Source organism: Nannobrachium achirus (assembly GCF_963921795.1).
Source record: "Nannobrachium achirus genome assembly, chromosome: 11".
Lineage (NCBI taxonomy): Eukaryota > Metazoa > Chordata > Actinopteri > Myctophiformes > Myctophidae > Nannobrachium > Nannobrachium achirus.
The window spans coordinates 24,907,082-25,022,435 of record NC_137820.1 but is presented as its reverse complement, the minus strand read 5'-3'; the positions used below and the strand labels follow the sequence as shown (position 1 = coordinate 25,022,435).

At 43.3% G+C, this 115,354-nt stretch overlaps 4 protein-coding genes across 6 annotated transcripts in view; 1 reads left to right on the top strand and 3 right to left on the bottom strand.

Annotated features, from left to right (window-relative positions):
- rassf7a (Ras association domain family member 7a) overlaps positions 1 to 19,793 on the bottom strand; it is a 39,226-nt gene extending 19,433 nt beyond the window's left edge. For all 3 annotated transcript variants that reach the window (XM_080737395.1, XM_080737397.1, XM_080737396.1), the window contains exon 1: positions 19,354 to 19,793. The gene's annotated coding sequence lies outside the window, so the exon portion shown is untranslated. The remainder of the gene's footprint in view (positions 1 to 19,353) is intronic.
- Positions 19,794 to 43,824: 24,031 nt separating this feature from the next.
- lrrc56 (leucine rich repeat containing 56) lies at positions 43,825 to 63,814 on the bottom strand (the record flags this gene model as incomplete). The annotated part of the gene is made up of 13 exons (XM_080736967.1): positions 43,825 to 44,365; positions 44,583 to 44,632; positions 44,779 to 45,020; positions 46,471 to 46,679; positions 48,019 to 48,161; positions 49,816 to 49,883; positions 50,531 to 50,767; positions 51,332 to 51,422; positions 58,050 to 58,247; positions 59,545 to 59,641; positions 61,119 to 61,179; positions 62,148 to 62,235; positions 63,653 to 63,814. 13 exons carry the CDS (start codon positions 63,812 to 63,814, stop codon positions 44,197 to 44,199), a joined length of 1,815 nt encoding a protein of 604 aa, XP_080593093.1. The 3' UTR covers positions 43,825 to 44,196.
- Positions 63,815 to 65,442: 1,628 nt separating this feature from the next.
- LOC308294650 (GTPase HRas) lies at positions 65,443 to 95,953 on the top strand. The gene is made up of 6 exons (XM_080737414.1): positions 65,443 to 65,751; positions 79,968 to 80,109; positions 83,772 to 83,950; positions 88,007 to 88,166; positions 92,120 to 92,244; positions 92,997 to 95,953. Exons 2-5 carry the CDS (start codon positions 79,999 to 80,001, stop codon positions 92,237 to 92,239), a joined length of 570 nt encoding a protein of 189 aa, XP_080593540.1. The 5' UTR covers positions 65,443 to 65,751; positions 79,968 to 79,998; the 3' UTR covers positions 92,240 to 92,244; positions 92,997 to 95,953.
- A 10,104-nt stretch (positions 95,954 to 106,057) lies between these two features.
- LOC308294239 (inositol 1,4,5-trisphosphate-gated calcium channel ITPR2-like) lies at positions 106,058 to 109,499 on the bottom strand (the record flags this gene model as incomplete). Its single annotated transcript, XM_080736966.1, has 6 exons — positions 106,058 to 106,173; positions 107,236 to 107,397; positions 108,003 to 108,163; positions 108,258 to 108,423; positions 109,032 to 109,153; positions 109,469 to 109,499. 6 exons carry the CDS (start codon positions 109,497 to 109,499, stop codon positions 106,093 to 106,095), a joined length of 723 nt encoding a protein of 240 aa, XP_080593092.1. The 3' UTR covers positions 106,058 to 106,092.
- Positions 109,500 to 115,354: the final 5,855 nt, after the last annotated feature.

Below are 115,354 nucleotides of genomic sequence, written 5' to 3'. Positions count from 1 at the left end.
CAATATCACTACAGAGAGCGACCCCCCTGGCCGGGTAGAGCACAGTGCACATAGATAACAGCGCTGCCTGCCATTAGTGGACAATGGCCAGTGTGCCCCAGTGCCAGGAGAGTCCAGTGCCCCCTGTGCCACTCTGCTTTACCCAGAGACAGACAAAAGGCCCATACAGGGACCGGCAGCAATGCTGGCACAAACCGGCCTGGTCCCATCTGCACTGCTGAAGTACCTTTGTTGTTGTAGCTCCACGCTGTGCAGACAGTCTCCTCTCCCTGGCACGGGATGGCAATGCTCGCTGTCTGACCACCACAAACAGCGCTCGCTTACTTTTTACTGTCACTCCACTCAGTCTGCAGTGTTACTACCGCGCAAATAAAGTCATACAATTCCACACAGACAGATTATTTTGTCTTCCAACAGTGAAGGAACCCCAAACTGATTAGCCATTTTGAAAATATGTTGTGCCTGGGAACCCCATAAGAGAATAAAATAAGGCTTAACCTTTTTTTGTTTGTGCTTTTATGCCTTTATTGATAGGGATAGACTGTAGGTGTAGGGCTAGGCTGACAGGAAACGGGGGAGAGAGATGGGGAGTGACATGCGGCAAAGGCCGTCGCCTGTCGGGATCAGGACTCGAACCCACGACACTGAGCCTAGGTGCCAGAGTGCCAACTTGCCCACCCACAAACATACAGACAGCACTCATCACCCTAAACTTGTCGTTTTCTTATGTAAGTGACTACGAGTGCACATGGACCAAAGTTGGCACCTCGACAGAGTGCGGTCTAGTTTTCCTGGTGACCCCCTGCTGGGGGTCCCTGGACCCCATGCTCTCTATAACCCCATGCTTTACATCCCTCGTTGTGTTGTTTCCATCGGCATGGAGACGGAGCGCCGTTACTCGGAGGTTGTGCATAGAGACGAGCGGGGGAACAGAATCTAACTAGGAGAAAACAAGGCATCAACAAGCCCAGAGTTTAGAGGAGTGTATAAATAATGCAACGGTATGCTATTATCCCTTTTCTACAGCAATTACACCCCGTTCTTTGTGGAAAGTCAATATTTTATGGTTCTACACTCAAAGTTGATTTTTATGGTGGAAAGCCTCCACAGAAAAATACAATAAAAAGTTCTTGTTGGATTTCATATGACTGGCTGTCTAGTCTACTACACTGCGCAAAACTGCCATGGCACGTACGTACGCACACACACACGCAAACGCCCACACACAATCAAAAATAATTGGAGAACTCTATTGTAACAAAACTTTGCAGGAGTTTGAACAACTGTCACAATTTGAGTGGTTTTAACACTTGCCCAAGGCACAACAATGGGCAAGACAAAATCGCAAAGCACACCTGTATTCCGAGTATTTTTGCTATTTCGAAGAATGTGTGGAAAAAACGAACGCACATTCACAATGTTCACTTACAGGGTATAGAATCTGCACAAAGTATAACTGATAGATTACATTTAAACAATTCATAACGTTCCGTAATTGTGCTTGTCACATCTGGGAAACACTGGTCGAATAAAACAAGAAAGCCTCCAGAAATCTGATTGAAAAGTCCCAGGTGCCACTGCTGAGAGCAACCATTTGGGTCAGATCATCGTCATCTCAATGTGTCAAACAGTTCAGGGCTCAGTCTGTGCTTCTAATGCCTGAACTAGGGATGGGACCAAATGAAAATTTCATATCACGATTATTGTGACCAAAGAAATCGTGACTTACGACATTATCGCGGTAATCAAAATCCTTTGTACTGGGGCGGAACGTTTGCCAAAAAAATTGCAGATCTACAAGCTCGATCTACAAGCGCGCTTGTAGATCGGCTATTTTTTGGCAAAGAGATTTGGTAGAGAGTGAAAAAAAAAGAATATATCAAGTACGTATATTATAAGTACATTTTACCAATAGAGGTTTTAAGTGGTACCGGATATGCAGCTCAGCAAATAAAAGGTAAATTGATCCAGTGCATGATGACGGAGGACAATTTCACGATAAAATAAATCTCTACGATACAATTATCGTGGGTGTTTTTTATCACGATAAACGATAATATCGCTTATCGTCCCATCCCTAACGTGAAAACACCGGATCCAACTCCTTACCTAGAGGGTCTTCACATTTAGGGGAGACGCTTCAGACAATGACACCGACAAGCCCTCGCCTATCTTTATTGTGCGGCCGGTGCGCTTCACCACAGTCAGGAAGCTCTCGTTCCAGATCTGATATCAAAGTGAAAAAGGTATCAAAGGTGCCCAGTAAATTAGCCCAGAGCCACTAAAGCAGCACCCACAGCGCCCAGAAGACACCATGTGGCCCATGGAGATGTCATTATCAGCAGGGCTCCAGAGACGGCGGTCAAAAAGCAGGGAGTGATCAGTCAAGTAAAGGGAAGAAACTAGATCCCAGATCAGAGGGTTTAAAGAAAAGAAAAGAGAGAGAGATAACATTACAATGTACACTAGTGTGTACGTTGTAAACTATACTACATAAACCTCTGTAGCTGGAGCCAATGTCTCTCTTTATGGCTAGAGAAAAGACACGGGGGGAGGGGGGGTTGATAAAAGGTGGATAGAGTGTCACAGCTGGACCATATAGGTCTCGATGAAACATCAAACAGCAGTCTGTTCTCTCAACCAGGGTTTCCCAAAGTGGGTGCCGTGATGCCAGTCCAGGGGTGCAGCAGAATCATTTAATAATATTTGGAATTCATCAATATCACTACATCAACATCTTCACTATGCTTAGTAAAACAGACCCGATTAAATTGCACTTGATGAGTTCTTTTTCCATCTACGGCCAACTCTCTTCACCAAAAATAGCAGATCGACGCGTTGTGAGCTAGTAGATCTGCTATTTTTGGTGAACCTTTCCCCCCAGAATAGGGATGCTAGGGTTCAAGTGGTTAAACGTCAAGTATAACGTTATTTTCAGTTCTGATGGAAACTGATATTTCTCCGTGACATAGCCTACCTTATCTCAGGTGGAAACATGTGCATAATTACGTGGCATAATATGATGTAAGATTAAAAAAAATAACAGTGTAATTCAGGGGTGGATGAAAAAGTTATTTACAGCCCTGACTGAGTAAAAATAGTTTGAAATCTGCTCTACACTTTAAAGAAGCATCGTAGCACATCCCCCCAATCTGCAGCTGAATACCGCTAGTCCACTGGGCTCCCTCTGCATGTTTGTTTGTTTGTTTGTTGTAGAAATATGTCTGTCTGTTTGTTTTGCAGGTAGCCCTGTGCACATTTTGTGTGTGTTTACAAGTATGTGTTATATCGTCGTTGTCGGGTGGAAACCTTGTATGTCCAAAATCGTTGTATGTCCACAAAGCTTCGCACCGCGAGGCGTTGTGTGCTTGCAGATCTGCTATTTTCACTAGTCTTGTGCGACAGTCTTGTATATCGTCGTTGTCGGGCGGAAACCTTGTATGTCCAAAACCGTTTGTTTTGTATTTATCATTTAAAAAAAGATTTAACCCATTTAGGCCTGACCTATAAGTTTTCTGAAAAACAACATTATTCAAAAATTAGCCTACAAAAACAAATATGTTGCTACATACTGTACATGCACTGTAATACACTAAATAGTGTTCCCGGCCTGAATGGATTTAAACTAGTGAAAACAGCCGATTTACAAGCACACAACGCCTCGCACCGCGAGGCGTTGTGTGCTTGCAGATCTGCTGTTTTCACTACTTTTGTGCAACAGCCTTGCATGGTGAAGCAGGGCTTTACTTTGCGAAAAACGTACAAATTTGAAACTTGGAGATACGAGGTTTGTGTGTGTGTGTGTGTGTGTGTGTGTGTGTGTGTGTGTGTGTGTGTGTGTGTGTTGCTGTTTGTTCCCCCACAGAGGACGAGCCAGGCTGCTGCAGGCCCCTCCAGACACGCTGCCTGTTAATTAGAGTGAACGGTTGCTTGGTTCCCAGCGAACGGCGCTTTCACTGAAGCACTCGGCACACCTGATGAATAATGCATTTTCTCACAGCACATTAATTTGGCAAATATTTCTCTGAGCGAAACTTCCAAACACATGTGACCCACCGGCTCTCTGACCCAACAGTCCCCCCCCCACACACACACACACACACACACACACACACACACACACACACACACACACACACACACACACACCAAACCCCCGACCCCTCACCGTTTATTGAGATGCTAATGATTCCCGCGTCACGCAGGAATCAGAAACAGTGGTAATAAGCTTTAGTCGACGGCGCTCGCACAGAGGGATCTTTCACCGTAGCCATCAGCCCTCTCTTCTCCATTATAATGATTGGCTCGTTCAAGTGTGAAATCTCTACGAGACTGCATTAGTGGTTCATTAACACAGAGGGCACCTGCGCCTCCAAATCAAGGGCAAATATGAGAGGATTGGCCCGTGGTTCACATGTACCTGATAATAATTACGATAATAATAATAGCTTAATGCCTAATTTGCATTTAGTTAGCCTCTAACTGAAGCCCATTAAAAACATATGGCTTGGCTGTTAATACGTTGGCAGACGTATCGTCCACAGTAGTTCAACTTGTCAAGAAGTTAATACGTGGAGAGACCATGAAGAGTTTTAAAAGATTGCTCATCGCCCCCCGGGGCTAAAGCGTAGTTAAGTCCAGTAAATCTTGCTGACCAGCGAGGTTAAGTATAAACAGCCATAACGGAGACAGCGAGTCTGCTCATCACCTGTGGCTGTCAGTATCACAGGAGACACAGCAGGTTAAAAAACGCTTAAGCCCTATACTGTCTATTTGCACAACAAGTAGAGAAAATAGCCGGTCTACAAGTTGCTTGTACGATCGTCTATTTTCACTATTTTAGAAATAACCAGCCAAAGAGAGAGTTGCATAACCTATATTGAGAGTGAGTGTGTGTGTGTGTGAGAAAGAGAGAGAAAGAGGGAGAGAGAGAGAGAGAGAGAGAGAGAGACTTTGAACTTTATTGGACTTAGAACAAGAGAAACATCACCGAAGCGGACCACAATAGCTTACACAGCCATAGAAGCGTAAAATGCAAATACGCCATCAGCCTAACAAAGTAGGAGGCTTTACTCCTATCTGGATTTCTGCCACTCACTCTAATTTCAAGTAGGAAATTGAGCAGGGGCGTGTACATATTAGACAAGAGGACTTTGTTTGTGCTGACTCATCGGTCCTCCCACACAGTCAGCAGCTAAAACGTAGCGCCGGAGTGAGAGTACAGGACAGCACATGGGCCCCTATAACAGGGGTTCCCAAACTTTTTTGTCTCAGGGCACCCCATTAATATTTTTTTAACCCGAGGCACCCCTACATTATAATTTTCACTCCCAGCACCATATGATTATAGCATATTGTCGTCGTCGGGTGGAAACCTTGTATGTCAAAAACCGTTCGTTTTGTATTTATCATCTATAAAATGTACTAAACTAGTGAAAACAGCCGATCTACAAGCACACAATGCCTTGTGATGCGAGGCGTTGTGTGCTTGTAGATCGTCTGTTTTCACTGGTTTTGTGCGACAGTCTTGTATGATGAAGCAGGGCTTTGCTTTACTAGCCTGGAGCCAGCCTGTTCGCTCCGTTCCACGTTGCGTATAGACTATACAAAACGTGGAACGGAGCGAACAGGGCTGGCTCCAGGCTATTGCTTTACCAAAAGACGTACACATTTGAAACTTGGAGATACAAGGTTTCTGCCAGACACTAGACAGTGACGATATTTTAGTGATTATGTTGCGAGGAAAACGTTGAGATAATAACCATTTTTGGTCAGAACTGACTGAAAATAACTTTGTACTTCAAGTTTAAAATGATACCAAATACTTTTTCAAGTGTCCAAATAAATTCCAAACATTATCAAATTATCTCGCGGCACCCCTGGACTGCCGTCACAGCACCCCAGGGTGCCCCGGCCGTCACCCACTTTGAAAACCCCTGGCTGCTCTATAAGCCCAGGCAGGGTCCACTCACTGTGAGCCATGGCCCAGATGAGAGCCCAGGCAGGAGAGAGAGAGACAGGAGCCTGCATTGTTGGTGGGAGCCAGTGTGAGAGAGAGAGGGCCCTCAGACTGCTGATGGGCAACCATGTGTAATTATACACCCTCCACCTGACTCAGCACTGGCTGCCAGGGAAGGAGCACATCACTCCGTTCCCAGTCCAACTCTCTCATACACACACTGACACACACACAAGAAACGTGCACATGCATGCAAATGTACACACGCACCTTAAACCACAGGTTTTCAAAGACGGGGGCCTGCGCCAGGGGGAGCCAGGTGGGGATTGGAAAAGAAAGAGAGAAACTTAAGCGGTGGGGGTGTTTATCTTAGCCATTTTGCAATGGGGGGCTCAGATCAAACTTTGTGGAGAAGTTTGGGAACCATCTGCAAATGTAGGGCTCTCGCAGTCAAAACCCAACTCCTACTGCTTCTGTACTGTAGTATTATTGCTAGCTGAAGTAGCTATTATTGTATTATTATTAGGGCTGGGATGCGATTAAAAATGTTAATCTAATTAATTACAGGCTCTGTGATTAATTAATCGCAATTAATTGCATTTTAATCGCACATCGCTATTTGACCTGAGAAGCATTTTTTTTTCAAGTAAAACACATTTTGTTGTACGAGGGAATCAACAAGTGCGTTTTTTAAATCAAAATTTCGCATCCACTGGGCCAAGCAAAGCGCTCTGATCGGCTACTTCTCCCTTTGCGTTTGCTGTCTCTTCTTGGTTGGTGCATCGCTATGATCAGTATGCCCGAAACTGAAGTTTCTGTGGTGCAAAAACTAAGTGCGATTAATTTTCTGTAATCAATTAATCGCAATTAATCAGTTAAAGTCCCAGCCCTAATTATTATTATTGTATTATACACTTTAGTCTCTATGAAGCACGGGCTGCCCCATGACACTCACCCTTATAGCAAAATGCTGAAAATAAAACGACTGGCCTCCCCACTCCCAACCTAGAGTGTCCGCCCTGAGACTGGGAGGTCGGGGTCCGATCCCTGTCCGCGTCATACCAAACACTCTTCCTGTGACATACTAGTGTCATGTCCAGAGGGGTGTACATGTACAGTACATCAAGCTGCCTCACGCTACAGAAACAGGAGATAGGCTCCTGCCCTATGAGCCTCATGGCTCAACCTGCCAACTCTAATTGACACTGCCACCAGTCGCATAGCACTACACCCCTATCACCCCTCATAGAGCACTAACCATAGCACACACGACCCCTGCCACCCCTTGCAGAGCACTAACCATAGCACATGACCCCTGCCACCCCTCACAGAGCACTAACCATACAGTAGCACTCGACCCCTGCAACCCCCCCACAAACCATACTTCACCCACATTCCCTTCTGGCAGCAGATATAGATAACTACTCGGCAAGAAAAGCACACTTTGGAAGTCTTACAGGTCCCAGGAATGTGTCTGTGTGTACAGTGGCCCAGCAATCACGGCCTTAACCACTTTAACCCTGGAGTCCCTTTTGGGCATGTTATTATACAGTATAGGTGATAAATCTGTTCAAATGTTCAAAACTCTAAACATTTTCAGATCAATTATTTGCTATTTATTGTAGCAACTTGTGTTACTGTGATGCAGTGTTGATTTTGTCGACTAAAACTACAGTATGGCGGAAAATGTTCGTCGGCTGCCTTTTTTCACTGGCGAAAACGAAATAAAAACTAAGCAATGATGACTAAAACTAGTTGACCATTCCGACTAAAATGTTGGGGAGGGACTTGTGGAGAGAAATGTTTTATGTTTGGTTGCGCTCGGGTGTTGCTCTCTGAAAATAGCAGAACGGCTATTTTCAGCATGCAACCAAATGTAAAATCAGACATTACGACGCCACAAAGGCCTGCCAAAATACATTTGTGTAGACAATATCAACTGTACATTTAGTTGACAAAAATCCTATAGTTAGTAGACTAAAATTAAAACATTTCCGATGACTAAAACTAAATGCAATTATATTCAAAAGACTGACTAAAACAAAATCAAAATTGGCTGTCAAAATCAACACTGCTGTAATGTTCTTGCTTGTTTATACCCTTTTTTGAGTGTTTAATTGTGTTATAATGTAAATAAACAGTATGATCAATAAAGACTTAATCAGAATGTGGAGAAAAACACATGGCAACATGCATGTGTAAATAACATGTGCTTGCACAGAGACAAGACACACAAATGCCAAAAGGCGAAAATAAGACAGCAAGCACCGTGGAAATAAGAAGGCAGACAGACTGACTCTAGCTGAATTGATGCTGCTGCATTTGAGGCGCAAGTAATGTGTGCTTGAAAAGTGAACCCACCTATTTAAAGGATGCAATTTACACAGAATGTGACTGTAAATCTGGACGCCTTAAATTTCATGGGAGACGGTCTATTCATAGCCTATAGTTTCCTTTCTGCTGCAAGTGTAGGCAAGCCACTTCCTCAATCCTCCAGTGTGTGTGTGTGTGTGTGTGTGTGTGTGTGTGTGTGTGTGTGTGTGTGTGTGTGTGTGTGTGTGTGTGTGTGTGTGTGTGTGTGTGTGTGTGTGTCAGGAGTGCCCTGGCCTCCTGTGCTACAGGTTTGGGGCTGAGCTCATTAGTAATTTAAAGGATCTCTTTCCACGTCTACTCATATGAATAATTCACTCTGTTTTTTTTTTTTTGTCTTTTGTCTGTGCAATCACTGTACTGGAAATAACATTATGCAAAAAAAAAAAGAAAAGAAAGAAAAAAGAAAAAATAACTAGGTTCCAAATTACATCCAACGGCTCCGTAATTAGGCACCAACACACGCACAGTTATTTCCTGTAAGGCTAAATCTATGTTAAGACGCCCAAGTGAGAATTGAAATGAGCTGAGGGTTACAGTAAGTGCAGGCGGTTTGATTTCTAATCAGAACTTAGCAAAAACAATGCACAGGTTTAATTTGGTTTCCTCCCGCCACTCCGACATGTCTCCATTCCGACACTAACCCTATCTCTAACCCTAACCCTAAACTTAACCCCTATGGGAGTGTCGCCACTCCGACAATAAGAAGTCAATTTCGGAGTGGCGACATGTCGGAATGGTTTAATTTAAAGGTTATTTTGACCAACAATTAATACTGTTCTTCATTGCACGTCTATTCCAAAGCATCTAGGACACTGCTCACATGGATAGTAGTCCCATTTGCCAACTCCTACTCTAGCTGTAGGCAACAATGCACCCTCTGCATTATGGCAAGTTAACCATGTAATGCCTGATAAATACTTAGTTGCCAGGTCAGACTGAAGCTTTGAGTGTTGCTAGTATCTGCCTTTCTCAAATTAGAATTAAAGGCCTTTGCACACATGGGTCAGATTTTCCGCACAGACAAAAATGTCAATAAATGAACACATGGTATCTCTATGACCTCATGCACACTGGGTCCTAATTTGTCGCGCGGAAAATCGGACCCTGTGTGCAAACTAAGGCATTAAGTCTGATGTGTTGTGCACCGAAAATAGCAGATATAAAATCTCACAACGTGTAACATTGCGGCATCTTGTGAGATTGGAGATCTGCTATTTCCGGTGCGTGACCAACCAAAATCAGAATAAATGCTACTTTTAGAACGGCACATTGCAACAATCCAAGCTTCAGTCGGACCGAGCCGGTTTAAACGAAGCCTGGCCGGGAGTAATGAGTATAGTGTGATGTGTCCCATAGTTGACTGTCTTGGCTTATGTAAGACCGTTATCAAGCCGAGACAGAGCAGGTGCGCATATTTGAGGAAGCCTGGACAGACTACCTAATAGTAAAAAGGAAAGTTAAAAAAAGGTTTTCTGAGGCCACAAGAGAAAGATGGTCTTGTCTGCAGAAGGAATGTTTTACAGATGAGAGCACCACATTCCATTAGGTTCCCTCCCAAACTGTCAAGATGTCACAAAATACTACAGCTAACCATTCAACACTGGTTTCAATTACAACCACCAGCTACAGATAATAAAAGCCAGGGTTTATGAGTGTCGATTGCCAAAGAGTTTCACCGAAAGCCACGGGTTGCGCTGATCAACATGCGCTGCTCCTTTGCTAAGGGTATGCAAAGCTTCTTATCTCACACCCTCCTCATATTTACCTAGGGAGTGAATGTCTGTGCCAACAGGCTTGGATCTGGGAGAGAGGGATACAGGCAAATACAAGCACCAAGGGTTTGTGTGTCTAGGTGTATGGAAGTGACATCACTGCATCACAATGTGAAATCTTGTGGAAAAACGACGACAGGTGATTCACTTGTTGTGATAAGAGAGATTAATTCCATGATAACAGTGTTGTGTAATCTGGTTAGTGTGCACGTGTATTATGTGTAGGGCCCGAAGGGAGTAGAATGAGTGTATTGTGTGTTGTGCGCACACACACACTTCCCACCCATGTTCCCACATCAACCATTATGTGAAACAGCTCATACAGTCTAAATAAAAAGCACTTTGTAAATCAAATACATAATCAGTACCTCGGAACAGGAGAGTGTTGATAGGCTAGGGGGAGAAAGGCCATACTCAAACTTGAAAGCAAGAAGTAAGACATCCCAATGAAGTTGTATAAGGATAAACAGAGGGAGGTTTTCCCACAAACAGCCAGGCAGCATACCTTCCTTTATGTATTACGGTGTGAGGAAAGCATACAGGGTTAACAGACACATGCAGCCTATTGGGAGAAGCGGAGTCGTTTCAAATGTTGGGATGAGAATGTTTTGAATTAAATCATGTGCTCTAGAAACTAGAAATGATAGTACAGTAAATCTGAGTGCAAACCTTATGGACATGTACATTTTGAGGACGCTCTTTTTATTCTCTCTTTGCACTTTTGCCTTTTGCACTCTCTTTTCCCAAATCTTTCTACGTCATAATCATTATTATTACTACTATCTTTTTAGATTTGTTCTGATTTGTTTTGTTGTTTACTGTTATCATATTGTTTGCTGTTATTATCAAACAAAAATACGTTTTACTCTTATGTACCTGTACAAAAGATGTAACAATAAAGTACAACCTTGAACCTTGGTGAGTAAAGTGAAGTCACATTTATACTTTATTGCACGCTCCTAGCACACAGAAAATAACCGATCTAAAGGTTCACAACGTGTTGGAGCGCAATTCGTTGTGAGCTTATAGATCTGCTGTTTTTGGTGCATGACACTGCGAGAATCTCTCTATCAAGCCATTCAGTGCAATTCTGCAAGCTTGGGAAGAAGCACTCAATACAGCTGATTTATAGTGTGATGGGGAGTTGTCCCACTCCCACGCAGGGGCGTCACAAGGGGTAGGAAAGTGGGACTGAGTTACTAGGGCCCAAGGTTGGAGGGGCCCTAATAACTTTATCTATTGAAAAATAGCAGATATACAAGCTCACAGCGCGGCACCGAGTGCCGCGCTGCGAGCTTGTAGATCTGCTATTTTTGAAAAGTTGTGAAAATGTGTGAAAATCTTTGAATATATGTATTTTTTAAGCGAACATTTCTAACTCAAATATTGCTTCTGGGGGTCCCTGGAACTAAATATTTTGAGATGGGGGTCCGTGGCCAAATACATATCATCTTGGGGGTCCTTGACATAGGTTTCTTGCACACATTTTCACAATTTTTCAAAAATAGCAGATCTACAAGCTTGCAGCGCGGCACTCGGTGCCGCGCTGTGAGCTTGTATATCTGCTATTTTTCAATAGTTAACATTCATGGGGGGCCCGCAGTGAATCCTTGTACCCAGGGCCCAGAATTTGGTGTGACGCCCCTGCTCCCACGCACGCGCGCACACACACACATAATCACACAAACCCTCTCACCTCTCGTTATGCTGAGGAAGGGTAAAGATCACCACTGCTATCAAAGCAGAGGGTAGATGAGAGGTAGAAAAGGGCTGAAGGTGGATTTTGCAGATTTACGGTGAGATTCCTTGTATCCCTGCTAGGAGCACCTTTGGAAACAGCGCTGTATTATCTCTATGGAGAGGAGGCCCTAGTCACCGGATACCTCCCTTTCACTCCCCAAACTCATCGTCATCACCAGGGTACTTTCCCCCATGCATGCACGCACACACACACACACACACACACACACACACACACACACACACACACACACACACACACACACACACACACACACACACACACACACACACACACACAAGCACCGACATGGTTGTTTAATTCAAATAGGGGAGAGGTGTCAGAAAGCCCATGGGAACTAGCCCAGTGAGAGTAGGGACTGAGGGGTGATGGGTGAATCAAATGGCACAGAGTGGAGTGTTTGTTTTTTTTTCGTTTTTTTTTCATTCATTCAACCTTTATTTAATTTCTTGAAAAGATCAATTGAGGGAGATCCTCATTTACAATGATGCCGAGATTACAAACAGAATTAATACAATCAGTTAAAACAATTACATACTTGTAATGCACGGTTATTAAGTAAACTCCTGAAATGACCAACAGATGCTAGGGTACTCATCTTAAAATCTTGTTGCAAGAGATTCCAAGAATCAGGTGCACTAACGCTAAAGGCAGTCTTTCCCAGTTCCGAATTAGCAAAGGGGACCTTAAGGACCAGCCAATCGCTGGAGCGAGTTTGAATGTAACTAGGTTTCTCACGTACGTAGCATGGAAGAGATGTATGGTGGCAGTTTTCCAACCAGGCCTTTATAAATGAAGAGATGCCAATGATAGTGTCCGAGAGAAAGGAGGTTTCAACAGCACGTCTGAACACAGACACAGACAGACAAAATCAAACACACCACAAAAAATGCAGACAGTGTGGCAGAAGATCATGCAAACTGCAAACGTCTTGGAGGGGTTTTGAGAAGGGCAGGGCACATCTACGCAGCACGGTTTGTGGTTTTTGTGAAGTCAAACACTGCCTGCTAAAACCACACAGAAGTAACATGACACTGAGAACAAGGTTTATCTTTTCATCACTACGGATGGGAAAAGTGGCTGTTTTTGGTTTCTTTGTTATCGCGCTGTGGGAGGCATGCCGGCCCGCAGTCTACTCTGCACGCTCACGCATGCACATATGTATGTATGCACAGATATAAAGGGGCACAAAGTAAATTCACCCATGAACGTCTGTTCTCCACGGCATAGACCTCTCTTTGTTCTGCGAACACATTCAGCCAGCTATGGTCTGTCTGTTAGCCTGAATGTCCTTGCATGCAGGCATGCATGCCAAGTAAAAAGAAGCTGAGTGGGTAGAGAAGCCGTCTGGGAGTCGGAAGGTAACCGGTCTGACCCCTGGTCCAGCAGTGTCGAAGTGTCAAAGCAACTTTACCACTAACAGCTCTCCTCCGTGCGCTCATCAAAGCCATCTGAGCAACCAACCATCAGCTGGATCTAGCTGTAAAAGAGATCTACCCTCCCCTGGGGACCACTGAATCCTCCCCCAAAATGTGTTTGAACTCATGCACGTACAGACATAGTCTGTAATAACAGGTCTAAGCCCCTGCCTCTCAACATGGAGGAAGAACCGTCAAAAGCACCTGCTTCCATTCCCTGCTGGCGGTAGATTTACCGCCTCAAACCCATGAGGCAGACACCTTTTCCCCCTGACTGGCGTCTTGACCCCCTCCGTTCCGTCCCTCCCCATCGCTGCAGCGCACGGGGCCCTGGGCTGAGGCACCGTGTTATTTACTGCCCATAGAGAACTCTCTGTGCTGAGAGTCAACACAGCATGGCTGGCTGAGCACAGTAGCGAGCCATCGTTCGGTCTCACACATGCGCCGGCAGTCGCTGCTCACACACTTTGGAGTCACATGACCCCCCTTCCCAGGAGGCAGGCAAAACTGAGATGTTTACGTTGCCATGGTGACAGCATGGGTTGAGCTGAGAGGCACACAGTAAACACAACCAGGACCGTGGTTAGCCGTGGCCACTGGCCACGACACGACAGTGCCGTCAGCTCTACCATGTTGCTGTTATTTAGGCATAAGCCTTTATATCTCCATAGTTTATCTTTTGTTGTTTTGTTTTCATGAATTAAATTTAGGCCTAGAATTATTGAATGCTTTAGCCAGTGAAAAATAGCAGATATACAAGCTCACAGCGCGGCACCGAGTGAAAATGTGTGCAAAATCTTTGACTTTGTATGTATTTTTTAAGCGAACGTTTGTAACTCAAATGTTGCTTCTGGGGGGGTCCCTGGAACTGAATATTTTGAGATGGGGGTCTGTGGCCAAATACATATCATTTTGGGGGTCCTTCACATGAAAAGGTTTGAGTACCACTGACATAGTAGTCTCTCAAGAACAGACTAACTGAGCTCCAGTTAATGCCCTATTTTATACTTTGCCACATGACAGACTCATGCAAAAGTAGCGAAAATACGCGATCTACAAGCATTGTGATGCTTTCCAACATTTTAGAAAGATTTCACCAATAATGACATGACGAACACAGGGATGCCAGGTTGAAGGTCTGTCTGTGGGTTCTATATTTAAACCAGTGACAAATAATTACAAGAGCTTGGGACTAAATAATAACTACATTGGATTCATTGGAACACATACAGTAACAGTAAAAGTAAGTTTAACAGTTTTGGACATACCATACTGTACCCCTCGTACAGCCCAGTGGCAACAATCAAAAAGTATGGAAGAGGGGGGGATCCCCAAATGATTTTGATGATTAACTTCATGTGCAACATTGTTTTCTCACTCAGAAGTAAACAAACCAACATAACGTGTGAATGTATAGAGGGTATCTGCACACAGTGACAATTTAAGGACTTTTTAATAGCTCTAAAATGACAAATTAAACATTGGCCAAATAGTCAAATATAAGAGGCAGAAATGTAATTAACGTCTCAACTCTCAACTCTCAGGGTGGGGGGTCCCCAGTTCAACTATGATTATTTGGGGGTCACGACCTGAAAAGGTTGAGGCCAACAGATGTAGATAACCATAAAACTAGCTTGGCATGAAGTGATGTTATACTGTAGCTCTCACTGAGGTAATCCTTACTGTCAGCTGGACTGCGTAACATACTGGATCCGGAGGGGAGCCGTGCTGTGCCAAGATATTCTGACAGTAGGTGGTTTAATCTAACCACTGATCTGGAGTTGTTGAAGGAATTTAGGCCAGGAAACTGCATGCTGCTCAATGACCCACCTGACCCAGACCTTTAGCAGTCAATTATTTCAGCAACTTCCCCCACCTTGACAAGCTGTCAGAAGACAAAAGGAAATCCCCAAATATTCAACACTTACTTTAACAAAATTGTCTTCGAGCGGAGTCACGTCCTTTCAGGGTGGATTCTGCGGGCCCTTACATGACAAGACAACTATACCAAACGTGCGTTAAGGAGTGCCATGGCCAAACTCGGTTAACTTGATTTACTGAAAAACCCTTGCCTTAAGGAACAGAGAAATAATCTGACTCAGTGATTCCAAAATAATTGGCAAAACACATACGATTGTAATGATATATAAAAAAGGAGGGGGGGGGGGGGGGGGGGGAATATTATTGGATCTTTTTTAAAACCTTGAAATAATTAGTTTTCTTAATGATACCGATTTCTTTCAACATGGAAACGATTATGACGATAGAATAAAATAACTGCGATTACCACAAATAATTGCGATCAGGCGATCACGTAATAATCGTGAAAGGCCTAATCCTAGCCACCCAACTGACTTAACTGCATTTCTGTTCCGTTTGGCCCCACTCACTTCCCAACACAACAGGTGAACTTAAGACTGGGGCAGTCTGGGCTGACTGCCAGGCTCCGCTAGCCAGCGACAGATCATCCCCTGGCTGCCACAGCGGAGACACCTGGCTGGGGTAGCAGAGCAGGCGCTCTCTCTCTCTCTGGCAGGTATGCATGTCCGAACTGGACAGACAAAAAGCAGCGCATGGAAAATCTCATAAAGTGGATGACATTTTCTTTGGATTACAAAAGACCGGTGACATTAAACAACGAGGGCCGGTTATTGAATAACCGACACGGATTCAGGGGTTATCCTTCACCGTATTCTGTGGGAGGAAGAAAGTTGTTGCCATATTGACTCAGGTTGATCTATATAAAAGTACAAGAAGTAGCGAAGGTTACTTGAGGAGAAGAGCAAAAAGAAAAGAAAAAAAAACCCAGATAGGTCATATACGAAGGAGAAGCCATGTGAAAGTGAAGATGAGTGCGGGCCGGGCGTAAGGGAGGCACACGTGAGGAGAGGAAGGGATGGATCAATCTTTTATCACCGCAGTGTGCTTTCATTTCTAATGGATCTGACACGAGCACAGCACAGCACAGCACAGTACCTTCCATCACAGTGACTGCACAGGCTGTGAAGCATATGCACAGAATGTGAGAGAGAGTGTGTGAGTGAGAGAGTATGTGTGTGTGTGTGTGTGTGTGTGTGTGTGTGTGTGTGTGTGTGTGTGTGTGTGTGTGTGTGAGTGTGTGAGTGAGTGAGTGAGTGAGTGAGTGAGTGAGTGAGTGAGTGAGTGAGTGAGTGAGTGTGTGTGTGTGTGTGTGTGTGCGTGCGTGCGGTGGGGGGGATAAGACACGCCAAGGTGGAAGAAGAAGCCAAAACATGATATTTCGATATTTCCTCACACGGGCCACCCTGTCCTTGCCGTTCCCATTAACTCTGGCCCAGTGTGCATTCGTGTTTGTGTTTGTTTTTATGTATCTATTTTTTTGGGTCTCGAGGAGAAGGGCAAGAAATAAATGTGATTCTCGCTGCAGCCAGGGATGAATGACTTGGAAGGTTCACGTCACGAAGAAGCCCAGGGAGACTTGTGTGAATGTGCAGCGTTTGGACTAGCTTACAGTATGTGGTTATTAAATGCTCCACATGCAGACAAGCACGAAAGAGTAAGGAACATTTGGGTGGGGGGTGACTTCACTTTCCTTCTGTGTATTGCAGAGAATAACACACGCACTCTCTCTCTCTCTCTCTCTCTCTCTCTCTCTCTCTCTCAACGGCAATCAGAGGACGCTGTACTCTCTCCATGCTAAATACTCCGCATTATTCATTTCAGTCACTACCCAGTAAAATCCATTGCGTTAAGTTAATTCATACATTTGTAACTCAGAGATTGCACATATGTAACCAAATGGACCCGTACCACTTGAATACATTTGTGTGCTCTCAGCGTGAAATGAACAGAGGGGATTCTACTGTGTAGTGGCCTAGTGAGACAACACCACAGGCACAGAGAGGGAGAGAGAAACATTGGACACTAATGTAAACAATGAAGATGATAAGAAAAGTGTTGTTATGTGTCTGTTCAATCCACTGCCATTGATGTTGATTTCTAGGTGCAAGCTTAATGCCAACAGTGTTACAGACATAGGCAGAGCGTGTTGTATATATAGCAATGCCATTTGACCAATGGCTGGGTTATGGGTGATGTCATCATGTCAATGAAAAGGTCGGCTGGAACTTTCCCACACTGACAAAAGAAAGAAAGAAACAGAGAAGAATAATGAGGCACCTGCGGTCTTCCTGTTGTTTATCTGACTTTCGGTGAGAGGATTCTCAAGTTGCTTAAAGTATGTGTGCACAGTCAGCGCTATCGACTGAGTGGAATGTTGTAGGGAAATGGGACCCAGATTAAATTCAAATAATCACACACACCTGTACACATACGCACTTACAATAAAAAAAAGGGGGGAGGGTGATTTCTATTTGTTCTAAAAATGAAAATACAAAAAAAAAATGAATTTGAGGGAGTTTAGTTACAGAGTAGGAATAGTGAAAATAAATCAGTGTGGCTAGAACAGGAGTCTTCAACGTTTTCAGGCCAAGGACCCCTTACTTGAGAGAAAGATGAATCAGGGACCCCCCACAACCTTTTCATAGATTCCATCTAGTTTCATTGTTTGACAGCACGATCATCAGTGTATTTTATTTTTGGATTCATGTCAATTTGTGTTTTCAGATATTTAACCACTAGAACCGTCAATACTTAATAAACTTGACCTACCACTCTGTACTTAGTCTGCTCTAGAGCTTGTAGATCTGCTATTTTTGGCTAAAGTTCTCAGAATATGGACGCTAGGGTTCAAGTGGTTAATATAAAAAGGGAGAAAAAAGCTTGCGAAATGCGTTTTTCAGGGCAAGGAGAGAGAGAGAGATAGAGAGAGCAAGGGACCGAGTGGTGCGCGAAACGGGCGGCAGTGTGCAAACGTGACTGACACAACGTGAGGTTGATTTTTTTATTTGCGCGCTCCGAAATTCACTCCGATATTCGTCCCGAAAAATGCAGCAGTGTGCAAAGACCTTAACTCTGAGGACCCCCTAGGGGTCCCGGACCCCCTGTTGAAGACCCCTGGGCTAGAATGTGAAGGGACGATCAATTCTGAACTCAAACTTGTTTGTGTTCCTCCGTGTTCTCTCCTCCGCTACCATCCGTTACACTGACATTATCTGTGACTCACACAAACACACACAAACACACGCACAGATAACAAAAAGACATACGCTGATAACACATGAGGCACGGCCGTTCGCTCCCACGATCAAGAGGAACATGAAAGAATTACGAAGGGGATGCCTCTGATTGGCTAACGAGTGACAACAACAACATCTCTGAGCGCCCCTATCTGACATGCGGTGACATTTGTGACCTGCTGCTAACTGGTATGCCAGCCATGCATGATGATGAGTTCAAGGTTTAAATAAGCTTTGTGCGAGCCTTGTGCATTAGCCATGCGGCGCGTTTAGTGTTTGAGATGTGTAGCACGTCAACAGTTAAATGCATTTGGGGATAAGCAGCCGGTTGAGCTGAACCCTGCCCGTGCCCTCCATAAATTAATCTTTAATCCTCCGAACGGTAAACGGAGCTGCGGCGTGCATGTGACATGTAAGAGATAGTTTGCGCTTGCCTTATCGCGAGCTCTTGCGTGTGCGTGCTCAACACACAAACAGTCACACACACAGTCACACTCACCTGAAAACAAGGTCTCTCTCTTGTTTTCAGGTGTTTTCACCCAAAACACAGACACATGATACGGTAAAACAAACACCCACCACAGTACAAAGAGTTGAGTTTCAACCAAACAGGTTTGAGTCCTGTTATGTCATCATATATGGTGATATGTACATGTAGCCGGGTGACACAGGTAAAGTAGTGTCAACAGGTACATTTAAAGACACAGCTCCAAACAGCTGGCCCAAGGCTGAACACACACAGGCACGCACGCACGCGCACGCACGCACGCACGCACGCACGCACACACACACACACACACACACACACACGTCGGGTACAGTCCAGGAATACTCACTATTATCCAGTGCGCACACACACATCCAGCAGCACAAACTGAACAGCCGAGCTGCAGAGAAAACTTCAAACAATGACATTCAAGCTGACAAGGACACAGAAACCCCTGGCACTCACCAGGTATGGAAATGTTTCACTTCACTCTTCAGGGTCTTTTCTTTTCCCCTTCTCCTTTGATCTTTCTGCTTGTTTGCCCTCTCTCTCTCTGTCTCTCGCTCTCTCAGGTAAATCCTTCCTCCTTTCACAGAGCACACCAGCGGGTGAAGCGAGTGAGTAAAAAAGCTGAGAGGGAGAAGAAGAGGAGAGGTAAAAGTCCGGCGGAGGTCAGAGTCAATCAGAATTTGGCTGCGGGTGAGGTAGCTGCCGTTCCCCTGCTCTCTCTCTCTCTCTCCTCTCGTCTGGCTGTTCTTTCTTCTCTCCCCTCCTTGCCTGTGAGCCTGCCTGCCTGCTTGTTCTCTCGCTGACTGCCTCAGGAATGCAGATCTCCTGGGTGTCCTCACCACAGCAGAGATCTGAGAGACTGCATGAGTTCTCTCGCTCTGTGCCTCTCTCTCTCACTCACACACACCCACAGAAACACACCCTCTCTCAGTCTAGCTCTCTCCCTCTCTCTCTGCTTGCTAACAGAACAGGTACCTCCCCTTTTCCAGGTAGAAATGTCTTCTTATTTCCCAGAATATATTTTCCTCCTGTTTCTTAGATATTCTGTTGTTTGACTTAAAAAAATGATCTCTCTGACTCTCTAAATTCTATTACCCCCCGCCTCCCCCCTCTCTCTCGGTCTATCTATCTCCCATTCTCTTTTCCCCCCTACATTACCCAAGGGTAGAAAATTGCGAGAAAACGAAGAAAAAAAATGCAGTCTCTGTATATTTTGATTGATTCATATCTTCCAAAATGTGGCACAGTACTCACTGTGTGTGTGTGTGTGTGTGTGTGTGTGTGTGTGTGTGTGTGTGTGTGTGTGTGTGTGTGTGTGTGTGTGTGTGTGTGTGTGTGTGTGACCTGTAACCTGAGTCTGCAAACTTCCGCCCTTCAGACTTTCATCACATGAACAGCTGATCATGCAAATAAAAGACTCTCAGGTGATATTCTCTTCCTCTTCCTGGAATGAGGTCATAGTCCAGCACAGGTGTAATGAGATCATGAGTGTGCGTGAGTGCGTGAGTGCGTGCGTGCGTGCGCGTGTGTGTGTGTAGGACAACGCCCTGTGGGAAAAATGAAAAACAGAACAGAGCAACCTAAATCTGACCACGGTGGACCTCAGAAGGCATCACACGCATTAACAACCTCACACACTAACAACAAACACTTGTAAAATACAGGCCTGGAAAGATGGGCTTGATGCCTTATGAGAGCAGGGGTAGAGATAGGGATGGGACTAGAATCGTTTATTATCGTTTATCGTGATACAAAGCACTCACAATAATGGTATCGTAGAGATTTAAATTTAGCGTGAAATGATCCTCCGTCATGCACTGGGATCAACTCACCTTCAATTTACAGAGCTGCATATCCAGTACCATTTAAACCCTCTGTAACTGGTCAAACAGACTTGTAAATGACATACCTGATGGTCTTTTTTTCCCCACTCTCAACCAAATCTCTTTGCCAAACTATTGCGGATCTACAAGCTCACAACGTGTTGCAACGCACTGTAGTTGAGTAGAAGTTAAAAAAAAATTGGAAATTGGAACTACTCAAGTACAAATATAAAGTACTTAAGTACATTACCCAAGTAAATGTACAGGTCACCCAGCGGTATTGCAGTTGATGCTCAGGCTACATACAGACACACACGGACACATACACACACGGACACATACACATGCACACACGGACACATACACACACGGACACATACGGACACATACACATGCACACACGGACACATACACACACGGACACATACACACACTGACAAATACACCCACGGACACATACACATACACACACGGACACATACACACGGTCACGCTAAGAAAAACATCTAACAATCACACACACACACACACACACACACACACACACACACACACACACACACACACACACACACACACACACACACACACACACACACACACACACACACACACACACACACACACACACACACACACACACAGAGAGGTGTGCAGATGCAGAACCAATGGGACAAACAGGGTGTGAGAGAGTGCCACAGCATGCATGGGCCAGGGCCTGTTTTCTATTAACGCCTCTCCCTTTTCCACACTATCTTCCGATATCTCAGATCACATCTAATTTTACCTCTTCTTGATCCCTCCATCTTCCCTCCTCTACATGAAACTAAAGGCTGCACATTCATTTCTTTTTTTAATTGTATGTTTTAGGGATGGGACGATATGAAAATGTCATATCACGATTATTGTGACAAAATAAATCGCGATTTACGATATTATCGCGATAATCAAAATCCATTATCCTGGGTTGGAACAAGCTCTACAAAACTATTTTTGAATTATATATATATTTTTTTTTGATAGGAAAAGAAAATGGGATTTGTATTCAAGTCGTGACCCATGCATAAAAATTGGCCCGTGACCCACAAATGGGTCTGACCCACTGTTTGGGAAACAGCGCTCTGCGATTGGCTAGTCTGTTGTTAAGCCAACTGGCTGGCCAATGCTGTAACTTTGATCACTCAGTCAACGTCATTTCCATCTATTGTGCTGCCCCAGCCAAAAAACAGCTGATAAATCACATCTCCATCCTAATCTGTTTGGACGTGTGGAATAATTGTACGAGTAAGCATACAGTAATGGCCTAATTGCTGGGTCTGCTGTGGTCGCCGCTTACATAGCGGGTGTACTCTATTTGCTCCAGACAACAAGCGTCAGGTGGAAAACTTGTATGTCTAAAACCCTTACTTTTCAGGAGTTGGAAGAAGAAAAAACTGTGTTCCAATGGATCTAATGCAGAGGTAGAAAAAGTACTCACTTGTTGTACTTAAAGGAGTACTTCACCACTTTTCAACCTATCTTCATATAATTGGTCCTCACTAAAAAAATTGCTTTTTTTTTTTTTTTTTTCTCAGAGGAGGGTTGTGGGCAGGTCAGAAACCCATCGTCTTGTGACATCATCGATTGGGAATCCAAGCTAATAGAAAATGCAGGCTTTCTAGTCCTGAAAAGTTGCAATGTTAAAGTGGAAGCCATTGTTCTCGCGATAATAAAAATCTAAATATTCTTTTCAAAAATATTGATACATTTTTTTGGGGGAAATGATGATGTCACAAGACGATGGATTTCTGAACTTCCCACAGCTCTCCTAAGAGACTTGGACCGAGTAGAAAAGAAATGTGCTATTTTATTATGAACATCAGTGAGGACCTATTATATAAAGGTTGAAAAGTGGCAAAGTCCTAGCCTGATGAATCAGTCCGCACATCACCACCCCCTACTGGTGGGTGGTGTGTAGTGTGGACTGACACCGGAGATATTTTATTTTATTTCAAGCTCGCCCGAGGAGCGGGCGAATTGAATGGGCCAATCAGGGCTGTAGACTTGAGGCACGTGGTAGGCTGGTCCGGTCCCAGCCCCCCCCCAGCCCCCTCCCTTCGGAGCTGTTCTGCCCACGTGAGAGTCCCTTGTGGACTCTGATTGGTGCTCTTCTGCCCACGTGAGTTTTTAGTGGACTCTGATTGGTCCGTGAAAACTGTCATGGCGGAGTCAGACTCGACTCGAATTCTTTTAATAAACTATACAATAGTGCCGTTTCATTACGTTTTAATACCATTTTGCACTAACGTAAACATGCAATCATATAATATGTTATGAGAAATAACGTATTTTTGCAATGTCACGCCACGTTGCCGTCGGGGACTCTGTGTGTGTGTGTGTGTGTGTGTGTGTGTGTGTGTGTGTGTACTGTGTGTGTGTGTGTGTGTGTGTGTGTGTGTGTGTGTGTGTGTGTGTGTGTGTGTGTGTGACGTCAATAGGCTTTTGCCCGCCCCCGCTGAAGTAGAATCTCCGTCCGCAGGATCAGACTCTCTCCCGAAGTGAAACATAGTGATGAGTCTGACGCTTGCAGTCAGGCTAGCAAAGTCCTCCTTTAAGTAAAAGTATCAATACTGCACTATAGATGTACTCCGTTACAAGTAAATGTCCAGAATTCAAAATGTACTTGAGTAAAAGTATGAAAGTATTGGCATCAAAATGTATTTAAAGTACCAAAAGTAAAAGTACAAATTGTTTGAAAATAGCTGATCTATAAGCTCACAACGCGTCGCATCGCAACGCGTTGTGAGCTTGTAGATCGGCTATTTTCAAAGAGCCTATGTATGAAATAGGGATAAAGTGGTTTATGTATGTTTTATAATATTATAATTTATGTCTGCAAAGTAACTAGTAATTAAAGTTTTCAAATAATTGTAGTGGAGTAAAAGTACAATATTTGGATCCGAGATGTAGTGGAGTAGAAGTAAAAGTATTGGAAATTGGAAATACTCAAGTAAAGTACCAATACCTAAAAACAATACTTAATTAAATGTACTTAGTTACTTTACACCACTGATCTAATGTAGTTATAATTTAGTCATAAACTCTTAGTTAATACATTTCAATCATTACATATTTACAAACCCCACATACTTAACCACTTTCAATTTGGTGTCCCTATTTTGTGCTTTAGTGGAAGTTTTCAAAAGTTCGACACTTTTCAAGAAGTGCAGAAATAGCAGTTCGACAAGGTCACAACACACGACGCATTGTGTTATGAGGTTGTAGATCGGCTATTTCTGTTTTTGTGCAACACTGTCATACAGTTTTAAAAGGGGCGTTGATCTATGACAAATCTGAAAAAGATGAAATAGGGACATCTCAAGGTCTCTCCTGAGAGCGAACATGTGCTATTTATGAAAAAGAAAAAAGAGCAGCGATGGACAATGACTGATGAATGATTCACCTTTCAAGTATTCCAAATCCAAATATTATCTCAATTAATCTCACTGATAATTTATTACCACTATGTTGTAACAATTTAGAGGATTATTTATTAACTTCTGTCATTCTTTTCTAATTACATTTGCATCAGTTATGACCTCGTGTCTAACCTTGGCTTGCTCTGACTTGGTACGTGGCCAATTTTGGCACTTCCCTCCGTAAAATAGACCATAGTTTTGGTATTGGTTAATGTGGTCAAATTCCTCAACAAAATTCCTCACACCTGTGAGTCAACTGCATTCACAAAGGGTTGTTTTTGTATTACACAACAGAAGACCTATTCAGAACTTGTTAAATCTTGCCCTGGACAAATCCCCCCGCCCCACTTTAAACAATAAATGAAAATAAAACTAACACTAATACGGAGATCAGTAAAAATGAAACTAAAACTAAGCATTTAAAAACAATACACTAATCTAGGAACTAACTGAAAACTAAACCGGACAAATATTGCAAAAGTAAAACATAATGCGTCTGCTGGCCTTGCAGTCCGGACGCATACCACAACCACATAGGCCTGACAGTGTGTCGCAGGTTCGAGTCCCGATCCTTTGCTGCATGTCATTCCCCATCTCTCCCCGTTTCCTGTCTACCTACTGTACTATCAATTAAGGCAGAAAAACTCAAATATTATGGAAAATCTTTAAAATATAAATTTCCTAGAGGCAACCACACTAATAAAAACAAAATAAAATACTCTAATATAACTCTCTAATAACCCATGATCTTTTCCATTTATCAGAAAGCCAGTGAGGACATACTGTACATTAATGCTTCCTATCAACACTTAGGTTAATCACACTAATTTGGTTAATTAAGTCATACAAATAAAATATGAATACGTTTATAGTGTCCGCACGTAGCGTTTAACCCACGCCTAGTATAAAGAGAGGCCCTTGAGCAGTCAAATTCACGTTGAGGCTCATCTCACTCTTCCGTCAACAAGGCAAAGCTTTTGGCACATCTAAAAGCTGTGTTGTCTGACAGATCACTTAACCCACACTTGAAAAGTAACATGGAAGTGAGTGGTGGGGAAGGGGGGGTTGGGGGGGGCAGCCCCTCAGGCATGCATGGGGTTAGGCACCATGGACCGACGCCCGTGAGGAAAAGGCGAGGGCGCCAAAAGACCAGTGACGCTGTAAAAGCAACAGAGGCGGTGCGAGGCAGCCATGGAAAGGCAGGGGTATCGCACCAAATTATGGGCCCTGGGTACAAGGATTCACTGCGGGCCCCCAATGAATATTGAAAAATAGCAGATATACAAGCTCACAGCGCGGCACCGAGTGCCGCGCTGCGAGCTTGTATATCTGCTATTTTTTAAAAATCGTGAAAAAGTCTTTGAATATTTCAAATCCTGCTATGTTTCTTTGTTAGTGGTGCTCAAACTTTTTCATGTGAAGGACCCCCAAAATGATATGTATTTGGCCACGGACCCCCATCTCAAAATATTTAGTTCCAGGGACCCCCCAGAAGCAAAATTTGAGTTACAAATGTTCGCTTGAAAAATACATATATTCCATGGAAAGGGATCCCAACGGAGGCCATCTTCCCCTCCGATCACATGATCCATCAATCACCTGACTCACGCCCAGTTCCATCTGAAGGCTGGTCTTTTTCGTGAGCCCGCCCTGAAAAATTGACTAAGCAGAGGTTAAAAGGGTCCGAGTCATGCTTATTAGTTTGAGGCTTAGAAGTCAGGCAGAGCGGAGGAGGGGGTTGAGGGTCTGGCTGGGTTGGGGTGGGGGGGGGGGCTGAGGTCAGAGTGGCGGGTGGTATGGCGATGCGATGTGGAGGATTATCAGTCCAAAGACCTCGGAGAGGCTCCACTGACACCTACCACGCATTCCTGAACGGCGCCTCCTACGCCCTCCCCTCCTGCCAGTGTATATCATCCTCCTTTTGTGGGTGACTAAAACATTCTTGCAACAGCAAAACCACCCTCCCACCCCATCCCACCACAACCTCCCCTGCCTTCAGTACATCAGGGGTCTTCAACAGGGGAGAGTTACTACAGGGGGTCCTCCAAATCTTTGAGTGAAAGAAACTTTTTTTTTCCTTTTTTATATTAACCACTTGAACCCTAGCATCCATATTCGTAGAACTTTAGCCAAAAATATCAGATCTACAAGCGCGAGGCGTTGTGAGCTTCTAGATCGTCTATTTTTTGGCAAAGAGCTTTGGTGTAGAGGGGGAAAAAGAGCAGACCATGTACAGAGTGAAAGGTCAAGTTTATTAAGTATTGACAGTTCAAGTGGTTAAATATTTGAAAACACAAATTGACATAAATCCAAAATACACTGATGATTGTGCTGTAAAACAATGAAACTATATGGAATCTATGAACAGGTCGTGGGGGTCTCTGCTTCATCTCTCTCTCAACTCTCTCTCAAGGGGTCCTTGGCCTGAAAACGTTGAAGACCCCTGCAGCACATCGAAAAAGAAGTGACCGAAAAAGACAGACCAGGTCTAAAGCGTAATCGCCATCCACGCCGTCAGCAGAAAGATCCTGCCTCGTTTCATTTCACTTAACCCGCTGCCCCCTCGGGTAGACAATTGGCAGTAAAGTGTTCTCAAATCCATCGCCCAGGTTGCCTTCAATCACAGTCTAATAATAAGTTAATGCCTCGACAAGAGAGCGGTATAAATCTGTCCAGGGAGTGGTAAGTCAGCCATAACTCAGCTCAGGGAAGACAGGAAGATGGCTTTCGGCTGAGAAATAGACTGGCCGGGTTCTGGCAGCAGCTCAATAGATTCTGTGAGGGCCGTGTGGTGGAGAGAGAGAGAGAGAGAGAGAGAGATTGAGAGAGAGAGAGGGGGGGGGGGGGGGGGGGGGGGGGGGTACATGCCGATAGTCTCTTTGTTGGCCATTATGCACCAGGCCTGAATACCATTAAATTGGATGCTGTGGGTCTCCCCTCCCCCTCTCCAAAGTTGAGACCCAAGTGAGCGAGCGCGCACACAGACACACACACACACACACACACACACACACACACACACACACACACACACACACACACACACACACACACACACACACACACACACACACCTCTTTACCCTCAAAACAAAAACTTCCAACAGATGGAGGGCTGGATAGTTGCAAGTGGGCAGGTCTCCGACTGAGCTCTCTTCTCGGAATCAGCACCAGCAAGTGCTGCTGAACTGCTGTTGACACTGGTTTCTCATAGTCATGCAGTCAAGTAAAATAAGGTAGTAATGCTCTGTTTGTGCCAAACAGGCCTAAGTATAGCATTGGGTATCTCATTATGGTCACAGCCCCGATGGTGTAGCTATGCTTTGTGTATCATTATGACAGGCTAGATGGCTTTCGCTAGTGAAGGTAATTGCACTGTTGTGACTTAAATATAGCACATCCCACACCAGGGACAGACAAAGACCTTTGTTGTCTTGACTGAAACCTGGCTCAGGAGATGATTCGTGCTTTGGGAGGAACATGGATCTCAAATATATATAATCTCTTCACTAATAAGACAGTCTCCGACTATACATCGCTTCATCATATCAAGGTGAACCGGAGGACAGAATTGGATGATGGAAGGGTACAAAACGAAAGAGTCCGAGATAAAAACAGGGTTAACGTAACCGGGAGAGGGGGGACAGTTCTGGTAAACAAACATCTTGCTCCAAAGAAACAAACACGCCACACAGAGATGCTGCAAACTGGGCAGGCCATGCATTTTTTCCCCCCCAGACAACTAATGAAGCATCTAAAGAGGATCCTGGTGGGCTTTTGCTTACTTCCAAGTTCTCAGGGTTCTGGCAGCACCCTGCAAGCAACCCCTCTCCCCATGCCCTCTTTATTCTGAACCAGTCCACACTGGCTCTGAACCAAGTTAACAGCATCCAAAACACAGTTTGAACATAAAGATTGCATAAAAACTGTTGAGCCCTACATTTTTGCGAGCATAAACATGTTGTGGAACTGAGCTACGTTACATTTCAAACTAACGATCACAACATGCAGAGCTAACTATAGACTCATTATGCTTCTATCTCTGGCTTTCATCCAGTCTAGACCAGTTTGGTTTCATCCCACTGCTAGGCTTTCTCTCTCTCTCTTTCTTTCTCTCTCTCCCTCATTCATGCATGGAGCCTCTCAGTGGGCCGGGAAACAAAAGCCAACCAGAGTTAAGTCAACAAGACGTTCCCGATCAAACAGTGTCCTCCCCTGTACACGCCTCCGATCCCGGCTTTGCCGAGGACTTCTCAGGACAGAGGCTGGAGTTTGCTCATCATCACGGGCCGAGGGAAATAAGAGGGGAAATTGGTCTCGAAATAGAATTACACAGAAAGGATGAAACGATAAAAGATTTCACAATAAGGTAAAGGCCCACATGAGGAGCTCCAGTGTGCGATTGATGACGAGCTGAGAAATAACAAAAGACCCTGAGCGGTGCCAGGGACAGACAGGAAATACGGGTTGGAGAGAAGCGACCTGTCAGGTGGTTGAGAGCCAGGGGTCAGGGGTGAACAAAGGCTATGTAAGCCCACACAGAGAGGCCCCCCTGGGGCATTCCACGGTGGCCTGTCTGTCTCTCAGGCTTCCTGCCCCCCCCCCCCCCCCCCCCCATTCCCCATTTTGTCTGTCCACGCTCAATTCTCATCTCTGTCTCCTCCATATTGGCTGAGCTCTCATTCTGTCCGTCTATGCCATTGCCAAAGAGCCTTTATCATGTCGGTCGATTCCCCCGACTGTCTAGGGGAAAGGCCTATGCAAACACCTGCAACAACAATGGACCTTAAAAGCTTTCACTACACCAGGCGAGTCGGGTCTGTACATCCGTGGATTTCTGGATCAAAGGACTGTAGCTGTGCTGCGGTGGGGAAGTGCTGTGACTAAAATCATCCGCTTATAAGCAACGTGCAGGCACATGCAAACACACGCACACAATGGAGCCTGATCTCATAAAGTAGTTACAGTAGGATTCATCCTGAAGAATAAATTATGCTACAAAGGTTTGATCAGATACTGGAGTGCAGACACAGAAAGACCTGTTGAATTTGAACAAGGCCTGTCTGATTGCCATCACCATCTTTTATCGGGTGGTCGAGAGTTTGGGGGCGTGCTCGAGTGGGTATATGTGTGTGAGACTGAATTAATGATGTATTAAGCTGGCATGCGCGTGCGTGTGCGCGCGCACATGTGTATGTGTGTGTGTGTTTCAGCGGATTTTAGCGCATGCCAGATTACTAATTAGTGGTACAAGACAGAGGCCATATGTGCGGAAGTGTGCGTGTCTCTCCACATATCCCCGTGCCCGTGGCTGCATACCTCCATCAGTAGGAATGCAGGGATTGTTGGGTCAGCAGTGGTGACATCATAGCAGTCCATCAGGCCATCAGAAGACAACAACGAGGCCTCACCACCAGTGCCAGTTTTCTTTTGATTGCATCAGCCGGCCGCTAACAAGCTGTGGTTTGATGACGGCCGCTCCAGCCCCTCCATCCATCCTAGCCTATAACCAGTGGTTATCAAACTTTTCAGGTCCAGTTTTGGAGAATAGACCTTTTCCCAGCTGTACCTGCCAGCAAGATAAAGTACTTTTTTATGTTGGCTTAACGAGAGTCCCTGTAAGTCTTCCAAAATCCAAATCCTAGGTTCGGGTACCAATTCAGACTCCACTACTTCTGAAGTTGTTGTAATAATATATTTCCAAAACTCCTCCAAACATGGGCAGCTCCCCAGCAAACTGTATGAAGTAAATCACAGTCAGATTTTACATCTCTGGCAATTGGGGGAATCATTATTGTACATTTTATGTAATCTATGTGGAGTATTAGGTTCGATAAAAAAATATTTAACTGCATTTGTCTGTGTTTAGTGGAGATTAATTTGAAAAGAAATTTGTATTTTTACTAGAGTCGTGACCCATAGAAATTGGTCCGTGACTCACAAAAGGGTCCTGACCCACTGTTTGGAAAACTATATACTACAGCTATATACTATATTATGGCAAATAGCGAAAGTAGCTCAATAAGCTCACAACATGTTGCGATGGGACATGCCGTGAGCTTGTGGATCTGCTATTTTGAACCCTAGCATCATTGTGAGCTTGTATATCGTCTAATTTTTGTTGGTGTATAGGGAGAAAAAAAGAGCAGACCAAGTAACAGAGCTGACATGCCGGTTTGAAAGTGGTTAAATACTTCATTGGTGCTGTAGATGTGTGAATCTCTACATTCTATTGTATTATACGCTGTAGTGTAGCAGGTGTCCTACCACAATGCAGAGCCCAAATGTCATATGATACATGCTTCGGTGACGCTCGGCCAACTGAAAAAGTGTTGCATTTTCAGTGGGAAACATGCTGTTATTGTTATTTTTTTGTCAAGCAACGCCTCATCAAAGCACAAATCAGGCTTAATCGGCCTGCCCTGCACTGACTGCAGACATCAAAAGACATGAAATTCATCCATGGAGGCCTACTTTCTGGCTTTGAACAAGCGCTGCTGTTGGCATATGACCTGACACACCACACACACACACACACACACACACACACACACACACACACACACACACACACACACACACACACACACACACACACACACACACACACACACTTGTTGAAACTTTCGCGCCCTCACCTGAGATAAATTGCTTAAGGTCAACGGCTTTACATGGCGGGTCAAAGAGACAACAGGGTAGCCTGGAGGGATATAAAAGTTGGCGTTGCCAATTGGGTGCACATGTTATTTTAAGCATTTTGACCACCCCAAGCTACAGAGGCCAGTGTGTGGGTTTAACTACACCATATCACCATTATACTGAGTCACACGATCTGTTCACCAAAAACGTGTCACTCCTGAGACTATGACATACTTTGAGGAGAGATAATGTCAACAAAACATGCTGTTGAGAAAGGATGGTTCTGTGTGTGTGTGTGTGTGTGTGTGTGTGTGTGTGTGTGTGTGTGTGTGTGTGCGTGCGTGCGTGCGTGCGTGTTTGTGTGTGTGTGTGTGTGTGTGTGTGTGTGTGTGTGTGTGTGTGTGTGTGTGTGTGTGTGTGTGTGTGTGTGTGTGTGTGTGTGTGCGTGTGTGTGTGTGTGTGTGTAGAGAGAGAGAATCCTCCAGGTCATCAGATAAAGTGCACCTGAGGGAGCCTACTTTGGGTGTTGCCACAGAAACCAGAAACAACAGAGCCTGCCATCTGGTTGGTGCATGGAGCCCAGGGTGGCTAACTGAGGAGGAGGAGGCAGTGGAGAGGCCACCACTTGAGGACAGTTGGCAAGCAATGCAAAAAACTAAACAAACAAACAAACAAACAAACGGCCACTTAGTTATACATGCCTAAACCAGAAGTTCTCAAACTTTTCCCTATGAAGGAGGACCCACCAGATGTATTTAACTGCAGATGCCCACCATTTTTTGTTCAAGACTTTTTGAAAGAATGTCACACTGATTATTTTCAAATAGTCTGTGTAAAGTGGTTAAACTGCTTTTGTTGCTGTATGTTAATTAATTTGGCTGGAGACCCTCTCAAGGACCCCCTTAACCCTAACCCACTTAGAGAACCACTGGCCTATATCATATTCCGATGCATATTACAAAAATATCACTTCGGACATCACTGATGTGAGCCAAAATAAGGGAATGTGTTTACTGTTTTGTCTTGGAAACTTGAGATGTGCAAGCGTTGTCATATTTTTGTGGGGAATTATGCACTCACAGGATTTCAGCAGGTTTAGCAGTCCACTGAGAATCCCATTGTTGAAGCACAACTTCTTTTTCCAACACAGCCTAAATCATGTTTGTCATGGGACAAATGCATCCGAGAGCACACAGCTGCTAAATCCTTTGTGGAATACAGGAAGAATTATGCCAAGTGTACGGCTCCAAGTACAGCACAGACAAACTTTGAGCCAAGAGACCATTATGTGCCACTGTTACAGCTTGCTACAGTGATAATTACAGTAGCTAAAAGACAATCCACAGCTCCCGAGTGAGATGTGAACCCAATTTCAACATTCTGGGTTACAAATAGACAAATGCCACAGCAAACCCCACACATTACAGCTAGATGAGCGCGCTGATTGTTAATTATCACATTAAGTGATGTCACCATGGTTACAAATGCCACATAAAGGAGCATTTGTTGGAACAATATTAAGGAGTAAGTAACTTGAAAGGTAGCTGCCGTTTTACAACCACCCCAGTGTGGTTACTCTTTTCATAATAATAACACAGATCAACAGGTTTAGCAATGAGGACAATTGAGTGCAATCTCTAAAATAGAACCACACCACAAACTTGGCAAGCAGAGACCATTTCTGTTAACTCACCTCCCGCAGTTTGATGGTCTGCCGGACTGCCTGCCTGATGAAAAAGGAGTAGTGGGAGAAACAATCCTGTCACACTCTCTCTCTCTCTCTCTGTGCCGCTGTGCTACCTGATCCACTGGAGCCTCTGTGTATGTGAGAGAGAGAGAGAGAGAGAGAGAGAGAGAGAGAGAGAGAGAGAGAGAGAGAGAGAGAGAGACACACACACACACAGACACTCAGAGTGATGGGGATGGGAGGGGGCAGGGGTACAGAAAAGTGAAGTGGTGCCGCCATTCCCCGTCGCCCTAGAAACCAACGCTCTTTCAAAGAAATTGGCCAATGGCAAACAACGGCAATTGTGTCGAGACAAAAAGTCACATGACCACCAAACCACCACTCCCTTTGAACAGAGAGAGAGAGAGAGAGAGAGAGAGAGAGAGAGAGAGAGTGGGGGGGGGGGGGGGGGGGGGGGGGGGGTTAAGAACTGATAGAAGGAAGAAGATAAAAATGAATAGTGGCAAAACAGACAAAAGTCTATAGAAAGAGAGAGATAGAGAGAAAGAGACAGAGATGAACAGGGGACACCAGGGGAGTTGGGTGGGGGGCAGGTGTTATCCAGACCAGGCCAGTCAGAGTCACAAGGGGGGACAGGCAGTGAGCAGGCCCCACTGTCTGAGTATGAGGACCACTTTCCAGCTCAACTTTAGCCTAATTTATAGTACATTCAAGAATCAAGAGGATTTATTTGTCACTACCCATACAGGTTGGTACAAGCAGTGAAACATTAGTGCGGCAAAGGTCCACATGAGTGCAAAAGTAACAAAGCAACAACAATAATGCAGGATATGTTAAGAAAAAAGGGGGGGAAATACTATTAAGGGATAAGATTTATAAAACAAAGATTTATACTAATTTATATTTCCTCATGCAGTAACTGAAGAAAGGAAAAGAAAAGAAATGTGTTGCGTATAAATGAGGCTTGTCTCACCATTATGACCTGCTAGTTCAAGTTCCTCTCATGTTCATCTACTGTAGCCAAGAGGAACTCCACTCACAAGGGGACAGTAACCATACACTTCTGTCCCCACCTGAAACTCTATTCTAAAACTTTAGCTATTAACTTCCACTTTAGGCCATTAAATCAGAAAAAGAGACAGATCACTTTATTCATCATGTTACTACTGTAATTGTAGGAGCAGCAACAAGGAAGTTGGTTTGTGTAGCGTCGTCAATACTTTGGAACCTGTTCAACAAAATGAAAGCAATACTTTATAGGCCCATAATCCCAAATGAACAATCAAACTATGCTGACCACAGACGTTCAGCTATCAGCTATTTACCCAAACTAAAATACGACATTTATCTATCTTTTACTTGCCAAGTGGTGCTTGAACACAATCACCTGCCTTGTTATACCTTGCCTCGTATCCACAAAATCATCCCTCTCTGAAAACCATTTACCAAAAGAAAAGGGCCCCAATTACCCAGCTATGGCATGGCAGTGACAAGATTGCTGATGAATGAACCATGCGTGAGTGGTGAGTGAGAAGACAGAAAAGCCAATGGCGTCTATCTAACAAATGGACAGAAAATGACATGGCTAAGCCTCCGCCATTGATTTATCGAGAAAGATAATGGAGAGGACAAGCTAAGGATTACCACTCCTGTAACAGCTTGTCAATGGATAATAGGCATATTCCGGCTCTGGGCTTACCCGCAGATTCCTGGGATATTATTTTGGATGGAAGATGCAGCACACAGAGATTAAAACATTAAAAACTTGGGTCAGCGTTTCAGAAACTAGAACAATGAATGACATGTTGCGCGCAAACCCTTTGCTTATTTGTTCCCTAAAGTGGTTCTGCTTTGAACTACAAGAATGTGGAAGTTAAGATGATAAATGATCGACTGTATGGCTACACTTACCGTAATGTTTAATCAACTTAGTCATTGAGTCGTTGCTCGATAAGCATACCATCAGTCCTGACCTACTTCACCTGACCTCTGCCACAGTTTAAATGGATGAGCAAATGCAAAACACACTCAGACACATTAACCGGACAGACAGTAGCCTACCCGTGTTCACCTTTGAATTCCCACGTTGGCTAAATAAATGGAAGACATAATGGAATATTTATGCAAACAGGACACATTTAGCAGAACAAGAGTAATCCAGAGAGAGAAATAGAGAGATCGAGCGAGAGAAGTCACTCAGTGCAACAAGTAGGCTAATGTTGTTCAGTGTAATGATGACATCATTAAAGAGATCTTCTGCGGGAGAGGCTAAAGCAGGAGGAAAGGCTATAATGCCTGTCGCTGGGTCAAATCCCTGTACACATACAGTTAGGGCTGTCACGATTATGACATTTTACGTGACGATTAATTGTCACCCAAATAATTGTGATTAACAATTTAATTGTGTTTTTGTAGCTGTACACTGGAGCATATAAATAAAATAAAAAATTCTGTTTGGCTTTGAAGTACAGGGCACTGATGGCAGATATGACAAATAACCTAAATATACAAAGGAATGACTGGCATAAGTAATAACTTTATTCTGTACATTTATAGTGGAAATAGCCGATCTACAAGCTCACAACGCATCGCATTGCGATGCGTTGTGAGCTTGTAGATCGGCTATTTCCACTACTTTTTGAAAGTGTTTGAAACGATATGAACATTTCTCAACATGGAAATGATTGCGACGATTATGCAAAATAATTGTGATTACCTCAAATAATTGTGATTAGACGATTATGTAATAATTGTTCCAGGCCTATACATACAGTACAGAATGAGATGAAGGATAAGATAGACCAAGTGTGTATGACAGAGAGAGAGAGAGAGAAGGAGAGAGAGAGAGAGAGAGATCTCTCCAGCTGGTAGACAAGCCCTTTTGTCCTCTAGTGTGAAGCAGCTGGTCAGATGAAGTCACCACGAGAGGGTTTTTCAGGACAGAATTAAAAGGCAAAGCAACTACTTCACAGCAGCCTTATGTTCCAATTTTCAATCCATTTCCGCAATATGACCAAAAGTGCAAATTTATCCTGTCCTGGGAAAATTCAGCACACAGACAGCATACAAATCATTTTCAGTGCAGCACTATGTCTTATTAAATCCATTCCTGGAATGAACGACCATAGCACACTTCTATATTGCCTAAATTCAATTTGGCCTGTCTATAGTATCTGGCAGCAGGTTTCAACTGAACTGAACGTGAACAATTTGAATGAGCTAAGATAATGGATATAGATGGGACACACACACACACACACACACACACACACACACACACACACACACACACACACACACACATGCGCGCACAAACACACACACACACACACACACACACACACACACACACACACACACACACACACACACACACAGAGTGGTGGAAAGTAACTAAGTACATTTACTTTACTACTGTTACTACTGTTAAGTACTGTTTTGTAATGTTGAGGTATTTGTACAGTACTTGAGCATTTCCAATTTCCAGTAGTTTAACTTCTACTCCAGTACATCTCGGATCCAAATATTGTACTTTTACTCCACTACATTTTTATTTGAAAACTTTATTACTAGTTACTTTGTAGTGTACTTTGATTCTAAACTTACATTAACCACTTCAGCCCTATATATATACATTTTGGCCATTTGAAAATAGCCGATATTGCTATTTTCAAAAGATTTGTATACATTTGATTGAAAACTTGACGTGGAACATTCTGCATAATAAGTAGCCTACATTTAGTTTTGGAACTTACATTTGTATGCCAATACTTTTGCACTTTTACTCCATTTTGAATTCTGGACTTTTAACAGAGTTTCTATATTGCAGTATTGATACTTTTAAACAAGTATTAAATGTAGTACTTTTTCCACCACTGCACGCACACGCACGCACACACACACACACACACACACACACACACGCACGCGCACGCACGCGCGCGCGCACACACACACACACACACACACACACACACACACACACTGACACACAGTGCAGTCAGAGGAAGATTCTGACCCCATGCCAAAGTCATAAAGTCATCCTGTAAAAGTAGGCTACTCCACTCCAGCTAATGTCTAATAATGTATGCTCCGTCGGCAGACTGTGTTGCTCGCCGAAAATAGACATTCTGAACTTGTATATCGACTACGCGCAACACCGCCATACGACGGAGCTTTAAGGGGATTGCACACGGTACGCGGTCACCGCCTGCTAGTAATTCATTTTCAATGAGAGGCGGGCGGCTATTTCGTCCGCGCAGCGAAGTTTAGAGGCGGCGAGGCGAGCGGGCGCAGTCCCGTGAAAATCCCCGCGAGCGTGCTCGTTTGTGCATGCGTACGCGGGCGGTGAGAGATGGATTGTGTTTATCTTTGTGAAATACCGCGCAGCGTTTACTCAAAGAGCGAGTGTGTTTGTGTATCACCGCGGCGCGGTCCTCGCAGATCCAAGCGGGAGCCCCGGCGGCAACCGCTGTCCGTCTGTAGAGCGCCTAAGGCGCTCTACAGACGGACAGCGGACTGCGCCCGCTCGCCTCGCCGCCTCTAAACTTCGCTGTGCGGACGAAATAGCCGCCCGCCTCTCATTGAAAATGAATTACTAGCAGGCGGTGACCGCGTACCGTCTGGAATCCCCTTAACACATCAGACTTCACTTAACAAGCATGGTCATTGAAGTTAGACGGTAGAGTGGAGAAAGTTTTAGCATGGTTGGTTCGGTTCGCTTTTTCTTACCATTCGGCAGGCACCACTTGTCGCAGGCATTACTTTACGAGAACATCGACTTTCAGTAAAAGTATTTCACACATATTATTATTATAGGCAGGGCCACTGTCTGCCTTAAGTTTTAGCTTGAGTTTTGACAGAGGCAACGCACCGTCCGGTGCAGCAAATCATAACACTCGCCTGGTTGCATTAAACCACTGGTTCGGATGGTTCCCAAGCACTGGGTCGCGACCCATTTGTGGGTCCGTGGACACATTGTTATGGGTCCCTTTATTTTTTGTTTCCTACATTTTGTATTTAATTATTTCAAAACATTTTCAAAAAATATTACCTAAAAAGCAAAAAAAAAAAAAAAACAATCACAAATTAAAAACAAAATTCAATTATTTTTTCAGTTATTTCATAAAGAAATAAAACAAAAATAAATTCCATAAATTAGAAAACAAATGTTTATGAAGTAGTGAAAATAGCTTGTGAGCTTGTAGATCTGCTGTTCTCACTAGTTGAAAGGTCTAATTTATTTTTGGGGTCTTCTTGAGCTAAAAGGTTTGGAAACCACTGGGATAAACTGTTTAGGCTACTTTTCATTCTTGTCTCGTGTCAGCCTCCACACTACAACCGCACTAATTGACAGCTTTCCTACAGGGATGGTGACCTTGGGATTTGGCCGATAAACACACATCTGTAAAGAAATGTGTACTAAGTTGTGTAGGTCATCATAAGGTCGACCTTTAATACAAGCAGAACAATGTTGTGACTGCTGCCTGTGGAAAACTACCATTTATATTCCTTTTTTAAAAGCATTCACGGTCAAATGTGCCCAGATAAGCCAACAAAGGCAATACTAAAATAAGTGGTGCTTTCAGTTTGCCCCTTACAGAAGTGGAATGCTGAAAAAGCAATTTAAGGCCTTTTGTCTGTAGAATAACACATTTTATGAGCCATGTTTCTTTCATCCTCACCAAATTTACTGGGTTGCAGGGAAGTTGTAATATAAAATATATGGGCATGCCATACTAAGCCAACAGAAAACATGTTAAGCAACTAACTCAGTCACTTTGAATTAACTCTGCTCATTTCTGCATTTGTTTTTTAGTAATAATATGACACTGAAAGAGTGAAAATGTTAAATTTTATATGCCAATTTAACTGGAATAGAAAACCTTATAAGGGATTCCCAGGCGTAAGAGACATATTTAGCCCATTAAGCATTGGGGCAGTAAAGATTGTGATTGGTCTGTGTGTCCAACACTTTGTTCCCAAATCAGACTTCTTAGCTGGTTCATGGATTGCCATACAATGTGTTATGCACCTGCATGTTCCCCAGAGGGTGAATCCTACTGATTTCGCTGACTCTGTGGCCTTTTCTTCTAGCACCACCATCTGCACACAAGATATCTCAAAACGTAATGGGTGGATTGACATGAAAGTTGGTCAGCTCCATCCATTCTACTTCAATCATTTAAGCGACCCCATGGCCTTTCCCAGGGCTCCATCCATTCCATACTAACACTTAAGTTGGTTGCACTGGTGCACCAGCAACCAGTGCAGTTTTCATAAACCATGCACCAGCATTTAGGTAAGTGTGTGTGTGTGTGTGTGTGTGTGTGTGTTAGTGTGCATGTGAATGTGCATGTGTGCGTGCGTGTGTGTGATTGTCCAAAGCTAATCTCACAAACCACTGGAACGATCAGTCCCTAATTTCTTGGGCAGAAGTAATACTTATTTTATTTTCTACGTTTTATACTTTTTAAATATTACACTTTTTATTTATGGTTCAACCTGTTCAATCTATTTTACCCTGGTTTGGTATAGGGAGCACTATGGCTGATAGGGGCCACTATTGGGGGTTTTAGACTGAAGATACACAGATGTTGCTGTTAGTTCAAGATGTTCTAAACTGATAAAGACATTTTCATACAATCTGCCAAGGCTGCAACTGCGCAGTAAAAATATAATTAATCTTAACATTCATAAACAATTGTGGAACATCACGTGAAAAAAATGTTCATGCCATTTAGTTTAATCATACCATGGTTGTTGGGCTCAATTTAAAAAGCTATAAAAATTGCGAACTAATAGTTCTTGTCTACACTCCTTGACATCTTAATTTGGTTGTAAAGGTTCCAGCCAGAGTTGCATTATGTTGCCTACAGTAAATACCATGATTGGAATTTTCCTTCCAGCGGGATTATGTAGCCTTCCATACATACCTTTACCTGGGCCTGTCTGAACTCATACTGCAGACATTTCCGCAGGTCACAAGTGTAATTTGTATAGGGTTGATGGGTTTAATAAACCCAAGGGCCCCCCTACTGGGGACAGTATTATAAATTCATAGGCTATTATATCGTCATTGTCGGGCAGAAACCTTGTATCTCGAAGTTTCAAATTTGTACGTTTTTTCGCAAACTAAAGCCCTGAATCATCATACAAGGCCGTCGCACCAAGGTAGTGAAAACAGCAGATCTACAAGTACACAACGCCTCGCACCGCGAGGCGTTGTGTGCTTGTAGATCGGCTGTTTTCACTAGTTTAAATCATTTTTAAAATGATAAATGCAAGACGAAGAGTTTTGGACAAGCCAAGGTTTCCACTCGACAACGACGATATGTATTTTGTCATTTCCAATATATCATGGGTCTCTAATCTCCTAATCTATGGGCCCCCCTCACGGCAGTACAGGGCCCTTTTGATCTGAAAACCCATGCAGAATAAGATCTAATTTCGCCCCTGCCGCAGGTACACAATGCTTGTTGGGATTTGTTACTTAAAAGAGAGGAAAAAAATATTTCAGTATATGAATGTAGTCTGTTGCTAACGTATTGCATGACCCTCCAGGCTCTGATAGCTTTGATGGAGTCTGCTGGGAGCTGCAACGACATCCTACCTGGCACAATAATTAATCTCATCCAATCACAACACACAAACATTTGTGCTGCTGTGATTCACAGCATGTGTTGACACAGTTTTCCTGACTTCAGTCAGGTAACTAGTCAGAGAGCATCTTTCCATCTTGCATTTTCTGTCTACTGTATGTGTGCTTGTCCGTGCAGTTATGTGTGCTTGTGCCTGCAAATGATACATTTTGTTAGTTGTATTAACAATAGTCATAACAATAGTCTTAGTAATGACATCAAACTCCCTCTACGTTAAATAAATACATATAAGTCATCTCTTGGGAACAGATATTGTAAAGTATTAGAAGATGGTGGTATTTTGGTGTAGGAATGATTGTCGTTTTAATTTGATTTGTTTACAACACCCCCATCCCAGGCCTATTCTAACCACTGTACCCCTTCCTTCAAATGACTGTGGAGGCAGGCCTTCTGCACATCTAAACTGTTCTGCTGTCTAAAAAACACAAATATTTATTCACCCCTTCAATTATATGTAAAAAAAAAACAGAGGTTTTATCAAATAACTGCTTCATTAGACTTATAGTAAGTAGACTATACTATATTAGACATGTAATAAAGTTCAAACATTGTCCCAATATGCAAACTTATTGACTACTAATCGAGGCACAAAATAAAGGTTTCAACTAAAGTCTTCAGTATATAAACAACACAACATTCTGTGTTTACCCAGAAATACCAGACCCACCTGGTTTGTCACCTAATTTAGTAATAACTGGGGGGAGTGAAACAGAGCTTCTCACAAACAAGATTAGGTGCCTCAGTCTCAACCAGCTGTGAGAATATTCCCCTAACAAGAGTGGACAGGAGGACCCCCCCCCCCCATAAATGTGTCTCCTCTCTCATTCCACTTTCCCTCAACTGTGTGATGAGAAGTATCAGCACCAGTAAGTAGGCATTTGGTTCAAAACAAAACACCCAACAGGGAATGAGTTCCAAGCAATCCCACAGATCAGCCGGCCGTATGGTGTGAGAAGATTGCTGAGCAGCAGACGATTTGCAGAGGACAGGTGTGTGCGGGAGAGCAGTGGAGCTGAAGACTAGAGATGGGCCGACAGTCATTAGCTTATTCAAGCAAGTAAAAAAAAAAAGAAAAAACACCATCTTCATCGTTACATAATAGCTGTCTTGTGGTTGAAGCTCTGGGTTTCTATGGACACACGAGCATGCAAGTTGAAACATACACCTACCCGTGTGCTGTGTGTATCCCTAAACCCTACACCATAAGTGTTCTTTGCGGTTATGATGACAACCGGTCCTCTGTTATTCTGTGGCTTTTATTTGTATCCTGTTGCCGGATTCAACACAGAGACATAACTGACAGATATGGAAAGGTGATTGTGCGCCCACGCATGTGTCTGTGTGTGTGTGTGTGTGTGTGTGCGTCCCTCTGTCTGTCTGTGACAATTCCAGGTATCCAAACACAAGACTGGGCATGTCAAAGATATCAGCATGGTGGTTGAGGCGGTTCACCTGGAATGCCACGCGAACAGTCAGCCGAGTGACAAAACAAAAGTGCTACAACTCTCATGCCTGTGCCCTCTGGAATAGATCAGATCTGTGTCTAGCTCCAAGTTCCAACCCCTTCTAACTGTAAGCCTTAGAGCAAAACTGTAGTCTCAATATTTCTCTGTCTGTCTCCCATACAGTATCATGCGCACGCACGCACGCACGCACGCACGCACGCACGCACGCACGCACGCACGCACGCACGCACGCGCACACACACACACACACACACACACACACACACACACACACACACACACACACACACACACACACACACACACACACACACACACACAAACACAAACACAAACACAAACACAAACACACACACACACACACACACACACACAGTGTATAAATTAGACACAGAAACTCAACTCGCCCCAACACTCTGCTCATCTCTAAATATGTTTGCACTTGTTCAGTAGTCAGTGTAGTAGTATATTAGTTGATATAAAAGAAAACCAATTGTTACCAATTGTACCAGGAGAAACTAAAGATACTTTAAGTACACATACTGTGACGTATGATGTTAAAGGTTACCCTTGATCTGGCCACATACAGAGAAAGGTATGTAGAGCATTAATCTCAAGTTTCAAGGTGGTGAGCTAAAGGGGAGTGTTCACTCAAGAAGGTTGGTTGGAGGCATAGGTTATAAATTGGATGTTTTACATACAGTGCCCTCTAGTGACATGATGACAGTATTACACATAACAATTGATCATAGTCCAATCTCCAGTATTAGAAGTGGAACATCAACATTAGGGATAGCTATCGGAATCAAAGGATCATTTTAAACGCTCAGATAATCCAGACTGATTGAATTTCTTTGACACATTAGTTTTTTGGCAATCAAACCAATACTGAGGTTTGGGAATGTTCCGGTGAAACCAGAATGATAAATTCATGAACGTAATGTGTTCACATTTAGGTTAGGTTATTCACACTGTGTTAATGTTTAGGTTGTGTTAATGGGTTCATACTGTTAATGATAAGGTCAGATTCGTTATCTACATTTTTTATCCCACAATTTTTGTAACCCATTTTTTACACCCGGTGTCATTATCGTCTAATCATGTAATCCTGGGCGCTACATTCCCTCTGCCAACCTGGGGAGAGCAACCAACTGACTTCATGCTTCCTTCTATGCATGAGGAGTCCAAGCCGTTTCTTTTCACCTGAAAGGGGGGAGTTTACCCTGTTGGATGTAGCGCGTGGAAGGAACACATTATTCCAAGCAGTTATTTTCTCCTCCATGAGGTGCCCCGGCTGGCAAGGGGGAGGCAGTATAAAGGCCAGGGATTATGCATGCAGGTTTTTTATTTTTAAAAGAGAGTTTGCATATTCTCCCCGTTGGGGAGAACATGCAAACTCCACACAGAAAGGCCCTTTCGCCAACTAGGGTATGGGCACTGATGACACAGAGGAGAGAACACGACCCCAGCACAACCCAGTACCTTCAGCGTGCCACCGTGCCCCCTTAGGTCAGATTCATGTGTTCACACTGTTAAAGCTACACTCTGAAACCTTTATGCCCTACTGGGGATTCCAGGTCCCCTGTGCATGCTGCCATTTTTTTATCTTGAGCACACCTGCTTGCTCAGGAGAGACATTTCATTATGACCTTCAGGCAGTACCACTTGTCAACTGGTAGTGGTCCTACATACCACAGGATCTAAATGTCTCAATATAAGAGCTGGGTGACCAAATACCACCACTGCAGTTGTTAGTTTTGTATTAACAGACTGTACTATACAGAAGATTATTCAGAATAAAAATATATTCACAAAAAAAGTTACATTGTGTATCTTTAATGTTTAGATTAGATTTAGGCCCTTCTCACAAGGACAGTGGTGAGCTGTTGAGCTTATTACTGAACCCATTGTGAATTCCAGTCATCAGTGTCTTGTTTAATTAGTTCTCATGAATGGCTATCATTATCGGCTAATCCCTAATCAACACTCATTCAGAACCCTGTAGACATGGACATGGTAAAAGGACAATCATTTAGTCGCTGCACAAAATATCTCTTGGTGTTTTACATTTAACACTATTGAGGAAGGTGGATCACAGTGATTGAGCTGTATTATTATTATTACTATTATTATTCAGTTTACAAGAAGTTACAATAATGCAGAAATGTAACCCTGAGGGATCCATGTGTGGTATCAATTACACTCCTTTAATAATCACACAGATAAACAAAAACTAAAGTCAATAACCTTTGTGTAGCTGTAATTAAAATGGTACAAAAATAGTTCATTTTCACTGTCTCAAAGGCACTGATGTTATGGGATCTCAGTGACAGCTCTGCTGAAACAGAGGCCTCACCCTGCTTAACATCTGTCCATGATGTTTTGCAGGGGAACATAACTGACTGTTCCCAAGGGAAATCCCAGGAAATTACCTCAGATCTCAAAGCAGAGCAATCGTCTTGCAGAGGTTTGAGGCAATAGTCACACTCCAAAGCAAGTCACATTGATCAATGGCCAGGCCAGATGTCCTACCCGTTCCTCCCACCAGGGTATTCATGTACCGCTTTCAGTCCAGGTGTGAGCTCCCCCTGCTGGGCTGGAGGGTGTGATGCTGAAGTTTCTGTAGCACTGCCCTGGCTGTATGAGGACGCAGAATAGGCCGTCTATCCAGTGGTCTGGTGGGTTGATGTTGGCTCGCAGACTGCATCGCTGATGCACACATCCCCATCCCTGTACTGAAAAGAAAGAACATTTGTTTAAGTACACCTCAAAATATAATGTGATAATAGATAAGAATTAATCAATCAACATTAGCTGAAATAAATGAATCAACTAGGAATTCAACCGCAAAACCTGCAAGATACTAAGTATCTGTAGTTGTACAAATATATGAATACATTCAAGATCCAATATGCCTGGAAAATGATGTGTCGACTTGATATAACTTCATACCATGGATCTCTGAGGTCCGAATCTTTCCGAGTGGTTGGCTGATGGGGTATCTGTGACGTCAAGGACCAAAAAAAGGTTTTATACACAGAATTATGCTCTCTCAATCAATGTTAAAACAGAATACTTGCATATAATACTACTATATGTTTTATTTATCAACACCAAACTAAAAAACAAGCACATTAAGTATAACCACCTCTTTGACCCTCTGAGATCCCAGTTCGGAGACGGTGGTTTGTGCGGTTTGCTGCTCTCCCGGGCTAACCTTGGACATTCCACTGCCAAGGCTGAGCTTGAGTCTGCGTGTTCTTATCCCAAATGGCCTCTGGTTTCCAGTGGCTCCTGCAGCACTCGTTGGAGGAGAAGGGGTCAGGCTGGTGTCTGGAGACAAGGATAGTCGCGCTAACTCGGGGGATAACGAATCTCTGTGGGACAGGTCTGAAAACCAAACTTCAATATTAGATCGCCCATTGATTGGTTAGAACCCTAAAATTAACTTGGGGAACAGTTAGAAAGGTTCTCTTCTCAAAGACATATCGTCTTCACTTTAGACATCATAAAAACTCTCAAACACTTGAATCCTAGCATCCCTATTCTGGACATGTCAAAATAGGCAAACATTCTGTGAATATAGGTGAATATTTTGGTGAAAATAGCTGATCTACAAATTCACAATGCATTGTGATGTGATGTAATGTGAGCTTGTAGATTGGCTATTTTTTGCTACGTGGCGATCAATGAGGTATATGGTTTAAGTTATTGAGTAAGGTTCAGAAGTCAGCATTGGTGTCTTTGGTCAAGTTTAGCATGTCCGTTTTCATCTTATCCCATTTAATGCCTCAGACATGAAAGGGTTAAAAATCCAAGCTGCCGGCCGCCTGCTCCGTCCACGGCCAGTCTCTTATTTCGAAGGCCGGAAGTAGATCGAGCTAACTAAACGAATTCCTACTTGACGGAGATTCACCCGGAAGTAGTTCTGGTCCAAATGTAAACAGGAGTGGAAGATGGATCCCTTTATACTTTTGCTATTTTAGTGAGAATCCAATGCCATCCTTGGCATCAAAAGTGTTTTTTGGAGAAAATGGACCAGTGTTGTTTTTGACAGGAAATTTTGATTTAGTTTTAGTCATAGTCTTTTGAATAAAATGGCTTTTAGTTTTAGTCATAATTTAGTCATCTGAAATGTTTTAGTTTTAGTCTAATTTTAGTCGACTAAATGTCATAAGATATTAGGTGACTAAATCTACAGTTGATTTAGTCAACTAAAGTGTATTTTGGCAGGCCTTGATGACATGTTAATGGCTGATTTTACACTTGGTTGCGTGATGAAAATAGCCGATCTACAAGCTCGACGCGCTGTGACGCGCTGTGAGCTTCTAGATTTGCTATTTTCATCACGCAACACCTGAGAGCAACCAAACATAAAATGACTCTCTTCTCCACTAGTCCCTCCCTAATGTTTTAGTCTAGTTTTTATTTTGTTGACGAAATTCTCAATATATTTAGTCTTAGTTTTAGTCATCACAGCTTAGTTTTTAATTTAGTTTTCGTCAGTGAAAAAAACGCAGTCGACAAATATTTTTCGTCATAGTTTTAGTCAACGAAATCAACACTGATGGGCACACTATTGTGTGCACGTGGATGTGCGATGATGATGAATCGGCGAGTCCACCCGTGCCAGCACTTTCCAACGGACGGTACGTACTACGTAGCCCTTGCCAGCTTTACTGTATATACAGTATATATCGCGCGTATACGCGGGATCGGCACTCTAGATACCTTTTAATATTTTACGAGTATTCGTGGGATCGGCTACAGATGGGTTATTGTAGACATCAAATATATGTCAAGTTGTTTGTGAGAGGAAGACCTTTCAGCGACTATTCACCTGGGGAAATAGACTGGAAACAGGAATCAGGAGATGCAGTGTCTGGTTCACGGGCTTTCCTCTCCTCTACATCATCATCTTCATCAGTGGTATCACTCTTCGTCACACAGAGGTCCTCCTCTTCATCACCATATTCCTCCTCCTCTTCATCACCATGCTGAATAGTCAGTATTTGAGGTAATCTTTCCCTTTCTATGTCCAGTAGGCGTCTGAAAAACAAAAATAATAAACAAGGGAGAAAAAAAACAAGGTGAAGAGTTGTTTCACTTCTCTCACTCACACACTTGCACAGTCAAAGACCTCAACTGTACATCTTCTGTGTCTTATGCAGCGCACACTTCATCATCTACCTTGGTGAAATGACAGAAACAAATCACATTTAAAACCACATGGAGCTGTCCAAAGTGCTTTGCAACTTCAATAAAAACATAAAAAAAAAAAAACGTAATAAATAAAAAAGACATTATTGTTTATTTATGGTATTGTATTGTCATTGTGCTACAAAGTTGCAAAGGAAGAAAAATAGAAGTGGGGTGTGGATGCTGGGCAAAAAATACAAAAAACTAAACAAACGGGTGACTCCCATGTAATGTGGATCTCTGACTTCATGTGGCCAGTGTATGTCGTCAGCCATCTATGACGATCTATGACGTATGACTCCACATTTGGGCAAGTTTTCAGCCGGATCAGATCACCATTATCTTGATTGATTGAAAAAAAAAAAAGAATCACACATTAAGCGTCCAGCAAAGCTTGGCCAATGTGACCCTGGGCAACCCTTTTCTCTGGACAAACGGACAAAGCCAGATGTAGGAGCGGTTGGCTCCTTACAGGAGCACCGCTCAAAAAGTTTAAAACCTGTAATTATGTGGATGTACTTCCTACTGACAGCATGCATTTGGTGCTGATTGGTGCAGCGGTTTCCGAGATTAGCCCCGGAAACAAACAAACACAAACACACACACTCTTAGACACAGATTGTCGCCGTCTAACTTTAACTGGGATGATGAAACCTCAATGTCCTAGAGGTGGAGGAAGAGCCAGCTTATTCAATGCTTTAAAAAACAAGTCATAACGTTGAAAATTGCACCCTGTATGTGACTGGGAGAGAAAGTCTATCAACCACTTGAACCCTAGCATCCCTATTCCGGGGGAGGGGAACCAGAAATAGCAGATCTACAAGCTCCTAACAAGTCACAACGTCACAGCATTGTGAGCTTGATAGATCAGCTATTTTCAGCAAAAAGATTTTGTAGAAATCAAACAAAAGAAAACTAAATTTGTTTGTGTAGAGGAAAGAAAAGAGTGGTCCATGTACAGAGCCAACTCTGGTCAAGATTAACAAGTATAGAGGGTTTAAGTGGTTACATATTAGGGCTCTATCGGATGCATAACAACAGCTCAGAGTACGATCCGTGATGGCCTGATGGGTTCTAGCACAATGAAGGGACGTGATCCTTCTCTGGAAGGATGAGAGTCTATGGTGACTGCGGATGAAGCTGGCATGGTAGCTAAATGAGTAAATGGGGGTCAGTGAGTGGTCAGTACTTGGCGTGCTGCTCCCTCCAGGCTCTGAGTTCAGCGAACACGCTGCTGCGCCCCTCCACGTCGGGCTCCTCCACATCATATGTGTGTTCTGGTACGTGGGTAGGCAGGTCACGTGGGGTGCACGTCCATGTGGCGGGTGCCGTCTAACGAAGAGGAGAGAAGGGAACATGAGTGTCTGAGGTCAATGATAACGGGTTGGAGAGATGATTTTCTCAGCAATTATTTAGATCAGGGGTCGTTTTCAGGCCAAGGACCCCTTAGTTGAGAGAGAGATGAAGCAGGGACCCCCACAAACTTTTCATAGATTCCATATAGTTTCATCGTTTGACAGCACAATCATCATTGTATTTTGGATTCATGTCAGTTTGTGTTTTCAGATATTTAACTACTTGATGTTGTGAGCTTATAGATCTGAGAGCAGGTTAAGTACAGAGTAAAAAGTCAAGTTTATTAAGTATTGAGGGTTCAAGAATTAAAAATAAATAGTTTTAATACATTGATGATTGTGCTGTCATTGTGCTGTCAAAAGATGAAGCTATCTATTAACAGGTAGTGGTTGTCCCTGCTTCATCTCTCTCTCAACTGGGGTCCTTGGCCTGAAAACATTGAAGACCTCTGCTCTAGGGGAAAGAGAGAGAAGCGAGAAGGAAAGGAAAGGACAAGGGCAGATGAATCTAGATAAGAGAGAGAGAGAGAGAGAGAGAGAGAGAGAGAGAGAGAGAGAGAGAGAGAGCAGTGGCGTCAGTTCAGAAAAAGCAAAGGTATGGCAACATGACTGGTGTCAAGACACCAGTCATGTTGCCATACCTTAGCAACAGGCATGATACATTTATTTTAAGAAGTACATTCTATTTTTCCCCCCGTTTCTAAGGTTTCTTGGGCTGGATATGGCAGCCTGGAACGGTTGTTCAAGTGCAGCTAAACTTGGCATGTTAGTAAACGTGCCACAATTAACACTAATGCATTGCACCTGTGCAGCTGACCTGCGGAACCTGGGAATATACCATTTTGTCAAGATGGGGGAGAATACAAGTGTGGAGAATATAATTACAATACCTTGTTAAAGTGACAATTTTGTTAAATTTTGCATTTGTAGTTATTTTACTGTAATTTAACAACATAATAACCAGCGCAGAAAGACAAAGAGACATTCATGGATTTATATTTAAAAGTAACTTTTATTCTCCCCCCTGTATGGCAGCTGCATACCCCTGCCATACCCAATTGACGCCCCTGAGAGAATTACAGCAGCAGTGTGCTTATGCCAGTATGACAGATACTGCAGCGCGGTGTCACGACTGAGAGCACCATCTGTCACCGCTGCACCTCCACCCCCCCCCCCCCCCCCGCTCCCATCGATAATTACCTCCTTCTGTTTATTCTGACATGACGTTAGAGGGGACGTGCGCGCTGTGCCAGCCGGCCGTAATGACCTGTCACGCGGCCCATAAATACTCCCATTCACTCCGCTTCCGTGTCCCTTTCATGTTAAACTAAACGCTGCACTTCAGGGGCTGGGAAAAAAGTGACAGATCGAAAACGGTTAACTGGACTGACAGATTTGCTGATTCTAACGCTTCGAGGAAAACCTAGGTGGGGATGATGATGTTGTTGTGTATTCTAACGCAGCGGTCCCAAAACATTTTACCTCAAGACCCGAAAGAGAAACTAGTGAAAATAGCTGATCTACAAGCTCATCGGCTATTTTCACAACTTCTTAAACATTTGTTTGCTAATTTATGGGATTTCTTTAATTTGTTTTTTGTTTTTAGATTTTCTTTGAAGCGTTTCACGTACCCTCAGTTGCTCTCTCCTTGCTCGCAGAGCCTGGACAGGGTTTCCACAGAACAGGATCTTTCCAACTCCTTCAAAAAACACAACAGAGAAAGGAAGCAGAAGAGAAACCACTGTCAAAAGGTCCTCTGGGAGGCACTGTTGTGTGATCTATTCTACTGTATACTGGTAGGCTTTTTCACAGCATGTATAAGTTAGTCCAGGGGTCTTCAATGTTTTCAGGCTAAGGACCCCTTAGTTGAGAGAGAGTTGTTTGACAGCACAATCATCAGTGTATTTTGGATTCATGTCAATTTGTGTTTTCAGATATTTAACCACTTGAACCGTCAATACTTAACAAACTTGACCTTTCACTCTGTACTTAGTCTGGTCTTTTCCCCCTCTACACCAAACCTCTTTGCCGAAAATTGCAGAGGCGTTGTGAGCTTGTAGATCTGCTATTTATGGCTAAAGTTCTCCGAATATGGACGCTAGGGTTCAAATGGATAATATAAAAAAGGACACAAAGATTTGGAGGACCGACCCCCTGTAGTAACTCTGAGGACCCCCTAGGGGTCCCGGACCCCCTGTTGAAGACCCTTGGGTTAGGCTATTATACTAGACAGTAAAATGCAGATCTACAAGCGCACAACACTTCATCGATGAACTTAGGAAGCAGAAGTGTTGCATGCAGCAAATGAAGTGACAACAGTGCAGGGTACAGGCACACATGTCTCACCATGTGTGAGGACGCTGGTATTGGAATACACCGCAGCTGGGTCTGAGTCTCCAGAGCCAGGTCTGGATCCAGGAGGAGAGAGCACTCTGGACCCAGCCACGGACACGGGTCTGGAGCCATCCATGGACGGCGGTCTGGACCCTGTGGAGGGTCTGGAGCCCGCAGAGGACAGGCTGGAGCTGGGCCGCTTGGCAGCGCTGGGTGTGTTGGGAGGACAGGTACTGGCTGCTGTCAGCTCTGCCGAGGGAACAGAGTGGGATCGCTTTGTTATGACCAAGGTTTAGAGTTTAGACTCTAGAGCAAAGGTTTTCAGCCTTTTTCATTCATATCAAGGTCCATTATTTATTCAACATTTGAGCCACGGACCACCATTTAATGAGATTTAGCCTTTCAGTCCTAAAATCTAAAAGGTTTTGTCCACAATTCCATGCTGTATTGGTGTTGGTACCATCATAGGAGAGATAACAGGCAAATGTTGACCAAAATAACAATTCTTCTACATTCTCTAACTGCGTAGAGTCTGTAGACGTCTTGTACATGTAACTCTTGAGGGTGTAAAATGTAAAATGTTTTTTTTTCTAAGCAGAAAAAGACGTGTGGGCAAACACATGCACGCACACATGCACACACACACACACACACACACACACACACACACACACACACACACACACACACACACACACACAAACACGCACGCACCATCTTCAGTAGCGGCCTGGGTGGGGCCTCTGATGGCGTCTCGGAGCACGGCCCACTCTTCTCCCATGGTGCTGCTGCTGCAGCCAGGCCCCTCCTCCTTCTCCTCCTCCTCCTCTGCCTGCACATCGTCTAGGTAACGCAGCTGAGGGACCAGCTCCCTCACCGCTGCCCGATAGCTGTACTCCTCCGTCTGGGAGGGGAGGAGGGAGACGATGGGAGAAAGGCAAGACAAAAGAGGAGCGGAAAGGAAGGAATGGAGGAGATTCAGGGAGAGAATGGTGTAGGGAAAAATAGAGGGAGAGGAGAGAGATCAAGGGAAGGGGGAAAGGGGGGGGGAGGGTGTTGGACAGTGGACACATGGTGAAATGGAATAAGCCAAAATGGAAACTGTGACTGCCGTTTAAAGTTTCTTCGCATTATCTAGTTAATATCAAGGTAATTACCGTTACAGCAAGGATATATTTATGCTACGCTATTATCCAAATATTCTCTCGACTGTTATGAAAATGTTATAGTGACACCCATATCCTGTTTCCTTGTTTGTCTCCCGGGTGAAAAGGGAACAGGATCTGTGTGTCCTGTTGAAGGTGACAAGGTATGACAGCATGACTAAAGTCATCATACTGACTCATTTCAAAAGATACAGGAGTAGGCTGCAGAATGACAACATCCCCAGGGGACCATTACGCTCAATCAAAGCCAGCATCGTGCCAGCTATCCGCAGGTGATAACAGAGGGTCTAAACGAATGTGTCAAGGGCGGCCATCCACAATGTCAACTCTGAAAGACCATACCGCCATCAATTCATGTGATTCATCATTCTATTCACAGCAAATATCTGCTATTCTAGACTCCTACCTCTAAGCAGTGGTGAGAAAAGCCTGTAGGTTTTAAAATAAAAGTAGCATTACCACAATGTAGACTTGAGTAAAAGTACAAAGGTACAAAATATACTACTCAAATTTCTTCCACTGGCTTTTGGGGAGAAAGGAAACTGATTTGTCCAGCGAGGGGCAATAATACTTGGCATTTCTGCGTGATCAAATTGATTTCTAAGACTGCATCAAAGGATTTACAAGCAACCCTCTCTGGTATCATGGAAAAGTTTTTTTTCAAAAAGAAATATATATGCTGTATATATATATATATGTCACGGTTTGATAGAGAAACAGTACGATCAAGAAACGGAGCACTCGTCGTGCGGCACGGGGCGGAACAAGCGGTCGCTTTGAGCCACAACAACGTAGCGTCGGCAGGAATGATAGCGCCTCACCCCACGGAGGTTAGGGTTAGGCATAGTTTTACTGAGGTTAAGGTTAGGGTTAGGGTTAGAGTAAGGCATAGTAAGCTAATGGCTAAACACTGCCGAGCTAGGCTAGTAAATAAAGAAAGAGAGTCGCAAACGAGTGACGTCAGCGCCTACACTAGTGAATGGCTGTCGTCGCCATCTGGTGGTGATTGGTGTGTGGTGAACGACAAAACAAGCGCTCTTACCATGAACGTACTGAGTTACCCAAACGTACGTGACCCTGGGCGTACATACGGACAAAGCCAGATGTTCAAACTTAGCTCCTTCCAGGAACTTGTTACTTGCTCATTGAGGGATAGGTCAGAATCAAACACCACACGGGTTATGGGCCACCCTGGCTTACATCGTTAATTTACTGTTAACACACAACTCCTGTCCAACAACACAATAAAGTATCACATGTCAAGCACATGCACACTGGAATTAGGCTATGAAAGTCAGTTTGTGACAATGAAGTGGAAAGAACCTTCTACACACTAAGCTTGCTAAATGCTATATTAGGTCATCGGCTTTCCTGAATGGCCAACTCAGCCCATCACAGATTGTCCAAGATTTGTGTGACATTTGTGCCTCTCTAGTCTCTACTATTATAAATGGTAGCCTGCATAATATGACCAAAGACAGTCTTCCATGCTGCTGTGGCAGTTGTGCACGTGGTGTATTTCTTTGGAGGGTACCATTATTTTACCTTCTACTCCAATCCACTTTGGTCCTGTTGTGTGAAATGTTGCACTGGGTGGTTAATCTGAAAGGACTGAAGAGAGTCTTCCATGCTGCTGTGGCAGTGGGGCACAAGGTGTACTCCTTCGGAGGGTACAGTGGCAGGTTGACCTACATGTACAAGGGTCAGATTGATGTGCATGTCTTCAACACAGTGTCTTTGTGCTGGATGAAGTTGCCCCCGGTGATAGCTGGAAGAGAACATCCCCTTGATGTCCCCTCCACGCGCTGCGGCCACACAGCTGTGCTGATAGAAGATGTCGTCTACATCTGGGGAGGGTGCACCGTGGAATACTGCAACGTGCTTTATGCATTCACTGTCGACACCCACAGATGGTTTAAGCCCAGTGTTTCTGGGACTGTTCCGATGGCACGGTGCCACCACTCGTCCTGTATCTTGGGGAAGGTCATGTATATGTATGGAGGACAAAACCTTCGGACCGAATACAGCTCCAGTGATATCTACAAGCTGGACACTATCCTAATGGTCTGGTCTTTAATCACATGCAGAAGAGGCATTCCGGCATCAGTATCTAAATGTCACTCTGTCTCCATCATCGGGACAAAGATGTTTGTATTTGGAGGGATAGTGGATGGGCAAGGGAACAACAACCTCAGAGTGTTTGACACAGAGACCAACTGCTGGCTGGATATGCCTTCGACACAGCTCCTTCCAGGGCAGCGCTCAGGTCATTCATCATTTGCATACAATGGAGAGCTATACATATCTGGTGGCGACAACTTGAATGAGAGCTTCAATGATTTTTGGAAATTCAATCCAGAGACCTTCTCCTGGAAGAAGGTTGAGCCCAAGGGGAAATGCCCACATGGATCGATGGCCATGATGTGCCTCTGCATGGTGCAAGATGTTATCATCCTCTTCGGAGGATGGGACATACCCAATCACCTGTACATCTTAGACCTAAGTCCTAGTCTGAAGATGTTATGTAAGCTAGCAGTTATTCAACACGGTCTGAAGAGGGCTGCCGCTGGACTCCCAAACGACATCAACTGGGAACTGGAAGCCATGACTACCAACAGAAACAGAAAAAACAAGCCCACAAAATGAATAAATAGATGACAACGGCAGAGAACAAGTTCAAGAGGCAAAGGAACCGAAGAAAGGGAAGAAGCCTGCAGAACTGCAGAAAGTGAACTTTGTGTTGTTGTTTTTTCCCCGCCTCTCTCTCTCTCTGTGTGTGTGTGTGTGTGTGTGTGTGTGTGTGTGTGTGTGTGTGTGTGTGTGTGTGTGTGTGTGTGTGTGTGTGTGTGTGTGTGTTTCTGTGTGTGTGTGTGTGTGTGTGTGTGTGCATGCTGGCCAAGGAACCCAATCTCTGAATGTTTTTAATTTTTGTGAAGTTTAACCTCAGTCCCACTGACCCTTCCAGGCTATGAGATACATGTCTGCAAGGCTATGGAGTGAAACTAGCCAATCGGGCGCAAGCTGTCCTCCGGTGTATGGGATCTATTACTAGTCAATTACAACACTACTTTCCTTCCGACATGAGCCGACTTGACAGATTCTATAAATGTATTGACAGATAACTAACTGACCACACGATCAATGTTAAACTGACTATGTAACATACATGCCTGTGTGCACATGCACTGACCATGTCGCTGACTGTATCTAGTTGTTTCTTGATTTTTCGGGTTCTGCACAAGGCTAGCTGTCTATGAGAGTGTGTCTACGTGTGTATGCTGTCACTCGCGTACACAATAAATATCGCCATGCATTTAGTACCTCCATGCATTTCCTTCACAGACATACATCTTAGATACGTCATAGACGATTTGATGTCACAGGAGGGCCACCTCAAGTCCCAGATCCACATTGGAGTCACACGTATCTACGTGGATCCTGAAATATGATTTTTAAGGTATGCTAATGTATCCAAAGGGTAGAAGCAGAATTACATATCATAGAGACACTAGGGTAGTCATTCTATCACCAGATTATTTATTTTTTCCACACCGTAATTGAACCCTGATTTGTTTATTTTTTATATGAGGGCAGTGCAATATGAACCACTTTATCCCTGGCATTAACATTTTGGACATAAAAAGACAATTGTAATAATTCTTCCAAAATAGAAGATCTCACAACATATTACTCTGCGATGCGTTATGAGCTTGTAGATTGGTTATTTTTTTAAATCATTTTAAATCCTTTAGTGAATAAGTGGATAACCCAAAAATAGCAGATGTACAAGCTCACAAGTTTCCCAGGTAGGACGTAGCGAATGGAAGGAACACGTTATTCAACCAGTTCCTTTCCCCTCCATCAGGTGTACCGGTTGACCAAGGGGAGGCAGTATAGACAGAGACAAGGATTACTGCATGTTTTTTTGTGAGGGTATCTACCCTAGGCCTAGGGCTGGGAGAACATGCAAACTCCTCTCGCGAGCGCGTGTGTGCGTGCGTGTGCGTGCTCATGTGGCCTAGTCACCTCTTTTGGGCTTGTTTTTGTAGACCTGGTCACTTGTTTCTCTTGCAGAATCTGGCAACAATACCCACATCATGCCCTTGAGGCAAAGAGAGTAAGGGAGCGGCGTTTCCTCAATCCTAAAAATAGGATTTGGGTTTTTGAATTCAATTGCTTATTTGAAAAAGAAAAAAAGAATTATCCTTGTAGTTGTCTGCGGACTGTGGAGGGTGATCATTCCCCCAGCAGGTCTTAGAATGGACTTGTACAGTATATCGGTATAGGCAGTCTCACATTTCCCCTGTAGGAATAATAATGTGTACTAGCCCCAGATTCTAAAGCAGGAATCTCTGCCAACTTTGAAAACAAGTTTCCTTAATGTTTATGAAAGAAAGAACTGGGCTGAGGTGTGCTCCCCCACTTCTATAAATAGCACTACAACATTGTTAATATGATGAGTCACTGCAGGAATGGATTTAAGGTGGCTAATTTCTGGTTAGCTACATGCGATGAATAGTCAACATTCTAACATGATGAATAGTCTAAATTCTAACATTATTTACGTGTGACTCCTCAGGTAGGCTGAGGTGTGCCGCTGCCACTGTGTGGTTGTTATTCACCGTGAAGTGGTGATATTGTACATTTAAACTTGCATTTATTGGTTGAATATTGCCTGTCTACAACACATGGTAACTCATTGAGACCGTGTAGATGTCTAGCGTAAGACTCAAGTCCATTCATTTTTGTTTATTCTTATTCTTATCTCTCTACTCTTACCTGTGATGCACCTATACTACGTATGTTTCACCCTTATGTTGTTGCTGCTATGACACCTGAATTTCAATTTACAAATTACAATTTAGGCATTTAGCAGACGCTGTTAATCCAGAGTGATTTTCAATAAGCAAGGACAGCAAAGATCATCAATACATCAAAATGCATAGAAATAGTAATCTTAAAAACGTAGGTAGAGCCAAGAACATATTCCGTAAAACCACTAAAAATCTAAACAATCAAAACCTCAATAATCCGTACATTGAAGCTATACACACTATAGCTTCGATGTACGATAAGATGCCAAGTCGAAAATGGCCTGACATTGGTTTAATTTCCCTACAGAGATTAATGTGGTTTATCTTATCTTATCCTAGTATACATGCTCTCTGGAGCTGCAATGGCTTCACAAAACTGTGTGGAACTTCATTCAAAACATGGAGACAAAGACAAAGGGTTAGTAACAGAGAACTACAGTAATATTGTCCATAAGATATAGCTTGCAATGAGGTCTGGTCTTTTATCAGGACAGAGCGAGAGCAGAGAGCCCAGTAAAAGCACTGTGTTACTGAGAGATCAAATTAGAGCAGGGCACTCCCACTCAACACCACACCACAGATGGAGAGAATGAGAGAAAGAGCAAAGGCCTAGAAGAGGAAACGAAGGAGAAAATAGGGGTGGATGAGGAGAAGTAAATGGATATGTGTGTGTGTGTGAGAGAGAGAGAGAGAGAGAGAGAGAGAGAGAGAGAGAGAGAGAGAGAGAGAGAGAGAGAGAGAGAGAGAGAGAGAGAGAGAGAGTAAGAGGAATGATAGTTTGGCAAGAAAGCAAATCCAAGGACCCTTCAGTCACTACAAAGAGCTTGCCTAATGCATATTCAAATCAGCCTCTCCCCTCATTGCCCTAGTTTCCTAATTAATGCTCTGCTGCTGGGTGTAAATAAACACATTCACGCTGGCCCAAAAACCCACAGTATACTGAGTCTATAATGAAAGGATCCCAATATATCCAGCTAAATTCTATAATCATACTGTAGAATGTTGGGAAATTGATGCACAATCTTGTAGTACTACACAATAACATCAAATTAATGTATATCAATCAATTGCCACACTGAGCAATTCTGTAGCAATGCTATTCATTACCATAGAACAACAATGGTGACCCTTGTCCGACATGCAAACCAAGCCTGTAAGGTAGGTAACAGAAGGCGAAGCAAGTACTTCAACTTACTTTCTGGCTGTTTCCTTTTGACCTCTCTGTGCTGGCCGTGGGCTGAAGACCCCTTTACCAAATAATAAGATCACACCAACTTGTCTCCAAAAATGGCAATTGCATTCTAACATTACAGTATGTGCAAAACCCTTGAGGGAGGTAGGAAGCATGGCATCATAGGAGAGATATTTCAAAGTAATTTCACGCTTGTGTTGATATCACACGATATCAACAACAACCGCAGATTTGCAACACTATAACATCTGCCACAGCCCAAACCTGTTCAAAGGGATTCTTCTGTGTTCCTTGTTCATATTTATTAGACATCTCCTATCGATAGATTCATACAATTTAACTGTGAAACATACTCCTACCTGGGTGACAGCGGGGTGTGGGCAGAGACACACTGGGTTACCCCGCAGGGTGAGTGTATTCAGTCGACTGCACAGTCCCAGGTACTGGACTTGGACCAGGTCGTCCACATTATTACCCTCCAGGTCCAACACCAGCAGCTTCTCTAGCGCGCTGACTGGACTCAGGTCCGACACGCTGTTGTAGGCCATGTACAGCTCCTGACACAACGAGATAGAGCCAGGTTAAGATGGCATGTATGGCCTTTACTTCCATTGCACACAGTGAAGATAAGGAAAGTAGGGCATATCAGTGGAATGGCATGCAACAGCAACACACACACAAGTCCTAAACTGAGGACATTGTAGTCTGTTAACACATGGTTGAGCCATCGGGGCTCCCTGAACTGAATTACGGTATGCTTAAAGGTTACCTGTAAGTCTGTTATGTCAACCTGGTCCTTAGTTTCCTAATTGCTTCCATCATGCGGATTGGTCATCATGATACAAATGGCACCACTTTAGTTTTGTTTGTTTGTAGTTGTTTTTAGTTTATCCATCAATTTCTTTGTCATTGCCAATCCCCCCCTTGTCATGTGTATTGTCACTGTCACCTGACAAAGGAGTTTCAACGGGACAGTGTAACGCATGCGGAGGAACACGCAATCCTTTCCAGTTCCACTCCCTGCTGAACAGGTGACCTGACCAACATGTAGGAGTCGCTAGTGCATCGACAGAGAACGCCCTCATTTGCTGAACAAGACCAATTCAATTGTGTTCATTACAGCGCCTGGCGAAGCTAGATGCACCGTGGAGGAATAAAACCAAAGTCTCCGCGGCGGGGGGCCGGAACTGTACCCCAGGACCCATGGTACCCGGATGCCCAAAAATTGGGCAACATGGAGTTTCACTTACTTTCACTTAAGGGGAGCACACACTGAACGCGGATGGCTGCGCAGCGTCGCGTGGCGGTATCGACGCACGTTAAGTGCCGTGCGGTAACCCCAACTGGATGCGGCGCGCTGCCACACAGCACATCCATTTTCCCCGGTGGGGAGAACCATGGGAGAACATGTTCACCGCGCGGCAATGCTGGAAAAATAGAACAGCGGCGTATCGGCGCGGCAGACCTGCGGATGCGCGCGTCTGCCGCCGCCGGTGTGCGTTAGTTCATTGAAAATAATGGGGCCGGCCGTGTGACGCGCCGCTTCCACGCCGCCTCCGCGTCCGGTGTGTGTTTCCCTTTACACTCCATGCAGCTGTCAAATGTAATCTTAGCTATTACGTTATGTACTCAACATTAAAGTAAGAGAAGACAGACAAGTAAAGAGACAGACAGGGAGAAAGGCAGACAGACAGACAGACAGACAGACAGACAGACAAGTAGGGAGAGACAGAAAAGGAGATTTTGGGAGGCAGGCAAGTGCTTTTTAGGGGATACAAAGAGAGAGCAACTATAAAAACGGAGGGCTGTCAACATTGATACTACACTGAGACATTTACAACCTTTAAACTCTACCTCGATAGAGGAAAAACAGATGAGGCCTTCTAGGTCTTTCAGGCAGCACCTGGACATCCACAGTATCTGCAGGTGAGAGAGGGTGGTCCCCAGGTCCCTGAGAGGAATAAAGGACAACATCATGATAAGAAGGCTAGTTAGTCCCTCAACTATTATGGCAAAGAAACACATTTCTCTCCCCCTCTAAACGGGCCCCTCCCCTGCATAACCCTGCTCTCCAACAGAACGTCAGACTGTGTATCTAGAACTCCACAATGCTCTGTCAGCTACAGTCCCACGGCCCAGAGCAGGAAATCACTGTTGTCGAGTGGAAACCTTGTACAGTATGTCCAAAACCGTTTGTTTTGTATTTATCATTATAAAAATGATTAAAACTAGTGAAAATAGCTACAAGCACACAACGCCTCGCGTGTGTGCTTGGAGACCTGCTAATTTCACTAGCCCTGTGCAGCAGTCTTGTATGATGAAGCAGGGCTTGAGTTTACGAAAAAAAACATGCACATTTTAAACTTGGAGATACAAGGTTTCTGCCCGACAGTGACGAAATGCTATCAGAGGCTGTGCACATCCGGTCAGCTCTTCGCTGGTCCTCTCATGGGTGGGTCAGCTCCCTATCTTCCTGCACTCTCTCTCTCTGTAGCTGTCTCCACCTGTGCTGACCCAAGGAGCACTACTGAGACTGTGTGTGTGTGTGTGTGTGTGTGTGTGTGTGTGTGTGTGTGTGTGTGTGTGTGTGTGTCTTGCTCTGCCTTCCTGGATGTTTATTGCATTCCTTCCATCCCATATCAATGACACAGCTGTGGCTGCAATCACAACAGATAGGACAATCCATGGGAGAATATTGCATATTGCTTTACTTTACTTAGAACTAGCCAAAATACACACACAGTCTGCGTTGTATCCTATATATGTGAGTGGCAGGTGAATGCATGTACACTCAAGATGCAACTATAGATTAATCCAGGACAACAAAGCATACCGGATTCGTTGATGCATGTCCTCTCAGATTTACAAGCTGCTGCATGCTTGTCCCCTACAGAAGCATCCTGACTGTTACAAGTCCCTCCTGGACTACCGTTAGCTTGCGCGGAAGCGGAGCAGAGCCCTACACCTGCACTGTAACCGCACTGCACTCTTAGATCAGACACAAAGACCCATGAGCCCTTAAGAAGCACGCCTTCAAAGCCAAAGCATTTAAATAGATTCCAAGCCTTCCACTAAAAGGCAGGGCTGATGTGGAGAGTGACAGGTATCCCCACAGGGACATCACTGCTCTGGTTCGAATTAAAGCTCTCTTAAGGTAGTTTGACTTCTTGTAGCAGATTGCGAATACAAACTGGGTCATCTGGCTCCATGTTCTTTAACTGGACTCTTTCAGTGGTAATGGTATCAATTATTTATACCTATATATTATGATATACCGGTACCTATAAATGTGTTTCTACCTATTACACTCAGCTTGGTTTTTGTGTTACTCTGCAAACCGAAAGGGAGCGGGATGCTATTAGAGGAAACACAACACTGAATGAAATGAACAAGACAATGACTGTTGGTGGGTGTGACTTTCCACTTACCTTATTGACGTGATCACACTGTTGTTCAGTTTGAGCTCCACTAGCTCAGGCAAGTAGACACCTGCGAGATGATGAGATAAAAGAAAACATTTCCTTCTCTCACGTCACAGTGGGGTGATGACTTGATTCAATTGGGCCTTAACCTGCTTGGCTCATGTCCAGCCGTGTCTCACCAGCATTTTAAACTCCATTCAGAGTCTGCTGCTGGTGTGAGTCACTCCTGGACAGACAACCTTCCATCATGACCACACTTTACGCAATCTAGGATTTTCCTAGGACGAAGTTGGGCATAATTGACAGGTTATCAACTCACTCAGCAAGCGGGGATGCAGGATATGAAGTGGTGTGCAATAGCAACATCTGTCATGGTACAGCGTGGACATTTAATTGTTTTGTTCTTTTGTTTGTTTTGCATTTGGATATTGCCCACTTGGAACCTTCCTGGTGTTTCTTTCTTGTAATTTCCTGTCATGGCTTTTTTCTTGGAGTTTTGCCTTGCCCAGTTGAGAGTCTAAGGATAGGGGGTGTTGTTTGTTTCCTTTGTATGTGGTCCTGCAAAGCCCTTTTAGACCAACAGTGATTGTGGGTGATACGAATACATTTGAGCAGAGTTAAGTTGGGTGGGGGCATGAACCTCTGTGTGTGTGTGTGTGTGTGTGTGTGTGTGTGTGTGTGTGTGTGTGTGTGTGTGTGTGTGTGTGTGTGTGTGTGCATGCGTGCGTGCATGCGTGTGTGTGTGTGTGCGCGCGCACACACGCAAGTTAATTCATTGTGTGTCACACTCTATAGTCTCATATTTAGTTCTGACAGCCTCTCATCTATCACCATCTCAACAACATTTCATCTACCAAAGCGTAGTGACATGGGTTCACACTTTTTTCATCACATTAGTTGAAAACAAAAAGCTGTAACAACATAAACAATGCAGCTCTGTGGAAATGTGCATCAGCTTACAGGTTAGTCTCCAACATTACATCATAGTTTCCATTTCTGGAAGCCTTGAATTGTGACTTTCTGTTGGGTCCTTACCAAAGTTATCCAATGTCTTTTCCCGAGTGTCCACACTGATCTCTAACGAGGTCACCTGGGAAAGGTCCTGAGTTCCACACAAGGCTTTCTGGGAAGGACAAAAAAAAAGATCTCTCTACACAGTAAATCATTGCAGTTTGGGATATAGTATTCTGCTAAGCACCCACGCAGGCACGCGCGCGCACGCACACACACACACACACACACACACACACACACACACACACACACACACACACACACACACACACACACACACACACACACACACACACACACACACACACACACACACACACAGTTCAGGTAAAAATGTGAAGATCTGTCTGTCTCTCTCTACCTTAAAACAACACTCAATTAGTTTACACAACTTCTTTTCCTGCAGCAAAATGTGACGTATTTCACCTGAAAAACTGGGTTATATGTCTCCATTCCGACATGTCTCCTTTCCGACATGCCTCCATTCCGACACTAACCCTATCCCTAAACCTAACCTCTAAGGAAGTGTTGCCACTCCGACAATAAGAAGTCAATGTCAGAGTGGTGACATGTCGGAATGGAGAGCGCCCCCCGAAAAACTGATACATCCTGTACTGTACTGCCTAGCTGTGAAACATACCACCTGCCCAAAGCTAACACAACAGATGAATATTGAGGGGAGTGTTTTGTACTGCATGCATACCTTTTGGCTCAGAATAATCAGCGTTGGTGCACACACCAAAGGTTAATCACACAGCTTAATGACAAGATCTCACTCTGTTCAATGCTCTTTCTCCTGTTCCCTAGCTGACACCCATCTCACAGGAAATCCTATGAATGATTTATTGAATCCAGACAGTCAAATTATTTTATGAATAGGGTAGAAAAGGCTAGTTGGCTTGACAACCTACAGTACAGTACCATCCCTTTATTTTCATAAAGATGTTTGGCCATGGATGAGGTAACTAAATCGTGGAGCCATCAACACAGTAATGTGGCAATAGCTCTAAAAAATGGAGCGCAACACAATCAGTCGTTTCACACTACTTCACCACCCAGCTTGCTGGCCTAAATCTGGTGGCTATTACAGTGGTGGCTACTGGCTATAACTTGACAATAGGCCAGACTACAGAAAAGGTCTAGCCTACAATTTGACCAGAAATGCTGGATGAAAGAGGAGGGCTACTGATATAGGCCAGGTGTTCGGGACATGGTTGTGGGGACCGAGGCATTGTGATTATCTGTGGAACCGAGTCAAACTAAATGTAATGCCTCAACTCCAACAATTGCAAGTTCTTGTCAAGGTGGGGGTCCCTAGCCACCCTAGTATCTATCCACCCATGTTAACACAAGAAAGATTATATCCTCGCAGCGTGGCTATTGTCTGGTTAAACCAGGCTAGGGGGTCTACATTCTACATTCAAATATATCGATTATTTTGCGGTGAAAAGGTTGAGAACCACTGATGTAGGCTATTGTAGGCTGGGTGAACAACACTGATTCCATGTCTCTCTCCAAGTCCTCACCAGCTTTTCTGGAGACAAGTACAGCTCCACTGTTGTTTCAAATTCCGAGTCCTCATATCCAGCAGGTGAAGGATTCATTTGGCCTGATCCACTTAACTCGGTCACCTGCACACGAGCTGTGCCAGGCCGTGCTTGAGGCATGGACTCATGAGAGCCCCTCATGTCTCACAGGTACCTGAAATGGATGACAAAGTTTTTTTTTTTTTTTTTTTTTACAGCAACTATTAAGAAAAAGGGGAACCCCGGAAGAGTGGGCACCTGATAACACTTGCACCATTTTATATCATAGTTTTTACATTATATTTTATAACTTTGTTTTATATATGATATTTTGACCATAAACTCGGTAAAGGATATCAAAAAATGTCAAAACATGTGGCTGCACATGATTAGCTAGCTATTAATCACTTATTTCAGCAACCTAGATAGTAGGTCAGTTTAAATCAGTTTTAAAGTTGGGATAGCTGAATTAATATTAAACAAATGAATAAATGAATGTTACGTGATCATTAAGCCGAATTCGGCTACTTTTAACATATAGATTTGCCTTACCTTCACAATATTTGACTCGGTCCAGTAAATTGTGGTATAAAATCCTTGCCAAATAGCCTGCATGTCCGGGTCAAAAATGCACTTAGCAAAACCATAGGAGCAAAAAGATAGAGCAAAACAGAGGCAAAAGTTTGGTTGACAACGGCAGAAGACTTCCTGGTTACGGGAGACGCTAGGTTCCCTGGGATATGCAGTTTTAGGATACTGTATGATACACGTTGCCAAAAAATCTCTGCCTTCCAAAAAAAACAAGAAGAAAATGAAAAATAATACATGTTCACATTATTTTCAAATAGTGAATCAATGTTTTCGGAACAATGGCCTGTTAAATAATGTTTCCTCGTCGGATTGGCCAGGCATTGTCATTTCTTTCTCCCCCCTCACACTCGCCGTTGTCTTATTATCGTTTTCATCTGGTTTATTTTAGGGAATGAATATTAATATGGGCTATTTTGTTTGAAAATTGAAATGAAACATTTGTTTTGTTTTAAATCCTGTTTAGTAAACCCGCCTACAGTACGGTAACGATGGTGGTCAGGGGCGTCACAAGGGGGGGGGGGGGGGGGGGTAGTGGGACTGAGTTTACTATATTGAAAAATAGATATACAAGCTCACAGCGCGGCACTTGTGAGCTTGTAGATCTGTTATTTTTGAAAAGTAGTTGAAAAATATGTGCAAATCTTTGTATATATGTATTTTTTAAGCCTGGGGGGTCTCTGAAACTAAATATTTTGAGATGGGGGTCCGTGGCAAATAGTCTACATATCATTTTGGGGGGGGTCCTTCACATGAAGAAGTTTGAGCACCACTAATCTCTCTCAAGACAGACTGATAGCTACGCATGAGATGAAGAGGAACAAACAGAGTGGGCGTTCCCTTTTATTTGGAGCACCACTGGCACTGACGTATTAGGCCTACAGGTTTTTCAAAAAAAAAATATTCAAAGAATTGCTGTACAATTTTTCAAAAATAGCAGATCTAAAAGCTCGCAGCTAATGCTGTGAGCTATTTTTCAATAGCTAAAGTATAAAATAATTAGGGCCCCTTCCACCTTGGGCCCTAGTAACTGAGTCCTACTCCCCCCCCCTTGTGACACCACTGGATGGTGGTATCTGGGGCGGTTCTATATGGTTGATAGAGCTGGGCGTGGGCTCAACAGTCATCCTCTCTCTCTCAATTCAATTCAATTCTCTCTCGCTCTCTCTCTCTCTGTCTCACGAAGCACATTGTTCAACGCGGGCAGATTTTTCTTTTTACTCCGGGTCGAATGACTGAAGTCAAGTCTTTTTTATGATTATTGATATTTTCGGGGGATCATTCGAAGAGTGTCTGTCTGTCTGTGTGACTACTGTCCCCCCTCTGCCCTGCCCTGCTGCCCGCCCCGCCGGAGAGCCAGCCAGACGAGAAGAACCGTGCGTTTCTCTGTTCATCTGAGGAGGAGAACTGAAGCAACAGAGTTGAAACATTGTCTCTCTTATATTTTATCTACCCGGACAGGAACAACACAACACGTCGCCCGTCCACGTTAATTGGAAGCTCTGCTTATTGTAAGTATGCAAATCCCGCACATTCCTCCTGCCAAATATGTCGCTCCACCTAAATAAACGCCGAACATTATTTAAAATATACGCTCCGTAAGTACGACGGTGCGTGTCTCTTCTTGCCAAAAAAGAACACATCTACAAGCATGACAGCCAGCCAGCTCCGTGATGATGAGGATCTGGTTCTTTTTGCGGCAGGACTGGAGACACCAGTTGTGCGATGGAGTAGAAATGAAGGCAAAGCGTTGTGTTTTGGTAATAATAAATTATGGTGTTGGTGGTGGCATCGGCGAGCCGATCTAAACCGCGTTTTTGTAAACCAAGTGGAGATCGCAGTTGGACTGTTGTTGTGTCGAGAATAGATTACGACATTATTATTGACGCCCCCGGCAAAGCTCTTTAAACAGCCCAATTCTGACGTTCATTATGCAGGGTTTAGAGGGGCTTTGAGGCAAATCCTCGTTCGCTTATATGCGTTATTATGGCATATTTCTAAACCACATGGAATAAAAGATACGATTTGATCATTTGAGTTCGGGTGCTCGAAACTTGGCAGGGAGGGAAAGGGGAGCCACTGTGCTGTGATTTTCTCTTTCTCTCTCGCACTCTCGATCTCAACCATTTGAAAATGAAATTGAAACACACTACACAATGTCATATCGCAACGAACGAGGTTCTGTGTATTCCACGGACTGTTATATATGTGTTGTCCAGTATACTAGGGCCAAAGCAGAGTAGCTGAGCAGCCTATTGACGGTCGTTGGCTGTTGACTGACCGCACAGAGAGAGACACACGGGTGACGCCCCGTCACACATCGTACAAACTGAATGTAGCACTGCGGAAGTTGCATTCCATTACAAGGCGTTTGGAGAACTCCTGGGCCAACTTCTTGGAAGGGTTTGGTTTTGGGGAGAACTGTGTTCTGTTCTGCCAGCCTAGTTCAGCAAGGTGAAAGCAAAGAACAGGGACACGCAGCAGCAGACGCAAGAAAATTACTGCATGGGTCGTTTAAAACATAATGGCAGTTAAACCAATGTCTGCTTGCTTAAGCATCCAGACTTTACTCCCAGTGTGATGTATCTTAGAACATTGGTTCTCAAAGTGGGGTCTGGGGACCCACAGGGTCCTTAAGGGAGTTCCAGGGGGTCCCCAACTTAATGATAGTTAGGAACCAAATGGACCCTTATGGGTATGTAACTCAAGAGAGTGTGAACATTTGTACCCTCTCAGAGTTAAATTAACATTGATTTTGCAATATAAATTTGGGGCCCTAGACATGAAAAGGTTTGTCTAAAAAAAGGGTCCACTCTGTCTCAGTTAAGTGACTTTGAAATTGCCCAATGATTCCATGCAATCATAGAATACATGCCACTGGTAAACACCTGGATAGTTAAGCCATTGTGGGAGCGTGATGTCTCTCTGTGAGCAGCTGTAGCCCGAATACTGTTCGAATGTGTATTATTGTGGTAAACTCAACAACAAACAGGACACAATACCCACAAACTCAACCATCCTGCTGACCACTTACGGTAGATAATCAAAACTCTCCCATCCATGATTTATGCCCCCACCCCCCCAAAAAAAAACATAATTCATGCCAACGCCAAACCACCCCTCCCCTTGAAAGCCACATGTTTTTGTTGTTGTTGTTGTGTGTGTGTGATATAGATATTTTATTGACATTGCCTGAGTACATGTAGATTAGCATGTATGGCTGCAAATCACGATTGAATCCAAACTGCCCACTACTAGGCTACATTCTCATAACTGCATTCCAGATGTTTGCGGCTGTAGTGCACTGCAGAACAGAAAGCGTCCTTGGATGCTGACTGTGTAAATTGTTTGTGTATTCCTTAAGTGGATGCTGATAAAGGAGGAGGCTAGAGGTCTGACAGTGGATGTTGGGTAGGCCTATGTTCTCTTTCTCTCTGCAACCCTCACTTGCATCTATGGTTATGCAGCTCAAACAATGCTTTCTGTGCTTTTATTGAACAACACGTAGGCCTGTCACAATTATTACATACATTGCTGTATTTAATCGCAATTATTCACGTCTCGTCGACATTGTGCATGCTCTTTAAAAAAAAAAAATTGTATCCCACGATTTTTGTAACCCATTTTTCACCCAGTGCCAATTGCCTAAGCTGTAATCCTGGGCTCTGGACTGGTCTCCCTCTGCCAACCTGGAGAGGGCACCGAACTGAGCTCATGCTTCCTTCAGTGCATGAGGAGTGACAGGCCGCTTCTTATCACCTGACAAGGGGAAGCTTCCCTGGCGTGGAAGAAAACACGTTATTCCAACCAGTTCCTTTCCCCTCCATCAGGCGGTATATTTTTATTATGTTCAATGCCGAAACGCAGTTAATTAAAAAAAAGAATCCCGATGGTGACAGCCCTAACAACATGTGCAAATAGGGTGTTTGTCTCATGCTCAGTCAGATCGCAAGACCACTGATGAATTCTGAGGCCTCGCCTCTCTGATGAGCCTTATGGCTCATCCAACTGGCAGCCCTTTGTGTGGGGGCCAGGGGGTCGGGGGCTTGTTTCAGCTGGCCTTTTCATCTGTGCTGCTGCTGCGTCCAGCACCTGAAAGGATGACCCAACGGGGTAAAGGTCACTCAGACGGCTCTTCAAGCGAAGGGCGGGTGGTTTCAAAGAAGCCATGGCTACATGCAGTAGATACATGGTTGATGTATTCTCTCACCTGCGTTTGTGGGACTGAGAAATTTGCTCTTCTAGACCAATCATATTTGATGTGTTTTTTACATGTCATGTTTGAGGGCTAAGTATTTATTTACACCAGCGTCTATGAATTAACCCAATACACTGCCATCACATGTTCTCACATGTTTTTTTCCCCAAGGCCCACAACGCCAATCATGACTTTTCCTTTTTTTATTTCAGTGTTTACGCTAGATGCCTCTCTTCGAGTCACCATTTTAATCTCAGACACACAAGAGATCCAGGAGATCACGTGATCGCAAGATCACTTCCATTGTTTTCCAGACATAGTATATTCAATGGTCAATAACTTGAGAACGGCTCGTCGAAATTGAAAAAGCACAGAGAAAAGCTCTCTGTGTTTAGCAACGATCGGGGGATCGATCGTACTATTCTGTAATATTCTGTGACTACTAGGGCATTATCGAATAGTGATTTTTAGTATTCTAATTATTCAACCTCAAAGTATTCGAATAGTCGAATATTCGGCAGGACTGGCCAAACTGTCAAATATTAAGTAAGCAAGAGGCGGTGGCAGGCTGGGATTATTTATTTATTTACTCTGCCAGTGGACGAGTTTATAGATCCTCTGCATCTGAATTGTGAAATCCTCACCATCCAGTGTTTTGTATTGGCTATGGAGAACCGAACAGTGATTCCTCAGCTGCCTGTCATCACTTATGGTTGGATGCCATTTAGGGGGATGATGTCATAGGAGGTGCAGAGGGGGGGGGGCTCGGCTCCAGTGGCTCCAGGATGGGTCCTGGTCTCTCAGTGTTTGACGGTGATACCTCCCCAGAGAGATTCTCCTTACCATCATCGCTCCATTAAAAATCTATTATCCCTGCTGTGGGCTTGTGGCTCTGCCAGTATGGATCCTTTAACCAATTAAGCGCTTTAATGGAGAGTGGAATGCATGTAGAGAAAGGCGGCCATTCTTGTGCCCTCCTCCTTCCACAGGGTGTGTTCTCGTTTGAAAGAGGGGTCCTCTTTGCAAGGTTGAAGGAAGAGGCACGCGCTGTGCCACCCTGGAAATAAAAAGACTTCTGTGTCCAACGGGTACCCTAGTAGCCACACAGGTGGGCTCTCTGGCAAAAATGTTGGCTTTGAAAAACTGAGAGGACAACGGCTTTGATTATCTTGTTTGTTTCCAGGTCGACCCATCCCCTCCTGTGGTCTGCTGCTGTGCCCTTCGTTTATGAAAAAGAGAAGCTCTCGCTCTCCCTCACCTAGTTCCTCCTTCTTTTCTCCCGTCACCCCTCTCGCTGCGCGGTGCTCGCACCCTCAGTAAGCTGTCATGTAAGATTATCCCCTTGGTCCAGGCAGGGCTCTAGGGTTTCAAAATGAACTGTTAATTTCCCAGGCTGGAGGTGGCGGGGGCTATAAATAACCTTACACACAGACATAGAGCACTCCTTGAGCAAAAGGGCGCAGCCATGCAAAGATTTAGTGGACCGGAGAATGGAGAGGGTCATGAGACTGTGTGTGGACAGCACCGTGGCCGTGGACTCGCTCTCTCAAGTTGTATAGGTGAATAGTATGGCTGCAACTGGAATATTTTCTTAGCGATTATTTACCAACTTTTTAATAATCGATTAATTTGTCTGATTAACCCCACTTTGTCGTACATGCAAAAATAGCCACAATTGGCATTGCGACACTTGCATCGCAGCACTACATTTTTGAATCATTTAGCAAAACTAAAATCGATAATTTTACATTTTATTTACCTTGATTAACTGTTGCACCTGCTGTGAATAGTACACACTGAAATAACTTTTGTTAATTTGAACTTGTAATCAATTTTACACACACACACGCACACTTATTCAGATGTTTTGCTACTGATTATTGCTTCCTTGAAATGAACACAACATGAAGTGTTTTGAGCAAAACATAAAACGGACCACATTTCGTTACTATTGGTCATCTAGTGCTGTGTAAATAACTGTGTACGTGAACAGTTGTTGTACTTCTGGAACTAATAGGGTCTCTGGTGGAGGACTATGATACTCTGACACTAATTGCTGTGCAATATGACAGTCAGAGAGAGTGTGCGACGTATGTAAGTGTGTACTACATGGATGGGATGACCATCAGTAGTACAGAACAGTGAGACCAGAAATGAGTTGAGCTCTATTGGTACACCAACATAATACGGGGGTGTAAATATCGCCACTGTCGGGAAGAAACCGTGTATACCCGAGTTTCAAATTTGGGTGGGCACCTCACTGCTCCCTTGCAACCACCTGCACAGACACAGCAGCTCACCGCCAGCTCACTGCCAGCCAGGTCTCGCTGACAACAAGTGGCTGTACTCCACAGTGGCACAACAGCAAACTCTCTTATCAAAGATTCATTTAGCCTTTCCTCCCCATATGTATTGTGTTGGATTATTAATCAGCCAGCATCATGGCCTAGTTTTGAAAGTGATAGCATCTCTCTCTCTCTCTCTCTTTCCCCCCCACAAATATACAAATAGCAGACTGTCATATTTGCATATTATGCTGTAAATCTCAGTCCTTTGAACACACATTGAGATCCAGTTATTAAACATGCATAATGAACTAATGTGCTAGCACCTACAGAGTAAGACTGATGTTAACCCTGTGATTTATGTTTTGGTGTAGGTTGTAAGTTGTGAGGCTATAGGGAGGCTTCTTAAAGCAGTAGGCATCATGATTGCGACCGTAGGTCGCACTTTACTATCAAAACCACCACAAAGTGTAACTCCCTCCGTCTGTCTGTCAGTCTGTCTGTCACACCTCACACGTCACACTTTTTCCCTGCTTATATCTCCGCAACCGTTGCCCCGATCCATGCCAAATTTTGCACACACGTTCCTTGGCTGCCAAATTACAACCTCCAAGGACCCCCGGAGCTCCAGGGACCCCCAGGTCCCTGGGGGACCCCCAGATGTAAAAAAATGACCAAATGCGCAAACATGACCAAATGACCACCCCAACGGGGCTGCTCACGGGGAATTCCCGGGGACCACCGACTCCTGGTGCTCCAGAACGGATGCAAAAGTGGTGGCGCCCCCAGTGGAGGACCCCCTACACTGCAGCTCACATAAAATGCCGTAACTCCGGCTAGGAGCGACCGGGACAGCCGGGGCCGGTACCTATTCGTCCGCCTTGCCGGCGCGGAGACCCCACCCCTCATTTCTCACATGGCCCTCTTCTAGCGCCACCATGAGGCCGATTCTTGCAAAACACATTTTTGGACACTGCTCCTACAATTTTCGCCCTAAAATCACGCAAATCGGTACACAGTATGTCTACACTCATCCCATCAACATGAATCTGTCCCATATAGCGCCACCTCCAGGCCGATTTTTAAAAACACATTTTTGGACACTGCTCCTACAGATTTTGTCCTAAAATCACGAAAATCACTACACAGTATGTCTACACTCATGTCATCAACATGGATCAGGAAGATTTTGGCAAAACACATTTTTGCCCTATTTGTGGAGATAAGTGACCTACGGTCGCTTATCTCCCGATTAGGGAGCCTTACTGGTACATACAGGTATATGCAGGGTTCGGTTTGTTTGGGGAGGGATGGGGGGATGATTCTGCCTTTGCTAGTCCCCCCCATTTGTTGTCAACAATGGGCAATATGTTTTACCCTGCTTCTGGTCTGATGCATGCATTTCCTTTGGGAAATGTTGACTGTCTGATACGTATTTTTTATATTTTGTGATAATATCATAATTTAACAATTCGTAACTCCTTTTCTTTTTTCAAAATCATTTTTTAAATTTTAAAATAGCAAGAATAGATACAAGCTCAAAATCTATTATGTATTTATTTTTTTTACAAATCAAGCCCTGCATGTTTGGCTTGCGATTTAGTCTCAAGTGCTTTGACCCACCATCTCATGTCATCAATTCCAACGATGGACAGAGGGTCTGAGACACAAGGCAGCATGTCTGGGTTTTGGCAGAGAAGGCAAGCCTCTGATTGACTGTTCTGACTGCATCGTGAGAATTATAACTTTTTCACTCTGTTTGCCGCTGACGGCTCCTAGAGCTGAAAACAAAGCATGTAATAACAGGCTTAAGCCCCCTCCTAGCCCTGATGTGAGTCTTTTTGCCTGTCCCTGTCTGCCTGTGTCAGCATCTGTGTCTGATCAGCCTGGTCTCTGCATTGCACTGTACTCAACGCCGGTGTTTATTTACCGAGAGAAGGCCGTGAAGAGCGAGGCTAGCTCTCTGGTTCTGGCATGGGCTCCGCGCAGGGGTGTCGCACCAAATCCTGGGCCATGGGTACTTTAACTATTGAAAAATAGCAGATATACAAGCTCAGGGTGCCGCGCTGCGAGCTTGTATAGCTGCTATTTTTGAAAAATGTTGACAATTTGTGCAAGTCTTTGAATATTTCAAATCCTATGTTTCTATGTCAGTGGTGCTCAAACCTTTTCATGTGAAGGACCCCCAAAATTAATTTGGCCACGGACCCCCATCTCAAAACATTTAGTTCCAGGGACCCCCCAGAAGCAAAGTTTAAGTTACAAATGTTTGCTTAAAAAACACATTTGCAACCATTCTCACGACTTTTCAAAAATAGCAGATCTACAAGATCGCAGCGCGCACTGTGAGCTTGTATATCTACTATTTTTCAATAGCTAAAGTATAAAATAATTAAGGCCCCTCCACTGTGGGCCCAGGTAACTCAGTCACACTTATCCCCCCCCCCCCCTTGTGACGCCCCTGCTCCACGCACCAGCCAGGACGAGCAGCACCTCGTACCAGATTGGTTTATTTACAGTGAGGAAGAAGGAAGCTAAATGTTTGGCCACAAGATTGAGGGGTCGGGGTAATTCTCTTCCTGTTGTGCTTGAGAATTATAGCCATCGGGGTGTTTTTACAAGAAGGCTACTGTTGACATTGGTGATGGTGTAGAGAGCTACAGTACCTGTTCCATTAGAACACGCTCTGGCTTACTGCAGCTGTGTGTTGACCAACTGTGTGTGTGTGTGTGTGTGTGTGTGTGTGTGTGTGTGTGTGTGTGTGTGTGTGTGTGTGTGTGTGTGTGTGTGTGTGTGTGTGTGTGTGTGTGTGTGTGTGTGTGTGTGTGTGTGTGTGTGTGTGTGTGTGTGTGTTTGAGAGAGCTAGAGAGAATAAGTGGGTGAATATGCTATGTATGTTGGTGAGCAACAAGTCTCCCTCCATCAATCATTAACATCAGTTAGCCAAGAGTCCACTCATCAGCAAGTCTGCACACACACACACACACACACACACACACACACACACACACACACACACACACACACACACACACACACACACACACACAGGTTTGTATACATCACTTTTAAGGACATTACATAGACTTCCATTCATTTTCTGTGGCCTTACCCTAACCTCTATCCCTAAACCTAACCCCTAACCCTAAACCTAACCCAAACCGTTATGGGGACCTACTATTTTGTCCCCACAATGTCCCCAATGTCCCCACAAGTGACATGCAGTCCCCTGATGTGACTGTGTGAACAAGTTTTTAGTACCCAAAAGTGATGAAAACACACACACACACACACACACACACACACACACACACACACACACACACACACACACACACACACACACACACACACACACACACACACACGGCATCTATTAATACAACACCACACCCAAGACCCAGGGACAAATATTGGACTTACTGCACTTGGGGGGTGTGTGTGTGTGTGTGTGTGTGTGTGTGTGTGTGTGTGTGTGTGTGTGTGTGTGTGTGTGTGTGTGTGTGTGTGTGTGTGTGTGTGTGTGTGTGTGTGTGTGTGTGTGTGTGTGTGTGTGTGTGTGTGTGTGTGTGTGTGTGTGTGTGTGTGTGTGTGTGTGTGTTGTTTCTGACATGTGCCACAGCATTAGCTTTGTGAAAGGAGTTCTCTCTGGATGCTTTGTGTATCATGCTTGCTCAGACTGTCCTGAGGCCATGTTGATGTCACCTGTTACTCCTCCCCTTAAGGCAATGAACAGTGCAGCTGTGTGTGTGTGTGTGTGTGTGTGTGTGTGTTTGTTTGTGTGCTTGTGTGTTGCTGTCAAGGGTGTTCCATTCAGCACTCGGTTGGCACAGCTACCCACCACTGCGGAGTCTGCGGTTCGAATCCACTGTGGTGCATCTGACTTTGTCGATAGGTATAGACAGTAGGCTGACAGGAAATGGGGGAGGGTATCCCCGACACCCGGGGATCGTACGGGATCGTACCCGCGACACCCTGTCAGGCTACACTGAGCCTAGGTGCCTGAATCGCTGCGTCAACAGCCCAGGCCTACGTAACGAACACAATTGACCCGTGTTCAGGGGAGGGAAGACGGGACAGGTGGGGTGGGTGATATTTGTCAATACACATACTCATGCGGGCTGGTGCGGCACCTGTCAGCAGAGAGTGTTTGGCGGGAGGAGTATGGCGAAGACCCTATGTCCTGTCCTTCCGGTGGGGGCTCCTCACTGGCAAGTGAGTCAGGAGGATACAACAGCAGTGACGCTGATGATCACCTGGCCTAGAATGCTGCGTTCACACTAGCGGCGACAGAGCAACAAGCTACTATACTGTAGACCCATTTCCTGAGCGACATCCTGTAGAGGGCGCCACCTGCCATTTCCGCAAGCCTTAAAGGAGAGCAAATCCCTAGCCTCCTTCAAAATTGGTTTGAAAAGTCACCTTCAGGCGGCTGCTACTCGTGACTTGTAAATATACTAAACCCCCATGCTCCCACTCCCCCTCTTTTCTGCCTTTGTATTTGATGTTATGCTTTTTCTGCTTTTAAAATCAATGTTATCCTAGATAAAGTACTATGTTCTATCCGTCTGTCTTTCACTGTTATATGAGATACTTAAAGTGTGGTTCCTGTGGAAATAAGCCGTAGTGCTTTCTAGGATGTCCTTTTAGTTGACCTTGTACCAGTGATTTATACTGTCATGAAACTGTACTTTTTTCTATTGCAAACTTCTAATAAATTCTTCAATCAATCAATCAATGCGACGCTGCAAGGCTGGTCTGGATTACCAGCCTAGCCTGCACCACTACCCTGTGGCCAGGCCCACTGGCTGCAGTTTACGCCGCAGAAATGGCAGTGGTGCTCTCTACTGGGGAGCGCTCTATACTTTTTTGCTACGAGCCAGTGGCGTGATGCTACAAGTGACTTGTCGCTTTGTGACGAGTGTGGCACACTAAAGGTTGACCTCGCTTCAACTTCATTTTAGCACTCCAATGACGCAGTGAAGCATCAATCAGTCATATGTTTTGTTTCACCATTTCCACCACCATAGCTTCTCTTTCCCCACAACTCTGCTTTCCCTGTGAGTGAGCTGGCCATGCTATGCTTTTAGACTCCTAGTCTTGTTCTTAGTTTTTTTTCCCTTACAGAATTATGACATAAGCAGTGTTCAGAAAGATCATAGGATGACAAATGAATTTCGGTGCCTAATTAAATCATGACAGGTAACATAGTGTTAGTTGCAGGTGTTATTGTTACTGTTAGCCACAGGGTCAGTGTGTAAATATTGTTCTATTTGGCCATGAAGGCATCCATTTCAGATAGGGAGACTGCTCTCACTCTGCTGGACACGTAGCAGATGGATCTTCTATTCCTAAGTGACAGCAAGACCTCTATTTATGACGGCAGTGTTAAAGTCGGGGTGGGGCAGATACAGATAGTAGGGCCAGAGGGGGATAATATGTCCCTAGTAACATTGATGTCATTTGGCATGCAGCATAGCTTTATGGTAAGAGTAGGGATGGTTTAGCTTATAGGGTCCTAATGTTCACATTTATTTCATAAATGTATTCATTTATAAGACCACAAAAAGCGCAACTAGACTGCATTGCTTTGAGCTTGACCAGTTCACTTGTAAAATGGAAATATTTGTTTTTCATGTGGGTGAGATGTGGTCGAAGCAGGATAAATAGGATGCCTGATGTTTACTTTTGACTGTCGCTCTAAAGCAGAAAGTGAAACTGAACTAGATATTGCCATATCATGGAAACGTAAAGGATTTCTGAGTTATTTCCCCATGAGCTCTGTCACACGAAATGACATTGCTGACGTTTCATTGCCATTCTGTATGACTTGAAGTTGTCACCAACGAAAGCTTATGTCGTTCTGCGGTTGTTATAGAGATATTGATATATTATCCTGTTATACGTTGTTGTACGTCAAATAGAGAAAATGGCTCATCTACAAACTCACAACGTATCACAGAGTTTGTAGATCAGCTATCTTTGCGAATGTTCGCCCATAATGACATGCCGAGAAGAGTTCAATATTGGAAAAGCACCGCGGCTGCATTAGGTTAATCTTCCCCCCCCTGTCATTATTACATGATCTTTTCCTGTGGCAGACTTGCATTAGCAAGTCGTTACCAGGAGGCAGATGTGGTTGTCGTTTGGTAAGAGATGTGTCACACATGATGATGTCATGGCCTACCACAGTGACCAACTTCTCTAACGGCTCCACCCATATGACTACTTCCTCTGTTCATTGACTCACCTCCCTCTGCCCTCCCCTCTGGCCAGCTCTATATTGGTAGTAATGCTACAGTCTAGGGGTGGGCGATATGGAAAAATACAATATCACAATATTTTCCCAAGCTGTATCACGATACACAATCTTATCACGATTCGTTTTCATGTTGGTTACTTATTTTTCAAGTTACTTAACAAAAACTAAAAGAAAAAGGAGTAACAGACCATTTAGACCAGTGGTCCTCAATGTGGGGTCCAGGGACTCTCTGGGTTCCTTTTGGGAGGTCTACTCTAAATTGACCCTTACAAGTATGTAACTCTGACAGTATACAAATGAAACCAATGTTTGGTTTAATTTGTATACTGTCAGAGTTAAGGGGAGACCTTGACATTATAAAGTTTGAGAACTACTGATTTAGACAAAAATGCAGGTTTAAATGAATTATGCAATGAATCTCTGTATTATGTAACAATTCAACAGGATTTTTTATAAGGCTCCCTCATTGTATCACGATATATACGATATCACTGAAAAGGCGTATCGTGGAGACATTGTATTGTCTCAACGATATTTATCACCATATCGCCCACCCCTACTACAGTCCTGGTGCCATTTAAATAACTTTGAGAGTATAGAAATGTAACCAAATGGACCCGTAACATTTGTATACTTAGTTACAATTTACAATTTAGGCATTTAGTAGAGTCTTAATCCAGAGCGACTTAATACATCAATACATCAACATCAATACATCAAATGCATAGAAATAGTAATCTCAGTCAAGACGTGGGTTGAACAAGCACCTATTCAGTAAAAACTTTATAAATACACAAACAACATAAAAAATGCTATCTAAATTACATGTATGGTCATTGAGTTACAAATAGATGCATCAATAAATGAACTGTGTGTGCAGTGTGCATACAAGTACACATGAACGCATGCAGTTCTAGCTGAGTCAGTCAGGAGTGACAGCACAGTCAAGACAGACTACAGCTGTTGTACACATTTGTCATACCAGTCTGTCTGAATAGATACCTGTAAATAGATATCTGGATTATTTTCACTGACTTATCATTCTTTTCACTGACTTATCATTCTTCTTTACCGCTCGATTCAACTGTATCGATTTAATGTTATAATGGATTGTTTTAGGCTAGAACGAAGAAAAAAAAGTTTCAAGAAAGATGGCACTTCTTGAAAATCTACACCAGTAAAATCTACACCCGGTCGGAACATTTTGCGCCCCAGTCGGTCGATTTAGCGACCCGGTCGCTCGCTTTAGCGGCGCGGTCGGTGATTTAGCGACCCGGTCGGGAGGTTGCGTCGGCAGGTTAGCCTACTGAGGTAAGGTTACTGAGGTTAGGTTTAGGGTTAGGGTTAGGGTTAGGGTTAGTAGCCCGGTGGTCGGTGGATAAGCGACCACCGGTCGGTGGATTTACATACCCGGTCGGTGGATTTAGCGTCCCGGTCGGTGGATTTAGCGTCCCGGTCGGTGGATTTAGCGACCCGGTTGGTGGTTTTAGCGTCCCGGTCGGTGGTTTTAGCGTCCCGGTCGGTCGATTTAGCGACCCGGTCGGTGGTTTTAGCGTCCCGGTCGGTGGTTTTAGCATATAAGTGTAATTCAAATGATGACTAGTGTCATCGATGACTAGTGCAGATGACTAGTGTCATCGTTTGGGGGAAATATGTGTAAAATGTACCAGGATCCTTTTTCTTTTTTATTTCTTTTTTGGTAAATGTACATTGTGATTTAGAAGTGTAATTTTTGCCTCTTTCACCCTACAATAAGAGGGAACGGTGCACAATGCAGCAATACAAACACGATGGACAGTATTTGGGCTCGCTTGTATCACTATCATGCCCAGGTCGTACCACACAAGATGCTACCCAAGTTCAACATCACTTTTGGTGTCTGGTGTACTCTGTCCATGTGGTTGTGTTCTGAGGCAGGCATCGGTAATGTGAAGGCTTGGTGATGAGGATCACTCTGCCGGTGTCACACTGCTCTCTCTCTCGCGCGCGCACTGCTCTCATGCAGACTCTCGCTGCCCTCAATGAGCACGAGAGGTTTGGAACATTGAGTACCTTCAGCACATTTTTCACATTCCCCTCTGAGGGTCTCAACCTCAGCCCCCCCGCTACACACTCTCTCTCTCACTCACACACACCGCTGGCGCTACCACTCCTGACTGTGGGGTCAGAGATGGTAAGAGCTGTTGTGTTTATTATACAGGGCTGCACCATTGCTTACGAACAGATTTCTCCTCACCTCCCAGTTCAGCCACTTTCTGCCCGGCATCCCTGTTTTGGGCATGTCATTAGTGGCGGAAATTAAACAAATCTAGCAGTTCTCAAAGCTCATAATGCATCACAATGAGGCAAGGCGTCTTTTTTTGCACTATTTGTAGAACGACTAAGTGTATATATAGGACTTCGTTCTGCCATCTGAAAGAAAAATCCACTAAAGATGACCTATGTCATACATGGGAAACTGGCGGCCTGGGGGCCACATGCGGCCCCCACCTTCACTTGATGCTGCCCGCAGGAATACTGATATATATTATTGATTTCAGCCGTTATAATTCCAAACATGCATGACCCGCTTTAATTACTTCGTCTATATTAGTAGCTTAATGACTAGTACTAGTCTTTTTTTTATGTGCAATGCATTTGTATTTAGGTTCATAAAGTTAATTGAAATTAAATAACATTTTTACTTTTCATGATTCCAATTCAAAAATAGCAGATCTACAAGCTCAAAACGCGTCGCGCTGAGCTTGTAGATCGGCTATCGGTAAAAATATACTGGCCCTCTCCATCATCAAAGTTTCCCACCCCTGACCTATGGCCTTACAGTCAGAGGTTCAACTCTATCATACAGTATGTGATTTGGTGTCTGAGTGTCACCCGCTAATATTTCTGGGCTTCGAGCTCAACCTGAGGACATGTTATACATTTCATTTTGCCGGCACGGTTGCTAAGCTCTCTGTGGTCTTTGTGTTGTCTTTGAAGCAGCAGCGGAGTGTGGTGAGCAGCAGCGCAGAGGATGACGGAGTACAAGCTGGTGGTGGTGGGAGCTGGAGGTGTGGGAAAGAGCGCTCTTACCATCCAGCTTATCCAGAACCACTTTGTGGACGAATATGACCCCACCATCGAGGTATGTATGGCACACTTCTGCACTTGCTCAGGTCATCTACTACAGTGGTTTTCAACATTTTCAGGCCGCGACCCCCAAAATAATCATATTTTAACTGGGGACCCCCCCCCCACACCCTGACGAGCACTAAGAGTTGAGGCATAACTTTTTGTTTAACACAGTTCTATTGTGAAACTAGCCGATCTACATGCTACATTTTCACAATTTCTGCCTCTAATATTTGACATTTGGCCAATGTTTAATTTGACCTGACCCACAGGTTGAGAACCACTGCTGGAAATAACGTTTTCATCCACGGCACCCCTGAATTACACTGTTAATTCTTAGAATATTACATCATATTGGAGAAATATCCGTTTCCATCAGAACTGACTGAAAATAACTTTATACATGACGTTTAATGAATTATACTCTAGCATCCCTATTCTGGGGGGAAGGTTCACCAAAGATAGCTGATCTACAAGCTCACAACACTCACAGAGCTTGTATATCTGCTATTTTTGGTGAAGAGAGTTGGCTGTAGATGGAAACGAACTTGAGTACAGGGCAAATCAGGTTTTACTAGTGATATTGATGAATTCCAAATATTATGAAATTATTCTGTGGCACCCCTGGCTGGACTGGCATCACGGCACCCACCCTGATCTACTAACCAGAGCTGGTGGTGTTGAGCTGGTAGTTAATGTCCACAAAGCACAAATACAATGAAAATTGTGTGTGTGTGTGTGTGTGTGTGTGTGTGTGTGTGTGTGTGTGTGTGTGTGTGTGTGTGTGTGTGTGTGTGTGTGTGTGTGTGTGTGTGTGTGTGTGTGTGTGTGTGTGTGTGTGTGTGTGTGTGTGTGTGTGTGTGTGTGTGTGTGTGTGTGTGTGGGGGGGGGGGGGGGGGGGTGTGGTGTGGTGTGTGTGTGCATCAGAATGTAAGTTTATTTTGGCAATATACATTGGCACATATTTTGGAATTTGGCGTGGTGTGGTTTACACAGTAAGTTCTCAAAAGGTGTATACACACACTTACAGTAGTATATGTCTCTGCTGTCGGACAGAAACCAGCTAATTCCAAAAAAAAAAAATCTTTCATGAAATGAAAAAACATCCAGCTCAAGTGGAGTTGGGCGGTTTTGTCCATCATTGATAAGAACAGCTGACGATGGATTTCCAAGCTAATTCTGTCAGCTGATCTGCCAGACAAACGTAAAGGGTGTTCAATAGCACTGATTTATGAGAAAATATATAATAATCTCTCTCTCGATATATGAGTGTAGTTTTTGTGCACTTAGTTTGTATTACAAGGTACACACAAGGTAATAATAGCAAAGCAGTGTGTCGAGAGCCCCTTGTCCTCACATCTGCCGCTGACCACCACGCCTGACATCTTGCCCCTGGAATTGTTCGTACTGCAAAGACCAACGCTCTCCCCAAAACAACGTATTTAATTTATGAGCAGATGCTCTATCAATTCAATTCTCCAAAAGGCCAGGTTTTTGGCAGAAGTTCCCTATAAATCTAGTTTGGAGGTCAAGCATTCGGTCTGCCCTACTACCTTGCAATTCCATTTCTCTTTTGCCACGAGAAAGAAATATTTAGACAGGGAAAAGAATTGACAGAGCTAGAGAGAATGTTTTGTCCTCTCTTCTGTTTCCCCTCTCTCTTTCTCACCACGCCTGCCTCTGGCCGGACAATGTCCTTTTTGTGTATGTGCATTCCTAGCCCCTATGCTCTAACACACAAAGGGACTGCACTCCATGTTTGTGTGGCTGGGTTGGAAGGCTAAACATTGGCTCCACTGCCCCTCTGACGGCCTGCTGCTCATCTGCCGGAGACGGGCCAGAGAATTCATTTTAATGCCAGATATTGGCTAGTTCATTCTCAGCATCTTCAGCTGGGCATCACTTTAGATTGGAGATCAGTGTCGACCTGTTGTTCAACACTAATACAATCTAACTGAAAGTTAACAAGAGCTGCAAGAGCTTCGTATACATTAAATACAATTTAAAAATCAAGCAATATTATACAAACGAATGAAACAAATACATGGTTGGGCAAAATAAACCTGAAGATGGGTTGCTCTTTTGTTATAGAGACACATACACTCTATCTATCTATTGATAATTTGTTTGTGTGTTTATGTCTAGTATGAAAGATATTAAATGTGAACATAATGGTCTGATTTGGCTGCCCTCTAAATAGAATAGAATAGAGTTTATTGCCATTGCACAACTGTATAGGAATTCTTGGAGCACAGCTTCCAGGGTCAGCATTTTAAAATACAGATAAGACAAGACAAGACAAGAAAGAGAACATACTGTACATACTACATAATTATATCCTACCATACTCAATAATAAACTTCATAGTCTAGATTGAAAACTGTGTTGCCTTAGGGAGACAAGCAGGGCGAGGTCGTGCCATGTCTTGGCCATCTGGCCAGTGATGTATATCGGACCAGCTACCCATATATGGAGACTCCTGGTACCCATCACAAACACACTCACATGGTCTCTAAACACCAAAGGTATCCTTAAGAAAGCACAGCAGCGACTGTACTTTCTGAGGCGCCTCAAGAGATTTGGCTTGAGCACTAAGGCTCTTGTGAATTTCTATCGTTGTACCATAGAAAGTGTTCTGACAGGTTGCATCACAGTGTGGTTTGGTAACTTGACTGTCCAGGATGGTAAAAAGCTGCAGAGGATTGTGAAGAGAGCAGCTAAAATTATCGGAACAGAATTGCCACAGCTCCATACAATCTATACCACACGCTGGAAGAAAAATACTCAGAACATCATGAAAGATAGCAGCAGCCATCCCACCCATTCCCTGTTCTCACTCCTCCCATCCAAAAAACGTTACCAGAGCATCAAATCGCACACCACTCGTTTCAGTAATAGTTTTTTTGCCCAGGCAGTCACGTTGCTCAACGAAGGGATGAAAGTGAAACATTGGTAAACATGGGCACTGTACGCATTTTTAAACTGTACACTGTTACACTGTATGGTATTGTCATTGTTGGGACTTGTCTTGTGTGGCCTGCATGGTATGTGGGTCCACACTCTTGTCGGTCACTGTGACCATGTCTTTGTGTAATAAGGCTGAGAGTGCTCCTGGCACAATCATTTCATTGTATCTGTACCTGTATGTCTATGACATCTGACATCATCATACATACAATCCCTTTTACGACCATACATGGAGATACATGGACACAGATATTGGCTGTCTGGCCATCTGTCTTGGCCATATATGGATTCTGTTAGTGTGGTATGTGGCCGATGTGGCCTCCATATTTGGGCATTCCCATATGTTAGATATGGGCTTAATATTGATGACATCAGGGAACTCCATATATGGGGATAAAGGGGATTCTGTTAGTGTGGTTTCCCTGACATCACGGTGAAGTCAAAGCATTATGTCAAATATTAGAGGCAGAAATGGTGAAAATAGCCGATCTACATGCTCGTTGTGAGCATGTAGATCTGCTATTTTCACAATAAAACCGTGTTTTACAAAATGTAATGCCTCCTCAATTCTTCCAACTCTAAGTAGTGTTCGTCAGGGTGTGTGTGGGTGGGGGGGTCCCCAGTTAAAATATGATTATATTGGGGGTCGCAGCCTGAAAAGGTCGAGAACCACGGCTCTAAAATACTGGAATACCCTTTTTTTTTCAGGACTCTTACAGAAAGCAGGTGGTGATTGACGGGGAGACGTGTCTTCTGGACATCCTGGACACTGCAGGTCAGGAGGAGTACAGCGCTATGAGGGACCAGTATATGAGGACAGGGGAGGGCTTTCTCTGTGTCTTCGCCATCAACAACACCAAGTCCTTTGAGGACATTCATCAGTACAGGTGTGTGTGTGTGTGTGTGAGTGTGTAAGGGGGGGGGGGGGGTTCACACAAGGATGACTATGCAGATGACGAGATCTATTATTGTTTATTTAATTGGTGCGTTAAAGTGCTTGGTATGGCTGTTTGTATTGTGCGCTATTATGTTTGTGTGTTTTGGGTGCTCTCACAGGATCTGGGCGGGGAGGGGTGCGCGTGTGTGTGAGTGCGTGCGCGCGTGCACCAGAGCCCTGCAGTAGCTGCTGGATGATGTCATGCTGTAGCGTTTAACACGGCTAAAGAAAGCTTAGCCTCCGACTGTAAGATTACAGCACACTGCCAATGAAATTGATCCTGACTCAATTAGAGCAGAGGGGAGAGGGAGCATGCCCAAGGACAGAGAAGGAGAAAGGGAAGGAGAGATCAGAGAAAAATCAGATGGCAATGACGATATGTTCTTTTACGCGATAACGTTTGGGATTATCTGACCACAACCAGCCTTGTGCGTGCGCTGTGTCGAGGTGACCACATTCTGCGTGGCCTTGCACGGCCTTATTTGTGCCGCGTTCGACGCAAGTAACCACTGACATCACTTGGAAACGATGAACCTCCACGCAGCCCACAAAAGCATGTATGAGCTTAGACTACATGCTAGGAATAGGTGCAGGTCAAGGCTCTGCCGCATTATTTAAAGATCCTTCGTTCATTTGTCCGGTATATAACTGAATGCTCTTCTAATGGCTGATTTATATTTGGTTCCACACAATGTCGTGCATAGCATAGCAAATGTACAAGCACATGCTGGATCTGCTAGCTCACACAACGCGACACACTGCAAGCTTGTAGATCTGCTAAACCGCAAAACTGACGTAGTATAAATCACATGTTGGCACACAGCGTACCACCTGCCTACTGTTTTGGCCTGGTCTCGATGCAAGCATTGTCTGTCACTTGTACTCTGGACGTTGTGAACCCACCAGTGCTGTCATCCCCAGAGGGCACCGCCCAGTGAGACGATACCGTAGCTGCTTTATTTGTTTTCAGGAGGTATTCTCAATTCTGCACTTATTAGACCTTATATGCCCCGTGTGACCAGCGAATTACAAGGCACTGTGTCACCTCGATAGCGCATCAGATGAGCGTGGCCATAAAATGCCATTCTGTCTCAAGCTGTGTGTTGGACACGGTGTGGGGCTGACCGTGGAAAACCTAACCTGCAGTAGGGATGGGACGATAAGCGTTTATCGTGATAAAAAACACTCACGATAATCGTATCGTGGAGATTTAATTTATCGTGAGATCGTCCTCCTTCATGCGCTGGGATCAATTCACCTTTTATTTGCCGAGCAGCATATCCGGTACCACTTAAAACCGACTTAATATACATACTTGATACAGTTTTTTTCCACTCTCTATCAAATGTCTTTGCCAAAAAATAGGCAATCTACAAGCTCACAACGCGTCGCAACGCGACACGTTGTGAGCTTTTTTTTTGGCAAATGCTATTTTTTTGGCAAATGTTCCGCCCCAAGATAATGGATTTTGAATTAACTCGATAATAACGTAAATCCCGATTTCTTTCGTCACAATAATCGTGATGTGAAATGTTTATATCGTCCCATCCCTAACCTGCAGTCCGTCAGCTCGGGGGAGAAATGTTGCGGAGGCAGAAGCCACAGGACCGGGGCTGATAGATTGATCTGACCCACTCCCCTCAGTCAGTCATTCAGCTGGCTGCTGCTGTGGTGATGAGGTAATGCTGCTGCCTGCTCCCCCCCTCCTTTCTCCAGCAGTGCAGCACAGCCCAGCCCCAGCAGGCCCCCGGCTCCTCCTCAGGGTCCTAGAGAGCTGCTTCCTCCCTGGCAGGTCGGCTCTCTGGTGGTGGAGCCGCTGTTGTTTATGAAGCAGGGAGGATTCTTGTCTAGGGATGGGACGATAATCGCTATTATCGTTTATTGTGATTAAAAAAACACTCACGATAATCGTATCGCGGAGATTTGATTTATCGTGAAATTGTCCTCCGTCATGCACTGGGATCAATTCACCTTTTATTTGCCGAGCTGCATATCCGGTACCACTTAAACCCTTCCCCCCCACCCCATTATTGGTAAAACAGATCTGTAAATAACTACTTGATAGTCTTTTTTTTTTTTTTACTCTCTACCAAATCTTTGCCAAAAAATAGCCGATCTATAAGCTCACAACGTGTCGCAACGCAACGCTTTGTGAGCTTGTAGATCGGCTATTTTTTGGCAAATGTTCCGCCCCAGTATAATGGATGTTTGATTATCGTGATAATATCATAAATCGCAATTTGTTTGGTTCACAATAATGGTGACATGAAATTTTCAAATCGTCCCATCCCTATTCTTGACAGAGGAGAAAGCTGTAGTCTGTGTGTACATGTGAATAAACACTAGGGCGTGTCCACACAGGGCCGTCGAGAGTATTTTTGGCAAGGGGGTCAATATCAAAGAGCTGGCCGGGGCCCCCCTCCACGCGGGCCCCCCTCCACGCGTGCCCGTATTCGTGTTTTGGCCCGCGCGCAGCGCGGGCCGAAATAACGTGTATTTCACAGGAAATTACTCATTTTCAAAGTAAAAAAATGGTTAAAAGTGGTTCTACATGGCGGCATAACCGTTCAGAGATTGTGCTAGGGTTTTAAACTGGGTTTTAAACTGTTGATCACTGTAACTGGCATGGTTAAAATTTACCGGACATCTGATAAAAATATCGGTCATAGATATTTGTATGCATTAATGACAAGCAGGTCTGTGTAATGTGCCAATGTGAACCAGAGACATCGGTACATGTTGGATTGTACTGTTTGAACATAAGTATGTACACAAATGTTAGGGCCATCTTGCACAAATACATTAATTAACCATGTTACCATTTGCGCATCGGCGTGCGTAAATGGTTGCTCAATAACCTGAACATTGCATTACTTTGAGAACACATTTCCTTCATAATAAGAAACAAAGCATATAGCCTGCTGCACATAAATATGTATTTCAGATTAATCCTTCAAAATATGGCTCAGCTTTCAGCTGACATAAGGTAATAAAGTATATAGGCTTAGGCTACTCACAAGCTACTGTAATAGATAAAGGCGTCCCTGCATCTGGTTTAGGACAGCTGTTTGGGACAATTCAGTTGATAAGCATTTGTGCCTCCTCGGATATATTCCACTCAAGCCACGGTGACATTTTAACGTGTCCTCTGTCCACATGATAACGTGTTTCATCTTTCTGGATGGAACAGCCCAGTCCATTTTTTTCCATCTTCAAATAGGTGTGCAGTGGCTGGACAACTTAGCCAACTTTACTCACACAAGTGCCCTCTTGTTTCAAAGTGTCTGTAACATACTCTAACTAATAATACAGATTTGACTGTCCATCGTCCACGTGCAACTTAAACTGTGCCCTATTTCAAAGCCTTATTTTAGCTTATTTTACTCAGGTTAATATTAAAAGGAAATATGTACTGTATAACTTATTTTGTGCAACTTCGCTTCGCTTGCGTCTCTCTGGGAGGGAGAGAGAGAGAGAGAGAGAGTGAGAAAGAGAGAGAGAGATGTCGCTGAACTGCCGCTCCAAACATGTACAATTATGCAATATATAAGGTGCTCACCGCATTGTTGAAACTCTTTCTACCGACCCGCAAACTCCTCGTCCTCGCCATGTGTTAATCCATATGTTTCCAATAAATTAATGTTCACTCAAACTTGTCTCGGAGTCGGCAGTCGGCACTGTAGCTTCTTCCGCAAACAAAGCATGTCCTAGTATGAGAGCGAATAGCGAAGGAGATAAATGTCATGTGGGCCATCTTGACCCAATGAGATTCCAAGATTCCTGCCTACCGTAACTGACAGTGTAAGTGCGCCCTCCAAAGGCCCGGGCCGGAGGGAGGGGGCCCGGGCCGGGGCCCCCCACCCACGGGGCCCCCCCACTCCCGGAACGGGGTAAAGAGTACCCTTTACCCCCCCCTATCGACGGGCCTGGTCCACAAGACCAAAACGACTAGACGGAATAGAAAATGAGAATTTATTTGTCTTGTTTTTCCACCTCCCCTTCACAGAGAACAGATCAAACGTGTGAAGGATTCCGACGACGTTCCCATGGTGCTCGTGGGGAATAAATGTGACCTGCCAGCGCGCACGGTAGACACGCGGCAAGCACAGGAGCTGGCCCGTTCGTACGGCATCCCTTACATCGAGACCTCTGCCAAGACACGACAGGTAACCGTACAAGTACACAACCTCACCCAGATGCAAGTACACAACCTCGCCGTAGTAGTCCATGGGCCATACGAGATGTTGCTCTCGGAAAGGTGGCATTTTTGAGAAGCTCTATATCTGTAGATTATATTTTGGTATGATAACCCTTCCTGAGTCACAGCTAAATTGGTGTTACAGTATCAGCTGATAAAGTTGGTGTCCCATTAACTTTACTAAAAAAATAATCTGCTTTAAGTAGCATATGAGGGGTCAAATTAGGGTTTTTTCATGATTCTGAATCCATTGCAAGCATGGGTTTTGCACGAAAAACATTCCTTGGGCTAATAATGGCTCCCACAAAACTGTGAAAAGTGATGACTCATCACCTTTCATCACTAGTTTTGTGGAGCTGATGACACCAATTTAGCTGTGACTCAGGAAGGGTTAGGGCCTCTACACATGGGGCGACATTGTGCGCAATGTTGTGGCATTCGAGGAATTTATGACCGCGACGAGCAACAGCCCAAGATTGCTCATGACGCACAGTTTTACGTTTTTATCATGATCTGACTTTTAATGTCACTGGTTTAATTCCTATACAGCTTGCTGCTGGCTGTACATAAAGTCTGTCTCCCCACAACTGCTGCCTGCTGCATCAGCCATTTCGTCATATGGTGGTGTAGCGCGTTGAAATATCAGCGCTACAAGCTCACAACACACCACAACGCGCGGCGTTGTGATCTTGTATGTCTGCTATTTTCGAGACACAACAACATCGCAATACGGTGATACGGCGAAGCGCAAATCAAGCTTGTCACTCACACAGCTGCTGCTCCTCAGCGCTGCGTGCGGTACGGCACAGTGTTTTGGGTTCGCTCGGGCTTTGGTTGGTGACGGTGTTATTACTGTTATGTTGATATGATAAACAGAACCGGGGTTCTGAACCAAGCTGGACCCAGTCCCAGTTGATGATAATAAAACAGGGACCCAAACACATGGGTCGTGTGGATATTAGGAAGCACAGTGGCTGTCTGTCACAGCAATGGATTAAGTGGTAGAAGTTGGTGGTACATTCTTCTTCTTTCGTGTATCATCGTCCTTTGCACGCAAGTCAACCATCCTTGCCCCATCATGACAAAACATTATAAAAACAAAGGTTGTAGGTTTGTAAAACCCAAAACATAGCCTATATGCTTTTTTCTTCTAGGCTACTGTGCGACAGTTCACTCGTGCCCACAGGCCACTGCCCACTTTAGCCTATTCAGTTATTTTTTGGCAAGTGAGACCTCTGCATGGCTAGATATTAACTCATTGGTTGTTTACAGCCGAGGAAACCTAATATTTTTCTATGTCTTTCACTGCTGGCTTCTCCTACCTGTTAACGCGGGCGCTAATCCAGTTCCCATCGTGCGCGATCGGCATTGTGTGTTCGCGTATTCCATCAGCTTCTCAAATCCTTTTAAATTTTGAGAATTGATCAATCCGTTCTCCATCTGTAAGCCGTGGTGTTTACACAGAAAACTAACGGGCCGGAATAGAGGACGGACCATCCGCTTCCGGTTTGCGGCCTCAATGTTAATCGGCCCGCTCCATAATGTGTCCGTGTAGAAACCGATCCCGGAGCATTAGTTCCGGCCTATTTTAGTTCGGCTTCGATACATTAAAAAAAAAAATAAAGCTTATTAAATCTTCGGGTTCCTCGGGCATAGCGGAGAAGCCCTACAAAGGGGTATTTTTTGGCAGAAGTTAACTATAAAAATATGATATTGCATCTGTGATAAAGTGGAAAGAAGCCCAGCGTGCGCTCTAAAGACGCAAACACAGAGACGCAGCACGGCAGCAGCCCACTCTCTCTTTCTCCCTCCCCTCCCTCTCTCTTCTTGTCAGATTTCACCACAGTGCTGTCGGTGAAGTCACTCTTGTAGTGTGAACGGTCTTTCTCGCACACAACCCAATAATCTTCAAGAAAGAGGATTGTGTAGTGTAAACTGTAAATGCTTCGGATTGTACGTGAACTCTTGCCTTCTGTGGAGGCTTTCATCATACCAAAATATAATCTACAGATATAGAGCTTCTCGAAAATGCTAAGTAACCTTTGCTACCTTTCCGAGAGCGACATCTTGTATGGCTATAAGCGTACAAGTACGCGACCTCAAGTACACAACCTCACCCAGATGCAAAAGCAAGAACAACAGCGGGGTCTAGTAACGGCTCCCCTGTGGATCTCTGATCCACATGATGTCAGACTTGCCCAAATATGGGGGAACGGCAGGAAGGCAGATCTGAGATTATGAATTCACAAAATATGAAGAACACGCACAGCGGACACACACACAAGCAATAACTATAAAATATTCTGCAGCATGCACAAGAAATTAGGCGCTGATTTGCAAGACTAGCCGCAGACAGACACACAGACAGACCTTCTATAGATGGCTCGCCCCCTGGTAGCCACGGCGTAGAAACATGTGTTCACGTTTGCTTTTAAACGGAGCATAAACCGTAGAACTGGACTCCCAGGAGTGTGATCGATTTGGTGGGGAAATAAAGCCTGTAAGGCACAAAGTATCGCAACCCTGTGTGTGAGAAATTATTACGACTACAAAAGCATACATAGAAATGATGAGAATGTTCTATTTACCCCGCCAAATATCTTGCAGATTGCCAGTTATTGTACGTTTTCACAGATGTACTGTACAGGCCTTCTACATACACATACAGAGCAGTGAGAGATGTGTGTTGCTGTGCTGGGAACGTTCTATTATTCGGCAGGCGATGACTCATGGCCAGGTTGCTTTGCCTTGAGAACTGTTGAAAGGCTTCTCGAGGGTGATTCTCTGCACACTGCCCATCATATAGTACTTCCATATAGACCAACACATGCAGCGCTTTAATGGCATGTCTGTAGGGCTGTCACAATTATTACATAATCGTATAATCGTGATTATTTGACATTTTCGCAATTATTTTGTCATAATCGTCATAATCGTGAATGTTGAAAAATGTCCAAAATAGTGGAAATAGCAGATTGTGAGCTTGTAGATCGGCTATTTCCACTATCAAAGTTATTTTTTAAGTAGTAAGTTGTCAAATATGTCAGTAATTTCTTTGTATATTTAGGTTATGTGTCATATCTACCATGTAAAACTTCAAAGCCTAAAAGCCAAACAGAAATGTAATTATCAACGACAAAAACACAATTAAATCGTTAATCGCCAATTATTTGAGTGGCAATTAATCGTCATGTAAAATGTCATATCGTGACAGCCCTACATGTCTGTCAGTCAATATCTGGCTAATAATAATAATACTGTTTTTGATCATTGGTGTTATTTGATTAACACTTAAAGGTAGGGTAAGTGATATTTTTTGGTCAAGCAATAATTTTTGTTAGAAGGCTAAAAGCACTATATTCAGATCGTATGCATTGTTATAGAGTGTTTATTCAGTAACAGGCGTCCCCCCATCTCTCTAGCTATTTAATAAACAGAAAATACATTTTCAGGTGGTTTGCACATTTTCAACCAATCAGGGACGGAGAGAGTACCCATTTATCAGCCTGAAAATGCATTTTCTGTTTATCCAGTAGGGCTGGAGAGACCGGGAGACACCTGTTACTGAACAGCCAATAGCAATGATTAGTACTATCAGAATATATGTAGTTCTCACTTTTAACACAACAAATGAATATGACTAACCCTACCTTTTGTGAGATGGCCATGGTCACCATGGTAACGTTATTTAATACTTGAATAGAAAAATGAGTTGTGAGCTTTATAATTTGACATGTATTGGCCTTGGGGGGCATCCAGGTGGCAAACAGGTGAAACCCTCGGTTCATTGTTCATTGTGAATCTTCCATGGCTGTCTACACCCTCCCCACACTGACCATTATTAAAGTACAGCCTTGGGTCTGGGTCTGACTCTCTCTCTGTGTGCGTGTGTGTGTGTGTTGCGCACGTGCGCATGGGCAGGGAGTGGAAGATGCCTTCTACACGCTGGTGAGAGAGATCAGACAGCACAAGCTGAGAAAGTTGAACCCTCCTGATGAGAGTGGTCAGGACTGTATGAGCTGTCGCTGTGTGGTATCGTGATGCAGGTAAGACATCTTCCCCTGGATCTTTGCACCTTCATTTAACTCTGAGAGTGTAGGCTACACCTTACTCTTGTGTCACCAATGGATACATTCATGCTGAGAATTTGACTGTGTACTTTTTGAAGTTGCAAACTCCTTCAAATCTGCGCCTGTTGGAATCTTTATACTTGACATTCAAATATGGAGAGGGGGCGGGATTAATGGACCGTGACATCAAAGTCTGCGGGCCAGTTACAGTGAAGGCTTTTCTGAGGCTAAGTATTCAGAAAACCCCAGACCACAGAAATCCACTGAATTTTCAGTTCTGTTTTTTGGGGGTGTTCAAGTTATGTTTTGTGTTCAAGTTATGTTTTTGGGATGTAATTGACGTCAGAAAACCTTTAAAGGACCAATCAGTGATACATACATAAATCATATCATAAACAAATGGATAGCTAGGTGATTGACTCTTGGTTGACCAACAAGTCAATGAAATTTGTATATGCTGTATTTTGGGACTGTAATAGGTTTGTTTACATTGGTAATATCTGTAAACACTGGAGTAAAGCAATACCTATATTTTCATTTATGGTGAGGGAAGAAAGTTCCAAATAGCATATTTTCCATCTATAAATCAAACACTTAAGAATGTCTGTGAATATAACCTAATGTATATGTTCAAATCAATTGGGCCTTTTAAGAATGTTCCCATTAGATGTTCCTATCAATGCAACAACATGACTGGTGTAATTGTATCTTTCTCGTTTTCCTTCCAGCTCACCGTGGCAGGGTGAGGATAGGATCTACAGTACGATGCATAGAGGCAGCATGGACTTTGAAACAACACAAACATAAACTTTTCAAAAAGAGATGGCGGTCAAAGCAAAAAGCAAGCGAGCAAGGAAAAACCACCACACTTGACTGTACCATAGACCTTTTTATTGAAAGGAGGACTTGGACCCTTTGGCCTAAAATGGCTGTCAGAACTAGGGGCTCTCCTAGGACGGTCCGTCCTCTCTTTGGGTCCATGTCTGCCTGTGCGCACCACCACTAATGACTGTCGACTCCGGCGTGATCTCGCTGGACAAGCTCCCTGAGTTCCTGCTAACTTATTGTTTTACAGTCTCAACACTGGTCTTAAAGGGGGCATCACCCGCCCCCTCACACACCTTGAAAGCCTAATCCCCACCCCCACCCGCTCCCCCTGGAAAGACTGACTGGACTGGACTGGATATTATTTTAAACCGAACCCACACTCTCATAAACACAGCATTCCGCTTGACCACACACACACATACCTGTTGCTTCTAGAGTGGCCCGTGCAGTAAACCTCATTATACTGGATGCAGAGGTATGAAGTCTGACATGAGATGCCATGTAGGAATGATTCGATTTTAAAACGTCGTTCACTGGTTTGCCTGGCCATGACATGTTTGACTCTACAGAGGATTTTTTATATATATATATATAATTATAGATTTTTTTCTTCTCGCTCTCTCTCTGATTGAGGGTTATGAAAGTGATCACTCAGCGCTGTTAAGTGAGTAGGGATGTTTATTTCAGGTGACAGGGGATTGCCATGTTTAGATTGCCTATTACGTTATGGATGGGGACCTGCATTTGATGGAAAAAAAAGATGGACTCATGTTCAGAGATTGCAGCAGCTGCCTTGACCCCCCCGGCTCCCAATTTTTGTGTTGTAAAGGTTCCCTTTGGGGAATAATAATGGTAATGGCTAGTGTAGGTTCTGGTGCAATATGATTGTTTATTATCTGATTTGAAACGGATTGGGAATAAACCATCTCTCACGCCTATACTTATTTGCGTGTATTTCTTTGGTTTGCGAAAGAAGGAGCTACAGACCATTACCGGTAATTGTCGCCGCCTCCTTCACGGTTGCCAAGACTGAAGTGACGCTTTCAGAATTAGCAATCCCTTTACAGCCATGCAGTGGGCAGGGCAGTGGCAGCCAGGCCATGGTTTCAGTCAAAATGGCAACCATCTTTCTTTTTGGATTTAATTTAGATAGCTGTATGGTGTACGACTGGTATTTACTCATATTGCAGCCTTTCAGTAGATAGCAGGTGCTGTTTCTCTGTTTATAAGGCTCAGGAATTGGGGTCCAGGAAGGTCTCGTGTTCCTGGGCTCAAGAGAATAAATATCACCAGTTAAGTTTCACAAGTCCTGCCTTCAGAGTATGGACGATCTGTGGAACAATAGGCTACATACACCAAACTACCCTCAAACTGCTTCTCTTTCTAGTCACAACTCCAACCTCCTTGAAAGGAACGATAACCAGTATAGGTGCTCCATATTAATTTGTGGAACTTACGTATAATAATGAATTTGATGTTGAGTTTTGGAGGTGCATTGCTTTGTTTCCTTAATATTGACTAGCTTGTGCTCTCCTATGATTAACTGCATTTGTTTGCTGCCTACATGGAAAAAGACTGTGTTTTATCTTGCCTTATCTGTTAGCTAGCTAGTACCTCATGTATGCAGTGAAGTCTACTTGAGACAAGTGTGGTGTTCTGTGCGTTTTCATCGTTTTGTGTATGACTGAAGAAATGTTGAGATTAGACTTGCACTGTACTGTACAGTATTTGATGTTGCATTATCTTAAGAAAGGCCAACCAATCACCCCAGAAAACACTACATTAATGGGATTTATTTCTGTTTATTTTTAATTTTTTTATGGCATGTATGTCAGAAGATGCAAGTCTAATGTGGAAAATGCAATGCCAACACCTTCTTTTTGACCCGACTCACTACAACACCCTCTGTTTTACGCACTGTGGCTATTTTTTATTCATTCAGAGTTTAAATTGTGAATTTCCATTAAAATAATATAAAAGCCAACCACATTTGAGCTTTTTTCTGTGAAGTAGATCAAATTAATGCTAAAGTTGATTTTATTTTATTGTGAGTATCTCTTAGGGCTGACCCCTCAGTCAAGTAATTGGTCCTTTTAGTCATACAAGAATTTATTTCTTATGTTTTTCCATACTGAATAAGTTATTTCCAGAAAGGTACATACCTTTCTGGTAAGTACAAGATATCAAAAGGTGCAATGCATGCATGTGTGCATCATTGCATGAGGAAAGCTCAATTTGATAGATTTGTCAAATATTAACGCGTTAGTCAACAAAGACCTTTATCATTACTCGACTAAGAAGACCTTTATCATTACTCGACTAAGAATTCCTTAAGTCGAATGCTCGCTACCTGTTATCTTGAACCCTTTACAACTGTTTGCCATGACTTGACATGAATGGTGCTCCTTGTAAGCTCACAATAGATTTTCTGTGTGGACTAATGGGACAGACTCCCCTTGAATCCCTAAAAGAAATTGTACTGTTTCCCAAGAAATCCATCACTCATTCCTCTGATGCCAAAATCTAATTAAACCACCTGAAATGAGAGTAACCGACCTGTCCTGGTCTGGACCCCCCACTTCAAGAGGCTTCAAATGTTTGGACCCAACTTCCCTGAGTGGAGTAGTACTCCAGGTAGCCCACACTGGGACACTAATCTGTTAAAGCGGTTAAACAGAATGAAGAAATGGCATGGCTTCATCCCTAGATACCGTGGACACACTTTCACCATTATTACCATGCAAAAGTCGGGAGATGTTTTTGTGTGAAGGCTTTGTTGTCCTTAACTGGATGTCTTGAAATACTCTCTCCCATGTCTCCTGAGTTTCAAAAGGATTTACTGTTTTGGCTTGGTTGAATTTGTACAGTTATAGTAAAGCTTGTTCATTCTCACATGACTAAAAGAAATGTTTTGGAAATATTATCGATGAAGATAATGTTCAGATTGTCTTTCTCTAAATCCTTTTAATTGTTATTTTGGTGGGGAGAAAAAGGGTATAAAACTGTGAATGTATACCTAAATGAGATACGGTTTGATTTACGCTGAGGAACTGTTTAACACATTTGAGGTTAAAGTAATGTTGAAAATAAAATGCGACATTAAACTTTCCTAGCATTTTCAAATGTGTACATTAAAGCTTCAGCTAATAGCACCACCATTGATCCCGATTATAGCCTCATCCGAAAATAGACCTGCTAGTAACGGCACCCGACTCAGTTGTACGACTAAGTAGAAATCTGGCATTAGTAGTTTCTATGGTTGATTTTTATTCATGGCAAGGGGTGTGGTGTGGTTCTTAACATGTACTGACAGTCCCTAGTCCTCTTGTCTTCTCCCTGTGTTCAATATATAAGATCTGTGACGATAATACCATAATACCTATGCATTAAATGCCAATTAAATCAGAAGTTTAGTGTCAAGTTGCAAAAGGGATACATGGCCAGCAGACCACATGTGTATGTTTCTGAATAGCTGGGAAGCATGACAAAAAACATAATATGAAACAATGGGAGTTCTGCACAAAGATACAGAGGGTCTAAGGGCTTGCTTCTCCCTTGCAAAGTGTGTAATGAGGTCTGAAAATGAAATGTCAAATATTTTACTTTAATGTATTTACTCTCCAGCAATGTGGCGAAAATGTATAACAGGACAGGAATAAAGATGTCAAGATGAACACATGTCCCAGTGCTATGTCTGTAAACTATTGTGACTGCTACCTCTCTAATAATTGGACAGAACTGCCATCTACAGGCCGATGTACAGTAGTAGTGTTTATAATTTCAGAGCTCACACTGGATTTTACTGTCATGTTGGATTGACCCAGGTTTGCCATGTCATTGTCCAACTTTAGGTTGTATTGGTCGATTTGTGATTCCTTCAGCTTAGTTTACATTTGTACACACACAACTTTGTCCTTATTCAGTCCAGATACCACACAATGTGAACAAGCACATAGCTACATTAACCTCATTCAATAAATAAACAAGGAATGCATGGAATGGTGCAACATGTTTCATATCGATAAAATGATTTCAGATTGTTAGATTCTACAGGCAAATCGTGTTGACTAACTTTTTTTTTTTTTTTTTTTACTTCATATGTGTGTAGTCTACTGGAAACCCTCATAGGGCCCATGCTGAACCCAGACAGGTTGTTTCCTATGAACTTGTATGATGGTTTAGCAGATGAGATTAAAGGGGAAGACCACCCATTTTCAATATTGAACTATGTCATTAATATACCTTAGAGGAGTTGTGTGGAAATTTAAAAAAAAAGTTCCCCCTCTTCTGTGTTGCCTTGAACTGGAGGATTGATTTGGGGGTTTGTATTGTAAAGTACAACGGTGTGATGTCATCACATTGTGATTTGCAATACAAACCCCAAAATCAATCCTCGCGTAACTGATCAAAATGCTCCACTTCCCATTGTTGTCCCGTGTGATGCAAGTCAGCTCCTCTGCCACATTGTCTGGCCTGTGGCAGGTAGAATCAGGGACTTTTTGCCTCTAGCATGTCACGCCCTGCCGATGCCTATACTGCAGCTGAAGCTGACGAGACCTTTGCCATGAGGAAGCTGACATCACCCTCATTAGCTACATGTTGCAGGCAGCAGGAGCAGGGGGCCACCATATCACCACCTAAGTGATGATGACACTGACATATTATTTGTCCTGACTCCTGTCAGTGTAATGGGTTTGGACGGCCGAACAATATCAGTCAGCAATTCAGATGGAGAAATGGGATGGCACCATCCTGGACATAAATGCCAGTGCCAACATCAGGCCATCATTTTATTATTAGCTTTTATTAGTGTGGTTTCCATATAGTTCTCGCCTAACTTTATAGAGTAAGACTAAAAGTAACCCCAAACCCCAACTTTAAATAGAGTAATCCCTTGCCCAACTTATAGATAAGAGTAACCCCAAAAAGTCCATTGATTTCAAAACTCATTCATGAGTTGTACTGAAAATAAACCCACACATAAGCTCCTTGAACTGTTTTATACAGGACATACTGAACTTCCGGGATGGTGACTGTTGAAAGGCTGTTAACTTGAGGTCAATGCTGGGAAAGCAGGTCGGATTTATTACTCCCAGGCAATCAAAAGGAAGTCAGATTGTGTGCACACACGTTGTTGAGTGTGGCAGTGGCCGTATATAGCCTACTGTATTTGCCCTATACACTACAAGCTCACAACAATCTGCTATTTTCACTCTTTCAGATAATATTTTTCAATTAGTAGTAGTGTGTCATGACTGTATTTTTCCAAAAGTGGTAAGATTTGGACAAGCACATATACACTATATTCACATATACCGGTATAACAATTATTATAACAAATAATTATAATTTGAATGCCATGAAATCAATATGGTTTTGTCTGGTTTGACAGGGTATGTAGAACAGGTGTACATCTTTAACGGGCGTGGTGATATTATATGATAATGTGATTCTGTGGACCTTGACCCAGCTCTTTTGACAGAATGATAACTTCAAAATCAACAGCACAAACCCACACAGTGGCAGTAGTTAGTCAAAAGATACATACGATTAACAGAAGAATATGTTGACTTATCGGGTCAATGCCATATTCAGGTTATGTAGTCTAGTTACTGCTATTTACGGTTCAGCTTCATTTGCATAAATATAAGGTTGTCCTGTCATTGGCCTGCATGGGTGGTAAAAGATAGTTATCCATTAACCCTAGAAAGAAGAAAACATTTAAGAGTCAGTGACAAAAACCATACAAACCAAGAATTGTGTTTTGCCTGCATTTAAGCAAAACCATGGCGTCCTACCACAGTGTGGATCCAATTAAGAAGATGCTTCCCAAGGTAAGAATATGTCTCTACATTTGATGTATTTACACTTTCTCTGAAGATGTTTATAAACTAGAAATGAGGACATTAAGCTTCATTCACCTTAAGTGCTAGGACTACGGCCTAACTGTTCTCTCTTAACACTACTGTATCTATATTATTATTGCTGCTACAATGTCTGAGGTAAATAAAATAAAAATGTACCTGTACACAAGATGAAACAATAAAGATACCTTGGACCTTGAATATCAAGTTTTCCCCTTTTCAGACATAATGATTAGTGTCTGATTGTTCTGTTTTCTATCTTTACTCACAGACATATGCCCACAGGAAACATGTAGCACATGAAATATTTGTTGCACTGACCCACTACAATTACCTTCTGCCAATGATGGATAAATATGGTAATACGCACAAAATAATCCCTATGTTCTTACTGTACAGCCTATAATGGTCCTCGTTCATGCATGTTATCTTTTGTAATCAATGTTCCACTGTTTCTACAGTTTTCAATGAAGGCACTGTAAAGGACCTGATGAGTTTAAAGGGGACCATCCCTGCCGTGTACAGAGGTAGCAATTACCTTTCATCTTGTGACAGGACAGTTAGGGCTGTCACGATATGACATTTTACATGACGATTAATTGTCACTCAAATAATTGGCGATTAACGATTTAATTGTGTTTTTGTCGTTGATAATTACATTTCTGTTTGGCTTTTAGGCTTTGAAGTTGTACATGCAGGTAGATATGACACATAACCTAAATATACAAAGAAATTACTGACATATTTGACAACTTACTACTTAAAAAATAACTTTGATAGTGGAAATAGCCGATCTACAAGCTCACAACGCGTCGCGATGCGACGCGTTGTGAGCTTGTAGATCTGCTATTTCCACAATTTTTGACTTTTTAAAAAATATATATGAACATTTTTCAACATGGAAACGATTATGGCGATTATGAAAAATAATCACGATTATGTCAAAAATCACGATTAGACGATTATGTAATAATTGTGACAGCCCTATGTGACGTTGAAACATAACCTGCATTTTAGCATCCGAATGAGCCCTTCCATGTTTTTTTACCCACAAAGGCCAGACCTACAACATCCCGGTATGCGTATGGTTGGAAGAAAGCTACCCTGAAAGCGCTCCAATATGTTATGTGGACCCCACCCGTGAAATGATGATCGTTAAAAGAAGGTATACGGACAGCAATGGTCAAGTCCAGCTGCCTTACCTACAGGAGTGGAGACAGGTAAGGGGATCAGACTAATGATGCTATGTTGGGCATGCCAATACAGCTGTAAGCATTCAAAAATGTCAAACTAAATCTTCAAGTCTTCCAAAAATGTAATAACAACAATTGCACGACAAAATATAGAATACTAGTCCTGTGCCTGGGGGTGTGCACTATATATGAGGTATTGAATATAGGAGTCTCAGAAGTAATGTTGGAGAACCCAGACCGGTGCCCATTGGGCAGAATAGTCACCATTGATGTCCAGTTGTGCAATACCTGTTCTATCCGTCCGTCCGTCCGTCCGTCCGTCCGTCCGTCCGTCCGTCAAATGTGGGCACTGTAGTGATGTCAGTCAGTGATGTCAGACAGTGATGTCAGTTGGGAATTGTTCCAGCATTGGCTGTTACCATGGTGTGTGTTTAGCAAGTCTTTGAATATTTCAAATCCTTCTAAGGTTTTTAAAAAAAACGATGTTTCTGTGTCAGTGGTGCTCAACCTTTTTCATGTGAAGTACCCCCTAAATACCTGTTCTATCCGTCTGTCTGTCTGTCTGTCTGTCTGTCTGGCTCTCTTTTATGCCCATATATGGTGTAGATAGTTAGATGGCAAGTGATTAACATGTACGATTGGGGAGGACAGTAGACTACAATATTTTAGAAAGATAATGGCAAAAATGTAAACAGATAGAATTGTTCTACCATGTTCCTAGAAAGAGATAGAAATCAGATCACGTCCTCGATCTTTTTAGGGCCAACAACTTCATTGGTAGCATATCGATGTCGGCCGAGATTTCATTAAAAATACAAAATCTGCATCGAACCGATATCAAGATAATTCCGATTATTTTCACCGATATTGACCAATATTATTTCACAGATATTTCACAGATATTTACGTAATAATAATGTGAGAATTAAACAAAAGAGAAAAAAAAACAGCCATGAGCACAATATAAATATAGTAATGTAATATATCGTTATCGGGTGATTTGACCCTGCATATTATTGGATATCAGGCAAAATGTCAATATCTTGCATCTCTATTAACAACATTGACTTGGTAAATAAACAGTTTTTTCTATCTCGTTTTGGCTTATCTTTTCTTTGTCAATCAGTCCGAGTGTGATCTTCTGGGTCTGGTCCAGGTGATGGCAGCCATGTTCGGAGAATTCCCCCCTGTGTGCTTACGACCCATGGGGCCTGAACAAGCCACATGTAAGATATACACTCTGTCTCCATCTCTGTCGCTTATCTTTCTCCTCACTTGGATGGAACAAGAACTCACATTTTGAAGTAAAAGTATCAATACCCTATTGCAGTGGTTCTCAAAAAGATTTGAACTGGGGGAAGTTGGGAATGTAGGGGTTGAGGCATTAGATTTAGTTTGACTCGGTTCCCTGGGGGTCCCTACCCACAGGTTGAGAACCACTTCCCTATTGTAGAAGTAGTCTGGTACAAGTACAAGTTCGGTATTACAATTTTGAGTAAATGTACAAAAGCTCATACGCACAGGCACGCGCACACGCACACACACACACACACACACACACACACACACACACACACACACACACACACACACACACACACACACACACACACCTATCTAGGGCAGAAGACATTCTGCCGAAAGCCAAAACAACATGAGTGGATGTGTCCCAGATAGAAGGTAAACACTGATAAGAGAGTTCCATGACTATTCTAGGACACATCTACCTCCATGCTGAGGCAAGAAAAAAAAAAAAAAAGAAAAAGAAAAGAAAAAACTTACTGTAAAAATACTAAAAATGTATCCCTCTTTTGTGTTAGGTTCACGTCAATTCCTCAGACAAGCAGAGGGACTTCAGGAGACTGAGTCCCAGCTGTCACTCACCAGAGATGATGGTCTACCTTTCCCACAAGAAAATGAAACCAACTGTTAGTTCATTTAGTCTATTGTATGTCATGTTATGTATAGTGTTGCCCATGTATTTGTCTCAATGCATTAATGTCTCAATAACTCAAGCATTGTGGAAAATAATCATAGTAGTTTACCTTTTTTTTTTTTTTTTAAATGTATCAGCTGGCACTTTTTGCAATTTTGTCATCAATCCAGGTACATTGGAAAGTGGATGTTGCATTAGTAGCCGGGTCCACATATTTCGTAAATATAAAATTAAACATGTTCTCAGATGATGCATGATGGAAATCCAATCTACCATACAGTATTACCTGTGTATTCTCCTGTTAATAAATCATCGATTTCTGAAGTCATGTTTACCACAATTAGGCTATCTCCAGCCAGAAGAGGGTGGTGTTGTCACAGAAAATGAAAACAGTAATAACCCGGCATGATGATTGATTATCACCTGACCCATAAAGCCATCTTGGGTGGGCAGTTTGAATGACTTTACAGAGAACATTTCCAAAGTCACTGTACTGACATTCCACCTGCAGGGTCTCACATGTTTCATGTGGTGTATAATGGCACTTGTGTGTGTTTAGCTAGCCTGGCTAGCCTACTTGAAATGTAACACGTTCTGTTCCATTCCAATCCACGAACATGTTTAATGCAAGCTTCAGATAAGCTAATGATATACAATACGATTCTTTAAACGTCTTACCTTTTAGTGCATGCAGATGGTCTAACATTAGGGCCTTTACAACTCCTGCACTGTTCAAAACGTGGTTAATTATTAGAGTGAATGCAGCCAGTTATAAGTGTCAGTAAGGTCATTCCCACCACCGGGCAAGCTAAAGATAAAGATACAAAATATCTTTCTCAATTGAAGTTGATGGGAGTGGATGGTAGCGTGAACACTACCATCCACTTCAAATGAGAAATATTTTTGTTATAAATCAACTTAACTTTGTATAGGCCTAATGCTATTTCGTGATGTTTGAAAATAAATTGTTGTTTTATTCATGTCTATTTTCCACTTTATTAGTCTTTGTATTTAAAGAGATTTTATAAAACTTTCCAGTTGCAGCTATGTGACTTGTCTCCACCAATTTTGTGCAATAAATTCAATATTATGGTCTTATACATATTTTAATGGTAGCTAGTGTTCATAATTATGTTAATTATATTAAAATGCCTGGTGTACAGTTGGTTGTATAGGAAAAAGCTACAACTCTTTTAACATTTTACCATTGGCCACAATCTTTGGTTTGCCTAAAGAGTAAGATTTTATCCTTAGCCTATGGGTACATTTTATACTCAGATCTTATTCAAATGTTACTATAGTCTAATCTTAACAGACTTGACTGCATCCACAATGCATTGAATTTGATCTGTATTTGTTTAATTCAGTAGTAGTAATAGTCTCCTATAGCTACATTATTCTCACAGTCAAAGCCTAATGAGCAGAATAGTAGCTTCATAATCTTTCCTTCCTAGTCTCAAAACTGTTTTTCAAACCAAAAATGATGAGCAAAAACCTGAAGACTGGATTCGGTCTAATAGAGTACAGAATTAATGAATCGTCACTAGATGGCAGTGTAACCTTTACAATACATTACCTTTGCAAAAACCATGCAGGTAGAGCACCAACCAATATAGACCAACTGACTTTTCTAGACTTAAGTTGTATTCATTAGTTCAAGAGTTAAGGTATTACAATAGGCTACTGTAGATGTAAAAGATCAAATATTGAGCATGCTGCTGGCAGGACAGGAGAAGCTATTTTATGTAAAACCTGGAATGGTTATTGGGTCACCAGAGTCAGTATAGGTTCAAGGCATGTATGCTCTCAGCAGGTTTCATGGCAATCCTTTGAATAGGTTTGAGATATTTTGTGTGCAAGAGGAAAATATGTTCTGAACCTTATAGGTAATCCCAACTGAATACAGTAGTTTCTGGTCCTATTTGGAAAGGTATACAGCAAAAGAATAACAGAGTAATCTGGTGGATTTTCCATTTGAGTTGGTTCTCCTCTACAAAGAAGTAGAATGTCTATCAAATGATTCAGTAATTGTATGTCACAGTGAATATGGGAAACCAGGGTTTGACAGACAAACCAACCTCATTTATATTTGACTATCGATCGAGTAATGGTGTGATATTAAGAGAATTATTTTTGTTCAAGTGTGACACAATAGCCTCCCTTACAATCGCAATGGTTAAATGGGATGGCAGTCGGGACTCAATCTCCTGTGGCAGGAACCAAGTAACTACCCAGAATATGTACAATGAAGGATTCAATATAATAAGACAACAAAACCTTTTGTTTTGTTCAAAATTAACCTAGGCCTACAGTAAACTTTATGAAAAGTTCACTAGCCTACTTCTAATGGCAAAACAAAGTTTAGATACTTCTAAAATGTCAGATCAGAGAATTTGAGGGGTAAACTAACTAAGACTTACTAATTGACATCCACCGACGTGGATGAGGATTGTCATGTGTCAGTAATTCCTCTTGCCCCACACTCCACTGACCATAGAGGGGTGTTGTTGTGAACGGGTATGGTGAACCAGCTTAATTATGTTAGTGCTATAATGTGTGTGTATATTAATTTGTATCCATCATCAATGACTAATATTATGTATAAAATTCCAATACTGCTAGTGCTGACAAAGCTCAACAAGGAGTCTCATCTTGTCAAACGTTTATTACAACACAGCATCAAAATAAAGTTAACCCATCTTTCTTAAGTGTAAAAGGACAACTCCCGAGTCCTATTATGTGCATGTACACTCATTTCCTGCAACGTGCTCGTGCAAGTTCAAAACGCGCTTTCAGGTCAACTGAAAATAATAGCAGTCTTACAAAAGCTAGTGGGATGGATTGACAATACAACTTTTTAAAACACTGACCAAAGAAGAAATTAAAGAAAAATCCTCAGAAGAGGGAGATGGTATGACAGTAAAGTAAATATTACAGTAGTATTAGCTATTAGCTGTCATCAATCAAGAATCTTTACATTGAACTTTAACTTTATAAGCAACTATATCTTCTGTCGACATGACATGCTGTACCAATATAGGATTTAGACACATAAGGCCTTTCAAGTAAGTTCCACACAGGAGATCAGATTATCTTCATCCACATCTCTGCATTATATACTGTACTGTACTTTGTACAATTCCGTAGACATTCCGTTTTAACGTATATTAAAATGGTGCAGTGAATGCATATACAGGACATACAGAGTTACAGACAAGACACAGGGGGCAAAATAAATCCAGTTATAGCACTTAAACATTTCACTCAATTGTTTTAAAAGTGCACAGTCAAAAACTGCAATGTACAGTATATAAAAGTTAATGAGTGAGGCAGCAAGACGAAAAAAAAACGAATGAACCTTTTTCTTAATAAGAAAACAATACTCCAGTTACCGGTATGTTAATTTGACATGTGAAAAACTGTAAAAATCTAAAAGTGGGAGGAGAATACTTAACGTTAACCACACGCACTCCCTTCCCTCAATCGGACCAATCCGGAATGGAAGAACTGACCATCTGACCTGTAGGGATGACCTGGTCTCAAAGTCAGATACAGTCTGGGGAGGTCACATGACTCACGGACGCCTACATGGAATTCTATTAAATCCATTTACCTTAACTTCACCGTTCTCTGCACCTGTGGCATACTCAGCCAACAGTGGCACATGTCTGTCATGTCGGGCAAATCATTCCACAAGCGAGGACTCGTAGACTATAAGGACAAATAAGGGCCATGGCCCTGTTTTACAGTACCCTAAAAGGTGCACCACTATTCATCTCTGTGCGAGTGTAAGTGTTGTTGTTAAATAAGGCTACATTTGTGTTAAAGACAAGGCACTTTTTTGACTCTGAAGTCAGTTCTCATCAGCTCCATGTAATGTAATTATCTGTGACTATGGGTTTGTATCAGGGTAAATGCCAGGTGCTTGAGGGTACTGTGTTGTGTGTGTGCGGACTCTCTTAGCAGGGGTCCTAAACTGTGCCCAGACTGTTTCTCTGGGCCCTCAGGGGGCTGAGATGTGGTGGTTGGCCTTAGGCGTACCCAGGAAACCAAGTCTCTGTTTGTTCTTCCTTTGCTCCGTCATCTGTGGAGAAAAAAAAAAGATATGTATAGAGTTTGAGAGAGTGTGAGTGAGTGAAAGGAAGAAAGAGAGGAGAGAATGTATACATGTGTCTAACAATGACAATAGTAGTGTTAGTAAAATGACATTTAACTTTGCTGGGTAAGTGTTCGATAAGACATTTGATGGAGGGAAAGGGACTGGACGATGCAGCATGGATACAAATAATTCAAGAAATAACAGGTTATAAAATGCAGTAAATTATTTGGACTTCCTCTTTCCATATTGTGAGGAATAAACGTGTATCATTTTAATTTAGAGTAGAACTGACTGCTTCTCTGTTAACACGTCCCATCATCACCACTTGGTCCGACCATGTAAGAAAGCCTAACCTATTCTAATGACATCACACCATTTCATTCAATACTTATTCCTTGGCATCAGTGATCCCAAAGTAGCATTATTATGTGGTTTTTAACCCCTGGGTTACGCCAACGCTGTGTGTTACCCTACTAGAGTGTGAAGTTAGCTATAGTTACTGAGGTAAAAACAAAAACAAGAATTGCAAACTGTAGTTCACCTGTATTGCAGGGCAAGGCTCATAAATAAGACTACCTTATGTGTTGAGCAACAGCAGGCAGCAGGTTGAATTTATTGTATTCATTTATTTTAACATAAGGGTGATGAAGTATTGTTTATGGGACTGTGTGATCCTCATCTTTCCCTCGATCTGGGAGAGTTGTTTTTTCACACATGTGGCAGAAGAGGAACAAGGACAAGTCTGTGACTAGGATCACATGCAGAGGAGGCAGGTGATGGGACTGATCAGTCACACTGCTGCAGAGCAGCCAGTCTGCCCTCTCGCCTCATTCAGACGCCACATTTAGTGGACTGGCATGTACATAGTATGTTGTATACGTGCTATACATCATGCCAAGCATGTACAGGGGTTAAGGCCTACTGTGGGCTTACCTTTTAAAAATGTATTGTTTTCCTGAATTTGTTCCAGTTTGTACATTTTAGAGGGGTTCATTTAGACTTTGAGCTCAGGCTGCACTGAGACCCATTGATGAAGTGTGACCTCACCTGCTCCTTCAGCTCGGCCAGCTGGCCAGAGAGCATGGTCACCAGAGTGACGGTGCTTTCCAGTTTGTCCTGCAGGGAGCGCATCTCGTTCTGCTCACTGTCCCCTTCGCTGCTCACCAGAGACATGGCTCTCATGCGGGGGAACCAGTCCAAGTTCTTCTCCTGGGAGGGAAGAGGAGATACGGGGAGAGAGACCGGTATGAGAGAAAGACAATGTGGAAAATGGAGATAGCAGTTATAAACCAATATGAAGGGAACAGGCACTTCAATTTTTTTTTTACCTATTCCACAAACAAGTTGCTGATGTAGGAATGAGTCACTGGGAGATTGTGTATCTCAAGCAAAGTTTATCATACAGCGAGCTTGACTACACTGGGTGTAATCTCTATTTAACTGTGCTGTGTCCCAGCATGCAAGGAGCACATGTTAGTTTCCGTGCTATGTGAGCATAGAGCCACATCTCCATCCACCAACAATGGATATGGAGAGTTAATTGGAATTTGGGCAGAGGGCTAGATACTATTTTGGGCATTTTCTTCATTTTCTTTCTTTCCACACATTTGCTGCAGAAGGCGCAATGTTTTCTAAAGCACTGCGTACGCCACCTGACTGCCGAAACAGATTAAGACCAGAAACTCCCAAAACTATGAAACCGGCATGCTGACTATATGTTTATATTTTACTTCATCAGGCACTTCAGGCTTTTATGGCCAAAATAGCCTCAAAGTATACTACAATGTCCTGAATCATACCAAAACACTACTAACCTTAATCATCTGAGCCACGTAGCTCTCAGGGCCGGTGTACTCGGTCGGGTCCTTCACCCTCACCAGAACCATGAAGTTAAGGTAGTGCCACATGCTGTGTTCTGACTTGATATGCTCCTCAAATGACACCGTCTTGTTGTCAAATTTGTCTCTTTCCAGCCCTGTTATGAAACAAAAGACGGGATGAGGTATGTGTGTGTTTGTGTGCTGCACAATGTTACAATATCAAAGTGTGAAGCACAGTTTAACACACACCACAGATGAAGCAAGTGGTTTTGAGGATTTCTTCCTTCTTCTGTTTCTCGCTCCTCAGGTCGGCGAAGGTGTCAATGATCACACCAAAGATGAGGTTGAGAACGATGATGATGACAATAAAGAAGAACAGAAGGTCATACACCACCCGGGCAGCAAACAGAGGCTCCTGCATAGTAGGTGGAAATATAAAGTAAGTAGGTAAATGAGTACAAATGAAACAACAATGACACAGTCATCATCAGCATATACGGTACAAAGAGAAACTTCTTGCAACATTAAGGTACGAAGAGGGATTGAACGTTTTTTTTTATACAACTGATGCACTGAGCCGCTATGCTGATTGTACCCATGTCCTTTTCTGTACTGTCTTGTATATGTTTGTTTTTGCTTCTGTGTGGCTTGTGAACAAGGATTCCAATGCATTTTAATGACAATTTTAATGTAAATGGCGAAATAAACTTAAAACTTGATTATTATTACATTCCAAACTATTCTGAATTGGGCCTTTAAAATAGACAGAATAAATAGAATGAACTGATCAGAATCAGAAACTTAATTTCCAGGTTTTCAATAATTTGTTTTGGCAAACATGGTGCAGTGACAACTCCAGCGATCGAACAAGTGCATGGACATAATAGTGCAAATGGACAGAATACACAGTGCAAATGGACAGTGTACATACAGGAAAACAGGTGATACATCCATCTAATGTAAACTCATTTACCCTACAATGTTATTACTTGATGTCATCATTCAGACATGTGGTTTCCTGACCTCTTTAGAGGGCCTCCTGAGAATGTCCCCCACGCCTCCTCCATTCCTCAGTCCCTGGTTCAGTACCGTTATGATGCACATGAGCAAGGTGTCGCACACCCTCTCCGTCCCATCATCCGCAGCTATCACAGGACACACACACGGAACATAAAAAAGGGTATAAAGGGGAACAGGTGAGTGACGAAATACAGACCCTTTCAGAGAATAAGATCACCATGAAGATGAGTAACAGAGTTCTAGAAAACACTTTTGTTTCCTCTGATAAACCCCACAGTGCGTCCTCATTTGGGGATCTATATCTCGTGGCAAACAACCTTCTTGGGTTTCAGCAAGAGAATGCAACAATAAATTACTGCATTGCATGTAACTGCGAGAGAAAGCACTGAAATAAATACAATTAAATGTTCATTAACACATTCCCCGCCATTTTAACATACCTTCGTACTCAATGTTGCATCTGGTCTCCATAGACTTCCATGTAATTCATAGTGCATGGATCATGCACACCCATGCCTAGATAATGCACCACGTGTGTTCACATTGCTCACAGCTTTCAAACAAAAAAATCCGAATGAAAATCCGTTCAGGCATTCATGAGATACAAGCCATTATGTTTTCCTAAAATGTAAACAAAGATGGCTGCCATGTTTGATAGATGGGGTTGCTATGGGGGTTAAACATGCAATTTCGCGATTTCTATCATGCCTACTACATTTTTTGGGGTCCAAAAATGTTTTTGAAAAAAAAATTCTTTTGAAAAAAAATTTTTTTTTTTCAAAATGGCGGAAATTCTCGGGACTATCGGGCCTGGCAGGGAAAGACATTAAAATAATCTCGGGACTATCGGGCCTGGCATGCAATGAGTTAAGACGGCTGTTTATTTTTTATGAGAACCGAAGGAGATGAAAAAGTGAAATTTACAAAGTGAAATCCCCAGTGTTCATTTTAGTTTCTCAGAGACTAAATCTCACGATGTTACCGTTTAAGAAGATGGAAAAGAAAGAAGGGTTAGAGAGAGAGAGAGAGAGATGAAGGTGAGGACACATGCGTGCTCTTGTAGCACAGGTGATCCACAGACTGACGTAGACAGAGCAGAAGAACAAAGACCGGCATGACTCACCCCTCCAGTGTGTGTGTGAGTGTGTGCGTGCAGGTGTAACCTTTAAAGAGCTGCCGACAGCAATAACAGCCTACGTCGGCTATTTGAAAATAGTGATCCGATCTACAAGCTCACAACCTCAACCAAGGGCGGCCATAGCTGAATGGTTATGGAGCCCGCCTGGGGAACCAGAGGCCCTGGTTGAGCCCACACTGTTTCGTAGGAACAGTATTTCTAGTTAGTGTGGTTGCCCGAAGGGGGACACACTGTAGTTCTGGGAAACTTTATTTTCACTAGATAAACTTTTCCGCTGCCATTGGAAATTGATGGAATCAATGGGAATGGGAATCAATAGGGAATCAATGGGATAGGGAATCAATAGGGAATCAATTGGTCGAGCTTCACATGACTGTTAGCTCACTGCAGAATATAGTCACGTCAAAAACCGTCAGCAACCACACTTGCAATTTCCAATTACATCTTTTCTAGTTGTGGGCTCGCCTGAAAGGAGAGAACACTATGTTATCTTCATCATTATTATTTATTTACCACAAGTTCCACAAGTTCAAGACAGTACAAAGGCAGGGCCCTTAGCCAATGAGGTGCAATTGGCGGAAAAACATCTGGGAGTGGTGTTAGCTGGAGTATTGGTTGAGCTTCACATGACAGTTAGCAGACTGCAAAATATAGTCACGAGCGAGCCCACACTGTTTTGTAGGAACTGTATTATTATAGTTATTATTAGTGGCCAAGGCCACGAAGTGGCAAAAGGCCACTCATTGATATTGGACTTCATCATTATTCCGCCACTTTTTCTCTAGCGGCTAGACCGTGCAGTCGCTTTTTACGAAACTCGGCAGTATGGCAGAGGACTATGCCAAACGGCTAAATCGTGAAGCTCGCAACAATCGGCCAAAGGGTGGCGCTGTAGGAAGCCTTTGAAAAATGCCAACTTTGAACTGGTGTAGCTCATGCCCTGTTTCAGGTACAGCAATGAAACCTATATACACTTATGCGTCTCCTCATGCCGAACAACTTTTACGCTCTGACTTTTGACCTCTGACCTTTACTTCTCCCACAATTTTGAATTATATGAAAAACAGTCAAAATCTATCTCCTCCTGGGATTTTCGCATAACGTGCGCAAAACTTTTTTTACATGAACTTTGGACCAATATGGTCAGATATGTCTCGGCGGATTTTCTTTAAAGCGAAACATTATTTTTTAATAATTCACTCAATGTTGCAGTTATATGCAAATTATTCTTCTGCCTCTAAATCATACATGCAAAGTGACACGTTCATGGCATTTGGCAAATATGTAGAGGGTTAGTCCAAATATCACTGAAAGCAATCTTACTCCAATTGGCCAAAGGGGGGCGCTATACGAAGCGTTTGAAAACTCAAACTTTAAAGGGGCATAAGTCATGCCTCGTTTCGTTTGAAGACATGCAACTTGCTTACACGCGTGCCTTGACTCAAGCGGAAGACATCTGTGTCTTTGTTAAGTAAGCTCCGCCCTTACATTTTCCGCCATTTTGAGCAGTTTGTAAAACACTTAAACCCGCTTTTATTCGGGAACTTTCGCGTCACGTGCACGGAACCTTTTTTACATGAACTTTGGACCAATATCTAAAGATCTTTCAGATCGGATTTTTTAAAAATTGAAACATGCTTTTTTAATAATTCAATCAACATTGCAAGTTTTATGCAAATTATTCTTCTGCTTCTAAAACAAACATTTAAAGTAATATTTTCTCACTGTGCAGAGCTGTGCATAGCTCACCTGGTAAGGCCTTTGTCTATCATTCCAGAAGTCCCCTGTTCAAGCCTTACCTCATGCATTTAAAATACATTTTACAACATTTTGCTGTGAAAACCCTGGTACTGCAACTGAACATGGCAACTGTTATCCTGTTCATATCCTGAAAGAGGCGGAGGCTGAAAAAGCTGTCCTGAAAAACATCATTTGATTTCCTGTTGTCCTTGCATTAAAGTGTCAGTAGTTGGCGTTCTGGGCTCTGAATGTACCTGGGTTGCCATGTCTGCTTATAATAAGCAATTTGTGTCTCGTTAAGATTTTTATTTATCCAGCCCCCACCATGCAGTTTTGTACAGTGAAACCCAAAATTCAAAAATGGCAAAAATAAACTTTGCCAAAAATCTAAAAATAGAGAACTCGGGAACGGGAACAAAAGGCAAAACTCAAGAAAAAGGCAAAAATAACAAACACTGCACTAGGCTATGGGGCCCTTGCAACTCTCACTGAGATTTGTTCATCTCGCTCTGCTGAGCATAACAGAGTTGCCCTGGTTTGCAGCCTCCCTTTAAAGGAGTGGATCCTACCACTAACCTGGAAACCAATTACCTTGAAATGGCTGATATAGCAGCTTACAGTCTCTCTCTCTGAATACATTACCCTTTCAATAAATGTGAAAGTGTTTTACACTACATATTCAGGCTTGGAATTCATGTACAGAGCTGTTAGAAAAACTTTGCTCAATGCCTTTGTCTAACACCCCCCCTCCTCCACAGTATTGGCAACCTCCACCCCTATTTAAGTGGAGTGGTACAGCCCTGTTCTGTTTGACTTGCACTGTCACAACCTGGCCCGTAGGCAATGACAAATTGAGGAGGACACATGGTAGGGGTATAAATAATAATAATGTATTAACTAAAAGGGTTAACTCATATTTACAAGAGTATGAGGTGTGTAAGTCAGTAATCAGTAGTGTCAGCAATGCATGTATGTGTGGTAAGTATGATGTGGGGTGTTGTAAAGAGTGTAAACTCAAAGGAACTGAACAAACAAAGGGTGCTGTCGTCTGGGGAGGGAGAGAGAGACTGGCTTTCCACTCAGTCTTTTATGGGGAGCCAGGGAGCACTGGCCAGGTGCTCCCAATGCACCTAATCATCAGGCTCCATTGGCCGACACCCATAGGCTCTGTGGAAGAAGCACAAATACAGGGATCCACCATACATAGGGCTACACAGGCCCTACAGGCCAGTGACTGCAGATGATGTGTGTGTGTGTGTGTGTGTGCGCGTGCGTGCGTGTGTGCAATGTCTTTAAGCAGATTGCATATGTCTATAGGGCACGGGCTGCCCCGTGACAAAGTGGTTCCCAAATCCTACAGTCTTTTGCATACATGTTGTGTAGAGGCCAATTTGTGCTTTTACCTATAACCACCGATTAGTGTAAAACTTTGTATGCACACTTCCCAGAGGCCAAGGAAAAACCTGTGCCCTGCATTTTTCAAATCTGCCATTTATAGCGCAGCCAGAAGGCAGACTTACAGTATGTAAAACACATTCTTCGATATTACTCCTTCAAATTTTATCCGAAAATCACACAAATCAGTACACAGTATCTCTACAGTGATGTGATCCTGACGGATTTGTCCGATTTCATATTCTATCTAATTGGCTAAAATTGAATTCCAAGGTTTGCAGGATTGCTCCTTTTTGAACAAATTGTCTCAAACGCAGCCTGCTATGTGTGTGAGATTTTGCACACACATTCCCACTAGGCCAAGGAACAGATGCCACCCTTCTCACATTGGCCTGTTATAGAGTCACCAGTAGGCCAAAAAAAACACCTGACCTGTTCGGAAGAACACTGCTTCTAGTTTCTCTTTGATGTCTTCTTTGCTTTCCCTTGATGCTTTTGCCTTGGCCACTTTATCGCTGCTTGCAGCTATATTTATTATTATTATATTGACCAAATTCTTTATAAGCAACTTTACATAAAAACAAGTCCAACGTCAATGTGGCTTAATAATAATCAGATGTGGCAACAACAGTCACTGCATCTCCGACTCTGTTCAGTCTGTTCCTCCAGCACTCTCTCGTCTCTGCCAGTCAGAGAGTCATTAACTCAATGAGAGGGGGCCGGCTGGCGGCTAGGCTGCTGCTTGATAATAGCCTCGCATAGCCGGACAATATCACACTGCCCTTGTGTGTTAGCAATGGCAGTTATAGCAGTCTAGCTGCGCTAGTATTGTTACTACTCCACTAATTAACTCATAAATAGCACCCCTCACCTCACAATAGACCTGTGTAAAAAACTTCCAATTCCAAAAAATTTCAGAGCCAGATGTAGGCTCTGAAACCTGGCTTACATCTGGCCTACATTCTGAAACCTGGCTTACATCTGGCCTACATTCTGAAACCTGGCTTACATCTGGCCTAGATCTGGCCTACATTCTGAAACCTGGCTTACATCTGGCCTACATTCTGAAACCTGGCTTGAAACAAATGGCTCAAGTTTATTGTTCGTCCAACAACGATTGAGGATAGCAATGTCATCACTGTCATCACAACATAAATAGCACCACTCACTTCAACCTAGGTGTGATTTTTGAATAGCCAGCCAAGTATAAAAGATGCATACAGTGGTTAAAAGGATTGTGATGCTATATTAACATGTGTTAATGTGTTCTAGCTAGGGACCCCACCCTCTGAAACCTCCCCAAGGACCCCTGACCCACTTTGAGAACCAATGTACTATGTAACGATGTCATCACTGTGAAGACATCACAGATTAAGATAAATAAGAGGGTCATTAAAAGTCATTTAGTCAAATCAAGCATTTTGAGACATGGTGAAAAATCTAATCAATCAATCAATCAATCAAAATATCCTAACCCATGGGTAAAACATCTAATCAATAGACTTTTTGTAAAAAACAACTAAATAAGACTATATTGAGATGTGTTTCACCTTTCAGAGCTTAGTTAAAATCTTGGCACTGATCAGCTGCTTCCAGGTGATCCGCGGCTGCCTGCAATGTGAACCCACGTTCCTAGAACCAATTGTGAAATTCATCGATTCTCTCTGGGATCATGCCATTGAGGATGTTCTGTATGATAAGGTAGAGGACACATTGAAGATTTTCGGGAAAGACTTTGAAGACTCACAAATTGTTCCAAGCACTCTGATCAACATCGCGTCTGAGTTCCAGATGAAGTGGAATAATTTCACCAATGCCTCTCACACTGGAGATAATTTAACCAACGAGTTCCAAATTCTAATGGACTACAGCGTTGAATTAACGAGAAGGCGCAAAGATGAGTTACTCTGTGTTCAGAGCTGTGGATTTCTCAGACAAAAGGTGAAGAAGTGTAATGGGATTCCAGGATATTTTCCTTGTAAAGAAAGACAACATGAATGCCCCCCTGCAAATGGAACGTTACACTGTGGCAACTTTTCCATGGTGACCAAGG

Coding starts and splice junctions, on each gene's coding strand:
- LOC308294650 (XM_080737414.1), top strand. CDS start 79,999: ATGACGGAGTACAAGCTGGTGGTGGTGGGAGCTGGAGGTGTGGGAAAG. Junction 80,110..83,771: donor AATATGACCCCACCATCGAG/GTATGTATGGCA, acceptor TTTTTTTTTCAG/GACTCTTACAGAAAGCAGGT. Junction 88,167..92,119: donor CCTCTGCCAAGACACGACAG/GTAACCGTACAA, acceptor GCGCATGGGCAG/GGAGTGGAAGATGCCTTCTA.